The sequence below is a fragment of the Magnolia sinica genome, chromosome 18 (assembly GCF_029962835.1).
Source record: "Magnolia sinica isolate HGM2019 chromosome 18, MsV1, whole genome shotgun sequence".
In the NCBI taxonomy this organism is placed as follows: domain Eukaryota; kingdom Viridiplantae; phylum Streptophyta; class Magnoliopsida; order Magnoliales; family Magnoliaceae; genus Magnolia; species Magnolia sinica.
The window spans coordinates 43,791,172-43,935,350 of record NC_080590.1 but is presented as its reverse complement, the minus strand read 5'-3'; the positions used below and the strand labels follow the sequence as shown (position 1 = coordinate 43,935,350).

The window sequence follows — 144,179 nt, the reverse complement described above, 5'->3', positions numbered from 1 at the left end:
CCAAAGTCCAAGCCCAATCCAAGGCCCAAAGCCAAAGTCCAAATCCAAGGCCCAAAGTTAAAGCCCACAAGGCCCACAGTTTAAAGTCCCCAAGGCCTACAAGTTCAAAGCCCACAAGGCCCACATGTCAAAAGCCCACTAAGCCCATTGTCCAAAGGCCCATGGTTCAAGGCCCATGTTTTTAAGCCCATTTCCTAGGCCTACATATCCAAAGCAAGGCCCACTTCACAAGTCCAATTTCAAGGCCCATGGTCCTAGGCCCACATGTCCAAATTAGGCCCATGTTCCCCAATCCATGATCTAGGGCCCACTTGAGAAATCTCATCCATACGTGGAACCAAAAATCAAGCTAAGGTGTGCAATCCACTCAACAAATGATGGCCCACCATCAAGATCCATACTATTAGAAGATCTAAGTGGACCACGAATCATCCATCCGGGCCCACCATTTCATGATCTGGACCTCCCTCTTCAAAAAAAAAGAAAAAAGAAAATACAATAAATCATGGTTAAAGCCCTATTAATTCATTAGTAGAGGCAGCACGACTGCTTGATATCTATTTAAAATTATACAATAAAAGCTAGACGACGACGCTCTCTTACGAGATCAAACGGATGTTTTAAAAACTTAAAAATATTCTCAATAAAAACCATTAGCCCCGCCAGCTCATCAGTGGGGGCAACGCAACTGTTTACTTAACTTGCGCAAATAAAAACTGAATGACGATGCCCACCCGCGAGATCGAACAGATATTTTTCAAAAAAAATCAAAAGTATTTTCAAATAAAATCCCCAAGGATTCTAATTCCAAAGAGGATAGTTTTTCAAACAAAAGATTTTTTTAAAAAAATGCACGCTGCACGCAGCACACTGAGGAATCTCCCATATTCTCCAGTTCTGGTCAGTACAAACAGCAAAATAAGATTCGATCCCTTCCAGTTTCTCCGAAGGACAATCGAATCAGTATATGATACAAGTACAGTTGGCCTGATCTCCATATCTGGACAGTCGTACGAGACGAATGCGAGCAAAAATGATTTGATATATCTCTAGAAAGAATAATCAAACCGAAAGTGACTACAATCCATTATAATCAAAGTATCAGAATCAGCAGACTGCATGGCAAAAGATTACCCGCACATACCTAGTCCGGGATGTTCTGAAAGTTTGATCGAGTCCAAGTCGGTGTAGTGAGTTCTCCGTAAGGCCACATCGACACACAGGGTAGTTAACCACTTTGACGATCAAACGGAATGAATACTCCTAGTATGATTATGTAGCAAAGGAAAATACATATCCAAATAGTACGGGAATCCTCGTAAAGCCGCATCGGCACGCAGAGGCCCTACTTTTCATACTTACCCTCCAATGCTATTAACAATCTGACATGAAAGGATTGTGATTGGTGAGCCGTAATGCCATATCGACATGCAGGGACAATCACAATGTTTTCTTCAACCCTCATAATATGTGCGAGTCATCTCTTTTCTAAATAGTCAACTGACAATGATACAATGGCAGGCAACAGATTCGAACCACTACCTTTTATGACCAAAAGGGTGGGGTGTCCACTCGCTTTGGCACTCGGTTGCTCACAACCTTGGCCAAAGAGAGGCATCTGTAGACACCCCACCCATGATAGTATCTTGAGAAAGCTAAGACAATCCGAGAACCATGATCATATCCTAATCCCAGCTCATATCCTAATCCGAACCAAACCCTAATCCCAGCCTAACCCTAGCCCAAACCTCAGCTTAAACCTAGGACCCAGCCTAACCCAAACCCAAACCTCAGCCTAAACCCTAAACCCAACCTAACCTTAGCCTAAACCCTAATCTGAACCCCAAAACATCATCAAAGCCAAAGCGTGCATACAAATCAATACAAAAACACACCCATTTAAGCCCAAAAGCCCGAAAGAAGACTTCCGGATGAACCAGAGCACTAAACAATGCCCATTGACCAAAGCCCAGACTAACCCAAACTCGGGCAGTAGTCGGACTACCGCACGGTAATCCGATTGCCCCTCCAGAAATAGACAGGTGTCTCCTCTGAGCAATAGTTATTTCTCATCCCAAAGTCAACTTTCATAAGAATTTACCCTCCCAGCCTACCTTATTTATCATTTTACTAACCTCCAAGAGCTAATGAGAGCATGCTACATGGCGTTCCTCTCTCCTCAACCAATCTCAAGCTGTCATGTCAGCTTTTACCCCTCTTAACATTAGCAATTACAACAATGCCATTAGAAAAGGCTATAAATAGTCTTCTCCTCTTCACATTTCAACAAGAACATCTCATTTCTAAAATCCAAGTGAGAGAGATGGAGAGATAAGAAGAGAGTAAGGGTGAGAAGGAGCTCCTAAGCCTCCAAGATTTGATTTTTTAGCTACCCCTTAGCCTCCTCCCAACCATCTCAACCGCACAAGTCTAGCCCGAATTGATCATGGTGTAGTTCATGTCCTAGCCAACTCGAGATCAAGTCAAAGATATTTTTATTTTGTTTACATACAAGCATTCATCATAACATCTCTTCCCATCTCACCCCCCTGCTTCTCTAGATCGCTTGTGAACGTATGTTCTGTGACTTGTCGTACATCGGGTCCTATCACATCAGAAATTCCTAGTGATCTAGTTCACTTTTCTTTACTTTTGCATAAGCATCATCACATTCACCTTCTAGACACATCCCTGGATGTATGCTTTGTGGCTTGCCGAAATCTCGGATCTTGCCACATCCGAAATCTGCGTGTGCCTAGTCCTACTCTGACCACATCATTCATCCCTTGAGATTTTCTTACCATACCAAGTAAAGACCGTGCATTCGTATGAGCAGAGAGGGTGCCTAACACATTCCTTCTTTGTAATCGAGGTCCCTTACTCAGAATCCCAGATCACAGACCAGGAGTCAATCTAAGGTACGAGAATTTTAAATTTCTCCAACCTTACATATTTCGCGGGTTCTAGCTAACTGCGGGATTTTGAGATTAAGTGGCTAGTGGCAACTCCAAACCGATAATTAAGGTTACATACCCCACAACATGCACAAAAAAGAACAAAAGGAAGATCGCCAAAGAGCATGGGCACCGATCTCCCAGTGTTTTCACAGGCGCATGCATTTAAATTGGAATAAGTGAAGACATCATAATCTATCTAACCCTAAACTGTCAAAAAATGAGATGATGTGAGGATTTTTATGCCTCTAAGAACACACTGTTTATATGTCTGGCAACATAGAAATCCTCAAATGGGCAACTGATCATCTATCCTTGGAATCTAACATTAATAATTTTATGAATTAAAAACAATCTAACAAATTAATAAATTAAAAATAATCTAATATTCTAGTAACTTAACAAATTAACAAATTAACAATATAATAAACTAAAAACAACCTAACAATCTAACAAATTAACAAATTAAAAACAATCAAACAATCTACCTCACATCCATCCACCCAATCATCCCATAAATACATCCATCCATCCACCCAACCATCCCTCCTTCCCATCCATCCATCCACCCAATCATCCCATAAATACATCCATCCATCCACCCAACCATCCCTCCTTCCCATCCATCCATCCTATCTATCAATTCAACCATCCCTCCCTCTCATTACATCCATCCAAAAGGAAGACATTGCATCTAATAATAACAAATTCACAATATATTAACAATCACATCACTAACTGGCACGACCCTAAATCTAGTGTCGGTAATCCGTGATTACTATATACTAAATTTTGGTTGACATCCTCCGTAAAACTCCGATTTTGGGGCTTCCAACTATCACATACTAAGTCCCATAAGCGGGGCTTCACAAGGAGGATTTTTGAAAATAAAGATGACACATACATAACATTTCTCAAAATTTTATCATATTCAACATGTGTTACTATGTACAACTGAGCACATCAAGGCAAAATCAAAACATAAACCATGTCATATTTACTATACTTGTTGTACATATACAAGGTACTACAAAAAAATATATACACTAATATGTACAAAATAAAAAAGACAATTGGAGTCTGTAACCTCTACTCCTACAACTCCCTACTCTTACTTATAAAAAAAATAGAAAGGAAACCTTGAGCTACTAAGCCCAGTGAGTGCGTGTGTACAGTGAAAATGCATGTTTCATGTCATGCTCATATCATGCACAGGCCTATTGGGCCGATAACAATACAATAAAGGTACAATGCATGATGTCACTTTCCATGTTCCAAAATTTTCACATTTCTCAATTGGATCACCAAGGTCAGAAACAGAGGTGGGACTTGCATATGATTACTACCCACTTGTACAGGCTTTTCCACCATGGTCAACTACAGAAGTGGGACTACATAATTCTTGGGCCGAACTAGTTTAACCCACTTATGTTGAACCTCACTATCTGCCTAACACCAAGAAGTCATATGTCGCCTGGCAAAATGATAGCGGATAATTTACGAGGTCGTCACACACAACCTATCTTTACTTGCCCGTAATCAGGTCAGGTCAAACCTCTCAACCAATCAACACACGTCAATGGGAGTCGCCGCATACTCTGGTATTTCGGCATTCCAGCACTCTGTTCTTCCACCCGGTCTAAGCATTGGTTGCTCCCAATGGTACCAATTGGGGTTTAAGGACTCTCACCCAAGGACCCTCTAATCATGTCCTATTGAATTACACATTTCCGGTGTGGTGTCCAAATCAAGTCATAACAAAGTATGTTTCATTGCATTTACAATCACTATATGCATAATCCACACACAAGCACAATATATCATGTTTTTCAAGGCGAGCATAGGACGACCTTCCTCATGTAGTCTCCTCATGAATTTAACTTCCTCATAAGGGTCTTATGTAATGCATCCTGTATCTAGACGATTCACATACTAATTATAGACACATCATGTGTCGCAACACAACTCACTATGACCATCATACCATGATATGAATCATTCACTCTCAATCATACAATGATACAACAACTATGAACCATTCATATGATATGCACATGACTTAGCCAATCTACATCCAATCCGAGATTCATTCCGCTATAAGACTTCATGCCACAAGCATGCTTTTTCTTAAGAGTTAACTACATCAAAAGGAGGAAGGATAAGTCTTTCAAATGTTTTGTCAAACAAGTAGTGAGCGGACTTTGTAAGGGACAAAGATAGAAACCGATGGAAATACTTATGAATTTATACAAAACTGAATCATATGAGTCCCTTAGGTCTAGGCCACATGGATGGTTTAATTGATGGTAGATATAGGGCCATGATGGGTTGATCTTGTATAGTGTCACGCCCCAAACTCGGAAACAAGCTGACAGAATTTCCAATCACCGAATTCGATAACGACAGCCTCCGTAGTACCTCATTCTCGGCTCCTAGCGCCCATATACCAAGTTCCGATCCTAGGATCATACAAGGAAGATTTTCAGTGTGAAATTTTTTTTATAAATAAAGGAGCATAACCACAAGTGTACCCAAATCATAAAGGCAACATCAATATCACATATCCACTAATATCAAAATCTTGAGTACAATACATGAAGGAGAAATATAAGATAAATGCCAAAAGCTCCAAAAGCTCTCCGGACGCTCCTACCTCAGCTTGACTGCGTTCTATCGTCACCTGCATGCATCTATCATGCATAAGCTTATAGAAAGCTTAGAGGGTGGTGTACGTGTATGCGCAAGATAAGTGTCAAGCACACAAATATCAATGTAAGCGGAATACTAGCAACGCTATAAGTCATTCAATATTAGAGTACGTAATGTAGATCGACTATGCAATGCAGAGTCATAATCAGCCAAATATCAGATACCGAGGATGTAATACAATATGCAATTTTGAAGAGTCATGAATACCATCAGCCTCATCTAGACCATTTAAATGCAGAAACATAGCAATCCAAATGACAAATGTCGTGGATGTAATGTAATATGCAGATCCTGACAAGCCCATAATACCATCAACCATATTCAAGCTACGCAATACAGAAGCATAGTAAACCACATGCTATGTGCTGAGGATGCAATGCAATATGCTATGCGAAAGAAATGACCAAACTGGAGTGTGAAGTCAGGATGATAGTACATAGTATCGCATGCTGTGGGGTCCATCACAAGAAACTTTTATCCCAACCAGTCTCATACCTAAATTCGGATAACCAAACTCAATGTGGTAAACTCTTAATCTCAGGTTGGTCGTGCGCCTCAACCAAAATCCTGGCCATTGCAAAGGTACACATAACAAATTACTTGTGCACCACCAACCCGAGTAGATAGTGAATGAATGAGTAAAATGCTGAATATGCAACTCTTGCTCAATAAGTCCACATATCAGTACCGCACATCTCTAGGATCATCACCGGGGTCTAGTACACTCTACGCTAGCTTGCCACTCCATCAAGTGCACAACTGGGTAAGTGGAAGAGACCTCACTATCCACCTACCAATATCTGCCTGACTAGTCGATAGCGGCCCATTTATGAGCTGGTTGGATTCAGCTAACATTGCCTACTCTCTCAGGTGGGTAAGGTCACACCCCCTCCCAACTGACCACGACACAATGGGAGACATGACCTACTAGTATACGGCCGTCATGCGCTCATATATACTCGGTCTAAACGTTGGGACGTTCCTCGGGGGTTTAAGAATTTTTACTCAGGGACATTTATCGCGCCCGTATATTAGAACCAAACATTTTCGGTCTCCCATCTGGCCATCCACGATATGCCTGTGGAGGACACGGCCCTGATATCATTAGGGCGTACGTTGGTCATATCACAAAATGTGAGATGCATGAATCATACCATCCAGTCATGCATTAAACCTGCGCATACCACGCGCTCATGTGAGGTAACTCCATCTCTCAGGGAGTCCTATAAACAATCATCCCAATAACGCATGTTATGCTAAATCACTCCTCATAACAAGCATGCAGATGATGTGTATGGGCATGTATCATGAAGTATACCAAGCATGATTATAATCATATACATCATAGTGGGCTGGTATAAGACGGCTCATGGCCCGTATAGGTGAATGGGTGGTGTACAACAATCACCTACACATGGTGGGTCTCACACATACAATGGGCCTCACGCATATAGTGGTCCTCACACATATGATGGGCCTCTTACATCATAATTGGGGCTCATAAAATCATAATGAGCCTTATACAATCACAATGAGCCTCATACAATCACAACGGGCCTCGTATCATCACAATGGATCTCATGCTATCATAATGAATCTCATATAATCACAATGAGCCTCATATAATCACAATGGGCCTCATACAATCACAACAGGCCTCACATGGATGGTGGGGTCCATAGAAGGACAGCAGATCTAATCCATAACATTAGGATCGGTCCGCAACAATGGATATACCAAATCTAATACTACAGATTCTTCTACCTATGCCAGAGGTGATGATGCATCCTCTTCATAACAAAGATTGGTCTAGATAGCTTACTCATGGGCCTAAGAGTGGGCTTCCAGGTTTGGGTACTTCTACTAACATCAATGGGGACCCAAGAATTAGAATAACCCAATAAGGCGAGATGGATCATACTAATAATAATAGGGGCCGTCAATTTAGGTTAGCCGACTAAGGGAATTGAGAATGAGCCTAATACAATCACAATGGGCCTCATACCATCTCAATGGCTTGTATCATGATGTTATACTAGCATGTACTTATAGTCGGCATCGATAATTGGCCTATACACAAGGCGGTGTCCATAGATGGATAGCAGACCCATAACATGAGGGTCAATCCTCAACTGTGGATATATCAAATCAGACAACACGGATTCTTTCATCCATGGTGATGATGAACTCTCCTCATATCAAGGTGGGGCCTAGGTGGTCTACCTATGGTCCTAAGGATCCGGAACGGGCTTCCTTCACCATACTATCATATGGCCCGCTAGATGCTCTAGGGGGCCCAAATAAGTCCTAGATAGACTCTAAGAATAAAAAAAACCCTACAAGCAACCAATGGGGGCCCAACATTTTGGGTTAGCCCAATAAGAATAGACGGATCACGCAATTATCAAAGGGGCCCAATGATTAGGGTCAACCTACTTAGAGAAGGATAAGAATGGGCCTAACAAAGGCCTAAGGGAAGGTCACAATGTGGACATTTAACCATCATTGCCCATCAATGCAGACATTTAACCAAAATTGCTCCCAAGGAGTGGCCCACATAAAGCCTAACATATAGTGGGGCCCATGGTCTCACATAAGGGCCTCACATACGACATAATAGGCCTCACACAAGAGCCCAATATACATCATAATGGGCCGCATCTCATGGGCCTCATATGCATCACAATGGGCCGCATCACATGGGCTTATATACATCACAACGGGCCGCATCTCATGGGCCTCATATGCATCACCATGGGCCACATATATCTCTATGGGCCTCATCACAGTGACCTCACATACATCTCAATGGGCCTCATGTGTATAATAAGTGGGCCTCTCAAGGCAATGAGGCCTACTGCCCAAAAATAAATAGACAGTGTGTGTAACACACATACATCATAGTGGGCCTTATGGGGTAGCTCATGGCCCAGCAAAGTTGGGCAAACGGTGTGTACATAAGACATACATCATGGTGGGCCATACAATGCAATGGGACCCATGGCCCTAGAAAAATAGCTAAACAGTGTGGGTATAATACACACATCATGGTGGGGCTTGAGACTTAAAATCAAGTCAATCCATGGCTTGTGTGGGCCACACCAGGCACACAGTTGAGAGGTTTACCCTCCATTTAAACATTCACAATCATTAGTTGGGCCCACCAAGCTGTGGTTCACAAATTCAACCCATCCAATAAGTATGTCCCACTTGGTTAAGTGGTTAGACCGAGTTTCAGATGCATCCAAATTTCAGGTGAGCACCAGCAAGCGCTTTTATGTGTTTTAACATGTTATCACATGATTTTAGATGGCGTGGGCCACCTGAGTTCTGTGTATGGTTGATTCTTGGGATATCCCAATAATTAAAGGGGACCCATCAAATGGACGGTGTTGATGTTCAACATGCATCATGGTGGGGCATGAGGTGGGGCCCATTGACCCTACCCATTCTAAGCAGCAGGACGCTGCTTACTACAGCGTCCTCTGGACGCTGGCAGCAACATCATCCAAAGCTATTGTATATTTTTTAAAAAATTAAGGATTTTCATAGGTGGGGCCCACATCAGGATGATCCAGTCCGTCGGCTAGGTTCTCTGGCTCATGATGAGTCTAATGACCCCAATATTCAATATATTTTGACGCACAAAAACATCACAGTGGGCCCTATCAGTTTATCACTATTAAAATAATATTTTTGATGGTGTGGCCTACTAGAAATTTGGATTGGCTCCATTTTTCGGCTCAACGCCTAAAATGAACTGGGAAATTGGATGGACGGTGTGGATTTAATACATACATCAAAGTGGGGTCCATGTCTAGTGGACTGGATGGCGTCGATAAAACACTCACGTCATGGTGGTCCCACGTGCAGGATACAGCACGGTGTGCTCCACCTGAGATTTACATTTTCTTCATCTCCTAAGCTTGTGGCCTGGGAGGCCTGGATGGACAGCTAGGATAAAACACGAGCAACGTGGTGCGTCCAGTATCGTCCCACGTTGGACAATGTGGACAACACACATGTGCCACACCTGGCCTCACCGTCCCTACCTTTGGACAGTGGGGGCATAACAGATACATCAAGGTGGGTCCATGTGGTGACCCACCATAGCCTTGGATCGACTGATATTTGTTATTTCCCTTCGTCCAGCCCTGCCCAAAAAATGGGCAGCAAGGTGGATCCATATGGACAGCGGGCTTGGCCCGCTTAAATGGACAGTGTGGACGAAACTCATACATTCATCAAGTGGGCCATCAATCATGGAAGAAAGAGAGAGAGAGAGGGAGAGAGAGAGAGAATCGAGTGGTGAAGGGAGCTCCGCCATTATATGCTCCCTTGAGCTATATTACATGCATCAAAATGGGTGCCAAAACATGTGGGCCCTTCAAAAATGGAAATCAAGGTGGGGATACCATCCCCACCACAAACTTAAGGTCTAGATAACCTCTTATAATGAAAATTATGATAAATATCATGATGAGGTCTATGGAGAATGACCCCATTATGGGATGAACTTATAAATCATGGTGGGCCATCGGCCACACCTAGGGTCCAAAGTGAGATCCATGCCATCAATCGGTAGGCCCCACTTGGCCCATCATCAAAAACATAATCTAATCCTACAAATCACCCACCTATGGTTCTCTTCTTTAGCTCATTGGAATCCTAAACTCTTTGGCTTCAACTTTGATGGAAGATAATGAAGAATGAAGGGTTGGATGGTGAGATGTGGGGGTAGGAAGTGGGCCTTGATCTTTTCTCTCCTTAGAATTTTCTCTCTTGGTTGCTTGGAATGGTAGAGAGAATAAGAGGGAGAGAGAAGGTGAAGGGATGAAAGGGATGGGATGGATGGGAGAGAGGGATGGTGTGGTGTAAGAAAGGGATAGGTGGAGAGAGAGAGAGAGAGAGTTGATGTAACGTCTCAGAAAAATCCGTACAAAGACCCGAGCACCACCTCAGGTAGAAATCACTAAGGACCAAATCCTTTAGAAATTAAGCGAGAATTAACTAGTGCTAAACTAGATTATCTATGAAATTAGCACTAATCACTTTAAATATGATCTGTAAGACCCAAAATGAGTAGAACCGTTAACGCTATATTACCTAAAAACTTAGGATCCATCTCAAAACCCAGTTGCTCTCGGGAGCATCATGAAACTCCGTATCGGACTTAGACTGCGCGTCGAAAGTCCGATTGCCCCAAAACTATACGGTTAAGACCGCAGTACTAGACTTGACAACCACCTTGGAAATCAAGTCCTAATAGTACCCAGAAATGCACAACTTGAGCACGGAGTGAAGTGTGTGAGAAACGCGAATATCTTTAGGAAATGAACTGAAACTTAAGTGAATTGAGTCGTTCACTTGCAGGCCGAATTGAAGGATTCTGACCATCAGAATCTGACCCAATTACACCCTCGGATCAGGAAAAATTTCCAACATAGGTCAGTCTACTTGTGACCCTAATCGAGTACCAGTGACCGTTGAACTAAAAATAGTCCCCGCGATCGATCCACTGATCCGATCGGGCCGAGATCTTAGCCTGACCTAGATCCAATGTCAGGAAACTTAAGTCCAACCACATGTGGAAAAGGGGCCTCCAGAACAATTCTGTTGGATCGAAACGGCCAGTCTTTAGCTATAACCTAAGTAAACCATGGCCCTGAGGCCATTCCCATCAGTTCTGGGCCTATATAAGGGCCTAAACCCACCCCTCTCTCATTCCATACGAATTCCTAACCCTAGGAGAGAGAAGAGAGAGAAAAGAGAAGAAGAAAGTGAGGAGAAGAGAGAGTGTTGGCGTCTATTCCTAGGATCTTTCCCTGCCGCTCCACGTGCTTCACCACCTCGTCTGTATCGCTATTCTGATAATTCCGATTCCGTTCATAGGTAAGAAATCCTAACCCTAATCTATTTTAGGGATACAAGTAGAGTGAATGCTGAAGTAGCTAACCTATTCCATGCTATAGGTTACCATTCTACCATAGGCGAGGACTTAGTGTTTAAACTGAGTTCGTTACAAGTCTACCGGTGAAAGGTGCGGACTATATAGGTTATGGTTTTCAAGGCTTTTAATGTTAGTCAATGATTTATGACTGACTTGAGTGCTATCACATATGCATAGTTAGGATGTTTCAACATATTACACAAATATGTAGGTTAGGCTATTTCGAATGCATTCTAAGTATTTCTTAAAATGTTTGAATGAATATGGAATTATGATTTGTGCTTGCTATGATTATTGATTGCTAATACATGATCGTTGTGCGTGTGGAAACTCCTATGTAGGAGGATTTGCTATAACATGTGTTTTGACTGATTTATTACATGTATGTAATATGTGTAGACTAAGTGTTTGATAAAATGCCTGAATGAGAAAATGCTCATTTAAATGTAAGTAATGAGGGTGTTGAGATGGGATTCTCAATCCCCTTAACTATGGTTATAGTATCCTTTATATAACCTATCTTACTACTATGTGCTGTATGGATGAAATGTTTGTGTATGATAATATGTGCAGTATGTGTAGGATTTATATCTGATTTCAGTTGTCACATGCTGTTTGGATTACTATATGTAAATGCTATTGTTTGGAATGTGATTGGGGCTACGATGTAGCCTAGGCAATCAATAATTGTCTATGAACGGTGGTTGAACTGCTTAACCACAACAGATACGCCCGATGAATTCGAGTCATACGCTGCTTGTCGGTAGTGGTTAGGCCACGCGAAGTGCTTACGTGCTCCATGTCGATCGGCTCAACGTATGCTCGCACTAGTCAAGCTTGTCAAGTAACCCGATTTGTCCAATGTATGTTCACCATGTATGGATGTTACTGCTTGAATCTAAGGTACCAACTTACCAGTGCCAAGCCCGTTTAACCTTGGTACCTTAATCCGCTAAGACTCATGAGCCGGGCATGGTGGTATGGGATACTATGGTCGTGTTGTCGACCTACGCTGGGGTGATGAGCCTCCCCGTAGTGTCTAGTGAGCAACCCAGACTCGTGAGCCGAATACGGTGGTATGGGACACTGTATTCGAGCTGTCGGCCTACGATCAGGTGATGAGCCTGTAGTGACCTTGAGCATACATTAGAAACTACATTGAGGTGACGAGTCTTTCCGTAGTAAACTAGAGTATAAGCTAGGCCTACGTTGAGGTGACGAGCCCTTTGTAGCGACCTCGAACCGCAACATTGTATGAGACTAGCTAGGGCTAACGACCCTAGATGGATCATTGTTTGGAAAATGATATAAGGGAGGTACCTTAGCTTCCCAATCCTGCTATATGAAAAGGTTTAATAAGAACTTGGTAATCACACCCATGCACCGCATTGCATATGCCTTTGGCACTGGTGTTAAGCAAAGAGGAAGGGGTGCATGCTGCGACCATAAGAGGAAGATCGCAGAGGGAGTGCAGGCGAGGGCATGCATCATTAATACATATCATTTTTATATTAACCAGAGTACGTAGGGATGCTTGATTGTATTGCTTTATCATTACTGCTTGATTGAATTAATAACATGTTAACCTTTGCCTTATAACTCCACTGAGTTTATCACTCACTCCCACATTCTGGGACGATATTTTAAACACCTACCAGACTCTATCTTAGCTGCAGATGATGGCAATGCTTATGAGGCAGAGCCAGACTATTACGATGACGAGGAGTTCTCCTATATGCAACTCTCTAGCGAGTCTATGTAGATCTGGAGTTGCGCTGACGGGGCTACAGGGTTTTGGATAGAGAACATTACACTTTCTGATTTTGTACATTTTTGAATTAAACTTGTAATTATTTAACCTAGTGACATTCATACTCTGAGGGCTTACTATTACTTTTGTACAGTTTATATACATATCACAGTCTTTCGCTAGCGTACTTTAATTACCTCTGGAGTATGATATGCTATTTTGGTATAATCTCATTCATGTTTAAGGTACTAATACAGACAATATTTAATCATCATTATCTATGTTGCATAAGTGATGAGTTGGAACTCAGGAGTTGAGTTTATGCTCGACCCCCGATTTTCAGGTCGTTACAAGTTAGTATCAGACCATGATTTGGATCAAAATGAACCTGGGTTATGGTCACACGATGCCCACTGACTTACTTTGACTTAGGAGGGTGAGATAAAATGTAGAAACGGTTATAAGATTTCCATTTTCATCAGTCGTTGGATTCGACCGAAACTGACCATCGTAGTTCACCCCGTAGGCACCTTTGATCGTGTAAAATGATCCTAATCTCCCTCTAGTCCGTCAATTGACAAGTATGGACGTCAATTCAGTCAATCTCATACGTAAAACATGTCAAAAGCGTGAATACTCACAAGTTGGAGTGCGAATGTGCACCGGACGAATGCATGGGGGCCATACCGCAACTTATGATGGGATCTGAGGTGGGTCCCACACATTTTTGGCATCCTGGGGTTGTGGACACCGCCCCCGTACAGAGCCACCACCGGCCAGACAGACCCCGGACGGAGCCTCCGTCAGATCGGCAGGGCCCTGCCCAGCCAGACAGCGCCCGGGCGAAGCCTCCGCCAGCCCGGCGGGGCCCCGCCAAGCGACCGACTGTGGGGTCCTCCACACATGTGGGACCCCTCTCCCCTCTCTAAAACCCATTTTAGGGTGTTTTTGCAAAATTTCAACCCCCCTCCACTCCATATTCTCTCCCAAACCCTTCAAATCTTTCTTCCTCTCTAACCTATTGCACTAAACCCATCTTCAAGCTTCAAATCTTCTTCCTTCATCATCACTACCTCCCTATTTCTCTTTCCAAGTGATTCAAATCCCACTACCTCTTTCAATCTCCTCTCAAATCTTCTTCCATACCTTCAAGACACCCATTTTCCTCCATTTTCACACCATCTTCCATTTCCTTCCCAATTGAGTACACAAACCCATTGGTATCTCTCAAAACTCCAAAACCCACCAACCCATCCTATTTTCCATGGCTTTCTTTGAAGTGGTCACCACCATCTTCTCCATCTTTACGCTCTTGTCTCTCATGACAAGGAAAAGAGCAGCCTCAAATGAGGCCGAGCCAAGCCGATCACGTCGTCCTACGAGGAGGGCGGACGCCAAAGCAAGTACCAGTGCCGAGCAAGAATAAAGGTCCAAGCGGGACCTCGATCCTCGGATTCCGTTGGAGAGATCCCTAGTACTGAACATCGAACTCAGTAAGTTTTACAAACGCAAGGTCGTGTTTGAGGCGTACGTAGATGAGAAGATGTTCGAAACGTATCTAGTGATTGACTTCCTTCTAGAAAAGGGGTGGGGGCCCATATTTAAGGGAGAGGAGCCTACAAGCGCAAACACTGTGCGCACTTTTTTTTCCCTCATTCGGAATTCGATATATAAGCCCCTCCAGTTTACCATTCCTCTGGGTAGGCAGGAGGTAACGATTAGTGTGGATGATATTGTTCGTGTCATGGGTGTTGACAAGGGATTGGTGCATGCTTGAGAGAAGGATTGCGCTAGTAAGCGAGAGAAGAGACTCCGCACGCGATTCCTCTGTGGCCAGCTCGAGCATTGGAGGTGGGGGACTAGCCTCGCTTCAACCAAGATGACAAATAACTTCCATCTGCTCCACAACATATGCACGTATAACGTGTATCCCCGATCAAGTAACTGCACCGAGTGCACGAGGTTCATGGTTGACTTCTTGTTTCGAGTTGGAAAAGGAGACAAAGTATGTCTGCCCACTCTCATCCTAACGCAGATAATCAAAGCGACAAGGTCCAATAGGAAAAGCACCGCGCTGCCATTTGGCCGACTGATTTATAAGATCGCCAGCCACTACAGCTTTCGACTTTATATGGATGACGTCGCCCCAATCTAGATTATCAATGCAAGCACGTTTGACAATATGGGGATTGGCGAAAGGCAATGCCAAGGCCGCCTTGGGGAGCAGAGTGATGATATCGAAGAGGAAAGTGATGAGATCAAGAAAAGTGAGGTTGAGGAACAAAGTGGCGAGGAAGAAGAAGGAAGTGGTGAGGATGGCGATGGAGATGACGACAGTGGCAAGGAGGAAGGGCAAGAAGAGGAAGAAGTAGAGGCCCAAGGCCCTGATGTGGCCTCTCCTCCTGCTACGCATGAGCGTGACAGTGATCGGGCTACATCAGAAGCCTGCTGGGCTCGAATTGAGGAGAGCCAAGCTACCCTACGACAAGAGGTCGGGCAGGTCCGGGCCGAACTTGGAGAGAGCCGAGCCAAGCTTGAAGAGAACGAGGCCTTCATGAAACAAAAATTTAAGAAGGTGTCTCGCACCTTGAGGGCTATCCTATGTTGTGTGCAGAACAAGGGTGCACCTCCACCATTGCCGGATTCTAACGACTAGTCATGCATGTAGTAGTCTTTTATTTTGCTTTGTTTGCTTGTTTCTAAGTGTAGCCTCGATAGGCTTAGTAGTGTGGTAGTTTGGTAGTATGTTTTAGTGTTTGAAGCATATTTTAGTGTTTGAAGCCTTGATTGTATTAGCTCACATGCATCTTCTGTCATGATTCATATAACACTGTATCTCATGTATTGTGACAATTTTGGTGAAGGAAATGCATGAAGTTTCTTTAAGCTGTGTGCGAATGTTGTGTAATTGAGTTTGTGAGCATGCTGAGTCTGACCTGGGTTGCACCCTATGTTGTATATAAGGAATGCCACCTAAGGCCACATGGAGTACGACACGTCTCACTCTTGGCGATTCGATTGACGAGGCACCTCCCCTCAGTGATAACCATATGGACCCCAGTTTAGGCCCGACTCATGTTGACACTATGATAAACTCTCAGCTGGCCACTGGCCCCACTAATGGGCCAACACCTGTGTCACCACCTGTGGCACCACCAGTTCCTGAGTAGAACCGTGCATCTTCTTCGACGCAGCACATGCCTCAGACGGCCCCTCCTCCAGATAGGTTAGAGCAGATGATGTTATTGATGCAACAGCAGCAGCTGCAGCACCAGCAACAGCTCTTGGCCACCCTTGGGGGAATCTTTGCTCAGAGCATGGGTGTGGCTCCACTTGCTCCATTTGTGCCCCCTGGTGGGAATGCGGGTGCTAGCGGCCATTTCAAGTGATTCCAGCGCTTGCGGCCTCCTACTTTTACCGGTACTCACCGACCTGAGGAGGCCAAGTATTGGCTTGACCGCATCTCTAAGATGCTGAAGCCGCTGTACTATACTGAGGCAGAGCAGGTTGAGCTAGTCACCTTCATGTTTGAGAAGGAAGCCAGCTTATGGTGGGACAGCGTTCTTCGCACTGTTGCTGTCGGATACGTGTGGACGTGGGACGCCTTCGAGACGTGCTTCTATGAGAAATATTTTTCCCTCACGTACCACCATGAGAAGAAGAGTGGGTTCCTTCACCTCCGATAGGGAGGCATGACAATGGTAGAGTACGAGAATAGGTTCACGAAGCTGGCTAGGTATGCTCCTTTGATTCTCACCGATGAGGATGCGATGCTTCTCTGAGGGTCTGCGACCCGAGATTCGCTCAAAGATGTGTTGTGCTAGCATACCCACTTATGCTGAGCTAGTGAATATGTCTTTGTGAGCGGAGCATGATGGGGATCATTTATCTCACACGCGTGCACCCATGGGTCAGAGGCCTCTACCAGATCTACTGAGTCGGCCGTTTCTCGGCAAGAGGCCCCGCACAGACTCGCCTCCCAGGATCGCGGCTCCACCAGCCCCTATGAGGCGACCAGACTTGTGGTGCACATACTGCAAGTGTGCGGGCCATGCAGATACTTATTGCTTTACCAAGATGAGGGACAACGGCTTCTTGCCGCCTCAGAGGATCAATCGCCAACCCCCACATGTTATCACAGCTCCACCTTTATGAACGGCGCCAGCACACCCCTCCTTTCGACCGTCGGTACCTCATTTTAGGCCGCCTCAACGGCCTATGGTACCTCAGCCCAACCATTCATAGCAGGCTCGGGTACACTCGCTTACAGCTGAAGCACCTGAGGCAGACGTAGCACCGATGGCTTTCGAAGTCATAGCACAGATCCAAGGTACTCCAGTTTTCTTATTGGTGGACACTGGGTCCACTATCTCCATCATTTCATGTGCAGCAGTCAAGCGACTAGCATTGGACACTGCGCCTACGAAGGGAGTGAGAATCACTACCGCTACAGGGACCTTTTCAGATGTTACCCGGATTTGTGAGGCTTGTTTAGGATTTGGGTAGTAAGATAGTGCTCGTTGACCTGATTGTCGCCCCACTATGGCACTACGACGTTATCCTCGGTATGGATTGGCTCACCGAGATGAAGGCGAAGATTGATTACGATACCCGGGTAGTGACAACCTACGGACCTGAGGGCACAGTCTTTATTTTTCCAGTGCAGGTCAGTTGGCCCTGCCATCTTGGTTGTTACGCTACCTTGTTAGAGCAGGTTGATGGCCCGACGTTAGGGAATACGCCAGTAGTCCAGTAGTTTAAGGACGTGTTTAGGACGATTCTTAGACTGCCTCCTCAGCGTGAGATCGATTTTACCGTCGACCTGGTTCCTGGTGCGACACCCATTTCATTAACGATGTATCGCATGCCTCCATGCGAGATGGAGGAATTGAGGAAATAGATCGATGATCTATTGGATGCAGGTTTCATACAACCTAGCGTGTCTCCGTGGGGAGCACCTGTGTTCTTTGTGAAGAAAAAAGATAGTTCACTGTGACTGTGTATTGATTATCGCAGGTTGAACCAAGCGACGGTGAAGATTAAGTATCATTTGCCCAGGATAAATGATCTGTTCGATCAGTTGAAGGGGGCACGATTTTTTTCGAAGATCGACTTGCAGTCAGGGTATCATCAGTTACGTGTCAAGAATGAGGACGTGTAAAAGACAGCTTTCAGGACAGTTTTGGGCACTATGAGTTTCTAGTTATGTCGTTCGGCCTTACAAATGCACCGGCCGTGTTCATGGACTTGATAAACAGGGTGTTTCGACTGTTTCTTTTCTGATTTGTCATCGTGTTTATTGATGACATCCTGATATATTTTAAGAGTCAAGAGGATCACGAGGAGCACCTGCGAGCAGTCTTCGATACTCTCAGGAGGAACCAGTTGTTTGTACAATACAAGAAGTGCGACTTCTGGAAAGAAGAAGTTAAGTTCCTGAGACATGTGGTGTCCAAGGAAGGGATAGCTATGGACCTTGCTAAGGTAACCGTAGTTCAGGACTGGGAGCAGCCTGGTTCGGTTACTGAGGTGAGGAGTTTTCTAGGCCTGATAGGCTACTACTGTCAATTCATTAAAGATTTCTCCAAGATAGCCAGGCCATTGTCTCAGCTAACTCGGAAGGATCTTAAGTTTTCCTAAAAAGAGAAGGCAGAAGCAGCGTTTCGTGAGCTAAAGGACAAGTTGACGTCTGCCCCTGTGCTAGTATTGCCAGAGCAAGGGGTCAAGTATACGATATATATTGACGCGTCTCATGTTGGTTTGGGTTGCGTCCTTATGCAGAAGGACAGGGTTATTGCGTATGCATCGCGACAGTTGAGAAAACATGAGAAAAATTACCCCATGCATGACCTGGAGTTAGCAGTCGTCATCTTTGCATTGAAGCTCTAGAGACATTACCTCTATGGAGAAGAGTTCGAGCTCTTTTGTGACCACAAGAGCCTCAGGTACATATTCACGTAGAGGGACTTGAATATGAGACAGCGGCAGTGGATGAAAACCTTGAATGACTTCAAGTTCGAGGTCTCCTACCATCCTGGTAAGGCCAACCTTGTGGCAGACCCGTTGAGCTGCAAGAAGAAGATAACATTTGTGGCTTCACTGATGATAGCGGAATGGGATATGGTAGAGTTTGTTTGAGACTTTAAGCAGAGATTTACGGTAGAAGAGCCGTTCGAAAGCATCGCACATATTCGGGTACAGCCACTCATTGATGACAGGATTATTGCGGCTCAGGTAGACGATGAGCTATTGGTGAAGATGAGAGAGCAAGTTAGTGTAAATGAGGACTCAAAATGGAGACTTGGCACGAATGAGGGTTTAAGTTATCATGGCCGCCTATGCGTCCCAAATCTTCATGATTTGAGGAAGGAAGTTCTCGAGGATGCTCATAATTCGAGGATGGCAATGCATCCTGGCAGTACGAAGATGTACCGCGACATGAAGCGATCGTACTGATGGGACAATATGAAGGCCCACATAGCAGAGTATGTATCACGTTGTCTCACGTGCAGCAGGTCAAGGCTAAACATCACCGACCTCCTAGTTTACTTCAGCCCATGCCCATAGCTGAATGGAAATGGGATTTCATTTCCATGGATTTCATCTCAGGGTTGCCAAAGATAAGGAAGGGACATGATTCCATATGGGTTTGACAAAATCGGCCCATTTTCTCCCTATCAGAGTTTCGAACTTCGCAGACGAGTTGGCCAGGTTGTACATCAAGGAGATTGTACGTCTGCATGGAGTTCCTCTGGAGATTGTGTCGGACCGAGACACGCGTTTCATATCTATCTTCTGGACTCGTATCCAGGAAGCAATGGGTGTGAAATTGAAGTTCAGTACCACATTCCACTAACAGACTGATGGGCAGATGGAGCGCATAAATCAGGTATTGAAAGATATGCTGTGAGCTTGTGTGTTGGATTTCAAGGACAGTTGAGACGATTATCTTCCTTATGCAGAGTTCGCGTATAACAATAGCTTTTAGGCGAGTATTAGCATGGCCCCCTATGAGGCCTTGTATGGGCGTCCTTGTCGGGCACCGCATTGCTAGGCAGAAGTTAGCGAGAAGAGCCTGATTGGCCTAGAGTTAGTTCAGGAGACTTCAAAGAAGATCGACATTATCAGGCGTCGGCTTTTGGCAGCACAGAGTAGATAGAAGAGCTACGTCGATACGAGACGACAACTGCTAGAGTTCGAGGTCGGGGACCACGTATTCCTAAAAGTTTCCCTAATGAAGGGAGTTCTTCGGTTTGGTAAGAAGGGGAAGCTCACGCCGAGATTTATTGGCCCAATCAAGATACTGGATCGAGTGGGGGTGGTAGCGTACCGCCTAACTTTGCCCACACAACTCGTAGGCGTACACAACGTATTTCATATATCGATGTTGAAGAAATACATTCCTGACCCTTCCCACATTATCAAGTGGGAGCAGGTACAGTTGAGTAAAGATGTCACTTATATACTGTGACCAACACGTATTCTGGATAGGAAGGAGCAGGTGTTGCATAGTAAGGTGATTCCACTTGTGAAGGTTCTGTGGACGCACCACACTGAGGAAGAGGCTACTTGGGAAACAGAAGCCGAGGTCTGAAAGAACTACCCTCAGATTCTCGAGGAGTACGAAAATGTACTAATTTCGAGGATGAAATTTTTCTTTAAGGGGGATAGATTGTAACGTCTCGAAAAAATCCGTATAAAAACCCAAGCACCACCTCAGGCAGAAATCACTAAGGACCAAATCCTTTAGAAATTAAGCGAGAATTAACTAGTGTTAAACTAGATTATCTGTGGAATTAACACTAATCACTTTAAATACGATCTGCAAGACCCAAAACGAGTAGAACCGCTAACGCTATATTACCTAAAAACTTAAGATCCATCTCAAAACCCAGTTGCTCTCGGGAGCATTATGAAACTTCGTATCGGACCTGGATCGCGCGTCGAAAGTCCGATTGCCCCAAAACTATACGGTTATGACCACAGTACTGGACTTTACAACCACCTCAGAAATTAAGTCCTAATAGTACCCAGAAACACAACTTAAGCCCGGAGCGAAGTGTGTGAGAAACGCGAATATCTTAAGGAAATGAACTGAAACTTAAGTGAATTGAGTTGTTCGCTTGCAGGCCGAATCTAAGGATTCAGACTGTTAGAATCTGACACAATTACACCCTCGGATCAGGGAAATTTTTCAACACGGGTCAGTGTACTTATGACCCTGATCGAGTACCGGTGACCGTTGAACTGAAACTGGTCCCCCACGGTCGATCCACTGATCCGATCGGGCCGAGATCTTAGCCTAACCTAGATCCAACGTCAGGAAGCTTAAGTCCGACCGTATGTGGAAAAGGGGCCTCCAAAATAGCTCCGTTGGACCGAAACAGCCAGTCTTTGGCTATAACCTAAGTATACCATGACCATGGGGTCATTCCCATTAGTTCTGGGCCTGTATAAGGGCCTAAACCCACCCCTCTCTCATTCCAGACGAATTCCTAACCCTAGGAGAGAGAAAAGAGAGAAAAGAGAAGAAAAAAGTGAGGAGAAGAGAGAGAGTATTGGCGTCTGTTCCTAGGATCTTTCCCTACCGCTCCACGTGCTTTACTACCTCGTCTGTATTGTTATTCCGGTGATTCCGACTCCGTTCATAGGTAAGAAATCCTAACCCTAATTTGTTTTAGGGAAACAAGTAGAGTGAATGCTGAAGTAGCTAACCTATTCCATGTTATAGGTTGTCGTTGTGCCATAGGCGAGGACTTAGTGTTTAAACTGAGTTCGTTATGAGTCTACGGGTGAAAGGTGTGGACTATAAACATTTAGGTTATAGTTTTCAAGGCTTTCAATGTCAATCAATGATTTATGACTGACTTGAGTGCTATCACATATGCATAGTTAGGATGTTTCAACATATTACACATATATGTAGGTTAGGCTATTTCGAATGCATTCTAAGTGTTTGTTAAAATGTTTAAATGAATATGGAATTATGATTTGTGCTTGCTATGATTATTGATTGCTAATACATGATCGTTGTGCGTGTGAAAACTCCTATGTAGGAGGATTTGCTATAACATGTGTTTTGACTGATTTATTATATGTATGTAATATGTGTAGACTAAGTGTTTAATAAAATGTCTGAATGAGAAAATGCTGGTTTAAATGTAAGTAATGAGGGTGTTGAGATAGGATTCTCAATCCCCTTAACTATGGTTATAGTATCCTTTATATAACTTATCTTACTACTATGTGCTGTATGGATGAAATGTCTGTGTATGGTAATATGTGTAGTATGTGTTTGTTAAATTGCTCAAGTAGGATTTATATCTGATTTCAATTGTCACATGCTGTTTGGATTACTATATGTAAATGATATTGTTTGGAATGTGATTGGGGCTACGATGTAGCCCAGGCAATCGGTAATTGTCTGTGAATGGTGGTTGAATGCTTAACTACAACAAACACGCCTGATGAATCTGAGTCGTACGCTGCTTGTTGGCAGTGGTTAGGCCGTGCGAAGTGCTTACGCGCTCCATGTCGATCGGCTCGATGTATGCTCATACTAGTTGAGCTTGTCAAGTAACCCGATTTGTCCAATGTATGTTCACCATGTATGGACGCTACTGCTTGAATCTAAGGTACCAACTTACCAGTGCCAAACCTGTTTAACCTTGGTACCTCGATCTGCTAAGACTCATGAGCTAGGCATGGTGGTATCGGAGACCGTGGTCGTGTTGTCGGCCTACGCTGGGGTGATGAGCCTCCCCATGTGTCCAGTGAGCAACCCAAACTCGTGAGCCGAATACGGTGGTATGAGACACTGCATTCGAGCTGTCGATCTACGATCAGGTGACAAGTCCATAGTGACCTCGAGCATACACTAGAAACTACGTTGAGGTGACGAGCCTTTCCGTAGTAAACTAGAGTATAAGCTAGGCCTGCATTGAGGTGACGAGCCCGTTGTAGCGACCTGAAACCGCAAAATCGTATGAGACTAGCTAGGGCTGATGACCCTAAAATGGATCATTGTTTGGGAAATAATATAAGGGAGGTACCTTAGCTTCTCAATCCTTCTGTATGAAAAGGTCTAATAAGAACTCGGTAATCACGCTCATGCACTGCATTGCATGTGCCTTTGGCGTTGGTGTTGAGCACAGAGGAAGGGGTGCATGCTGCGACCATAAGAGGAAGATCGCAGAGGAAGTGCAGGAGAGGGCATGCATCATTAATACATATCATTTTTGTATTAACCAAAGTACTTAGGGATGCTTGATTGTATTGCTTTATCATTACTGCTTGATTGAATTGATAACATATTAACCTTTGCCTTATAACTCCACTAAGTTGATCACTCACTCCCACGTTCTGGGACGGTGTTTTAAACACCAACCAGACTGTCTTAGCTGCAGGTGATGGCAATGCTTATGAGGAGAGCTAGACTATTATGATGATGAGGAGGAGTTCTCCTATATGTAACTCTCTGGCGGGTCTATTTAGACCTGAAGTTGTGCCGACGGGGCTACAGGGTTTTGGATAGAGAACATTAAACTTTCTAATTTTATACATTTTTGAATTAAACTTATAATTATTTAACCTAGTGACATTCATACTCTAAGGGCTTACTATTACTTTTATACAGTTTATATACATATCACAATCTTCTGCTAGCGTACTTTAATTGCCTCTGGAGTATGAATGCTGTTTTGGTATAATCCCATTCATGTTTAAGGCACTAATACGAACAACATTTAATCATCATTATCTATGTTGCATAAGTGATGCATTGGAACTCGGGAGTTGAGTCTATGCTCGACCCCCAATTTTTAGGGCGTTACAGTTGACTTTGGGGATAGCCTGTGTAAGAGGGGGATGAGCTAGGTATGGGTTGAGTACTTGTTTGTACTTGATTAATTGATGTGATGGATTGGGTAAAGATTCTCTTGTCCTTACTGTTCCGTTGGCTTCCGCGGTCCTTCCGGTCAAATTCCGTCAACCTTCGTACCATATCCGGTGTTTGCACACGATCCTAGGCCAGGTTCCGCGCACCGATGACGGCTTGATCCGAAAGTTGTATTATAGCGACCGCACCGTCGCTGCGGTTCCAACGCCGCGTCTTGTGCGTCAAACCGACGCTTAGATCATAAGTTGGGGACTATGCATTATCATGACCGTGGACCGCGTATTGCGGGGCCCACCTATTCCTCGTGGCACTAATCTCTAGAAAATTATGAGAACAATGACATCACCCTACCCTAGCTATAGTCACCCTACCCTAGCTATAGCCACCCTACCCTAGCTATAGCCACCCTACCTACCCCTACCCCTCTTACAAGCATTTAATGCTAGCCACCCTCTCTTACAACTCATTATTACCTACCTAAGCTACTCTCCCTCTCTCTTATCTCTCCCTCTCTCCTTTATTCCTTCATATTTTTTTCAAGCAACAAACCCATACGTGAGACCCTCTCCCATTTCTCCCAAGCTACTTGTGTGGCCCACCTTTCCCACCCCTTCATCTCTCATCTCAACCATCCATTTCCCATCTTCCTCCATCAAAGAGGAGCACAAGGAGCTAAGGAAGCCAAGGGAGCAAGAAGATCAAGTGGTGGGTGCTTTGATAGGGTAGATTTTCATTTTTTTTTAAGATGGGCCAAGTGAGGCCAACCGATCAATGGTTTGGATCTCACTTTGGATCCTAAGATGTGGCCGATGGCCCACTTGGATCATCATGATCATTCCACGATGGGGCCATTCTCCATGGACCCCATCATGATGGTTATTTTCTTGTATGCTTAAGGTCATCTAGACCATCTATTTTAGTGGAGAAAGGATCTCCACCGTTGGATTTCAATTCCATGGACCCCACATGTAATGGGACCCACTTGATGTATGATTTAGTGCAGGGGAGGGCCCATAGTGCCGGGGTCCCTCCATCACACGGTCTCACTCTCTATCTCTCTCCCTTTTTATTTTAATTGTTTCATTTTTATTTTTATTTTATTTTTTTTCTTTTTTTTGTTAATGAGGTTATGTGGCCCACTTGAATGGACCCCACCATGAGGTAGGTATCTTATTCAACCCATTTATAAGTGGGGCCCACCTTATATGTGTAGCACCGCACCATCCATCAGTGGTGGCCCACCTGAGCAGGCCCACCTTGTGTGGCAGACCGTCCAGCGTCCCTGGACGCTGGACGTTTTAATGGGAAAACATGAATGTTAGCTTGGTTTGGGGATGGCCCGCTTGTGTAGGCCTCACCTTGATGAATGTATTAAATCCACACCATCCATTCCCTTCCCAAGCCCTTTTTAGCCGTTGACCTGAAAGAAGGGATCCATCAGACCTTCAGGCGGGCCATACCATACCAAAAGGTGGTTTTCACCATTGAAACCTCCCCTGATGGGTTGTACACTGGAATATGTCCAATATTGGACTTGTTTTGCTCGTAGTGAGCCATAGAAGAACACTGGACGGTGTGGATTCACTAGATGTGGACCCCACCTGTAAAATCTGCGATTTTTCAAAAAAAAAAAATAAAGTAAAAATCAACACAGCAGCCGTTGCTGCTGTGTGTCAGAAGGCAGCAGCGCTGGGCGGACGGACGTACCAGCAGCCCCTCACGGCTGTAACCGTGGGCCCCACCTTGATGTTTATATACCATCTAAACCGTGCATAGGGTGGGCCACTACCTGACGTGGGTCCACCCCAAAAATCAGCTCGATCCAAGACTCAGAAGGCCCACGCCATAAGAAACAGTGAGACTGGACTTCTACCTTTGAGATCCTTTTGGGGCCCACAGAAGTTTTGGATCAGGGTGAAATTTGTTTTCACCCTTTATTAGGGCCCATGTGACCTTATCAACGGTCTGGATGGATCATAAACATTATGGTGGGCCCCACATGGAGCCCACAGTGTTGTAAGTGTTTTATCTCCACCGTCCGCCTGGACGGTGGAGCCCACTGTCATGGGTATGGGTGCGTGCGTGCTGGGTGTGTGCGTGCTGTGTGCGTGTGTGCCGTGTGCGTGTGTGTGGGTGCGTGTGTGTGTGCAGAAGTGTGTATATATTTTATATATATAATATTATATTATATATAATATTACATGTTATATGTATATATATAGTATTATATGTACATATATATATATATATATATATATATATATGTATGTATATATATATATATATATATATATATTATATTATATATAATTTATTAATGGTGGGAGGCCCACCTCAGTACTTGTGACCCATGGGTCGAGGCCCATTTAATGTATTAGGGGCCCATGGGTCGAGGCCCATTAAGATGTAATGGGGCTAATGGGTTGAGGCCCATTTGATGCACGTATGGTGCCCAATTGGCGGGACCCATTTAATACATCTAAGGCCCATGTGAGTAGGCCCATTGATGCATATATGGGGCCCAATTGTCGAGACCCATTTGACACATGTAAGGCCCATAAGACTAGGCCCATTTGATACGTTCCAAAGCCCACGGTTTATAGTCCATTGCAATGTACATAAGGCCCATTGGTGCGGCCCAGTGATGTGGCCCACTTGATGAATACAAGGCCCATATGATATGGCCCATTTGACGTATTTAAGGCCCAATGGGACGTGCCTGAGGTCCATTGCAATGTACGATCCTAACATAATTTATGTAATGATGTTTATGTCAGAGCTATGCCTTGGAAGCAATGGTGGTTTGACGTCCACATTGCAAGTATAATGTGGTTAAATGTCCACATTATGACTTTCCCTAGGGCCCATTGTTAGGCTCATGCGTGTTATGTGTAGGCCGTCTAGGCCCACTTTCGATACGCACGTCATCCACTCCATATAACATGTTTAATTCCATGATTCATGATCATATGCATCATACGTATGCTTGATATGAGAAATGACTGATCATAGCATAGCCTTCGGGCAGATTGTTTAGGGGCTCCCTTACAGGGGGTGTTGCCCTACATGAGCGCACGATACGCGCAGGATTATTGTATGACTGGATAGTGTGATTCATGCATTCGCATTGTGTAATATGGTTACTATACGCCCTAGCGACATCAGGGCCGTAGCCTCCACAGACGTATCGTGGTTGGCAGGATTGGATACCGGAAATACTGTTCTACATGGGGTGCGATAGATATCCCTGGGTGAAAGTCCCTAAACCCTTATGGTACCAGGAGGTTGCTCCAACGTCTAGACCGAGTGGATGCATGAGCGCTGATTGCCGATTACCAGACGGTTGCGCTTTCCACTGTGTCGTGGTCGGTTGGAAGGGGGTGCGGCCTTACCCGCCCGAGAGTAGGGGGCAATGCTAGGCTGAGTCTGACCAGCTCGAGGAATGGGTCCGCTATTGACGAGCCGAGCCCGATATTGGCAGGCAGATAGTGAGGTCTTTTCTACTCACCTTATTGCGCGCGATGGGGCGGCAATCTGGCTTGGAGTGTACTAGACCCCGGTGATATTCCAGATTTGAGCCGTATTAACATGTGGACTTAGATGAGGATTTGTATGCTTGACTTGCATTTTACATTGCATGGCCTTGGTATGGCCGACATCATTCTTTGCACCGCATGGCCTTGGTACGGCTAATGGGACTCTTAGCATTCATCAGCATGTTCCGCATTACTCTGATACTGCATAACTACATTATCACCTTGAGCATACACTTTCACCACCCTCTAAGCTTTCTATAAGCTTATGCACGACCGTTGCGTGCAGGTGACGTTGGATCGCAGCAGTGCCGAGGCTTAGACGCGTGGGTGATCTTCTTTTGGAGTTTTGGTCTATCTTCATTGTATTTCCCTTATGCTCATTGTACCTGTAAAGTTTTTGATTATAGTGGAAATGTGATGAATGTTTTTGGTTGTGTTTGTGGGTTATGCCTTTGGTTATGCTTATTACGAATCAAACTGATGTTGAAAACCCTCCTTGTAGCATCCCAGGATCGGAACCTGGCGAATGGGCGCTGGGAGTCGAGAATGGGGTTCTACAGAGGCTGTCGGCACCGGATTCGGTGATTGGGAATTTGTGAGCCCGATTTTTGAGTTTGGGGCGTGACGGTGGAGATTCTCTTGAAATTCACAGCGCGCAACGTTTCCTCGAAATATATGCGCACCCACAACTCCTGGCCTGGGTATCACATCGGCGCATGAGAAGTGGCATTGGAACCGCGGTGACGGTGTAGTCGCTAGGGTACAAGTCTCGGGTCGAGTCGACTCAGGTTGACAGGGCGCGACTCAGGGTCGCATGCAAATGCTAACTTGTAACATCCTGAAAAAATTCGTATAAAGACCCGAGTACCACTTCGGGCAGAAATCACTAAGTGTTAAATCATGAGAAATTAGACGAAAATTAATTAAGTACTAAACTAAATAATCAGTGGAATTAGCTTGAACCACTTTCTATATGAACTGCAAGATCCAAAACCATTAGAATCGCTAACTCTACATTACCTAAAAACCTAGGAGAAATCTCAAAACCCAGTTGCTCTCGGGAGCACATTGAAACTCCGTATCGGACCTGGACCACGCGTCGAAAGTCCGATAACCGCAAAACTATATGAATATAACCGTCTTACTGGGCTTGACAACTATCGCGGGAATCGAGTTCAAATAGTATCCAGAAACACACAACTTGAGCCCGGAGCGAAGTGTGTGAGAAAAGTGAATATCTTTAGAAAATGAACTCAAACTTAACTGATTTGGGCCGTTCACTTGAAGGCCAAATTTAAGATTTCAGACCATCAGATTCTGACCCAACTACACCCTCGGATCAGAAAATTTTTCCAACACAGGTCAGTGCACTTATGGCCCTTATCGAGTGGCGATGACCATAGAACTAAAACTGGTCCTCCGCGGTCGATCTGTAAATCCGATTAGACCGAAAACTTAACCTAACATAGATCTATTGTCAGTGAACTTTCTCTGAACCGTATGCAGAAAATAGGCCTCCAGATGAGCTCCGTTGGCCCGAAGCAGCTACTCTTTGGTTATAACCTAAGTATACCATGGCCCTGGGGCCATTTTCATCAGTTCTAGGCCTATATAAGGAACTTAACCTACCCCTCTCTCATTCCATATGAATTTCAAAAATCCTAGGAGAGAGAAGAGAGTAAAGAGAAGGAGAAAGTGAGGAGAAGTGAGAGAGACTTGGGGTTTACTGCCGGGATTCGATCTCATCGCTCCACGTGCTGAATCATCCCTCATGTATCGCTATACCGGCGATTCTGATTCCATTTTTAGGTAAGAAATATAAACCCTAATCTGTTTTAGGTATCTAAGTAGATGAATCGATGAAATAACTAACCTATTTCGTGATTCAGGTAGCCGTTGTGCCGTAGACAAAGGCATTGTGTTCGAACTGAGTTCAATACGAGTCTACCGGCGAAAGGTGCGGACTGTAAACATTTAGGTTATGGTTTTCAAGGCTTTCAATATCAATTAATGATTTATGACTGACATGATTGCTATCATATGTGCTTAGATACGATCTCTTCTTTATATTATGCATATATATAAACTATGTTGATTATAATTCATTCCATGTGTTTGTTGAAATGTTTGAATGAATATGGAATTTGGATTTGTACTTGCCATGATTATAAATTGTAAATATATGATTGTTGTATGTGTGACAACTCCTTTGTAAAAGGACTTGTCATAAGATATGTTATAACTAATTTATTACATGTATGTTAACATGTGCAGTCTAAGTGTTTGATAAAATGCTTGAATGAGTAAATGCTTGTCAAAATGTATTTAATGAGGGTGTTGAGATAGGATTCTCAATTACCTTATCTTTAGTTACAGTTTCCTTCATGTAACCTATCTTACTACTACGTGCTTTATGAATGAAATGCTATGTATAATAACATGTGTGCTATGTGTTTGTCAAAATGCTCAAATGAGATTTATATTTGAATTGTTTGTCACATGCTATTTTGACTATCACATATGAATGCCTAAAGTGTTTAAGTATGATTGGGACTACTGCGCAGTCCAGGCAATTGGTAATGATTCTCGAATGAGTGACCGAACTAGTCTCGCCACATTAGATAAGTTCAATGAATCCGAGTCGTATGATGATTGTCAACAGTGGTACCATGTCGACTAATTTAGCGTACGCTCGTACCAATCGAACTTGTCAAGTAACCCGATTGGCATATTGTGTGTTTACCATGTATAGACACTACTGCTTGAATCTAAGGTACCAACTTACCAATGCAAAGCCCGTTTAACCTTAGTATCACAATCCACTAAGACTCATGAGCCGGACATGGTAGTATGGGACACCGTAGTCAAGCTGTCGACCTACGCTGGGGTGACGAGCCTCCCCGTAGTGTCTAGCGAGCAACCCAAACTCGTGAGCCGAATACGGTGGTATGAGACACTGTATTCAAGCTGTCGGCCTACCCCGGCGCAGCTTGGCAGTGGTCCCCAGTCGAGTTGGTGATGAGCCTTCAAACATATACTGCCAGTTGGTAGGGCGTCGATGGAATAACCTCGAGTATACACTAGGACTATGCTGAGGTGACGAGTCTTTCCGTAGTGACCTCGAGTATAAATAGGCCTACATGGATGGTGACGAGCCTCCCGTAGTGACCTGAACTTGCCTATCTTATGTGATTGGCTAGGATTGACGACCCTAGATGGATCATTGTTTGGAGAAATGATATAAAGGGAGGTACCTTAGCTTCCCGAATATGTTATTTGAATAAACCTAATTAAGAAATGGGCTTACACGATCATATATGAATTACATGTGCTTTAGCGAGGAAGTGTACGTGTCCGGAGTGGTGCATGCCGTTATCGTGAGATAATGTCGCTGAGTGAGTGTAGGCGAGGGCATACATCATTGTCGCATACCATTCCTGCATTAACAAGAGTACTTATGATATGATTGTTGTACTACTTTATCATTACTGCTTGATTGAATTAATAACATGTTAACCTTTGCCTTATAGCTCTACTGAGTTGATCACTCACTCCCACTCTGGGACGGTGTTTTAAAACACCAACCAGACCCTATTGTAGTTGCAGATGACGATGAGGCTTACGTGACAGAGCCTGACTTCGCTGATGACAAGGAGTTCTCCTTTATACAGTTATCAGGCGGGCCTATGTAGGCCATGTTCTAATCGACGGGGTTCCAGGGATGTTGACTAGATGCCATTACACTTTGCCATTTTGTATTTTGGGGACACACATGTATATTCATTTTGGATATTTTGGGAATTGTACATGTATATATTTAACCTGGTAACATGATCACACTTTGGAGACCTACAACAGTTTATATGTTTTATATATCTATCACAGTCTTCCGCTTGCTTAAATTTAATCGTGTCTGGAGTATGATTTGTTGTTTTGGCTTAATCTCATTCATATTTAAATGCACTAACATAGACAACATTAAACTATCATTTTCTATGTGGCATAAGTGATGTGTTGGAACTTGGGTGTTGAGCTTTTACTCGACCCCCGATTTTTGAGGCATTACACAACTATAGGTCGTGAGTTGCCGGAACTAGACGAGGATGATCGCGGGGGTCTAAGGAACTATATGGACTAAGATACAGGCCTTACATATAGCTTCTCCCATGGCCCTTTTCTCAAGTTTATCTCTATCATCCAATCTTCCATCAATAACCAAACCAACTAAATCAGAAAATCTAACAATAACCTAACCAACTAAATCAGAAAATCCAGCAAGAACCTAACCAACTAAATCAGAAAATCTATTCTTCTATAGGGCTTTTAAGGAAAATCCGGCAATAACCTAACCAACTAAATCAGAAAATCTATTCTTCTATAGGGCTTTCAAGGAAAATCCACCAACAACCTAACCAACTAAATCAGAAAATCTATTATTCTATAGGGCTTTCAAGGAAAATCTAGCAATAACCTAACCAACTAAATTAGAAAATCCAGCAATAACCTAATCAACTAAATCAGAAAATCTAGCTATAACCTAACTAACTAAATCAGAAAATTTATTCTTCTATAGGGCTTTTAAGTAATCTAACAAACATATATGCATGCTCCTAATCTATGCACTCACCTGTAAAAATCAGAGGATTGGATTTCAAACTCGGCTTCTACTTCCTTTTCTTCTTCTTCTTCTTCTTCTCAACTTCACAAACTTAGGAAGAGAGTGATTGAAATGGGTTGTTGAAAGAGGGTTTTTATGTTTATGGACTTGAAAATGATTTTAAAATTGACTTTTGTCTAAAAAGAAGGGTTGGGAGGTCTTTCGTGATGTTTGTGAGAAGTATAAACTTATGGTAATAATAGAAAAATGTAATTTAAGTGATTTGAAATCAAGCATTCCAAGGATTTTAAAAAAAATCAAGGTTATTTGAGTTATTTTATAAAAATATACATGTGCATATCTATTCATAACTTATAATCCGGGTGTCGTATTGATATGCCGTTTTCACCAGTAATTCCGTAACTCGACTACGGTCACAATGGTTAGGTTCTTGGACTTAATGAATTTTGAAAACTCGATGATGGCTCACCGCTAGATAAAATAACGACATAGTTGTCATTTCTCAGATTGTTTAATTTTAAGTCCATATATTAAAATTCGAACATCGGGTTGAAATGCGGCTTGTGGCTCGAAAAAAGAACAACATTATGATCAAGTCAAAATATTCTCGGGGCCAATAAACCTACAGTCAACGACTATCCAGTGTACGAACCAGATTTCGGGGCTTCGGGTCTTACAATAACAATAACAATAATAATAATAGAAACAATAACATTAACGTTAACAATCATAATAACAAATATTAACAATATAACATTCGACTTTAGAGTTTTAAGATTTCAGTGTTTTTAGGATTTTAGGGTTTAGAGCTTTTAAAGTTTATAGTTTTTAGGGGTTAGTGTTTTAAGATTTATATATATATATATATATATATAATATTAACATTTTTTGACACTGAGATAGGCTGCCATGGACAGTAGCCGGTTGAGTTTAATTTATATATAATATAATATAATTAATAATGTTAATTCATGCAGCCATGGACAACGTTCGGCCAGGCTGCCACGGCCGGCCTAGCTGCCTAAATACAATAAAAATGGAGAGATTGTTCGATTGTTTATTAGATGAATGGGCAGGGCAATGATAAGTTGAGTTCGAATCAGAGGCTAGGATGGTCAGATGAGGGTGAGCAGACCAGTGACGGATGGGCTGTAAAATGGACACATATTCATCAAATAATAAGCTGTAGAACTAATTTCAACCTAAAGCTCTTTGCCCAACCCAGAATTGCTCAACATACTCCAAGCTCTTTTCAAAAGAATCTGGTTTATACATTCGTCTATACCATTCTGCTTTAACATATGCCTCAATGTGTTGTGCGTAACTATTCCTCAACTCTTTCAATACTGATTAAATTCTCTTGAAGTAAATTCGCCATTATTTGTCCTTAAAACTTTTACTTTCCATCATGTTTGTTTTTTCAATCATCACTTTCCATATCTTAAAAGTGAAAAACACATCAGATTTATGTTTCAAAATATAAACATAACATTCTTAGAAAAATCGTCTATAAATGTGACAAAGTAAGACAATCATCTTCCATAAAGAATGAGCGACGACCCCCACACATTAAAATGCACATAATCTTGTGGCCCTTTACTGACATATTTTTCGATTTTAAAAATGCAATCTTGATTGTTTCTCATATATGCAATGTTCAGATACATCCAAATCAAAGTTTTTAAAACTAGAAATTAACTTACGATTGAGAAGTACCTTCATACCACACTCACTCATGTGGCTTAGGTGCACATGCCACAAATATACTAATGTGGAATCCACTATAGATGTTGCAACTCCACTAGATATAATATTTACGATCAACCGATAAAAATTACTGCTCCGTTATGCCTTCATTATTGCAAGAGCCCGTTTTGAAACATTCAAAACACCATCATAATTGGCAAACTTACAACCAATTGCATATAGAACTCTTAGAGAGATCAGATTTTTCTTTAAGTTCAAAACGTGCCTCACTTCTGTCAGAGTACGCTCCAGCCCAGCAAACATCTTAACGTAAACCATACCAATTCCAATTATCTTACATGCATGATTATTGCCTATAAGAACCAACCCACCATTATACCCGTTATACTTGTTATATGTGGTAAACCAACTCCGATGAAGACACATATAGTATGATGCTTCCGTATCCAAAATCTATTCCTAATAGAAATTTTCGGTCTTATCCACCAATAATACATCATAACCATCTGAGCCTTCACTAGATTCAATTGAATTAACTTCCTTCGGCAAATCAATTGACTTCTCATCTTTCCGGACTTTGAAAAACTGATAGTCTTTTTTTAAATATCTCATCCTTTAACAATTCAAACACCTCAACTTTCTTTTGCCTTTTGACTTTGATCTACATTGTGGTTTTCCATTCTCTCCCTTAAATAGTTTTCTCCAAGCAAACAATGCATTCGTAGTGGTATACCTTCACTGGTGCTCTATTATTGCAACTTCTTCGACTGAAGGGCTACAATAACAATCTCAATGTCCAAAGTATCCCCACAATGGTAAAGAGTATCAACCAGATACTCAAACGACTTGGGGAGAGATGTCAACAAAATTATGGCTTTGTCTTCTCCTCAATCTTCACCTCGACACTCGTCAACTTACAAACTAGTTTGTTAAATATGTTAATATGTTCAGATAGATATGATCATTCCGTCATTTTCAAAGTATAAAACTACCTCTTCAGAAATAGACGATTGATGAGAGATTTCATCATGTAAATACTCTCCAACTTGCCCATAAACCTGCATCAGTCGTCTCATTTATGACATTCTAAATGACTTCATCGGCCAAGCATAATTGAATTGTACTAATTGTCCTTTGATCCGGTTCATCCCAATCTTCTTCATTCACATATTTTGGATGATGCATTTTTCCTAAGGAGTGCATATTGCAGTATTTACTAAACTAGGAGGGCTTTCATCTTCAATCTCTATAGTTTCAAGTTGTTTTTACCTGTAAATTTCTCTCTCTCAAACTTTACATTTGATCCCCTTGATGCCACATATCAAATCCAAACTAACAAATCGACCTTGCTATGAAACAAATTGTTAAAGAACTAGCCCTGCAGAAGCACCTTAATCTGAATTGAAACAAACAAAAGAAAAGAAAAATCTAAGCAACCACACACAGAGAACACGATTTTTATGTGAAAAACCATTGTAGGAAAAAACTATGGCACAAAGCGATGATCAATATACTATTCAAAGAACATTACACGGATGGAGAGAACTTACAGAAAAAAAAAAAAAAAAAAAACTTAGCTCTCTCCCCTTGGAGGCTCTAAAAATACTAAAAAACAACAAAAAATCATGACTCTTTCAACCCTAACATAATTTATCAGCCATCATTTCAAGAGGAAAATGTAAAAAATACCCTTCCAAGGGTCCACTAATACTTGGGACTTGTTAGCATGTGAACAAATGGGTCAGATGGGCTCATAAAAGTGAATAGACCCATAGTGATTTTAGTGTCACAATTTTAACAGAGCGTTCATCAGGTGAGCTATCCATCATGTAGGGCTTGCCTTGGATATAGGCCACTCATCATTAGGGCGAACCTTTGATGTGGACTGTCCATCATGTGGGGCCCACCTTGGTGTGGATCATCCATCATGTGGGGCCCACCATTATTAATTGCTCCATCATATGGAGCCCATCTTTGATGTGGATTGTCCATCGTATGGGTCCCACCTTCAATGTGGGTTGCCCATCATGCGGGGCTCACCTTGGATGTGGGTCATTCATCATTAGGGCCCGACCTTTGATGTGGACCGTCCATCATGTAAGGCCACCTCGATATGGTTCATCGATCATGTGGAGCCCAACTTCAATGTCCATTGCCCATCATGTGGAGCTCACCTTTGATGTGGACTCTCCATCTTGTGAGCCCCACCTTTGAAGTGGGTCATCCATCACACTTGCCCATTTTGGATGTGGACTATTTATCATTAGGTGCTTACCTTTGATACGGACATCTATTATGTGGGCCCACATTAATATGAGTGATCTATCACGTGGGCCCACCTTTTATGTGGACTGCCATCATGTGGGCAGTATGTACCTTTGATGTAGAGAATCATCATGTGGGGCCTCCTTTGACATGGATGGTGTGAGAGAGAGAAGTAGAAAAGTTGTGAAGGTAAAATAGCTTTAATCACATTAATTACTTTTGCGATTATATTTACCAAACTAACTTAAGCCAAAGAAGTAACTTATACTTTTGAAATTATGTTTACTAAACTAACTTTAGTGAAAAAAGTAACTTAATTACTTGACATAAGTTAAATAGTAATTTATTTGGGAGGCGTTCCAATCTTAAGTTACTTTGCCTTAAGTAACTTATCCTAATTTCTACTTATTAAATTGAAGTGATTTAGTAACTTAAAAAAAAAGCTATTATAATGATTGATTGTAAACCAAACTTATTTCAAATAGGTTACTTATTTACTGCAGTAAGTAAAAAAAACTTAGTGGTATCCAAACGGGCCCTTGATGGTATTTAAAGAAGCCCCGAATGGCCGCTTAATTACATAGTGGGGTCCAAATGTTATATTTTGGTAATAAATCCAGCAAAATATAAAATGGGAAGTTTGTATTCCCATTCAATTACAAGCTGCCAAACACGTTTTGAGGACTCGAAATCACCTTTGATTCCATTGTTACAGAGAAATGGATTCCAATACATACCAAATAAAAGCTCTCAGACGAGCCAAGAATGATGCTTAACTTGATGGATGGAGTGGATTTTTAATATACAAATACAGTGGACCCCATAGAGCGGCTCTGCTACGACGATTCCGATCCGAGTGCGACGTTACACTCAAAATTTTAAAAAAGGCGGGACTCGGATTGGGAGTGCTTGCGTGTAACGTTGGACTCGAATCGGGAGTGCACTCTTGAAGAAGAAGATCTCCTCCCATTTTAAAAAGGGAGGGCGGAAGGGGAGCGGAAGGGAAGGAAGTAAAAGGAACGATGGCGGAAACTAAGAACGCCGAGCTACAGCAGTTCAAAGGCCAGCCTCGGCTGCCGAAATTCGTAGTCCCGAAACGTTACGACCTCAAGCTCAGACCCGATCTCTCTGCCTGCAAATTCACCGGCACCGTCAATATCGACGTCGATGTCACTGCAAAGACCAGATTCATTGTCCTCAACGCTGCTGATCTCTCCATCAACGGTGGATCGGTATGGTTCAAGACTCAACAATCTCACAAGGCAAGAACTGAAGAAAAAACTCTTTTTATTGCTTTCGTTCTTGCTTTGATTTGTTTGCTGTTGAGAGAAGAGATTGATATGATGATGATGACGATGATGTCGTCGACAACAATGTTGATGATGATGATGATGTGTTTTCTGCGGAGGCGTCGGGAAGTCTATCGTCCTTCAGAAGTCGTCTTGGTAGAAGAGGATGAGATATTGGTGCTTGCATTCGATGGATTTCTTCCTATTGGGAAAGGGATTCTGGGGATTGGATTCTCAGGAACCTTGAATGACAAGATGAAAGGATTCTACAGAAGGTAATATTCTCTTCTGCTTGCAATCGAAATGGGATGAAGAATGTCCAATTCCAGCCCATGAGCTTAGGAACTGGGTACCTGCCCTGCCTGGCCCAGCAGGGGAGCTGAGGAATTGGGCAGGAGCCACCTAGGGGTGGTATGGATGCCTGCAAAGTTTTAAGTTTCAGGTGGAAACTGTTTACATGCTATTCTGTTTGGCTTTTTTAGTGGTAACCTTTTTAACTAACTTGTAGAGTGTTTACAATGTATAAAGTAGGTATTCACACCACATAGAGCTTGGGGTAGTAAATTCGGCCAAAATCAGCAAATCACATAAAAAGGATTATATCTTTTCTGGGCCCTAGGAGGGCATCAAAGCATGCACGCACCGGACGGATTGGATGTCTTTCACCCATCACAGTAGGCCCTAAATGCAATTTAGACATTTTAATGGTGGACATCTCATCCGTCCCTCTCGTGTGGTCCATTTGATGATCGATCAAGCTGTTTTTTTGGGCCCATAGGAGAGCATCACGTTATGGACAGATTGGATGTGCTGTACACATTACAGTGAGCCCCACACATCATGAGTACGTATCAACCATTATGTTCTATTATGTATAATGTCCTTTCAGCTGTAAAGACTTTACCTGTAATCTAAAACGTGGCTTTTTGTCAGGTTTCAGATCACAACTAATGTGTTTACAGCCTATAAAACCTTAATAGGCAAATGCACGTCTCGAAACAGCCCCTTGAATCTGATTACCTGTGATTTCTTTACAACTTAAGGATTTTACAGGCATCCAAATGACCCCTTAAGTCTGTTTGTATAAAGAGATCGATGATTTGAAGCAAAGTATAGCTTGTGGAGGATTTGGACCTGCTTTATGCCTTTGTTTGTTGAATTGCACCAAGTGTTTTTTTTTTTTGGTTTGAAAATTTGAAATTTGAAATGTCGTGCCAATTGATCCCTTGACCGTCCGTGTGGTGGGATTAGCTGAGTACCCATTGTAACTGCTTATGATTGGCTGTCTATGTATTTTTGAATTGCACCAAGTGTTCTGTTTATATATTGTATCGATATCAACTCTGTTTATGTATTGTATCGATATCATATTATCAATACATAGGATATTGACAAATTGCAAAAATGGTTTTGAAAATAATAGATAAAAATTCAAATGAACTATATTAGATTCTGAATGTATTGACTAAATATTATAATATCAGAATAAATAATGATTATCAGAAATATGATATGATGCAATGGTCTTTGTGTCAAATTTGATTGATGATGCAAATCAGTAGAAATGATAAATTTCAATAGTTTTGTTGATGTGATGTTGTACTATGAACCTAGTGGGGCTAATAAATGAAATAATGAAGGGATAAACGGTAAACACCTCTGCTCTGGTTTCAGACAATTGTCAACACTTCCCCTCTGGTTTGAATTATTGCAAGTAGCTCCCACTCTGTTGGGGATGTTAGAGGAATCTGCACCAAATGACAAAAATACCCGTGTCTAGGAGTTTGTTTTGCTAGTCTGTTAGCTCCCCCTATACGTATAAATGGTACCCAACGCGTCTAGCAGGGTCCCTCCGCCATAGATATAGGATGCCAAAAAAATCAGGTTTATCAAATTTTTAGGCGGGCCACACCCACCCCAAAACCTCCAAATTTATGTACTACCCGATGGTTGGATCAGCCTGATTTTTGGGGTTTCCCATTTGCATGGTAGAGTGACCATGCTGAATGGGTAGGATGATATTACTCACCATGGTAGGCCCATCCATCTACAACTTGTACCTTAGATAGGGTTAAAACGGTTGATTTATCAAAGATAACATTTCGAATAGACCATGTGGGGGAATTTTCAACAAATATGTAAACCAAAGGGGAGTTACTTGCAAGTTGCAATAATCCAAACTAGAGGGGAGGTGTTTCAAATTGTCAGAAACCAGAGGGGAGGTGTTGTAATTATCTCAACAATGAATGGTTCTCACCGAGGTTGTTGCCTTGTGGATTGTAGAGATACTGAAAACTACAGTTTCAAGTGGTTGTGTAGAATACTAAGCTGAAATGGTTATATATTATCATTCTTCTTGTTATTATTTTGGATTTAAATTTTTTTCTCTCCAGTACTTATGAGCATGATGGGGAGAAGAAGAACATGGCAGTTACACAATTTGAGCCTGTAGATGCACGTCGATGTTTTCCATGTTGGGATGAACCTGCTGTTAAGGTAATTGTTTACTTGTTATTTCTTTGAATGAATTAATGCTTTACCTTCTTTGGTTTCATAATTTTAACAATGACTCACATACTTTCAAAGTTGTTAGTAGATTAGTGTTATCTGTTATGTATGATTGGTATTTGGTATACATGTTATTATCTTATTGATAGGATATTATCTTTAAGATACAAATACAGCTTCGTGTATAGTTGTATCCCCTCTGTATAAATACAGTTCTCATTCAATGAATACGAAATTTATTGTCTCTAATTTAACATGGTATCAAAGCCATGACAGGCTTTGGTGCTAATCTGAGCTTTTGAATCTCCCTTCCCATCTATCACCATTGGCAACCATAGAGGAGATCCTTGATTTGGAACCCCACCACGTCCAATGCCCAAACCCATCTCTGTTTGACAATGCCTTTTAATGCAGGGGCATTTTCACACCGGGCTCGAGTGGGGTGGCTTGTGGGATGTAGGGGCACACTTGAGGTGGGCGGCCCGTGTGAGGCATGTAGCTTTTGTGAGGCGGGTGGCTCGTGTGAAGCGGAACCCATGTGAAGTGGAGCCCACGAAGGGGGGGGGGGGGGGGGGGGGGTTGGTTTGGGGGCTAGGCTTAGGCTATGAGATAAAGGGATTGATTCGCTATGCTCTATTAGTTTGAGCTTTTAGTGCAAGTGGTTAATTGTCCCGCATCACCTTTGCTATCCGAACTGTTGTGGGTGTCTTCTGCAACCAATTCACTTTATTGTCACCTTCATCGTCCCTGTAAGCCACATAAACCCATTATCATCAGCAACCCCGTTTGCCCACCACCCATTGAAATTGTTGCAGTCACCGAAAGAGCTAAAGATTCAAATGCTAGCTATTGGAAGTGCTGCTACATCCTTCAGTAGCCATTGGAAGTGCCAATGGTTTACATCCTAGAAGTCATCAAACATGCAGTCAACCTCCCTCACAACTTCTAGAATCACCTCGCCTCATGTCACTAGCTTCTGTTGAGATTTCATCGCTGTGGAAATTTTCTTATCTTCTGGAATAAAGGTTCTTATCCTCTATTTATAAATATGGTTCTTATTCAATGAACAAGAAATATACAACATTTTTCCACAATGCAGTCCTAAAGTTTTTTTTTTTTTTTTTGAGAGATAATAACTAAATTTTATTAAAAACATGCAAAAAAGCAAGAAAAGAATATAACACTACTCTACAACTAAAAAAGAAGAAAAAAGAAGAAGGAGAGATTGGTAAAATTGATTGTTCATCAAGGGCCCATCCCGAAACACTACACTTAAATTTTCTAATGATCTCTTCCATTGAAGAGCTCCTATTCTGAAAGCAGTGGCTATTTCAATCCCCTCAAATAGACCAAAAATCTACCATAATAAGAAGTCTCTACATTACTTTCCCAACTTTCCCCACCCCACCCTCATGGTAGGCCCACAGATGGTCCTTAACAAATTTTGGCATCACCCACGTGATATGAAAAATATCAAGCAAGTGCTCCCTCACCTTTCAAGCAAATGGGTAGTGAATGAGAAGATTCAATCGATTCCGCATCTCCCACACACATCATACAAATATTGGGAACGGCAAGGGATCTCTTTTGCAAATTGTCGATTGTTAGCATTCTCTTTCTTCCCACTAACTAGATGAAAGCCGTGACTATTGGAGGGGCTCCATAAAACCACTAGCGAAATGGGTAGGAATGATCAAAACTATGGGGCGTCTTATATATCATTTTGTAGAAAGAGCGAATAGAAAAACGACCCGAGCTATGAACATGCCACACCATTGAATCATCCTCTAAAGCCGAGAGGACAACACACTTCAAACTGTCTGGCAAGCTAGTGAAATCCACAATCTCCTCATTCGTCAAATCTCTATAGCAAGGAGGGACCACACCATGTAACCACTGCAAATGGAGTAACAACAGTCCACAAAGATGTTCTTAGGTGGGCCACTCTAGGGAATACTTCTGGAAGCGCTTGATCTTTGCACCACACATCCACCCATAAACAGACGCGCGATTTCCAGCACCAACTAAGAAGGAGATTTGTTTATGAAACATAAACTTTGTCGACACTACCACTTTCCAAAGGTTGGAGGTTTAGTATAGACAAGATTCTTCACTCCGCACCCTCCCACTTACGTACCATATTTATTCATAATAAACTCCATCCATATTCTTCCCTCTTCAGTACCAAATCTCCAAAGCTACTTCTCTAGGAGTGCCATGTTCATGGTTCCCAAATCCTTTATGCCAACTCCACATTCATCTATTGGCTTACACACACCTTCTCACCTAAGGAGATGAAACTTCCTTTTTTCCTCGGCCCCTTTCCACAAGAAGTCTCTTCTTAGCTTTTCCAACCTTATCCAACATCGATTTAGGGCATTTAAAGAGCCACATGAAGCACACAGGCATATTAGAGAAGGCAACTTTAATAGGAGTTAAGCGCCCTCCCAAACTTCTTCTCAATTCTCTCAATAACTTTATCCTATAACTATTTTTTTGGCTTCCCTATACATAGGGGCAACCCTAGATATGATTAAGGAAAAACTCCTTTTTTACAACCGAAAACAGTAGCCAGCCGCAACAACTCATTACACACTCAGACTCCCAACATTTCACTTTGAAGAACATTGATGTTTAGCTCGAAACCGTTTCAAAACAAAGAATGATTTTCCACAAGTTATCAACTAAAACCGCTTCCGCAACACAAAATAAAAGAGTATTATCTGCGTATTAGAGGTAACTAATTTGAATCCTCACAGCCACTTTCAAGCCGCTGATTAAACCAATCTTTCCCCTTTGTGATGCATCTTGCTAAGTGCCTCCCCAACCACTACAAAAAAGGTGAGGGGATAGAGGGTCACTCTGTTTGATGCCCTTGGAAGCCTTGAAGAAGGCTTTTGATGACCCATTTACTAGAATGGAAAAAGCAGTTGATTGCATGCAAGCTTGGATATGATCCCTCCATTTCTACCCACAACTCAATCTCCTGAGCATGTAATCAAGAAACTCCCAATCTACATGGTTGTACACATTGTTGGGAGTATCCTTGATATTATCGGAATATCCACGATATTATCCTTATCTTCAGCTCGACGATACCAAAACACTAGTAGCGATATCGATAACACTGGTAGTCTTAGAAATTCTAGATATTGGCGATATATCGCTACGTGTCGCCAATGTGTTGACATCGCCAATTTATCGTAATATTTTTGAGTATGTAAATTCTAGGCATCTCTTGTATCACCAATGTATAGATATCACTAATATTTTCGACTGTGTAAATTCCAAGTGTCACTTGTACAACTAGTGTGTTGATGATATTTCAATAATATCGCTAATGTATCGATATCACCAATTCAAAAAGTTTTATAGGCACATGGTTGTAAATGATAATATCAATCATATCACAATATTATTGTTATCGCAACGTGGGAAATATCGAGACTACAGTCTTTCGTTTCCTTTCCAATTGTCAATGAGGACAAAATATCGTGTGTTGTCGATATTCTGAAATATCGATGGATGGAAGGTCGGATGGATAGATGGGATGGTTGGATGGTAAATGGGATAGATGGGATGGTTGGAATGGTTTCTTATGACAACACATGCTTTTAGGTCCCCATTAACAAAAACTTATTATGCATGCAAAATTTGATTCCTGAATATGCAAATATGTGTATTATAGCATCTCCTGAAGTTTCACTGAAAAATTCCAATGTTTTCCCATGTTTCCCCGCATTTTCGGTTATCGGTGATATTGATATCGTTTCCTTATCCCTAGCCAACGAAATTTGTAGCGATACCGATCTTTGAACATTGGTCGTACGCCTTTTCGATGTTGAGTTGGAGTCGATGCATTCATGGGCAATGAGAGCACTATCTAGAATCTGTTTACCCACAACAAAGGCCCCTTGATTCTTAGAAATAATATGTGAAAGCATTCTTCGAAACCTTAAGGCAACGACTTCAGTTAAAATTTTATATGGGGCCCAATTAGGCTAATGGGCCTATAATTTTTTTTAACATTTTCGCCCCTTCAATTTTAGGAATGAGAACTATGAATGATGTCTTTAGATAATTTGAAAGACGACTTTGCTCATAGAATTCAGAAACAAACACCTTCACACCGCCTTTGACTGCTTCCCAAAATTTACGGAAGAACATTGTTGGGAAGCCATTTGGACCTAGGGCCTTATCCCCTCACATCGAATCAAGATCCCATTTAACTTTTTCTTCGGAAATCGTTTTTTTTAAAAGAAAGCTATCTCCTCACTTGATATTTGAGGAAATTCCAACTTATCAAGCCATGGTCTCTTCCACTGATCACGGGATAAGTAGTTCTTATAATATTGAACGATTGAATCACAAATATGCCCCTTTTTCGATGTCCTTTTACCATCCACTACTAAGCTTCTTATTCTGTTGTCCCACTCCTTTGTGCTAGCTATTCTAAGAAAAAATCATGTAATTCCTATCTCCTTTTAGCCATAATGCTCTTGATCTTTGCCTCCACCCGATTTCCTCTTCTTTGAGACAATTAGCATATGTTAAGGCCAAGATTGCTCTCTTTTCATGCTCTTCAACTGCCTGTTAACTTGCCTCCTCTTTTACATCCAACTCATGAATCACCTTCATTATGATGTTGAGTTTTGCCTCCTGAACACTGAGAACTTTCTTCTAAAATTTTATCTTCTCTTTCAACAATTTGAGTTTTCGGCTTAGACTAAACTTGGTAAAGTCGTTAACTGCAAAAGAAGCCCACCAATCATTTATCAGCTACACAAAACCATCAATCTCTAGCCAGGCTAATTCGAAACTAAAAGGCTTTGTGCCCCAGTCCTCCTCTACCACCTCGAACACAATTGGACGCTGGTATATAGGTCTCAACAGGCCTTGTTGAAGAGCAAGCGGAAATTTCTCAAGCTAGTCAACTAAGACAAAAAAAATATATCCAAGTGCAATAGAATAGCTTATTCCTGGCCATTTGTTCACGTAAATTTTGCTCCTGCCATTGGTAAGCCCATATCATGTGACACCACCCAATTTGCAAAGCCCTTTATGCTGCAAGTTATATGCCACCCATTTGATTTTTCATATGAAAACCGAACTACATTAAAATCTCCGCCAAGGCACCTCTGCAAACTCCACTTCTGTCTGACTCTATTTATCACCACCCACAATTGCTCTCTTTGCTCTGGGATGTAGGGGCCATACACAACTGAAAAAACATACCGAAAGCTAAAAGAAATGTCATGCAGAACTAGCGACATTGAATACATACCAGAGTAGCTTTCTTTCTTCCTCCAAAGCTCTAAGTTCCATGCCATAGGCCCATAACTATACCCCAGTAGAGCTGATAATGCTCAAAGCTGACCACTCCTTATTCTTTACCCCCTAGGTCGAGTGCAGCATTCCTCCATCCATGGATTGCAACTTTTTTTCCTATAACATAATGATATCCACTTTTGCCCTTTTACACATCTTCCTAACCTGTGTTCTTTTGAACTTGCAGCCCAATCCTTTGACAGTCCAAGGCATAATTATCATTGATGAAAAACTTTAACCCTTTGCCCTCTTTTCCCCATTGGTCTTACTTGCGGAGTTGTAATTGATTGAGCATTTTAAGTTGAGTAATTCCTCCAGCCATTGGGAGGTTTTCTGGCCTTTGCCACCTGGAATTCTTACTGTCTTTGATCTCTTCTGCCTTGGATGAACTGGAATAACACATACACATCCTCATCTTAAGCCCCGAAAGAAAACCCCAACAGGCCTCCGACCCTTTCCAGAACGTCTTTGGACCAGTGGAGTTGTTCTTCTATTAGATCACTATCACCCTTTTGAGCAGCTTGTACTCCTATTGTCGTGATTGAAGTAGAACGACAGATGGCGCCTTCTTCATCACTTATCTTTGTAACATGTAAAGCAGTAATGATAAAATCCTCCTTCGGATTATCGTTCTCAGGTAACAAGTTTCCCAATGTCAATGCCACCCCCTCCACAGACCCTCGTTCCTCTTGACGATCCATGGCCATCCCTCTTCCAACATCTGCTTTTGCATCCCGCTACTCCTATGAGACAAGAGACCCCTGGTCGGTCTGCTCACTCCCAAGCTCCACCGCTCTCTCACCAGGACTCATTGGAAATGCAACTCCCATCTCTTGAAAAACTATTTTCTAGGTTGAGCTCCTCCCCAAGGTCTTCAACTGCCTCAACTTTCCTGCCATTATCACCTCCTCCTCCAAGCCCATCCGAACAAATGCAGACCAGCATTAAACCAAAGATCTCCCGTCATGAGGTACAATCACTTCCATTACCTTCCCCCCTGCTAAACACCCTAGAGAAATTGATCGGAAGCGACCCCTCAGGGAAACGGACTATAGCTCCTCCCTCTCCCCGTCCTTCCTACCATTCCTCTTTGCCTGCTTTCCCCTGTATCTGCTATCAGTCCATCCTCCCTTCCCGTCAAAATGGCACTCTTCAAATATCTCTCCCCTCGATATTCATTCCTTTGATCCCCCATCTTCCTCCACTCTCGTCTCCTCTTTCATCTCGTCATCGCCAATTTAACAAAAGGAAAAACACAAAGCATAAATGAAAGGAAAAAAAAAACAAAAAAACTAAAGGGTCAGTTCTATTTGAATCTAGAATCTCTTGCTGCCGCTTTATACGTTTTTGGCAGTTTACTCTTTTCTGAAAAACTCCCATCCATTCATGTGGAGGTCTCATGGTGGATATGTAATGAAATCATTCTGTATATGAATATAGTTTTTTTTTTTTCCTGGCCCTTGATTGTGCTAACATATTGTGTTCAGGCTACATTCAAGATAACATTGGCAGTGCCCTCAGAGCTGATGGCATTGTCCAATATGCCAGTCATTCAAGAAAAGCTTCATGGGAAACTGAAGACGGTTTCTTTCCAGGAGTCACCAATTATGTCAACTTATTTGGTAGCTATTATTGTTGGTTTGTTTGATTACATAGAAGGCTTGACACTCAATGGTATGCACTCGCAATGAACACTTTTGTTTCTTATGATGTGGCAACCCATTTTCCTGATTAATGTTATCTTTCATGTTCAGGTACTAAGGTTCGTGTATACTGTCAGATTGGTAAGACAAATCAAGGGAAATTTGCTTTTGATGTTGCTGTCAGGACGCTTGATCTCTACGAAAGGTAGGTTTGTCTTTATTGAACTAAATTCTTCTTCATATGTTGAGATCATTAAGTTACTGTTAATCGATCGTTACAATCATTTCCTTAGAAACTTTGGTGGAATTTTGGAGCCAACTGGACTCAAACAGAAGCTAATAATGGTGTTGGTCTCTTTTTGGAGTTCTATTATAATTATCTTGAGTGTTTTCTAGTGCTGGGGTGGATGTGCTTGATTTCCATCATCTAACCTGTTACTGGAATTTGTCAGTTATTTTTCCATGCCGTATTCACTACCCAAGCTGGATATGATTGCGATACCTGATTTTGCTTATGGAGCTATGGAGAACTATGGTTTAGTCACATATCGTGAAACAGCTCTGCTCTATGATGATCAACATTCTGCAGCTGCAAACAAGCAAAGGGTAATTTGCATATGTTTAATGATATTTGATAGTTCAAGGTTCCGTTCCTGACCATGTTATGGAGATCCTTCAGCTATTATTTTATGAAACTGAAGATTGGTTTCCTTGGAGTATTTACTATTTTCTATAGAACTTTCTTTTAGTAGTTCTTTAGACTCCAAGTTGCTTCACTATGTTGATTGATCTTTTTTGCATGACTTGTTTGGGACATAATGTTTACTTGAGCATTTGATAACCAAAAATCAGTTTTAAAAAGTTGGCTATGCAGTGTGTAGCTTTGCTTTAATGCAATGTAGCCCATGAAAATAGTAAGTCACGTGTAGCTTATGGTACATGTTTATTAGCCCATGCTACACACTATGCAGCCTACGCTGCACACTACGTAGCTTACACTACAAGTTTTCTATTTTCAATATAAATTATTTAAATTTGCAACGATTTTTATAGTATAAATAAATGGCATTAAATCAGTTCCTTTGCTATTTCTTTATCTTTATACTAAATCTTTGGCCTATTTTTTTTTCTATTATTTAAGGCTGTTGTTTGGTTGCACCAAATTTCATCAAATTTCATTAATAATCAGTCTAATTCGGTGCAATGTACTTTCATGATATTTGGTTCAACCAAGGGCAAGCTTAATAGAAAATCTAGAAGTGGCATTAACTTATGCCTCATGCTTTAGAGGGATGAATGCTACGCTACTTGCTACTCATTATTTAAAACATTGCCACAAATTGATTTGCACTGGCAGTTTGACTTGAAGTTTACACAAACTGTTTCATCATGGCTATCTTTCTCTACAGGTTGCAATTGTTGTAACACATGAACTTGCACATCAATGGTTTGGAAATCTAGTAACAATGGAATGGTGGACACATTTGTGGCTGAATGAGGGGTTTGCAACATGGGTATTTCTCATGGGTTCCTTCATCTCTGGCATTAGTGCTGGGTTGGCATAGCATAATCTCGTGAATGATTTAGTCAATTGCTGCATTTCAGGTGAGCCATTTAGCAACTGATTGCTTGTTTCCTGAATGGAAAATTTGGACACAATTTCTTGACCAAACTACTGAGGGCCTTAGGCTGGATGGGCTTGCAGAATCACACCCTATTGAGGTAGGAAGTATTAATCACAGCCATTATTTCATTTATTTGATTTTTTCTCTCCTAAGGAACCGTAAACTCTCATTTGCCTTATTAAGATACTTTGGCATAGCTTCTGGATTTTGCACGATCATGCTTGTTCTATAAACTTAATTTTGCTTGTGTTTTTGTACATAATTGGGCAAAGAGCTCTTTGCATATGCATGACTAAATGCCCTTAAAAATATGCAACTATCACTACACATACTAACTAGTAAATAGAAATCACTGAGCTTTCTAATGAAGAATAGGTTATGGTGCAAGATATATGTCAACATGCATTGGTTCTTTAGAAAAATGATATGATATCTACATGTGAACTTTCCCCCTTAAGATTCAACAAATGTTAGCCCATGCGACTAGTATATCCGCTTGTATGACTGATGATCGATGTGGATCAGTTGTATCATGGACTGTGACTTCGATTTTTTACCATATTTTGAGCCTTTGAGGAAGGTGGGAAAAAGAACATTTTGAGCCTTACTCCTACAAAATTTGTGCATCAGAAACACCAATGGAATCATAGATTGCCTATTTCTAATGGCACTTTTCCTTTTCTTTGTTTTATTTGCTTCATTTCCACCAAAAATTGGCATGAACTACCATATCATGCTCTTTGGTTAGTTTACATGATTTCAGTCAACTTACAAACTCCCTTTTGGTCAAACTCAATGTCTTGTGTTGGTGGATATGGTGGAAAGAAAGTGGAGCCTTCCTTTTTGTGTGTGTGTGTGGGTTTGGTTGGGTTGGGCTGAGACCATGTTGGGCTTGGTCTGGAAATCTTCAACTTGACCACGGAGGTTGGGCTTGGGTTGAGGTCTTAGGCAACCCAACCCAACCTAAACCCGATCTTTATCCTATATTAATAATGCACAATTAATGGTTACTAATAATGTATTAATGTCTATATTATTATTATTTTGGGTATTTGAGATTTTGAATATTGAAATGTGAAGCCAAAATCCCTTGATTAATGGGATTAGCTAATTTCCCGGTTTAACATCTTGTGATTGGATATGATTAGTATTTACTAATAACGGATTAAGAGAAATTATCTCGCGGGCTATGTGCATGGGTGCGTTGCCATGCACCTAGTTGCACATGGACTTGTAGGCATGAACATAACCTATGACCTATCTGGACAGTCCATTACGTCCAGTCACCTCTTGTTTGACTACTAAGTAAAAATTACATCATTCGGGTTTGAGTTGACCAAACTCTTGTGAAAGATCTTGTCCATTCATTTTTCGAGCCACAGATATGCCAACAAGTCCAAGTGTAACTAGGTTCATGGAAACGGTCCCATACACTTAGTCCATGAGACCAACTCTCTTTTATTAATACCAATCGAATAGAAAAGCTCTAATTCACACTTTGGCAGTACGATACATAGGCACTTGAAAAATACGTATTAAATCATGTAAAATCATGATTTTATATTGTGGGCCCACACAATTAAAATCATGTAAAACCATGGCTAAAACATTTAAAAGCACTTGGTGGGGTCCACCTAAGTTTTGGAATGACTTGAAATTTGGTGTGACCCCTCATCCAAGTGAGACACACAATAGATGGGTTACATGGCTGAACCACATCTCAGTGGCCCTATAAACGATCAAGAAGGTTTCAATGGGTGGGCATCTACTCTCAACTGTTGTCTATGGTTTGGCCCACATATGTCATGGATTAGCCTGATTTTTAGGTCCATGGCCTAATGTGGAAGGTTGCATTTAATTGATGGTGTGGATGTCTTACACACATCATTGTGGGGCCCATAGAGCTCGATCTCATGTGAAGTTCCCATAAGGTCGACCTCGTAAACTTTTCCCATGCACGCACGCACGCAAATAGTGTCTGTTACTACACACATAGAGATAGTGTCCGACACCACACACACACCCCCACACAAAGATAGTGTTCGAAGTATCGGTATCGTTACAAGTTTCGCTACTTGGATGTATGGAAACAAGTATCAATATCACCAATAACATTGTTGATTCTCGAAAATGTGGGAAACATTGGGGAATATATGGGGTAAATGGTGGAATTTTTCAATGAAACTTCAGGAGATGCTAAAATACACATATTTGCATATTTAAGAATAAAAAAGTTGCAAAAATAATGCACACATAATGAGGGCCTAACAGAATGTGTTGACGTAATAAATCAATCCGATGGTAACCAGAATGAGCTTATATAAAACAAATGCAAGTACCAAACAATAACTAAGACATGTAAAAGTCAATGAATTAAAAAAACATACCTATCTGACCATCACTCATACCCATCTATCTGTTCAACCAATCACCCAACCATCCCATCCTATCCATCCAAACATCTATCCAACCATCCAATCATCCAAACATCCATCCATCCATCCATCCAACTAACCAACCAACCAACCATCCATCTATCCCATCCCATCTATCCATCCAATCATCCATCTATCCAACGATCCCATCCCATCCATCCATCCAATCATCCAAACATCCATCCATCCATCCATCCAATCAATCCATCCCATCTATCCATCCAATCATCTAGTCATCCAAGCATCCATCCATTCAACCACCCATCCATCCCATCCAACCATCCATCCATCCATCCGACCATTCCACCATTCCACCATTCAACCATCCCTCCATCCATCCATCCATCCAATCATCCAACCACCCCATCCATCCAACCATCCCATCATTCAACCATCCAACCATCCCATCCATCTAGCTATCCATCTATCAATCAATCCAACCATCCATCCAATCATCCCATCTATCCATCCAACCATCCATCCATCCGATCCATCCATCTAGCCATCCAACCACCCATCCATCTCATTCATACGTCCATCTCATCCATCCATGCATACATATACACATACATGATACATCCATCCAAGCATGGATACACACACACACAGAAAATTTAACATAAATTAAAAGAAAAGAATAATCTAGGAATAAAAAACTTGAATATATATATATATATATATATATATATATATTCAATTACGCAATTTTTTTATAAATATCACGAGAAAGCAACAATCTAAAAAACATAATTTGATTTTTTTTTTTGAAAGTTTTTTTATTTTTTATTTTTATAGAAAATATAAACAATGAAAAAGTATTTCTTTTCCTGAAAAATCAAGAGAACCTGAATCAGGAGATCAGCCATCCTAATGATCCTATAAAAAATTGGGCCCCAATCACCTATATTTGGCAAGAAAATCAGAAAAATTGGATTTTCCCCATTTTTCCCAAATTGGAGAAAATTGATCACAAAATCTCTTGATTTTCCACTTGAAATTCACATTGATGCATGAGAATCATGCATAAACATGGATTTCAAGTGAAATCCATGTTTAAATCTAAGAAAGCAAGCATGATTTAAAAAAAAAAAATAAAATTCATATGTTCACGAATCCATGGCACAGATGCATCGATCCACGATTTCAACCCCAAATTGAAGCTTCGATCCACAAAAAATCAAAAGGAGGAGAACATAGATCTAAAAAAAAATTGGAAGAAACCTCTTTTTTCTTTTTTCTTTTATTATTATTTTTCTTTTTTCCCATTTTTCCTATTTACTCTTGCACTTGCTGTAGACTTCCCAGTTTCATTGGATATGTGATTTCTCGTTTTTTTTTTTTTATATATGAGGGGGCTATGCGAGATATTAGTAACATCTCGAAATATCAATATCATTGATATTATTGGGGATATCTCTCCAATAATCGGAATTCCTATGAAAGAAAGGTGTATAGGATCGGTGATACCGATAATATTTGCCGATATCATTGCTAGTTTCGGTGAAATTTGGATATATATATATATATATATATATATATATATATGTAAGGAATGCTCAGCTGAGCACTGAGAACTCATTTCTAGTGATATGAGCCCAAAATTTGAACCGTCCATCGATGCAGCACCCCATGAAACCCCTAGGGCCCAACCTTTACCTTGATCCAAAACTTTGGTGGACCATGACGAAATAGAGAGGCAAATCAAGAGAGGAAACTATTTCCTTTTTCCATGGCCCACCATAATTTTGGATCAAGGTAAAATTTGGGCCCTAAAGGTTTTATGGGGCGCTGCATCAGGTGGATGGTTCAGATTTTAGGCTCATATAACCAGAAATGAATTCTTAAAAAGTTCTTTCAAGAACTCGTGAGAAGTGGTGCGCAGTTGAGCATTCCTCTCATATATATATATATATATATATATATATATATATATATTGGGATGAGAGATCCGCAACAACAACATCATCTAAACCTTATCACAACTAATTGGGGTTGGCTAAAAAGAGTGATCAACTTAGCATGTATTTTTTCAAACTTATGGTTGGGTCAATGTGATGGTTGCAAAGCATGCATCAGATGGGATACCATTGTAACCCAAGCAGGCGAAGGGGCAATGAGCAGTAGGATCTTTTTTAATCATAATACTTAAAGAGTGATGCCATATTATACCATTTGTGGAGTTCAGAATCGAGGGCTTCTGAGATCAGGATCCAAACACAGATGGCTAGGGCACACTTGGTCACACAACTCAGACCCCCTCTTATCTATAGAATAGATGCACTTTGGAGGGTCATGGTGTCAGATGAGGCTCCTGCTTCTTATCTTTTCTCATTTCACTTCATTCTTGATATGTTTCACATTGTGGCAATCTTGTGTAAGTACTGTTTGTTCTGGCTTTTGGGGTTGCTATTGTTTGATCTTGTCTCTAACTATAGAGTTTATTTTTCAGGTGGAGATCAACCATGCTCATGAGATAGATGAAATTTTCGATGCAATAAGCTACAAGAAAGGAGCCTCACTGATTAGGATGTTGCAGAATTATCTTGGTGCTGAATGCTTTCAGGTTGAGATAAATGCTTTAAATTTTGATGTATGATAGAGTTCTCCCTTGACAAATGCTTGGAGGCAAGATTTGTTTTAAAATTTGATGTGTCGATAGAGTTCCCAGGCAGATGCTTGGAGGAAAGATCTGCTTAAAATTTTGATCTATCATAGAGGAGTTCATAGGTAGATGCTTATCTAATTCAACTTAAACTATGTAATGTTTGGCTAATTCAACTTAAACTATGTAATTTCAGCTGACAAGCCCTAGCTCATTAAGCCTTTTGGTATGGATGACCCCAAAAGCACATAAGCATGGATAATTGGTATGAATTCCTCTCGTTAACATTCACTTTAGGTCTCTAAGGGCGTCATATGATGAAGCCTTTCTAACACAATAGTTAATTCTCTTAAAATTTTGAGGATAACCTTCTGCTTATCAAAGTGGTAGCATGTAGAACAAATCAACATTTTTCCTTTTTAAATTCATTTTCTTTTCAACCAATAAGGCATGGGTCACATCGAATTATGAAACTTCCGTTCTACCAAACTTCTCTCTTGGTATACATGCAAAACAGGATTTGGTGATGGATCATGGATTCCATGGTTAGAATTCAAAGAATCATATCCAGACCAATCCCTCCTCCCTCTTTCAAGCAACATGAATTACCTCCAATCAATGTTTTAAGTATCGACGATATTGGCCAATATATCCCACTTTATATTTTCTATCCCACCTGGATACGAAACTCACAAGTAGTGGGATATATCCCACATGTTCGATCCAGTGAGCATTTTTTATTTTCGATTTTCGATTGGGAGCTTCAATTTCGAGATTTGGAGGAGATGGGCCGAGTTACGGAAAATTGAAAAAATAAAGATAAAAAATTCCCAAATTCTCTCAAATCGGTGGCAATCTTTGTGTCCAAACATAAAATCGAACATGAATGTAACCTGATCTAGTGATTCTTCTTTTTCTTTTGAATGTATTGATTGTGTTTCCACACATTTTCTTATATTTATATATTATATGAATAGACTTTGAATATACTTGTATCAATTCAGTTAGACAACGTATAGATTAGGACCCCATACAAAGAAAATCTATTATGTGCACTTGTTTTTTGTAATGTTTTGATTTATAAGTGTGTATTGATGTCTTTTTTAACAATCATTGAAGTTTCATTGAAAAATTCGACCTAGTTCCCAATGTTTTCCCATCTTTCCAACAACAACGATACATTACGCAATATAACCGATATATCCCATGCGATAACCAATACGTATCCATATCCCAAGGGTGCGATACATAACGTGATACCAATATTTCAAACACTACCTCCGACATTGAACAACGATCTTTTTAGTTTTATCATCTAAACCCATGAAATGCATGACTTGTTATGTAAAACAAATGCCTAGGCTATCAAATATCTCATTCTCTTATGCACATAATCCATAACCTATTTCATAGGAATCCGGACCAAGTACGAGAGGAGCCCTATTCGGTCGTATAGTGTCATGGTCCTTCCTCCCATTACCTGAACCCATAACAATTGTCTTAGAACATAATGGGAGGGAATAATGTTGTTCATCAATTCTGTCACTTAACCAGTCAATAGCCACCAAGTTATCTCAAACTAGACACTGAAGGACTGATCTCAACAAAAGTATTCCCAAAACATTAATTTATTCAACAATTGGCTGAAAGAATCTATTTGGCAATTTTACTACCATTCACTCATTCAAAGGATGTTGAGTTTGGTCATTTCATTATGTGAAAATACAAATGATTATTGACAGAAAACTTTGAGGCTTATACAATTTATGCTCTATTGGGTACGTTTTTAGTTCCACTGGGCTTTATAGGACCATAGGGTGCTTGATTCGATTTGCTACATCAGTAGAGGGGCAGAAGCTCCACCCTCAAACCTTCGAAATGCATCAACAATATCTTCTTTGACAAAACCAGAAGGGGAGAGTTTATGTCACCTTGAAGCCTTTCATGTTTGTCTAGATCACTATCAATTCTACCTTTCTTCAGGTTCGGAAAGAAAGACAGCTTAATGAATCAATAATGAGTAATTTCATGGTGAGGCAGTAATGTTTTGTCTACTGTCTTCGTAAGTTGGTGGGTGGTTTTTGTTTATTTTATGGTCTAAATTGCTTGCTAGGGAAGTAGGGATGAAAGCTTCCTGTACTTTACTCCTTTGTTCATATTAGATATAACATAGAAATTGTCTGCTTGAATTGCTGCTCTGGAATGTTGCAAGATTTTCTATGGAAAACAATTTCCACATTGTCTGATACTTTTCTTTGGTTAAGAACATTAAACGTTTAATGATTTACAACTTGGTGGTATTCATGGATCAATACCCTGCCAAATCACCATTTACTTTGGAGTTCTTACTGTTTGGAGGCCATCCATTAAATATAGTTTGGAGCATTTAGTCCTCAAATTAAACTCATTGGTTACTATACTGTCAATTACAAAACAAAAGAACATGTGGAATTTTTTATTTTTTATTTTTGCGGAGATTCGAGGGTTGAAAAGTGTATGTATTTTGGGAAAATTATTTGATGTAGAAATTGCAAATAAGGAAAATTTTCATAAAGAAGGAAAAAAAGAAGTGAAGTTGTGCAATATTGTGTGTGGTATGTGGAAAAAGCTCTAAACCATCATAACCTTTTAAAATGTGAATAAAAAAAAAAAAGATTTTTGGAAGAATCATTTTGGTTTTGTTCTTTTTTTTTTTTCTTCCTCATTCATAAATATTAATACTTGACCAACTATTTGGATGTTCTATTCTGAAAATTGTGAATAATTCATAATGAATTTCTTGGAAAACATGAGAATTTTTGTTGGATACAAAAATATCATGTCTTCCTTATGGAATAACATTGCACGTTGGCCACCCATATTGCCCATGAATACACACACACGCGCACACACTTCATCATCATCATCATCATTATCATAGCCTTGTCCCAGCTATAGGGAAGCTCTGATTGGTGGCAATGCGCCAGCTGGTCCCAAGCGAGCTAAAGGAGGGGGGTTGAAGTCAGGCGGCAGCCAGTCATCAACTTTGCCAGTAAATCATGAGAATTATTTTCAATTTTGCTTGTTGACACATGATTACTTAAAATCTTAAAAAAAAAAAAAAAGAAAAAAGAAAAAAGAAAACATGATTCTTAAAGCTGACCCCAGATAGCTCGGATAAGGTTATGATAATAATTATAAGTGTATGCATGTGCGTTTGTGTATTCTTGACAAAAAATTCATATCATGCCGCTTAATATGTATCATTTTGAATATGTATTTGTATTTCGCGTGGGTTGGAGGCCAATACTTATCTGGTACAAATATCGTATTCCTTGGATAAACTGGTCCTCTATTCAAAACCATTTTCCTGAGAAAGAAACTGAACTGATAGTCCCTCGAAAAAATTCCAATTGCTTATTTTAAGCAGGGAAAGTCACTATCCTTTTGCTATGAGCATCCTGACCTTTTAAGGAATTCGATTTATGCTCTAATTTTAATTTAGACTGGGTATGAACATTCACTCAAAGAGAATCAACCATGGTTTGTACATCTTGCTAAACAAAAAGCTTTGTTTCGGATATAGGTTATGATACGCCGTATTGCCCAAATTGTAACCTTATCAGCCACCCTCATTATACAGCGGTGATTTTTTTTGTTTGGTGGTGGGGTGCGTAACAGCCTGTATCTGTTAGCAGATTCTATATGTAGAGATAGATGATTATTTAGATAGTTCCTTCACAACATGATTGGGAAAATGAGGTTGAATCCACAAGTTGGGCTTGACAGATATCCATGCACCTACTTGATGGGGAATCCTAGTTCACTATAATGATGATCTCAAAAACTTGAATGACTGAATTTGTTAGTTGACTAATTTTGTAACGATGTCAACAATGCGAACAGATGTTCATTTGAATCTACAAGTGGGGCTTGATAGATATCCGTGCACCTACTTGAGGGGGAATCCTATATCACTATAATGATGGTCTCAGGAAGTAGAATGGCTGAATTTGTTAGTTGACTAATTTTGTAACGATGTCAACAATGCGAACAAATGTTCATACACATGATGTATTTAGCTTCTTTTGTTTTGCTAATTACATCGTTTAAATGTTTTTTAAAACCTTTGGCACTATTATTTTGAAATGGTATCTGATATTTAAGGACCTTCTCTCATGATGATTGACATATATTGTGTTTACATTTAACTAGAGATCGTTAGCGTCGTATATAAAAAGATATGCTTGCTCGAATGCAAAGACAGAAGACCTATGGGCTGCTCTTGAGGAGGAATCTGGTGAACCAGTGACCATGCTAATGAATTCTTGGACAAAGCAAAAAGGATATCCAGTTGTCGATGTAAAACTAAATGATAACAACTTGGAATTTGAGCAGGTTTGTTATTCAATTTCCTGTTTCTTTTATTTGGTCAATTCATAAAATGACAGTCGCTTTACTAAAATGTTGCTGTCTCCCTACAATATCTAGTGTTGTACCATTTCTAGTTAAGTTTCAAAACACTGCTTAAATATTCACAGTCCTATGCTTGTTGGCTATCTTGTAAGTTTTGATGATTTATACATGATTTTAGATGCATTCTAGAAACCTAGAAGCTCCAATAGAATGAAGTCACGGTTGTCTGCATTTCATTAATAAACTGGTTCTGTAAATGGACATAGAATGATCCCCTTTATGAAGTGGCTGAGCCACTCCTTACGTGTGTGCATGTGAAATGCCCAAGTCGAAGATACATGTCTTGTTTCCTTTTTCTTTTCTTTTTTTTTTCTTTTTTTTTTTTTTTTTTTTTTGAACAGCATACAAGATACATTTGTCAGTAATTAAATGAAAGAATTTAGATATACTAGGAGGTGGACCTAGTCAGCGTGCTAGGATGAGTTACCAACCATGGACCATTTTAAGGGTATGGGGTGGGCCTTGCCAAACAGCTTCCCACAATGTTGTTGGCCGTGAAGAATTTGTGTTCATCTGCTTGTGCACTGTTCCTTTGTGGCAGGAATTCGGAGCTCTATCCTTGCCAAATTTAGCATGAGTTGGGGGTTGCATCATCAAGGGTCCCCCTTGGTCAGTTGTTGTGGAGCATGTCTGCCCCTGCTGTGATGTGGCTCATATGGTTGGAATTTGGAAAGAAATTCAAGTATGTGTAAAGACAAGGCTTGCAATGGGAATCAAGTACTGAACAAGATTACTATGCAGGTGCTTAGCTGGGCCAATGCTGACCCTAAGTTCAGTGGGTTCTCCTCTATTCCGTTTAGAAATTGGGAGGAAATTTTCAGCTGTGGCCCGCACAATAGAAAGGCAGTCACATCTTGGATGCGCCCATAGGCCGGCTGTAATAAAGCTAACTTTGACGGCCGCTCATTTGGTAACCATGGACAGGCCAGGATGGACGAGTTGATTGATGACAGTATCGGATGAACAGTGATTCAGTTTTGAGGGTCGGTTGGGATTTTGGAGTTGAATTGGGCTTGCTCAGTGGGTTGTTGTCAGTGCACCATCTCGGCACTTTCAATAAAATTTTCATTGATTTTCAAAAATAAAATAAAATGCATCAAAGTAGTTTCCTTGAACACTATTTCATTGGAGAGGAGGATCGTATTTCGTACCCTAGAGATCAGCAAACATGATGGAAGGGTTTAGTGATCTTCATTCTGATCATGCCTTCTCCTTCGCCTCAATTCCTAGAGATACTAATATTGAGGCAAATGCCCTTGCTAAACAGGCGCTAGTAGAGTGAATTTGTGGGTTGAGGGGCCTTTTTAATTGTGCTGCAGTTGCTGACATCTGGGTTGGTTGATAATCCCTGTAGGTTCAGGTGCTTCGATATGTTCATTTGTGTTGTGAGGGTTTCCTCCTTGGAGCTGGACAGAGACTGTCACTAGTGAGAACAGCATAAAATGGAGTAGGTGGTTTGTTGAAACAGAACTTGACCGATCTTGACTTCCAACTAGTGTTATTATTATTATTATTATTATAATCTTTGAGAGCTCTTATGTAATCATTACTAGCATAGCAGTGTTTGAGCTATTTTGGGTTAGCTTTACAATTTCATTTTTTACAAATTCGTTCCTAAGGCTCTTGTCTTGAGTAAGTGAGAAAGCTGTGTCATAACCCTTCTCATAACTTCCATCTGAATCCTCTTAGGCCTTCCTCTCATTCTTCTTTCAGGTGCTTCCACTCTAGTCAAGTTCCCTTATTGGAGCCATTCCTTTTTTCTTAGTACATGCCCAAACTATCTCGATTAGCTTTCCATCAGTTTCTCTCTAATGTTGACTACTGGTTAGGTTGTGTAACTTGTGTTTGGGTAAGATTTGGTGATCATGGGATCTATGTGGAGACATTTGTAGAACTTGGTAACAAAGTCCGCAGATGTAATAGCTAACTTAGATGCAGTAGTCTCTTCAATTGCGAAAGGTTACATGAGCAATTGGGCATCTCTAGACCTTTCTTATGGATCATCTTGTCATCGTCTCTATCCCGTGGCTGTTCTCTATCAAGCACTTCCTATGTTCAGCTTTTGCATTAGACTGCATCACCTTGAGAGGTCCCACAAGATAAGGCCTTGTGTAAACTTGTTATCTAGTTTTATAAATATTTATCTTGCTGACATATTTCTCAATTATGATCTTTTGAATTAATTGCAAAGTAGAAGGATCTAATAGTTTGATAGCGGAGCTCTTTCATAAGTCTAATTTTGTCTGATGTATATTATTATTCAGTCTCTCCTTCATTAGATTTTGATATATTTGACACACCACACACATCAGAAATCGGAACTAAAGGAGAGCTCTTCCCTCATTTTCTTCATTCTTCAGAAAAAGAAAACAAAGGCGCAAAAGCACTCTATCTTGGTCATTGTGGAGGGAACACAGCAGTAAGAGTTGACAAAGATGATGGAGAGATGAAACTTCACGGGAGATCATGGAATGACACACTTGAGTGCTGAGGAGATCTAGGAAGGATGACAAATATTGATAAATATGAACAAACGACATTGCTAGTGGTGATAATTTAAGAAGTCCATGATGGGACTAACTTTGAATGATATGATGGTTCGATTGGAGTTCAGACTCAAGCTGTGTGGCTTGTTTCATCCCTTTAATGGTGAGGAACAATGGTCTGGGTCTATCTTGCCAAACAACATTCAAATTCAGCAAACAAACTGGAGATTTAAAAGGTGGCTTTGATTTACCAGTAAAGGAGGTGGCTTTCACCTAATATGATAGGATTTTGGCAAAACATTTCCGCCAAGTATCCTGTAGTATCCAGTACTAGTAACATCAAATATTGATAAGCTTGAACAAATGACATTGCTAGTGGTGATAATTTAAGAAGTCCATGATGGGGCTAACTTCAAATGATATGATGGTTCAATTGGAGGAGTTTGTTTCTTCCCTTTAATGGTGAGGACCATTGCTCTGGGTCTATCTTGCCAAGAACATTTTAAATTCAACAAACAAACTGGAGATGTAAAAGGTGGCTTTGATTTACTGATAAAGGAGGTGACTTTCACCTAATATGATAGGATTTTGGTAAAATATTTCTGACAAGTATCCTATAGTATCCAGTACCGCTATCATATTATGGTGTCTTGACATGATATGTTAGCATATGCTAGTATCAGGGTATCATAGAGACACTGATAACATACTTGGGTCCCCTTAGGATGCACCCTCCAAAGGGACGTTTTAGGCATAAACCCCCTTTTGAGCCAGACCAGGGTTTTTGATGTTTGTTTGGGTGCACTTTGCAAATTCCGTCTCACTATCCTTCTCGAAAAATTAAGTGCTAAAATGCTGACTTGAAGAGCAGATTTGTTTTCGTCGAGTCACCTAAAAAGTAGGTGTGAGACCGCTTTTTACACGAATGCATCTAAACGGGCCCTTACTGTAAAATTACATCAAAGTGGCTTTCATTTTCTTCGGAGAAATGCCCAGTCTCGTGTCTATAGGGTAATGAAAAATTAATAAAAGATCAATAAACATAACAATAGATGTGTAGATAAGGAAAACATTTATCCACCAACCATCACCTTATTGTTTCAATTGGGTGACACCTCATTAATTGTGCTGATAACGCCCATAAATAATCCTATGATGCTGAAACCATTTTTCATTTTCTTTTTCTGTATTTCCCTTTTTTTTTTTTTTTTGAAAGATGATGATACTGACAGCTTGTTTATGTGATAATTCCGGCACAATGTTTCCTCTGCATTTTTCAGCAGTTGTTTAGGCTGCATAAACATGGAAGTGTCTTGTTCAATATACATCATGATTCTTTGTGTGGTTTCAGGCAATTTTAGTGTATTTCCTTTTTCTTTGCATTTCATTTTTCCTTCTAAATTAGTTTTATTGATTGCAGTCACAATTCCTGTCAAGTGGACTCCTTGGGGATGGACAGTGGATTGTTCCCATTACATTATGTTGTGGTTCATATGACACCTGCAAGAATTTCCTTTTGCAAACTAAATCTGACAGGTTAGAGATATCGGAGCTTGTGGGTTCTTCCAATGAAAGCTTGACAGAAGAATGGAACCCAGGGGAAGGGAATGAGAAAAATCCAGAACGTTTTTGGTATAAAATTAACATTGACCAGACAGGTTTCTATCGGGTGAAATATGATGATCAACTTGCAGCCAGACTTAGATATGCGATACGGGCCAGCTGTCTGTCTGCAACAGATAGATTTGGTAATATGGCTATGTTCACCATCATTTTCCCCACTGTTTTCCTTTAGTAGTGAGGCTAACTTGCATTCTTAATGTTGTCAATTCAGGCATTTTGGATGATTCGTATGCCCTGTGTATGGCTTGTAAGCAGACATTGTCTTCTTTGCTTTCTTTGATGGATGCTTATAGAGAGGAGCTGGATTATACCGTTCTGTCATGCTTGATTACTGTAATGTTTCAATCCATTTTTTAAATGTTCTCCCAGTCTTTCCTTCGAGTATTGTGTTTCTGATTTCCCTGCTCCACAGATATGTAGCGAAATTGCGAAGATTGCAGCCGATGCCACTCCTGAATCATCAGATGACATCAAACAGTTTTTCATCCATCTTCTCCAGTTTTCTGCAGGGTAAGTGTTCGAGATCATTCTCAATGATGCACTGCAATTTCGATTCAATTGATGACCATATGATACTCTTTTCAATCTCTACCATGAAACATAGAGTTGCTCTTTTTTCATGTTGTTCTGGCATTTGAGCGCAGACCTTATTGTATTTGATTCTATGGTATCTCCTCATTATTGGGAAGCCATGCATGCCTGCTACCATAGCCTTTTCTAGGTTCGAAAGTAGTATCTGTCGGATTGCATACATGCGAGCATGAAGAATCAAATGGATGATTGGAAGTGGATGGAGATTAGCTTTGTGGATCCAATATAAATAATTATATGTTTTGGTGATCTAAAGCTAAGAAGTTTGAGACCAAATCCATCACCTTGTGGAACCTTAAGAAAATATGAACCTTTTAGAAGGCTAAAAACCAGCTGTACGATGTTAGTAAATGGATAGGTGACCTGTGAAAAAAAGGTTACCTGGCTGTGACATAAACAGAGATATTTACACTTACACTCTGAAACATAACTGAACAATGATATAGAAATGCCAGTGCATAAAAATGCCATCAATTCTTCTAGGTTAAACATGCACTCTAAGAAAATGGACTATTCCTTGTTTTTCATTGGGACACCCTCTTTTCTTGGGTTGGAAGCTCAGTTGAGCACTAGAGGAACTTGTACTGTTGTACCTCTCAATAGATATTGAGTTAATAGACGTGCATTTTTATTCACTTTGAGTAAAAACTTAAAAATGCTTCATATCAACCTTACAAGAGAAGTGCTAATCACTTTTTATGTGTTTGGTTCTTCTCATGGACCTTCACATGTAAAATTGTTCCAATGGCACTATGATTGTGGTAATATACATCTGTGAGATTTGAAGGTGAAAATTCTAACTCTTCGAGATCTCCATCCATCCTGATTCACAAGAATGGTCCATCAATTGGGGTAACAGAAGCTTTGAAAATTGATTTGTTAAGAACCGGAAACACTAGAACCTCAAGCCACATGAGTAGATGCTCCCTGGTTAATTATCCACAGTGCTAACTGTTGGAAAGCAAGACAAACTATATACCTATGTTCATGGACGTGTACCAGCAGCGGGAAAGGAAGGAGCATTCTTTGAAAGTCTACTAGCCTTTTAATAAGTAAAATGTTATTCAAGTGAGAGTAACTAAGCCACCATTAGTACTTTGTGGCTGCTGAGAGGTGATAGGACCAACAGATCAAACACTATTCATTTTGCATCTTTAGAGATATGAGCATAGTTGGCACATAATGGTTTATCATAACAAGTTTAAACGATATGATTATTGAAAGTTTGAAACCACAATGGGAGCACTTCCACAGTCCAGCGCCTCACCTTAACTCATCACCACAAGCACAGCCACTGCATCCTCTATGATTCTTGTCACCACTGCCAATTGAGGTAACAAGAGCAGACCTGTTACCTCCACCATTAGTAGAGCCAGCCCGACCTTTAAATTCATGCATAGGCCTTCAAGGATGGGACAATGATGGAAGATCTCTTCAATTACTTAATGATGAATGACCTAGCCAACAGTTCCACTGATGGGGGAGATACTTGCATGCAAGGCAACTCTAACTGATCCTCGATCTAGATAATGAAGTCCACCAGACACCTCCACCAATTTTCTTCTCTGGATTTAGACCCTATAATGCACAATAGGAGGGATAAAATTAAAATGTAATAGAACAACTCAGTGGCTGTGAGAGTTTCCCAATAGATAAACATGAGGCTAATTAGAAACTGAAGAATATACAGACTCGATGACAATGATATAGAGGAGCTCAGATGAGTACTACCTAGTCCATGTATTTTAGATATGGTACCATGAACAAGGGCAGCTGAAGCATTCTAAATTGATTTGTTAAGAATATAAAATGGACTAGAATCTCTAGTTATATGATTAGATGCTCCTGAGTCAATGATCCATGGAGCTAAATGTTTGGAAGCAAGAAAAATTGTCCCTGTGTTCACAAATGAGGCAGCGAAGGGAGGGGAAGGACCATTGTAGGAAGTCTGTTTGCCCTTCAATTACTTAAAAGTATTCATTAGTCATTACAGATGAGAGCAACGAAGTCAAAATTATTACTTCGTGGCAGTTGAGAGGAGACAGATCCAACAGATTGAACATCATTACTTCTTACAGAGACTTGCCTGGTTAGCCCATGATGGTTTACCAATTAAACGGTATGATTATTGAAACCACAACAGATGCACTTCTGGAGTCTGCAGCTCCCCCTGACTCATGACCACCAGCATGACACCGCATCCTCCATGATTGTTATCACCTTTGCCAACAGAGGTAACAAGAGAAGACCTGTCACCTCTTCCAATAGTAGAGAGCCACGCCTGTTGTGTGTGCGTGTCACTTAATCCAAGGATGGGTATCTCCACCCCCAAGATCTAAGCTCCAAAGGGTTCACACTCAAAACTAAGACCAGTTAAAAATTTAGGAACCTGAAGCTCTTCATATTGCTGCCCTGTTTCTCCAATTCAGTAGTTAGGGGTTGATACATATTTAACTCCACCCAAGATTCTTATCACCCTCATGTAATGCAGTTATCTCCTCAAACAACTAGCAAGTACATGAGATATTCGTGTATGAAGAATAGATTTCACTCCAAAGAATCCTCAATGTTGTGGTGTCCAAAAACACAAAGTTAGTCGCTAAAGTTCCATACTATTCAACAATCGGGTCATAATCTGTGCACTTTCTAGAATTCACTTTGGCCGTGTATGGGATCAGGTAAATGAGACTGTGAATTTGAGGAGAGATCCATGGATTTATGGAGGTGAGGAAAGATCTTGTAATAGGACTTTCTTGTAATTCAGGAAATGCGTTCCCTGAGTTTGTTCTGTTTGGGTAGTTCTTTCTAGAGAGGATGGATCTCTGTGGTTAGTTCTTTTCTTTCTTTCTCTTATTCTTTGTTGTTTTTCTGTTTTTTTATATGTATATTTTTCTAGCTTTTGGCCCTAATAAATTTGATTCATCTCTCAAAAAAAAAAAAAACCCAACAAAAAAAAAATCAGGGGAGATTAGAAATCCAACGATTTAACAAATCCCCAACAAAAGAACATACAGGAGATTGAAATTCGTGGATTTCCCGAATCCATGCCCAAAATCCCTCACAGCAAACAGCCCTTTAAGCCTAAATACTACCTCCTTCCTACAGTTTATCGGAAGTTAAATGCTGTAGTTTCCCATTCGCAGTTAGGAAAAGTGGCACAGATTTACCATCGTTGATGGTTTTAACCATTTAATTTGACCGAAGTCATCTGATTCTGAGGAATATCTGATGGGTTGAACACCATAACCTTATTGTCAACTTTTCCCTCTATAATAACATTTAAATCATTCCAATACTGAAACATGCAACTTATGTTGAAAACGAGTTTCCAGTAACACCTCAAATCAAAAAGTGCTGCCACAGAGCTGCTAGAGAAATACCACCAATGGAAAACAGGCCGCCAATGGGCTGCAAGAAACACTTCCAATGAAAAGCAGGCTAAACTGCCAGAGATACTTCCAATCGAAAACATGCTGTCAATGAGCTGCCAGAGATACCTCAATAATAATAATAATAAATAAATAAGAAGAAGAAGAAGAAGGGCTGATATTAACAAGCTGCCAGAAACACTTCAATAAAAAAATGTGCTGCTGGGGACAACTCTAATTACTTGACTATTGAAACAAGCTGTCAATTGGCTGTCAGAACCAAATTCAGTCATGTGGCCATCACGCTATAGCTACATGACACACCTGCTCCCGCACCAGTAATTATAGAGGAGCACTTTGAATCAACCGGACCATGCTTGCCACACTAATACTTCTTCTAATGAAGACAACTGACATGATTTCTGCATACTGGGAGGAAAAAAATGAGATCTCCTAAAAGGAAACCAGCCTCAGCAGATCTGGTTTCAACAACAAAAACATAAAAGAAAAGGTGAAAATTGTATATATTGAAAAGAGAAGAAAGGTGAGATCCTGGATGAGATCACTCTGATACTATGTAAACTTTAGAGGTCGAATGTGGAAGAAGAAAGGAGCAGAGGCGAGAGAGAAGAATAGAAGGGGAGTGAGCTGTGACCCACAATATGACTCAAAGGGGGTGCCATGCCACATGTACAGTCAATAGGTGCTAACCCCCAAGCCTTTCTAATTGGAGATTCTCTCCCTCAGTTGTAATCAGACTTCTTTTTCTAACAAAATTCACATCAAAGCCCGAAAAAATCTCCCAATTCCTGTTACGTGACCCGAAATCCCCATTCCAAAATGGTAAGCACCAGACCGAACTCCAGATGCAGAATCAGAAATCTGTAGGCTGAATTAGTTGCAGAATCCTTCTAACTAATGCTGCTCCTGCTTTGGACTCTTGTTCGTGCTCCTGCTTCCGCTTCCTAGTTGGATTTACTTGCTAACACTTTGAAACAGACACCTTCTTGCTTCCGCACCTGAATCTGTTGCTGCTTCTCTTCATGCTTCGCGCAACTAAAGCCTGAATCATGTGAACTTCCAGGAAATGAGGAACAGCCTCAGAAAGATATTAACAATGATCTTACTTGTTGTTGTAGAAAGCACATTGACAACAACTATCTCAGTCAAAAAACAATTGATGCCAACTTCAGGGATATGAACAAAACAAACACATTGGCTGCTCTTTTTCTAATCCCACAGGAATATTAACTTGCCTGTTGAGAAATATTGGTCACCCTTCTGCATGGTGCTTAAATATGGGAATCCTATAGGCATGTCTTTCCGCTGGTACCAGTTACCACCATGGTTGAACTTGAATCAAGATACTTGCTGAGTGACAAGTTAAGATCAAAACCTCGAAAAACTTCGTCCACCTCAAAAAGCTTCTTCCTCAGGTTCTTCTGAGCACTGAAAAAGAGAACAAGCAAAAATGGGAGAAAAAAGGAAAAGGAAAGGGCAATGCTTCTACCAGCTTCTCTTACTGATGGAGAAAAAAGGAAAGCGAACTGCAGCAACAAAACCTTGTCAGAGATTCCCTTATCTATTTCTGTTACACTCTGGAACGATAGGTCCACTGTAGTTCTGTCATAGACAAATAATAAAAAGGTGTTATTATTGTCTTTAGAATGGTTTCTTCATCCAAATGATACAAAACCTGGAAGAAGCCAAAATGAGGTATCTTATAAATGTATGATTGCATATTTGTGTGCTTGTCTGTTTCCTTTTTATCTAGTCAGTACCTTCTAAAGTAGATATATATATATTTTCTTTTACTGACAATACCTACTAATGTATTTTGGAACAAGGTTGTGTTGTTTTAACTTGGTTCCTATTAGTAGTTGCTGTGACTGTTGCAGCATTAAATCCCTTTGTTTATTCTTTATATTTTCCATCCTTGAAATGGTTCCTGATGGACTTTGTATGCAGGAAGTTAGGTTGGCAACCCAATTCTGGTGAGAGCCACTTGGATGCAATGTTGAGAGGGGAGCTATTGACTGCACTTGCCCTATTTGGGCATGACATAACACAAACTGAAGCAGTGAGACGGTTTTACGCATTTGTAGATGACAGAAATACATCACTACTCCCTGCTGACACAAGAAAGGTTGGTCGAATTGAAATACATAGATTCCATCTTTGTATCACCATTTGCATGTGCCTGTTGATGTCATTGTCCAATGTATTTGTAGGCAGCATATGTTGCTGTAATGCAGACCGTCACAACATCAAACAGATCTGGATATGAATGTCTTCGAAAAGTTTATAGAGAGACTGATCTAAGCCAAGAGAAAGTGCGCATTCTAAGTATGTCAAGTCCTATATGAATTTGAAGGAAATTGCTTGGGTCCATTTTACTTCTGGGGGATAATCTCTCGTATAATTCTTTGTAGGTTCACTGGCATCTTGTCCCGATCCAGATATTGTCCTCGAAGCTCTGAACTTTTTGTTGTCCTCTGAGGTATGTCAGTTTGTTTTCTTGTTGAGCCATAAGTGTTCTCCTAGTAATCTCCCGTGAATTTCCTTAGTGAAGGTACTTGTAAATGATTTCAGGTCCGAAGTCAGGATGTCATTTATGGGCTTGCAGGAATAAGTAGGGAGGGGCGTGAAATTGCATGGAGATGGCTGAAGGTACTCATTTCCCTCGTTTTGAACTTACTTTAATGTGGATGCCATTACTGTCAAAAGGCATTTATGGAAACATGTTATTCTGTTTTCTTTGTTCCCTATATGGACTATTGCCTATTTCGAAGTGCATCTGCGTATATCATGGATGACTATATTTCAAAGTGCATTTATGTTTATGAACTGCAGAAACCATCTCATAGCTATTGGAGCTTCCCACCTTGCATTTGTGACATTCACGATAAATTGAACAACGCGATATATTTGCATGCATTGATGATGATATCATCTATACAATGATTTATTATTATTATTATTTTTTTAAATTCCTTTAAGATAATGATATCATCCGTACAATGTATCTTTTGTATTCCTTTACGGTATCGTATCGCTGACCTATGATGCGAATAATATCGGCTGATACCTCATTGATACTTAGAATTGGTTTGAAATAGGTCAAAACTTCAAGCATCATTAGCATTGTCTCCTCTTTCTGAACAACGTGAACCCAAGCTTGCTAAAATGGACTGCACCAACATTCTTCTTTTTGGAAAAGAACTATTGTTATTAGCGAGAGAAACCATCTGAATCCTACTCTCCCACCACATGCCAATCTGGTATATGTTCCATCAGCTTGTTCCTATCATGTATTGTATGTCACCTAGAATCATTCTAATCCAGTCATTAGATGGACATGCATATACATTAGATTTGGACAATGGCGAATTTTTAATAACCATCTAGTTTTCATACACGAGGCCACTAGAATCTGGATGACCAGCCTGGCATGATTGTCCATGAGATGTCGTATCAGATGAACTCCCACATTAGCACACGTGTAGCAATTGTTTTTATTTTGATCTTCTCCCTATTTTAAAACATGGACAACTATCCCCATGTAGCAACCCCTGCTCTATCCCCGCCTTGTCTTGAAAGTAACAATCTGAATCCATGCTTCTCTTTCATGGAGGAAAAAATTAGGCAACAAAATACCATTCAACTATTAATCATCTCTCTCTCCGTCTCTCAAGTGGGGCCAACATGAGCCTGTTGTGGTTAAAAAAATAGGCAAGTCCGCTCATCAAATAAGCCACATGTGCAGAAGAAAAATAGGTGTTTAGATAAAACCGATGGAACATATATGAATTTGTAATGATCTAAAGGACACCACTATTGCTCCCTTTTCACTGAGACAATATGTACCACTGAATGTATTTGATGTTTTATGTATATTGTAAAAAATATGCATTTTTAATAGATTACAACTCAAAGCATGTACAACTTTTGAACTAGCATTGATGGGTGGGGTGGGTGATGCAGGACCGATGCATGAACCAAATAACATATGAGATCAAGTAGTAGAATTAAGACCATTAACAATACAACACAAGCATTGCCATAATCATCACGAATCCCATGAAAACCCAAAGAACATCATGCATAATCCTTGCCTAAGTTACCAACATCGTCACACAAGATCATTAAATAAAAAAGAAACTAGGATCTAATAGATGTAGGGACATTCAATTAGCATAGGGTATAGTCTATTTCAAAGTAGAAAACCTAATACAACCTAGGTTAAAAATTAGGGTTGGGTAATTTGGGAAAGTAGAAAAGTTAGGGTTTTTAGGGTTAGAGTTTTGGAAATGGAATAAAAGGGTTTTGATATAAGGATGATGGAAAACCAAAAGGGGCAAGGTGTGTCCGTACATCCAACCCGAAGGATTCACACATGTGGCCGTATGGTCACACTTGTGGCGTGGGATGGATGAGTTTAGGTCGGTTAGGGTTTGAGATTGTAGATAGGTAAAGGAAAGATGCATTTAGGAGAAGATGAGGGCTTATGATGGGAAAATTGAATAAATAGAAGAAAATACCTGATGGAGGGGAAAAGAGATGATAGTGTGGGGATAGATGGAGACCTCGCACCTCCGTTGATGAAGATTAGCCTCGCACCAATCTCTCTTCCAAATCGCATGAAAGTATCTTCAAATTTCATGAAGATGGAAGAAGAAAGCAAGAGCTTTTTTTTTTCTCTCTCTCTCTATTATTATTATTATTATTATTATTATTATTATTATTATTTTTATAATATCACAAAATCTAATGAGAGAGAGGTTCACACGCCCACCCTCTTTTATAGCTTCAAGAAAGTTCAAAAATTATAATAAATACCCTATTTTGTGAATTTTGACGAAAGTAGCCCTAGTCTAACTAAAATAAACTAAAAACACTCATAATGGTGTCCAAACATAACATAAACAAAACTAAATCCTATAAGTTAATAAATCTAAGAAAAACTAGTGTAGACGATCCATGATCAATGACCCAATCGTCACGTCCATCCAATCCAATGGTCTGGATCACTCCATAAAGCAGCCCATGTGCATCTTCCTAGTATGGCGTCTTCCAGGTGCTCGCATATGCACAAGGGGTCTTCAGCATGATCACGGGTACTCGCATCCTACTCTAATACGTACGCAAAGGTGTACATGTAGTGATGTCCTCATCAACTCTCCTTGGTTGAGAAGAGTTCGCCTCTGGTGGACTAAAACTCCTGTAGCGCTCCAAAATGTCTGGATCTAAATGTTGTAGCTCATCCTCTGTAATCCACGTACTGTCCGAAATCGGCCCGTGCTTCCACTTGACGAGGAATTTCTGAAATCCTCCATGTCGATTGAAAACCGCTTGTGCATCCAGTATATCTTCTATCTGTTCGCTTCGAGCGGGCAAGGATGGTAAAGGTGCTAATGGCTCGGATGATTGGTCAGGTGGGGACCATGGATTTAAGACTAGGTCATGGTCTGTGGTAGGGTTTGTGGATGGATCAAATGGTGAAGTAACAAGGCCTTTGTATTGTACTAAATCTTCCACATTAAAAATAGAGCTAATTCCCATGGTAGGTGGAATGTCTACTAAATACGCATTAGGACCCAATTTCTGTAGTATTTTCTATGGTCCTGTGCTACATGCTTGTAACTTTTTAACGGTCCCATGGGGGAATCGTTTAGGCCTCATACGAACCATGACACAATCTCATACTTGGAATTCATGAAACCCGTGATGAGAATTAGCAAACGCTTTGTATTTTTCATTACTTACATTAATTCACTCCCTGATCTCACTATGCAACTCATGTATGTGATGTGCAAATTCATGTGCAAACTCAGACGGCCTATGGGACACGGACATAGGTATGAGATCTAGAGGTTTCCTAAGTTCGTAGCTATGCACAACCTCAAATGGACTCATGCCTATGGACCAATTGATGTAACTATTATATGCTAACTCGGCTATAGGCAAAACAGTATCCCAAGTTCGAACGTGATCACCCACAAGACATCTAAGTAGATTTCTAAGACTCCTATTAACAACTTCAGTTTGATCGTCTATTTGAGGGTGATAGGCATATGAAAATTGAAGCCTTGTCCCTATCATGTGCTATAGTGTCTTCCAAAAATAGCTCATAAAGCGTACATCATGATCAGACACTATCGTCTTAGGTAGACCATGTAAACGCACTACCTCCCCAAAGAAAAGCTTAGCCACATTGGAGGCATTTCACGTTTTCGAGCATGGAATGAAATGGGCCATTTTGGAAAAACAGTCCACAACCACAAATACAGAATCGTGTTTCTTGATAGTTTTCGGTAAGCCCAACATGAAATCCATACTAATGTCCTGCCACGAAGTGTGGGGTACTGGTAAAGACATATACAATCCTGTATTTTGCTTCCTCTGGTTTGCCAATTGACAAATCCTGTACTACCTAACAATCTTGGCTACATCTCGCTTGAGACTTGGCCAATAAAATCTATCATCCATAAGGGCAATGGTCTTGTCTTTCCCTAAATGACTGGCTACCCCTCCTGCATGAAGTTCCCAAACTAAGAAATCACAGAGGGAGGTAGTACGGGGAATGAAGAGTCTATCGCATTTAAGTAGAAACTCATCGATGATGACAAACCCGTGACTGTCGGTCGACTGACTGTCTCATAGTGATTCATACAAATGTCCAAAGTCTGGGCATGTAAGATACTTCTCTCTCAGCCGATCAAACCCAGTCACTTCCACTCTCATACTTTGGAGAAGCACCACGCGACGACTAAGGGCATCAACAGGTTTGTTCTCAACCCTAGCCTTATGTATAATAATAAAAGAGTATTCCTGAAGAAATTGGACCCATTTAGCATGCCTAGGGTTTAGTTTCTTCTAGGAGCTGAGATAATGTAAGGCTTCGTGGTCAGAGAACAAGAAAATTCTTACGGTAATAAGTAATGCCTCCAATGGCGCAAGGACTGGACAACTGCATAGAATTCTTGGTCATAAGTGGAATATCGTTGCTTTCCTCATTCAACTTCTCACTAAAATAAGTAACTGTGTGCCCTTCCTGATTGAGCACGCCACCTAAACCTACCTCAGATGCATCACATGTAATCTCAAAGACTTTAAAAAAGTCTGGAAGGCGCATGACGGGGGCTTCGCTCATCTTGCCCTTAATCTCCTTAAATGCTTTAAAGTCAGTTTTAGTCCACACAAAGTCTCCTTTCTTGATGCAATCTGTAATGGGAGCCATGATGGAGCTAAATCCTCTGATGAACCACCTAAAGTTGTTAAGCCATGAAAGCTTCGCATCTCATGAATATTGCATGGTTCAAGCCACTCAACTATGGCCCTGACTTTCTCGAGGTCTGTTCTCATGCCCTCAGATGATACAACGAACCCTAAGAAGATAACGCTCTTTGACATAAATGTGCACTTCTTAAGGTTGGCGTATAGTTTTTCAGTTCTAAGGACCCCACAAACTTGCCTCAGATGGTGGAGGAGTTGTTCCTTTGATGTGCTATGGATAAGAATGTCATCAAAATACACCATAAGGAACTTACCTATAAAGGGTCTCAACACTTGGGTCATCACTCTCATAAATGTGTTCGGGGCGTTAGTCAAGCCAAATGGCATGATTAGCCACTTGTATAGCCCATCCTTCGTCTTGAAAGCTATCTTCCACTCATCTCTTGGGTATATACGTATTTGGCAATACCCACTCTTGAGGTCAATCTTCGAAAAGATTGTGGCACCTGCCATCATGTTTAACATATCATCAAGACGCGGTATGGGAAACCGGTACTTGATCATGATTTTGTTGATGGCTCTACTGTCCACACAGATGCGCCACATGCTATCTTTCTTGGGTGTAAGAAGTGCCAGCACGACACACGGACTCAAACTCTCCTGAATGAAACCCTTTCTGAGGAGCTCATCTACTTGCCTCTTCCGCATGCTCCGTAAGGTTCATTCCATAATGAAGAAGGTTTGGTAAAGTTGACCCAGGGACGAGATCAATGGCATGCTAGATGTCCCTCATGGCCGGAAGCTCATCTGGTAAGTCCTCTGGAAATACATCGTGAAACTCATCCATAATCGGCTTCACCTCAGGGGGTCCCTCTACACTAACCTCAGGCGTAACTTCTCTCGCGACTAAGGCGTACACCATCGAATCTAGCGTAGTCTCTCTCTCAAATTCATTGGCATTGATAACATGGAGAGACTTAGGTTGGGATTTCCTCATATCCCTTAGGTTACTCGACTTCCCATCAGTTTTCTTCTCTGCATTTCTTTTTGGTAGGAGAGGAACTAGAGATATTTTTTTTGCCTTGATTTATAAATAAAAATACATTTGAGTGGCCGTATATCGTTACATCGTGGTCAAATAGCCAAGGCCGTCCCAAAATGATGTGTCAAACATCCATAAGTAAGACGTAGCACCACAACGAATCTGAATAGGATCCAAAATTAACAGGCACGAGACATCACTGGTTAACAGGCATGGAAGATGCATCCACCCATGACACTCTATAGGGCTGAGGGTGCGGTTCAAGTTTCAAACCCAAACGAGATAAAGTGCTAGTGGAGACCACATTGGTACAACTACCACTTTCGACGATCATCTTGCAATTCTTCTCTCCACATTTTGCATAAGTGTAAAATATCGTAGTTCGACGCCAATCATCATTCTCTTTAGCATTGGTCAAGGCGCACCTGACTACTGCAAGTGGTGTGGTCTCTTCTTCTTCTACTTCCTCATCACTAGCACCATTGATGTTGGGTTGATAAACTTCTTCAAAATCGCCCTATTCATCTCCTTCTTCCTCACCATCGTCAATCACCAGGGCCTTGTTCTTTTCTTTCGAGGGACATTGATGGGTAAAGTGACCAACTCCATTGCAATTGAAGCATCGCGTTTGCTCACCTCCCCTAAAGCTAGCACTTGCTATCCCTTTTTTCCTTTAACATCTTTAGGGTTGGGCTGGGACCCAATTTGGGGTCTAGACTGACTCCCCATGTTAGGCTTAGCTCCTTGAGAGTAAGTCTTGACACTTGGATCCCGAGAGTCGTAACGCTTCAACCGGTGCCTTGAGGTAGTGTTCAATGTCTTGCACCACTTGGTACATGTGCTCCAATGTGCCAACATCATGAGAATAAAGTTCTCGTTGGATCTCAAATCAGAGACCCATCCTAAATCGGGACAATGTAACCATCGGGTCCTCAATGTCACATCGTATCATGTACTCCTCAAAGTTAGCAATGTAATGTGGTACGGTCATGGATCCCTAGCGCAAAGCTTGTCACTGGTCTAGGAGCCTCTAGCGATAAGAAAGAGGGAGATACTTTTCTTTAAGGACCTCTTTCATCTCGGCCCAATGCACAACTGGTGGTTCTCCTTTCCTTTCAATTTTACGCTCTATGTTGGTCCAAAAAAGTTTGGCCTGGCCCACCAACTTCATCTTGAAAAATCTCACTCAACGGGCATCAAATATATCATACCACTCAAATTAGTGGTCCTCGTCTGCCAACCAATCAAGGAATGCTTTGGGGTCCAAGCGACCATCAAAACTGGGAGCCTCAACTTTCACACCTTTCATGACTTCAGCATCTGGATCATAACGGTCATAACACTCCTCACGTGGTGGCGACACGTGTGCTTGAACACGGGCAACGCCTTGGCTACGACCACGTTCTCACCTATCAACTTGACCTCCAGCCCGAGATTGAACGTTTTCCCCAATGTCGGGGTTTGCCTGTAAGGAGGCCTCAAGTTGACTGACGTGGTCATTGGTCATAGTTAATTGAGTGGCAGTGGTTCTATTGTGCACTTCAATGGTCGTCAGACTGTTATTAATAGCATTAAGGGCCACAACAATCTGCTTTGAATTTATTATGGGTTGTAGACCAAAACCATGTCCTGAACGAGTAGGCATACATAAGGAAACTCTAAAAGGAAACCTTACATGTGACTCTAACATAGATGCAACACAATAATCCCATATGGCCTAGATATATATGAGGACTCAACAAAACCTAGAAAAATGACTGACTAAACTCGACAAAGTATGTTCCCTTCGTAGAATCGGTACGCTGGGGTTTAAGAGGCAGCACGCCCCTGCCCGAGGTTCGGGGCGGAGCGCCTGAAAGCTCTACAATTTTTACGATTTGGGTTAAGGGGTTCCTTGGTAAATTTTCACCACAAAGTGGGATTTTTGATAGACTGACCTATGCTAAAAACCTGCTCTTATACCAAATAACATGTGAGATCAAGTAGTAGAATTAAGACAATTAACAATAAAACACAAGCATTTCCATAATCATCATTCATCACGAATCTCATGAAAACCAAAAAAACATCATGCATAATCTTAGCCTAAGTTACCAACATCGTCACACAAAATCATTAAATAAAAAAGAAACTAGGATCTAATGGATGTAGGGGCATCCAATTAGCATAGGGTATAGTTTATTTCAAAGTAGAAAACCTAATACAACCTAGTGTAAAACTTAAGGTTTGGGTAATTTGGGAAAGTAGGAAAGTTAGGGTTTTTAGGGTTAGAGTTTCCAAAATGGAATAAAAGGGTTTTGATATAAGGATGATGGAAAATCAAAGGGGGCAAGGTGTGGTCATATGGCCAACCCGAAGGATTCACACGTTCGGCCGTACGGTCACACATGTGGCGTGAGATGAATGTGTTTAGGTCAGTTAGAGTTTGGGATTGTAGATAGGTAAAGGAAAGATGAGTTTGGGAGAAGATGAGGGCTTATGATGGAAAAATCAAATAACTTGAAGAAAATACCTGATGAAGGGGAAAAGATATGATGGTATGGGGATAGATGGAGACCTCGCACCTCCATTGATGAAGATTAGCCTCGCACCAATCTCCCTTCCAAATTGCATGGAAGTTTCTTCAAATAGCATGAAAGTTTAAAAATTACAAACACCCTGTTTTGTGAATTTTGACGAAAATAGCCCTAGCGTAACTAAAATCAACTAAAAGCACTTATAACGGTGTCCAAACATAACATAAACAAAACTAAATCCTATAATTTGATAAAATATAAGAAAAACTAGTGTGAACGATCCACCATCAATGACCCAATCATGTGATCCAACGGCCCGATCGTCACGTCTACCTAATCCAATAGTCTGGATCACTTCGTAAAGCAGCCAATGTGCATCTTCCCAATATGGGGTCTTCCAGGTGCTCGCACATGCATAAGGGATCTTTAGCACAATCATGGGTACTTGCCTAGCCACAGGGAAATCAGTGCGGCCCGCTTCCTCCTTTGATATGTACGCAAAGGTGTACATGTAGTGATGTCCTCATCAGTGGGGCACTGCTGTTGAGCTTTATATTCAAATTCTCAATGAGTTTTCTATGGGTTGGGATTGCTTTAAGGGGAAAGTCACTTCAATGGTTCAACCTACCCATACTCGGGCTCGTTTTCTTAATGAGTTTCTAGGGATTGGGATTGCTTTAAGGGGATACATCACTTAAATGGTTCAACCTACCCCATACTCAGGCTCGTTTTCTTAGGATTGGGATTGCTTTAAGGGGAAATGACGAAATGTCATTTCAATGGTTCAACCTATCCCATACTCGGGCTCATTTTCTCAAGGAATTCTCTAGGCATTGTGATTGCTTTAAGGGGAAATGTCACTTAAATTGTTCATCCTACTCTATACTCGTGCTTGTTTCACCCTTAATCGACTCCCTACTCAGGACTTTTTCATACTAAGGGACCTAGTTCTGGTGTGAACCCCCCCATCCTGGGTCACCCTTCCTACCTTGCAAATCTCCTACTTGCCTCTTGACTATACATTTGTTGTGATTGGTTGTTCTTGAGACCATCTGTTAAGATTGTTGATCTCGGACATCCTTGACAATCTCCTCACCTTTAGTGCTCATTCTTATCAACCATCACAGAGGCCTGTGTCCTAGAGACCCTTGATGTTATAGATATTTGTATCTTTCCCAACCCTAGTCTTCGCTTGCCTTCTCCAGGCACCCACGTCCAAGTCACCTTATATCTTTCCTTTTGCTTATACCATGTTGATGTTCGCAAAGGGTCATTGACCCAACCACGTGGTCTGGGCTCCCCATTGTGGCAGGAATTTGGACGAGTTTGAGATCGAGGAAATAGTGGCTTTGTTAGACCTTTTGTAGCGCTAAGTTGCCAACCCCCCTCCACGTCCAACAGAGATGGTTCAGTTTGGAGCTAGAAAGGTCAGGTAGACTTTTTGTTAGATATTTCTATTTGGCTATTCTCTCTCCTAGGCTAAGGGAATCTTGTGAGCCAATAGATTTCATTTGCTCGTACCATGGCACTGGGTTGGTTAGTCGGTAAAGGGAAATTGCTAACTATCGGCAACCTCCCTACAGAAACAAATAATGATCACAAATGTATGCATTTTTTGCCTTTCAGATGCTAATCAATGGATCATTTACTCATACACTGCCCTTTTGCTAGGGCTATTTGGAAGAGTCTTTGCAACTTATTCCATTGTTGTTGGGTGATGCCTAAGTTGATTAGGTTCTTGACGTGGCATGCAATAGGACATGGTTCTAAAAGGAGAGTTTTGTTGAATCTCACTCCTCTCGCAGGCTTGTTGTCAATTTTGGTGGAGAGCCATAATATATGCTTACGTAGTTGATCACATAGATTTGAGTCCTTACAATATATAGATCATTTCTTGTTTCCTTTGCTCTTTACTAATTAAATCTCTCTCTCATTAATAAATATATAAAAGTAAAATAAAATAAAAGGTTTTCATTGTGGCAGTTACTTGGGCCATGTCTAATCCAACTTTAGAGGAATCTCTTTCCCCGATCCTCTGAGGGATTGAATTCGACAATTCAGGATGCACTTTAATTTGATGGCCAATTCAGTAAAGGTATTGATGTCTAGGGGGTAGTTTTTGTATGTTGCTTGTTTGTGATGATTTGTCATTATACCTTTACTTTTTGGTGATGTATCTTTTTCTTTTTATTAATTAAAAAAATTGTTGTCATTAAAAAAAAAAAGTTAAAAAAATCATTACCTTACGCTTTTCTTTCTTTTCATATCTTTTTTTTTTTTCTTTTGTGCGTGTGTGTGTGTGTGTGTGTGTGTGTGTGTGTGAGAAGATATTTCTTTTCATATCATTTTGCAATTGGTGAAAAAAAGACTGACACTAAAATTAAATTTGACCTTGTCTATCAATATATTGTGGTTTTGATTTTATTCAATGTAACATGAGTGATAAGACTAAGTTCGGCTGCACATACAAATTGAATTCGAACGTTTAGTTTAATGAAGAGGAAATGACAAAACACAATGATGGTGCCCAGTATTATGAAGTGGAAATAGTGCTCGAATTGCAGTTATGTTCCTTCCAAAGCAAAGCTATGGAAATTTCCTGTGCTGACCCTCAAATGAATGCCAAGGAAATCATGATTTGGTTGCTTCCACTTTATTAGTCTAATTGCAATTCAATTTTGTTGTACATATAAATGCACCCTCAATGTTAGAAAGCGCTTGAAATATTTCTTTCTCGAAAGGATGCAACTTCATTGGACATTTCAGATAACAAAACTCTTTTTTAAAATCTTCGAAGTAATGCAGCAGTAGAGGGGAAAGGGGAAAAATAAATCAGCTCCCTTTTTTTTTCTATTTAAATAGAGGGCCTCCAAAATGCATCCATCATATTTTAATTGGTTTGACAGTTACCATTCATGGTTGAATGCAGGATAATTGGGAGCACATATCCAAGACTTGGGGCTCTGGAATTCTAATAACCCGTTCCATCAGTGCCATCGTGTCACCAGTTTGTTACCATACTCATTTCCTTTCTTATGCATTCTTTCTATCTGTTTGATATTTATAGAAGAAGATATGAGGATATCATTTTGATGTTGGCATGGTGATACATGCCAACCCTGTCATTGCGTCCCCAATGATTTATTTGAATGAGATAATATCCGGTGAATATCATATCACTAAAAAAAAATTGCCGGGGAATGGGGATGCAATACAAACTCTCTTTTCTTTTCTTTTTCTTTAGAAGTTTTACAAGATATGACAAGCAGGGACCGAACCCTGGACCACTCACACACACACTACATTGTCTCTACTAGCTCAATTAACAAGCCGACGATGCACTCCCCCCACTATTATGTAGCATGTTTGATGTATAAAGATGCTCCATTGCTCTCCAAGCACTATAAGTTACATTGCTCCTAGTTGCATTAGGACACTCGCACTTCTGATTCATTGATCCGGACTATTCTTTATGTCCAACAGCTTCTTATTGGCTACCATACAATCATCACACAATTTGACCAATACTACCCATTAGATCAATGGCCTTTAATATGGACGGTCAAGATCTTTTATACAAAATATGCCCAATTAACAATTTGATCCATCCATTTGTTAGGGTCCATATGGATTGCTTATGTTTCTAAAGAATCACTTTTGTTAGGCTATCATAATCATCTTATCCATAGCCTGGAACAAGGTTGGCTATTGAAAATAAAAGCCAAATCAAGGATGGATTGGATCATCCAATTAGTGCTGTTTTTGCTTGGACTGTTCAAGTGAACCGATGCAACTGGGAGCACTAGAGCATTTCTCTTTGATGCATGTTGAAAAAGTTGTCTTTTAGTAGCCCCCATAAAACTCTACAAGAAATTAACCTCATTGGTCTCCTACTTTCCAATGTTCTCAGTTTTGTTCAGACGATAAGGCAGATGAAGTCGAGGAATTTTTTGCAAGGCGAATTAAGCCCTCAAGGGGTAGGACTCTGAAGCAGAGCATTGAGCGAGTTCGAATCAATGCCAAGTGGGTCCAGAGTATAAAGAGTGAGAAACACCTGGGGGAGGTTGTTAAGGAGCTAGCACACCCGAAGTACTAGAAAGAGTGATGCGGACACCAGGTCATTCAAAATATATCAACGAAGGAGGCGTGCATTACCCGTGTCAATGTGGTTAGATGACGGATACGGGTCGGGTCTCTAGAGGTCGAAGACCTTACACATGTGTTCGTGACATGTGTAAGTTGCTTAGATGAGACATTTGGACCATTGGATCGCGAGGAGGGTGTGATCAGACCGTTGGATCATCACGACCCACCTTCATTACACCACCTTCACGGCACTATCATCGGAGGCCATTGGGCATCTTAAATTTACATTTGGTTTATGAACATTTGAATTACTTAAGTTTTGAGATAGTTTGTGCACAATTCATGTGAATTTCCTTTTTTGTTTTGAAACTTTTTTTAGTAGGGGTATTTTGGTAATTTCATGTAATTACGATTTTATAAGGGTTGCTCTAAACCCATAGCAGGTTATGTGATATTTTATGAAAAAGAAAAAAGAACTGTTTGCTTCTGACGATTTCGTCTTTGACTTCTAATGATTGGAAGAGGGTGTGAGGCCCAGGTAAACGATTTCTCATCCCCTACTTCTTTCTCCTTCTCTCTTTTCTCAGGGTAATCTTTTCTTTAACCTCATTCTCTTCTTTTTCTCCTAAAACCTTTAGATCTAGAAGTCAAATCTTATTTCTTCTTTTATCTAAATCATTAGATCTCAAAAGATTTTCATCTCCCACATAAAACCCATCACCTAAATCTAAATCTGAAGAACCACCAATTCTTTTCTGAATTTTCTAGATTTCCCAATCCAGGAAATTCCTATTTTTCTGGACTAGAAAATCCACTTGGATCGTTAAACAGACCTATTGCAAGACGAAAGTTCTATCTTTCGCCGGATCCAACTAAACTCATATTTTAAGATTCAATACTTCATGTTTGTGATGGATAGCCATAATCAATACTATATTAACCTTATTTCGTTCTTGTTTTATGATGTATAAGGCTGATATTTTATTTGTTTTTTTTTTTTTTACATTGCATAAATCTACCCCTTTCATATACCATGCTCATTTAAGGTTGTATTAGGTCCTCCTACATCAAATTTTGGTATCGGAGCCAGGTTTCTTGCATTGGGTCGTCTTAGATCGAGTTATCAAGAGTCTAGATTTTTATTTATTTATTTATTTTTTTCTAGGGTTTCATGCATCGCATATAGAGTCTAGATCTGAAATTTTCATATTTGCACAAAAAAAAAGAGTCTAGATCTGAAATTTTCCACATTTGCATCATTCTAAAGGTTAGGATCATTGGTGTCCATAGCCTTATGTCAAAACAATCTTCTAGAGTCGTGTTTTAGGAAACCTAAGTTGAGTCTTATTGTGTATGCCCACTTGGACTGGTAGAGGATTTGGTCTTCACCTGATTTTCAAAATAGAACAGTTGACTGAGATGCTGAACACGATTAACCAACGTTTGACCACCATTGAGGCACAATCTAGGAACACGAATACCTGTATGAATTAGATAGAAACGTCCCTAAGAGAAATCTTCGACATTGGAGGGGATGAATAGTCTCACGTAGGGGGAGTAGTTGAGGAACGGGTAGGAAATCGTGGTAGAGGACGTGGAGCACGTGACCAAGGGGTAGGACGTGGAGGGGCGTGAAATTCGCAGCCCGCCGTCGAGTATCAAGACCGTTATGATGTCGATGAGAGGGTCTTAAAGAGTGTTAAAGTAGATGCTCCTAGTTTTGATGGGCGTCTTGACCCAAAATCATTCTTTGATTGGTTAGCAGATATGGACCATTATTTCGAATTGTATAAGATGTCTGAAAACCGATAGGTGCGGTTTGTGAAAATGAAACTTGTGGGTCAAGCTAAATTGTTTTGGACAAATACAGAGCGTAGGATTGAGAGATCAGGAGGTGTCCCAGTCACGCATTGGGTAGAGATGGAGTTATTAAAGGAAAAATATCTTCCTTTCTCTTACCGTCAAAAGCTCCTAGATCAATGGCAAACATTACGCCAAGGATCTATGTCGGTTGTAGATTACATCGCAAAATTTGAGGAGTATATGATGCGGTGTGATATTCAGGAGGATCCCTTAGTGACGCTGGCGCGTTTCAAGGTGGGTCTTCGCATGGATCTGCAGCGTGAGCTTATGACCCATGCAGTGAGTGACTTGGATCAGGCTTACCAAGTTATACAGGAGTTAGAGCTTTACCTAAAGTCTCCTGTCACGAGGTGCTTTGAGTCCTGAGACTCTACTGTTAGATCTGGTTTTCAGGGAACTAAACCTAACATTGGAAGTCAGCCTAGGGCACAGGCTAGTGCACCGCCTAAGCCTAAGGATGATAAGGGAAAAGGTGTCCTTGGTGCCAATCCTGGCAGTGGTAGTCACTTGAGATGTTATGAGTGCGGATGTACAGGTCATTTTGCATTACAGTGCATGGCAAAGACTCGTGGGAAAGCCTTAGTCATAGACGAGTCAAATGCAAATGCAGATGACATGGGTGATTATGAAGTTGAGGAATATCACCCAGATATAGGTGCTAGTGATTATGAAGAAGAAGAACCAGAGACTGCACTACTAGCTGTAGTTAGATGTCCTTTAACGCAAGCCAAAGAGAGTGATGATTGGCGCAGAAGCACAATTTTCTACACGTTTATCAAGAGCGGTGACAAAAATTGTAAATTCATCATAGATAGTGGTAGTTGCACCAACGTGGTCTCAGCTAGCACAGTCACTCGTTTGGGTTTGAAGCCCATCCCTCACCCTCAACCCTACAAGGTTTCTTGGGTCGACACGTTTTCTATGCCTGTGTCCTAGTAGTGTTTAGTCCCCATCCAAATCGGTTCATATCAAGACATGTTGTGGTGTGATGTTTTACCTATGGATGTAGGTCACATCATTCTAGGGAGGCCGTGGTTATATGATAGAGATGTCACGATTTTTGGTCACTCGAACGTGTGTACATTCACGCATGAGGGCAAGAAAATCAAGATTAATCCGTTGCCACCTAAGAGCCACGTGGACAAGGCTAGGGATGTGAAAACGAGTAAGTCAATGATGTGAGGAAATCTATTCCAAAGTCTCTACATATCATAAATGCAAAAGAGTTTGAGAAAGAGACAGAGGATGATTCAACGGTGTACGCCCTAATGGCTAGGGAAGTTACACCCGAGGTTCATGTAGAGTTACCCCCTGAGGTGACTTCGGTTCTTGAGGAGTACAGTGATGTATTCCCTGAGGATTTACCGAATGCGCTTCCACCTATGTGGGACATCCAGCATGCTATTGATTTCGTCCCGGGGTCTACTTTACCGAACCTTCCTCATTACAGGATGAATCTTGCAGAGCATGCGGAGTTGCATAGACAGGTAAATGAGCTCCTGCAAAAAGGTTTCATTCGTGAGAGCATGAGTCCGTGTGCTGTACCAGTGTTATTAATGTCAAAGAAAGATGGTACGTGGCGGATTATGTGGATAGTAGGGCCATTAATAAGATCACAATCAAGTATCGGTTTCCGATACCGAGGCTTGATGATATGTAAGACATGATGGCCAGATCCACCATTTTTTTCAAGATCGACCTTAAGAGCAAGTATCACTAGATACGCATACGCCCAGGAGATAATGTAACGTCTCAAAAAAATCCGTACAAGGACCCGAGTGCCACCTCAGGCAGAAATCGCACAGGACCAAATCCTTTAAAAATTAAGCGAGAAGTGACTAGCGCTAAACTAGAGTGCTTGTGAAATTAGCACTAATCGCTTTAAACATGATCTGCAAGACCTAAAACGTGCAGAATCACTGACGCTACAATACCCTGAAATCTATAATCCATCCCTAAATCCGGTTGCTCTCGGGAGCACACCGAAACTCCGTATCGGACCTGTACCGCACGTCGAAAGTCCAATAACCGCGAAACTATACAGTTATGGCCGCATTACTGGACTTGGCAACCCCTTTAGAAATCAAGTCTTAATTGTGTCTAGAAATGCACAACTTGAGTCCGGAGCAAAGTATGTGAGAAATGTGAATGTCTTTATAAATGAAATCCGAACTTAAGTAATCTGAGTTGTGTCGTTTGCGGGCCAAATATAAGGATTCAGACCGTCAGAATCTGACCCAAATACACCTTTGGATCAGGAGAAATGTCTCATACATGTCGATGCACTTGTGGCCCTGATCAAGTGCCGGTGACCGTTAAACTGAAACTGGCCGCCACGGCTGATCTGTAAACCCGATCGGAATGAAAACTCAGCCTGACCTAGATCCATGGTCAGGGAACTTAAGTCCGACCACACATGGGAAAGGGGTCACCAGAAGTGCTCCGTTGGGCTGAAACAGATGCCCTTTGGATATAACCTAAGTATATCTTGGCCCTGGGGCCATTTCCATCAGTCCTGGGCCTATATAAGGACCTTAAACCCTCTCTCTCTCTCACCTCATACGAATTTGAGAAACCCTATGGGAGAGAGGAGAGAAAAGAGAAGGAAAAAGAGAGAAAGTGAGAGTGAGAGTTGGAGATTCTTCTTGGGATTCGATCCCGCTATTCCACGCACTCAACCACAATTCCTGTATCGCTATATAGGCGAATCCGATTCCGTTCTCAGGTAAGAAAACCTAAGCCTAATCTGTTGTAGGGTTTTAGATAGTGTAAGTTATGAAATAGCTGACCTAATTCATGCTATAAGTTGTCAATCCGCTATTGACAAAGGCTAAGTGTCTAAAACGAATCCGTTACGCGTTTACCGGCGTAAGGTGTGGACTATAAACGTATAGGTTATGGTTTTCAAGGCTTTCAATGTCGACTAATGATTTATTATTAACATGGGTGCCATTTCACATGCCTAATGCGTGGTCTGTTTCGTTTTACATGTACATACGAACTATGTCGAAGTAGTGCATTTCATGTGTTTGTTGAAATGTTTGTATGAGTATGGATTCTGGATATAGATTTGCCATGATTAACTGTTGTAGACATATGGTAGAGGTATACGTGACAATTCCTTAGTGAAAGGATTTGCCCTAATACGCGTTATCACCAATATACGTCATGTATGTTGGAATATGTAGTCTAAGTGTTTGTAGAAATGTCTGAATGAACAAGTGTGTAGTAAATTGTACTTTATATGGGCATTGAGAAGAGATTCTCAACTACCTTAATGATGTGTATGATTTCCTCCATGTAACTTATATTCTTTGTCTGTTTTACTTAGGGACTGCATATGTGTGAATTCATGTTTAAGTTGAAATCCATCAAATGTTCACAAGCTTGTATAATTGGAATTGTTGATCCATTACTGCTCTGATTATCTTGTATGATTATCTGTTATAATTGAATGTGTTTGGGACTACGGAATAGTCCAGGCAATCGGTAACAGGCATTGAATAGGTGGCTGAGGTTGTTTCACCACATAGGACGTGATCGATGAATCCGAACCGTACTTAGGATGGCGGCAGTGGTTAGGCCACACGGAGTGCTTACACACTTCATGTCGATCAACTCAACGTGCGCTCGTACTAGTCGAGCTTGTCAAGTAACCCGATTGAGCCGATGTATGTTCACCATGTATGGACGCTACTGCTTGAATCTAAGGTACCAAACTTACCCGTGAAAACCCCTTTAACCTTGGTACTTCAATCCGCTAAGACTCATGAGCCGGGCATGGTAGTATGGGACACCGTGGTCGAGCTGTCGGCCTACGCTGGGGTGACGAGCCTCCCCATAGTGTCCAGTGAGCAACACAGCCTTATGAGCCGAATACGGTGGTATGGGACACTGTCTTCGAGCTGTTGGCCTACACTGATAGGTGACGAGCCCTTTGTAGTGACCTCGAGCGTACGCTAAGACTACGTAGAGGCGACGAGCCCTTACGTAGCAACAGGAGTACAAACTAGGCCTGCACTAATAAGGTGACGAGCCCTTTGCAGCGACCTAGAACCGTAACATCGTATGAGAATTACTAGAACTGATGACCTTAGAATAGATCATTGTTTGGGAATTGATATAAGGGAGGTACCTTACCTTCCCAATCCTGCTGTATGAAAAGGACTAATAAGAACTTGGTAATCACGATCATGCACTGCACTGCATGTGCCGTTTGGCGTTGGGCAGAGCACAGAGGAAGTGACTGACATGTGCGACCGTTAGACGAAGATCGCAGAGGGAGTGCAGACGAGGGCATGTATCATTTCTACATATCATTCTTGCATTAATCAGAGTACTTGGGGATGTTTGATTGTATTGTCTTATCATTATTACTTGACTGAATTGAGAACATGTTAACCTTTGCTTTATTGTTCCACTGAGTTGATCACTCACTCCCACGTTACGGGACGGTGTTTTAAACACTAACCAGACTCTGTCTTAGTTGCAGATGGAGACCTGACTGATGAGGCAGAGGCGGACTTCGCAGACGATGGGGATGCTTTCTCATATATGCAGTATTCAGGCGGGTTCATATAGACCGTTCTGATCGGCGGGGCTTCAGGGTTATACTTGTAGTGGACTATTACATTTTTGACATTTTGTATTTTGAAGCAATACATGTAATTATTGACCTGTTAAGGCATACATACTTTGGAGACTTATACTGATTTGTAAGGTTATACATATTTGAGTCAGTCTTCCACTTGCGTATTACAACTGTCCGTGGATTATGGTTTGCTGATTTGGCTTAATCTTATTCATGTTTTGTGCACTAATACAGACAATATTTAATCATCATTAAATATGTTACATAAGTGATGCGTTGGAACTCGGGAGTTGGACTTCTACTCGACCCTCGATTTTCAGGGCGTTACAAGTTGGTATCAAAGCATGATTTGGATTAAACTGGACCTGGGTTATGGTCACACGACGTACGCTGACGCATTTAGACCTAGGTGGGTGCAAGAAAAGTGTAGAAACAAGCTTAAGTTATCCAGTTTCGCCAATTAGCAAAAGTTACCGAAAACGATCGCTGAGATCGGGTTCATGATCACTTGAGACGACCTCGGACCACTTCTAGACCGTCAATCGACGGGTTTATATCATGATTTACCCAATCCCAGCCTTTAACAATCGAGAATACGAAGTTACATCAGAAATTACTCGAAATGACCCGAAACGACTCAAAATGGAGTCGGGGGCCAAACGAAACACTTCTAGGGGGACCCAGGGTGGGTCCCACATGTTTTTAGGGTCTAGGGGGCAGGAGGACCTCGCCCCACAAGTGAGGCATTGCCGAAATATCCAGAGACCGGCGAGGACCTCGCCGGTTCTGTGAAGACCTCGCCGGTTCTGCGAGGCCTCGCCGGCTGGCAGGCCTGGCCAGGCGAGCCGGTTCGGGCCGATGCTGCTCGGGCGTTGTATGGCCCACTGATGTGTGTTGGGTTGATTTTAAACCCTCCAAACACGCCCCCCCTCTTCATAACCTACCCCTCCAAGCTCTCCTTTTTCTTTAAAAACCTTCGTTTCTCTCTCAAATCTCCCCTCCACTCACCCATTTCATCATTTTCCTTCAACACACATACCCCTCCACCGTTTCCCATCAAAGCCCTCTCTTATCTCTCTCTCTCTTTTCCTTCAATTTGAGTGCACAAATCTCTCATTTGTGTCTCACATACCTTCAAGTTCAACAACACATCCTATTTCCACCCATCATTCCACTCCAATGGCTCTATTCGAGCTTGTGACGACTATCTTCTCGATTTCCACGCTTCTCTCTCATGGGGAAGAAGAGGACTCCTACGGATGAGGCCGGGCCTAGTCGCCTTACTCGTTCAAGGAGGCCTAGAGGCGCCACTACTAGTGCAAATGTTGATCGGGAGATAAGGACCAAGAGGGAACTTGATCCCCAGGCTCCCCTCGAAAGGATCCTCCTGACGGATATGTCTCATGGGAGATTTCAGGGTCGCAGGGTCCTCTTTGAAGCTCATGTGGATGAGAGGCTCTTTGAGCAATATCTGGTGATGGACCGCCTGGTCGAGGCCGGGTGGGGTCCTGTATTTGAGGGTGAGTACCGTGCAAATGTGGGCACAGTCCGAGCCTTCTACGCCCACATTCGAGAGCCTACGTTAGAGCCCTTGTAGTTCAAGATCTCAGTAGGCAGAGATCGGGAGGCCACATTGATGCTGGGTTGATAACTCGGCTTATGAAGATGCCGCTTGGCGAAGTGCATGCAAGCGAGAAGAATTTGAAGAGTGCACGTGAAAGGGATTGCAGCACGCGATTCCTTTGCGGACAACTGGCCCGCTGGAATCCAAACAACAGCCTCCTAGTAACCAATATGACTGACGACTTCTGCCTGCTTCACCATATCTTCACATACAACGTGTACCCCAGGTGGAGCAACCGCAGCGAGTGCACCTGTCTGATGGTAGATTTCCTATACCAAGTAAGGCAGGGAGAGAAGTTGTGCGTGCCTACGCACGTTCTGTGGCAAATAGTTCTTACCACATGCTCCACTAGAGCGTCTGATTCGCTCCCATTCGGCCGACTCATATGCAAGATTGCACGTGAGTTTGGTTATAGACTTGGGGCCGAAGTGCCGGTGCCGACTCATTACATCAACGAAACTACTCTCAATTAGATGGAAATTGGGCCACGACAGCGGCAAGCCCGACTCGATGAGAGTGAGGACGAGACGGCCAGTGAGGAGTATGAAAGCGAGGAGGAAAGCAGAGAAGAGATAGAAGAAGAACAGGAGGAAGAAGTGGAGGCTCAGGACACAGATGAGAACTCCCCTCCTACGGCAACGGAGCATGACCCTGATCGGGCTGCTAGGGAAGCCCGTTTAGCTCGACTTGAGGAGGGCTAGGCTGCCCTGCGACAGGAGATTATCGATGTCCGGGCCCTCGTGAAGCATAAGTTTAAGAAGGTGACCCGCACCTTGAAAATTATCCTGTGTTGCCTGCAAGATAAGGGCGCCCCTCCTCTGTCGCCAGACTCGGATGTCTAGTCATCCTTGCTGTCGTCCTGTAGTTTATCTTGTTGCTGTTTTAGAATATTTGCGTTTTAATGTTTAAGAGCTTAGTAGTATCGTAGGTAGATAGTGTGTTTGTGTTTGTTAGTTGTCTTAATGTTTGCATTGTTACTTATAATAGCTCATATGCGTTTCCTGTCATGATTCATGTAATGTGTATTTCATGTATTGTAACAATTTTGGTAAATGAAATGCATGAAGTTTCTTTAAACTGTGTGTAAATACTATGTGGTTGAGGTTGTGGGCATGCTGAATCTGACCTAGGTTGCACCCTATGTTGTATATAGGGAATGTCACCTAAGGCCATACAGAGTACGGCACGGCTCGCTCTTGGCGATTCGTTTAACAGAGCACCTCCCCTAAGCGATAGCCATATGGACCCCAATTCGGGCCTGTCTCCCTTTGACACCATGCCGGACTCTCAGTCGGCCACTGGCCCTACTAATGGGCCTACACCTGTTGTGCCACCGGTTCCAGAGTAGAACCGTGCGTCCTCTTCGACGCCATCTATACCTCCGACGGATCCCCCTACTGATAGGTTGGATCAGATAATGTTGTTGATGCAGCAACAGCAGGTATAGCAGCAGCAGCAGCAGCAACAGTTTTTAGCCACCATGGCGGGGATTTTTGCCCAGAGCATGGGTGCAGCTCCGCCTGCTCCATTTACGCCCCCTGCTGGGAATGCAGGTGCCAGCGGCCACCTTGAGCGATTCCATCGCTTACGGCCCCCCACCTTTGCGGGTACTCACAGACCCGAGGAGACCGAGTATTGGCTTGACCGCATCTCGAAGATGCTAAAGCCACTGCACTGCACAGAGCCCGAGCAGATGGAGTTGGTCACCTTCATGTTTGAGGAGGCCAGCTTATGGTGGGATAGTGTCCTCCGTACTGTTGCGGTCGGACGCATATGGACGTGGACAGATTTTGAGACCCGCTTCCACAAGAAATACTATCCCGTCACCTATCGCCACGAGAAGAAGAGTGAGTTCCTTCGCCTTCAATAGGGAGGGATGTCAGTGGCAGAATATGAGAACAGATTCACGGAGTTGGGCAGGTACAACCCGTTGATTCTGGCAGATGAGCCGATGCGTATGCAGCGTTTTTCTGAGGGCCTGCGACCAGATATTCGCTTGAAGATGTGCTGCGCTAGCATACCTAGCTATGCTGAGCTAGTGAGCATGTCCATGAGAGCTGAGCAGGACGGAGACAGGCAGTCCCGTATGCGAGCACCGATGGCTCCTAGGCCGCGACCAAAGATTCAGAGCAGACCATTCCTCGGGAAGAGGCCGCAGGAAGATTCGCCGCCGAGGCTGATGGCTTCACCTGCCCTTGTGAGGCGACCTGATATGTGGTGTGCCTACTGCAAGAGGCTAGGCCACACAGAGGTGAACTGCTTCACCAGGATAAGGGATAGTGGCTTCTCACCGCCCCAGAGGGTCAACCGCCAGCTTCCCCAGGTTATATCGGCACCACCTCTACGCACGGCACAAGCTCATCCATCATTTCGGCCACCCGTACCTCGATTTAGGCCGCCTCAACGGCCTATGGTACCTCAGCCCAACCATTTTCAGCAGGCTCGAGTGCACTCACTTACAGCTGAAGCATTAGAGGAAGCACCTACGCCACCTATGGCTTTTGATGCTACGGCACATATCCAAGGTACTCCGGTCTTTTTATTAGTGGACACCGGGTCCACTGTCTTTATCATATCATGCGCAACAGTCAAGCAGCTGGGGTTGGAAACTAGTCCTATGGTTGGGGTGAGAATCCTTACTGCCACAGGGACTTTCTCAGATGCTACCAAGATTTGTAAGGGATGTTCTATAGATGTAGGGAGCGGGACAATGCTCTTCGACTTGATTGTCACCCCATTACATCATTATGATGTCATTCTCGGTATGTATTGGCTCACAGAGGTGAAGGCAGAGATCGACTGCGATACTAGAGTAGTGACAGCATATGGACCAGAGGGCACGACCTTTACATTCCCAATACAGGTCAGTTGCCCTATCGCATTGATTGTTATGCTTCCATGCTAGAGGACGCTCATGGTCCAGCGCTTGAGGACACTCCTGTGGTCCAAGAGTTCTCAGACGTGTTCAGGAAGATACCTGGACTACCCCCTCAGTGCGAAATTAATTTTACCATCGACCTAATGCCTGGTACGACACCTATATCTCTTCCGACCTATCGCATGGCTCCATGTGAGATGGAGGAGCTGAGGAAACAGATCGATGATCTATTGGATGTAGGCTTTATACGACCCAGCGTGTCTCCATGGGGAGCGCCCGTGTTGTTTGTAAAACAAAAGATGGATCTCTGCGATTATGTATTGATTATTGCAGATTGAACTAAGTGACGGTAAAGAACAAGTATCCTTTACCCAGGATAAATGACCTGTTTGATCAGTGGAAGGGGGCAAAGTATTTCTCGAAGATTAACTTGCAGTCGGGGTATCACCAGTTGCGCGTAGGGGATGAGGACGTGCAGAAGAAGGCCTTCAGGACCAGTTTTGGACACTATGAGTTTCTCATAATGTCGTTCGGCCTTACGAACGCACCGGCCGTGTTCATGAACCTGATGAACAGGGTATTTTGACCATTTCTGTTCTGATTCGCCATCGTGTTTATTGATGATATCCTGATATACTCTAAGAGTCGGGAAGAGCACGAGGGACACCTGTGAGAAGTCTTGGATACTCTGAGGAAGAACCAGTTGTTCGCCCAGTATAAGAAGTGTGACTTCTGGAAAGAGGAAGTCAAGTTCCTGGGACACGTGGTGTCCAGGGAAGGGATAGATGTGGACCTTCCAAGGTAGTTGCAGTTCAGGATTGGGAGCAGCCCAGTTCGGTTACTGAGGTGATGAGTTTTCTTGGGCTGGCAGGTTATTATCGACGATTCATTTGGGACTTCTCCAAGATAGTCAGACCTTTGTCTCAGTTGACTCGAAAAGACCTTAAGTTCGCCTGGAATGAAAAGGCAGAGACAGCCTTTCAGGAGTTAAAAGACAAGTTGACGTCCGCCTCTGTACTAGTATTGCCAGAGCAAGAGGTCAAGTATACGATATACACGGACGCGTCTCGCGTCGGCTTGGGCAGTGTTTTGATACAGAAGGACAGGGTTATTGCCTACCTGTCGCGACAATTGAGGAAACACGAGGAAAACTACCCTACGCATGACTTGGAGTTAGCTGCCGTCATCTTTGCCTTGAAGATCTGGAGGCATTACCTCTACGGAGTGGAGTTCGAGCTCTTTTGCGACCACAAGAGCCTCAAATACATATTCACTTAGCGGGACCTGAATATGAGGCAGCGGGGATGGATGGAAACCTTGAAGGACTTCAAGTTCGAGGTTTCTTACCATCCCGGTAAGGCCAACCTTGTGGCTGACGCGTTGAGCCGCAAGAAGACCATAGCGTTTGTGGCTCCGCTAATGGTGGCAGAGTAGGACATGGTAGAGTTTGTGCGAGACTTTGAGCAGAAACTCACGGTGGAGGAGCCGTATAAGGGCATCGCACATATTCGAGTACAACCCCTCATTGATGACAGGATTATCGCAACTCAGGCAGACGATGAGCTATTGGCAAAGATGAGAGGGCGGGTTAGTACAGATGAGGACTCAGAGTGGAGAGTTAGCATGGATGGAGGCTTACGTTACCGTGGCCACCTATGCGTCCCGAACCTCCTTGACTTGAGGAAAGAAGTCCTTAAGGCCACTCACGATTCAAGGATGGATATATATCCAGGCAGTATGAAGATGTATCGTGACATGAAGAGGTAGTACTGGTGGGACAATATGAAGGCTCACATAGCAGATTACGTGTATCGTTGTCTCACGTGCCAGCAGGTCAAGGCAGAGCATTGCCGACCTCCTGGTTTGCTTCAGCCCATGCCCATAGCTGAATGGAAGTGGGACTTCATCTCTATGGATTTCATCTCAGGGTTGCTGAAGACGAGGAAGGGGCATGATTCCATTTGGGTGATCGTGGACCGGCTGACAAAATCGGCTCATTTCCTCCGTATCAAAGTTTCGAACTCTGCAGACGAGTTGGCCAGGTTATACATCAAGGAGATTGTACGTCTGCATAGAGTTCCCTTGGAGATCGTGTCGGACCGAGACACGCGATTTACACCCATTTTCTGGACTCGCATCCAAGAAGCGATGGGTGTAAAGTTGAATTCAGTGCCGCGTTCCAACCTCAGACTGACGGGCAGACGGAACGGGTGAATCAGATTCTGGAAGATATGTTGCGGGCCTATGTGCTGGATTTCAAGGATAGTTGGGATGACTGTCTTCCATATGTAGAGTTCGCTTACAATAATAGTTTTCAGGCGAGTATTGGCATGGCTCTCTATGAGGCCTTGTATGGGCGCCCGTGTAGAGCGCCGCATTGCTGGGCAGAGGTTGGCGAGAAGAGCTTGATTGGCCTGGAGTTAGTTCAGGCGACTTCAGAGAAAGTCGACATTATCAGGCGTCGACTTCTGACGGCGCAGAGCAGACAGAAGAGCTATGCCGATACGAGACGGCGACCGCTAGAGTTCGAGGTCGGAAACCATGTGTTCCTCAGAGTTTCTCCTATGAAGAGAGTCCTTCGGTTTGGCAAGAAGAGAAAGCTTGCGCCTCGATTCATTGGCCCATTCCAGATACTTGATCGAGTGGATGTGGTGGTGTACCGCCTTGCTTTGTCCACACCACTTGCAGGCGTGCATAACGTATTTCATGTATCTATGCTGAAAAAATACGTTCCCGATCCTTCCCACATTATCAAATGGGAGCATGTACAGTAAAGCGAGGACGCTACATATATACTGCAGCCGACGCGTATCCTAGACAGGAAGAAGCAGGTGCTGCGTAGCAAGGTTATTCCACTAGTGAAAGTGCTGTGGACGCATCACATGGAAGAAGAGGCTACTTGGGAGACAGAAGCCGAGGTTCAAAAGAACTACCCTCAACTTCTCGAGGAGTACGAAAAGGTACTAATTTCGAGGACGAAATTTTTCTTTAAGGGGGGTAGATTGTAACGTCTCGAAAAAATCCGTACAAGGACCCGAGTGCCATCTCAGGCAGAAATCGCACATGACCAAATCCTTTAAAAATTAGGCGAGAAGTGACTAGCGCTAAATTAGAGTACTTGTGAAATTAGCACTAATCGCTTTAAAAATGATCTGTAAGACCTAAAACGTGCAGAATCACTGACGCTACATTACCCTGAAATATAGAATCCATCCCTAAACCCGGTTGCTCTCGGGAGCATACCAAAACTCCGTATCGGACCTGGACCGCACGTCGAAAGTCCGATAACCGCAAAACTATACAGTTATGACCGCATTACTGGACTTGACAACTCCTTCAGAAATCAAGTCTTAATTGTGTCTAGAAATGCACAACTTAAGCCCGAAGCAAAGTTGTGAGAAACGTGAATGTCTTTAGAAATGAAATCTGAACTTAAGTAATCTGAGTCGTTTTGCTTGCAGGCCAAATATAAGGATTCAAACCATCAGAATCTGACCCAAATACACCCTCGGATCAGGAGAAATGTCCCACACATGTCGATGCACTTGTGGCCCTGATTGAGTGCCGGTGACCGTTAAACTGAAACTGGTCTGCCATGGCTGATCTATAAACCCGATCGGAATGAAAACTCAGCCTAACTTAGATCCATGGTCAGGGAACTTAAGTCCGACCACACGTGGGAAAGGGGCCACCAGAAGTGCTCCGTTAGGCTAAAACAGACGCCCTTTAGATATAACCTAAGTATATCTTGGCCCTGGGGCCATTTCCATCAGTCTTGGGCCTATATAAGGACCTTAAACCCTCTCTCTCTCACCTCATACGAATTTGAGAAACCCTAGGGGAGAGAGGAGAGAAAAGAGAAGGGAAAAGAGAGAAAGTGAGAGTGAGAGTTAGAGATTCTTCCTGGGATTCGATCCCGCTATTCCATGCACTCAACCACCATTCCTGTATCGCTACACAGGAGATTCTGATTCCGTTCTTAGGTAAGAAAACCTACGGCTAATCTGTTGTAGGGTTTCAGATAGTGTAAGTTATGAAATAGCTGACCTAATTCATGCTATAGGTTGCCAATCTGCCATTAACAAAGGCTTAGTGTCTAAGACGAATCCGTTACGCGTTTACCGGCGTAAGGTGCGTACTATAAACGTATAGGTTATGGTTTTCAAGGCTTTCAATGTCAGCTAATGATTTATTATTGACATGGATGCCATTTCACATGCCTAATGCGTGGTCTGTTTTGTTTTACATGTACATACAAACTATGTCGAAGTAGTGCATTTCATGTGTTTGTTGAAATGTTTGTATGAGTATGGATTCTGGATATGGATTTGCCATGATTAACTGTTGTAGACATATGGTTGAGGTATACGTGACAATTCCTTAGTGAAAGGATTTGCCCTAATACATGCTATCACCAATATACGTCATGTATGTTGGAATATGTAGTCTAAGTGTTTGTAGAAATGTCTGAATGAACAAGTGTGTAGTAAATTGTACTTTATATGGGTGTTGAGAAGAGATTCTCAACTACCTTAACGATGTGTATGATTTCCTCCATATAACTTATATTCTTTGTCTGTTTTACTTAGGGACTGCATATGTGTGAATTCATGTTTAAGTTGAAATCCATCAAATGTTCACATGCTTGTATGATTGGAATTGTTGATCCATTACTGCTCTGATTATCTTGTATGATTATCTGTTATAATTGAATGTGTTTGGGACTACGGAATAGTCCAGGCAATCGGTAACAGGCATTGAATAGGTGGCTGAGGTTGATTCGCCACATAGGACGTGATCGATGAATCCGAGCCGTACTTAGGATGTCGGCAGTGGTTGGGCCACACGGAGTGCTTACACACTTCATGTCGATCAACTCAACGTGCGCTCGTACTAGTCGAGCTCGTCAAGTAACCCGATTGACCCGTTGTATGTTCACCATGTATGGACGCTACTGCTTGAATCTAAGGTACCAAACTTACTAGTGAAAACCCCTTTAACCTTGGTACCTCAATCCGCTAAGACTCATGAGCCGGGCATGGTGGTATGGGACACTGTGGTTGAGCTATTGGCCTACGCTGGGGTGACGAGCCTCCCCGTAGTGTCCAGTGAGCAACACAGCCTCATGAGCCGAATACGGTGGTATAGGACACTGTATTCGAGCTGTCGGCCTATACTGATAAGGTGACGAGCCCTTTGTAGTGACCTCGAGCGTACGCTAAGACTATGTAGAGGCGACAAGCCCTTACGTAGCAACAAGAGTACAAACTAGGCCTGCACTGATAAGGTAACGAGCCCTTTACAGTGACCTAGAACCACAACATCGTATGAGAATTGCTAAGACTGATGACCCTTGAATGGATCATTATTTGGGAATTGATATAAGGGAGGTACCTTACCTTCCCAATCCTGCTGTATGAAAAGGACTAATAAGAACTTGGTAATCACGATCATGCACTGCACTGCATGTGCCATTTAGCATTGGGCAGAGCACTGAGGAAGTGACTGACATGCGCGACTGTTAGACGAAGATCGCAGAGGGAGTGCAGGCGAGGGCATGCATCATTTATACATATCATTCTTGCATTAATCAGAGTACTTAGGGATGTTTGATTGTATTGTCTTATCATTACTGCTTAACTGAATTGAGAACATGTTAACTTTTACTTTATTGTTCCACTGAGTTGATCACTCACTCTCACGTTACGGGACGGTGTTTTAAACACCAACCAGACTCTGTCTTAGTTGCAGATGGAGACCTGATTGATGAGGCAGAGGCGGACTTCGCAGAAGATGAGGATGCTTTCTCATATATGCAGTATTCAGGCGGGTTCATATAAACCGTACTGATCGGCGAGGCTTCAGGGTTATACTTGTAGTGAACTATTACATTTTTGACATTTTGTATTTTAAAGCAATACATGTAATTATTGACCTGGCAATGCATACATACTTTGGAGACTTATAATGATTTGTAAAGTTATACATATTTGAGTCAGTCTTCCACTTGCATTTTACAACTGTCCCTGGATTATGGTTTGCTGATTTGGCTTAATCTTATTGATGTTTTATGCACTAATACAGACAACATTTAATTATTATTAAATATGTTGCATAAGTGATGCGTTGGAACTCAGGAGTTGGACTTCTACTCGACCCCCGATTTTCAGGGTGTTACAGATAAGTGGAAGACAGCCTTCGAGACGAAGGATGGGTTGTACGAGTGGTTGGTCATGTCCTTTGGCTTGACTAATGTACTCAGTACTTTTATGCATGTGATGACCCAGGTTTTGAGACCCTTTATGGGAAAGTTCTTAGTGGTTTATTTTGATGACATACTCATATATAGTACCCTAAAGAGCTGCATCTCGACCACATGAGGCAGGTCTGTAATATCCTAAGGGCGGAAAGGTTATGTGCGAACCTTAAGAAATGTTCGTTCTTGTCTGATAGAGTTGTCTTCTTAGGGTTCATAGTGTCGTCTGTAGGGATGCGAGCAAATCCAAAAAAAGTCAAGGCCATAGTTGACTGGCCTGAACCGCGGAACATACATGAAGTGAGAAGCTTTCATGGCTTAGCCACATTTTATCGTCGGTTCATTCGAGAGTTTATCACTATTATGGCTCCCATTACTGAATGCATTAAAAATGGAGAGTTCATGTGGTCTAAGGCCGCAGCTAAGGCATTCAAAGATATTAAGGGCAAGATGATAGAGGCTCCCGTCATGCGTCTTCCAGATTTTTCTAAAGTCTTTAAAGTAGCGTGTGATGCTTCATGCGTAGGTATAGGAGGAGTACTAAGCCAAGAGGGCCATCCAGTTACTTATTTCAGTGAGAAACTGAATGAGGCAAAACAAAAGTATTCCACCTATGACAAAGAATTTTATGCCGTAGTGTAATTGCTACGTCATTGGCGTCATTATCTTCTATCGCAAGAATTTGTCTTGTTTTCTGATCACGAGGCTTTGAGGTATTTGAATTCCCAAAAGAAGCTTAACCCAAGGCATGCCAAGTGGGCTGCGTTTCTTCAGGAATATTCATTTGTCCTGAAACATAAAGCCGGGATCGAGAACAAACCAGCCGATGCCCTTAGTAGGAAAGTGACATTGCTCAACTCCTTAAGTGTAGAAGTTGTCGGGTTTGAGCAATTGAAAGACGAGTATCCCATGTGTCCTGATTTTGGGGGAACATACGGGTCCCTCTTAGGTGCCCAGCATAGTTCGGGTGAGTTCGTGCTGAAAGATGGTTTCCTTTTCAAAGGAGACCGACTTTGTATTCTCTGCACTTCCCTCTAGGATTTTCTTGTTTGGGAGCTTCATGCTGGAGGTATTGCTGGTCATTTTTGTCGAGATAAGACCATTACCCTAGTGGAGGATCGATTTTATTGGCCAAGTCTCAAGTGAGACGTAGCTAAAATTTAAGGGCAATGTCGAACATGTCAACTAGCAAAACAGAAGAAGCAGAATACTAGATTGTACACACCATTGCCAGTGCCACACGCACCGTGACAAGACATCAGTATGGATTTCGTGCTTGGACTTCCCAAGACAATTAAAAAGCACGATTTCATTTTTGTGGTCATGGACCATTTCTAAAAAATGGCTCACTTCCTCCCTTATTCTAAAACCTCAGATGCATCCAACATAGCTAAGATTTTCTTTGAGGGGGTGGTTCGATTACATGGTTTGCCTAAGACCATAGTGTCTGACAAGGATGTCCAGTTTACTAGTTATTTTTAGAAGACATTATGGCATATGATGGGTACGAGACTCCAGTTCTCGTCTGCCTACCATCCTCAAACTGATGGCCAAACTGAGGTTGTGAATCGAAGTCTCGAAAATCTACTACGATGTTTGGTGGGTGAACACATTAAAACTTGGGATTTAGTCTTGCCAGTCGCCGAGTTTGCATATAACAGTTCAGTTAATAGGTCTAAGGGTATGAGTCCATTCGAGATTGTTAGTGGTTATAAACCTATACTATACATAGATTTGTTACCTATGTCAATCACCCAGAGGACCTCAAAGTCAGCCGATGCATTTTTCCATCACATTCATGAGTTGCATGCAGAGATTAGGAGGCGGATAAATGCTAGTAATGAACAATACAAAATTTCAGCTGACTTACATCATAGAATTCAAGAATTTAATGAGGGTGATTATGTAATGGTTAGGATGAGGCCAGAACGGTTTCCACAAGGTACCGTTAAGAAGTTACAAGCACGCAGTGCTGGACCATTAAGATTCTGAAAAAGATTGGGTCCAATGCATATGTAATAGATCTTCCACCTCGCATGGGGATTAGTTCAACATTCAACGTGGAGGATCTAATGCCTTGTTCAAGCCATCCCATAGACCCTAATTTTGTTCCAAACTATTGGCTAATTTTTGAATTTTCTTCCCAACCTACACCACCTATGCCTACTATACCTAAGATAAGAGAATAAATTGAAGGAATTGTGGATGAGCAAATTGTTTCCACTCGAGACGGTGGATTTCAGAGGTACTTAGTGAAGTGGAAGAACAGACCATCATCCGACTGTACATGGTTGACGGAAGCAAAGTTGCAGCAATTAGATCGAGATTTGTTAGAAAAGCACAATAGTTTTATCTCGCCGGAGTTGAGATCTTCTTAGCCAAGGGGAGTTGATGCGGACACCAGGTCATTCAAAGTATATCAACGCAGGAGGCGTGCATTATCCATGTCAATGTGGTTAGATGACAAATACAGGTCGGGTGTCTAGAGGTCGAAGACCTTACACATGTGTTCATGACATGTGTAAGTTGCTTGGAGGAGATATTTGGACCATTGGATAGTGAGGAAGGTGTGATCAGACCGTTGGATCATCACGGCCCACCTTCATTACACCACCTTCACGGCACTATCATCGGGGCCCATTGGGCATCTAAAATTTACATTTAGTTTATGAACATTTGAATTACTTAAGTTTTCAGATAGTTTGTGCACAATTTTGTGCGAATTTTTTTTTTGAAACTTTTTTTAGTAGGGTATTTTGGTAATTTCATGTAATTACGAATTTATAAGGGTTGCCCTAAACCCATCGCAGGTTATGTGATATTTTATGAAAAAAGAAAAGAGAGTTGTTTGCTTCTGACGATTTCGTCTTCAACTTCTAGCGATTGGAAGAGGGCATGAGGCCCAGGTAAATGATTTTTCATCCCCTACTTCTTTCTCCTTCTCTCTTTTCTCAAGGTAATCTTTTCTTTAACCTCATTCTCTTCTGTTTCTCCTAAAACCTTTAGATATAAAAGCCAAATTTGTTTCTTTTTTTTATCTAAATCATTAGATCTTAAAAGATTTTCATCCCCCACATAAAACCCATCGCCCAAATCTAAATCTGAAGAACCACCAATTCTTTTCTAAATTTTTCAGGTTTCCCAATCCAGGAAATTCCTATTTTTCTAGATTAAAAAATCAAATTGGATCGTTAAACAGACCTATTGCACGACGAAAGTTCTATCTTTCGTCGGATCCAACTAAACTCAGATTTTAAGATTCAATACTTCACGTTTGTGATGGATGGCCATAATCAATACTATATTAACCTTATTTCGTTCTTATTTTATGATGTATAAGGCTGATATATATATATATATTTTTTACATTGCATAAATCTGCCCCTTTCATATACCATGCTTATTTAAGGTTGTATTAGGTCGTCCTACATCAAAGAGGGTTGCCTTTTGTTTTCTATTTCGACGGTCTTCAGTATGACTTAAATGTGCACAGGATCTAACAGGAGTTGGCATGCACATTATTCCCATTGTCTGAAGACGCTTAGCAGGCATCTATTAACATTTTCAAAATTCAAATTGTTAAACATTTTCGAATGTGTATTAAGACTCCCAACCACCCACCATTGATGGATGGTGAGAGGTATGTGTTCACTAACGCTATGCGCATATTGAGTGCACACAATCTTTTCTGGATATAATAAAACAACATTTTTATATAGTTGTTATGCTTGTTTAGTCCCCAATTAATTCTCTTTGGCTTTTAATGCAAACATGTATGTATCGGATGTCTTAAATTCCGAGTTAAGACCATTAAGATATTTTGAAATCTTTTGGTATTCATACTCACAAAATCCTGCCAGTGATCTCAATGTATGGAACTCCTTGGTGTGTTCATTTACCATCTTGTTCCCTTGACATAGATTATGACATCTTTGATAGAGAGGTCACAGGCAAAAGTTGTGGGTAGGAGCTTCCATTTTAATTTCTTTTTCATCATCTCCTAAGAAGTCCTTACCTTGATGGATTCATTAGGCTTGGAGATCGTCCCACCATGATAATGCGTGACCGATTTTTTTTTTTAATTAGTAACAATTATCCTATTAAAGAAGCATTGAGATGGCGCAAAGGCTATAGTTGAAAGAAAAAAGAAAAAATTTAATCTTCTATAGATTTAAATTTTAATACAAGAGGCCGACTCCACCACAAGAAGATGGGCCTTTAAGAAAACCTCCTCTGCCTTAATGGATTCATTGCGGAAGCATCTCCCTTTTCTTACCCCCCCTAATTAAGGAAGCTAGGAGAACCAATCTCCACATGGTTTTTACATTCCTTCCTAGCCCCACCCCATGCCATATCAAGAATAGCTCCCCGACCGATTCGGGCATCCGCATCACCAATGGCATGTTGAAGATTTGGGCACGTGATTGGAAAACTTAATAGCTACTAACTTAAACTTTCGATTGTTCGCGATTTCCTTATACTCGACCACCTTTTCCACATTGCTTAGCCAATCGATGAAGTCATCAACAACCAACCGACAATGGTATTTTGGAATTTCTTCCTTAAATCTGGGCTTTTTGTGACGCTGGAACAATCGAAGGATTTGATCATTGGTGTATCTTCACAAGCCAAGGCCACCCGTTGTTGGTTAGAACCTTGGCGGGTACCTTCCCCTACGTGTCCACATGCTCTAACTTCAATCTCTGCATTCCCTTTTCATCAGAGCCACCCCACTTGCTTGGTGAAATTACCTACCGTATGCGAAAGATGATCTACTCATTGTCACGCCCTGAATCCAGCACTCGAATGTATACGCAATCCTGACACCTAGCCCGAAGGCACGACTTGGGAGAAAGATTTTTTTTTTCTAGTACTATGTACACAAGTATTCATTCAATCATTAAAATATTCAAATAATAGTAACTAGCATCTAGTTTCTTTGATAACCATTTGAGCTTGCAAAACAATACTTGTTCCCCCTACAAAATATTACAATAAATGCTTTAAAAAATCAACTAAGCAAAATATCCTTAGGTCCATGCCAAGTTATCATTGTGGGTTAGCTTTTCCTGATGATTAAAAGCAACAGCTTGGGTGAGCTTAGTAAGCCCGGTGAGTACATTTCTATGCATGTGGGATAATTAAACACATCTTACTACAATTAATCATGATTAACATGTTAATTTGGGAAAATTGTATAAAACTATGAATGTGAGATAATTAATTACATCTTACCATAATTAATCATGGTTAACATTTTGATTTGGGAAATGTGTATAAAACTATGCATGAGAGAAAATTATGAATGAGATGCTTATGAATGCAATAGCCAACACATCTTAGTACAATTAACTTCATTGACCAACCGGGGTCATTTTACATTAGTTGGCCAAAACTTTCCCAACCACTATCCAACCTTGGTAGTGGGAACCTGTTGCACACCTGACTTGCTCCAACTTGAACCGATGATAGGAAACCTCTTTTACTGCAACATATGTTATAGGCACGTTACACCTATTCTTCATCCAACCTCAGCAGTGGGGACTGCTTGCAACTTGTGCTCACCCCACTCAGCCCGACAATGGAGGTCCTAATTAGTACCAAGTGGGGTTTAGGGACTCTCACCCAAGGAACCCCTCAATGTTCTCTTCTATTTGGCTTTACGGATTTTTCAACCTAGAGGACTCAATTGTTCCTCCTGAATTTTTCGGTATTCCCAAAACATTCATGTGGTTCTAACTATCCACATGCATGGTACATGAGTTCACCATTCCGAACCATCTCAAGGTTTAAACCATTCATATGAGATCACAAATCTGAATCTTCTCAATGTTTTAACTATCCACATGAGCTCACAAATTCGAACCATTTCAAAGTTGTAACTATCCACATGAGTTCACAATTTTAAACCATTTCAAGCTGTACATGGATGAGTTCCTATGCATAATTCAAGAGAAAGTTCTTTCAAGGAAACATGTTATCAAATGGTGGGTTACACGTGATTTGTTACTTTAGTAAAGGGTTAGTCTGCACAAGATTCCCCATTCAATAAGAGGTTTAATTTGCACACACTTGTGCATGCACCATTGTCTAGTTTGTTACACATGTACACTTGAGCAAGAATCTAACTTGTACACACAGTGTATACCTCGTTGGTTAGCTTGCCACAGTAATACACTTGAACATTGGTCTATCTTGCACACACATCGCATTCGATTAGTGAACTGTTTTAGTCACCACCACGCAAGGTTGAGTAGCTGTTAGAGACGATACGTAACCGATTTTGCATACCTTGACCAAGAGATTGATTTCAAATCAAAGATGGTAAATCCTAATAATAGTAAAAGCAAATCTAGGAAATAATCTTCTAAATCTTCAATAATATCGTCAATCACATCTTTAAATCAACCCCAAATCATCCATCAAATCCTTAAAATCTTCAATCACATCATCATTCACATCTTTAAATCAGCCCCATATCATAATCAGATCCTGCCATATTTCCCACAAATAGTAAAGTGTACCTTTTGATATTTAGGATCCAAATTTATAAATAAACAGTCCAAATTCAGCACATGCTATCTCTATGGTGCGTCATGGGCTTGCACCATTAGCTAAGTAAACAATCCTAAATCCTCTATTGAAATGAAACAATACTACCTTGGCCAAATTTCCTGAGCAGAATAGGTGCCCAATATCTTCGGTGGATGTATTCCTATCCAATGTTGTCCGTTGCAAACTCCCATAGTCTGCATATCCTGCTGGCCATTTGCAAGAACAATCATAGCTGTTGGATTTTGAGTGTTTGCTCACCTCTCTCTTGGCACGCAATGCTGGTTGCTGCAACATCTTCCTCTGCATTCTGCTCTGCAATGGCGTTGGATGGTTGTGCCCATGTTGGGTTGTAGTTGCTATTCCCTGCAAGAACCCTTGCTTCGTGGCTTATTACTCTAACAACACTAATTGTTGAATTCCTAGCGATACCTACCCATTGCACTTCTGAATTTACAATGATCATGGTTACTTTGTGATGCAGGGACATGTAATGACCTAATCTTAGATGCATGTATAATCAAGTTAAAGAATGCACCAATTAACTAACCGTTTCCAGTCAAAGGGATTAAGTAAACTTCAAAACAAAGATGAGGTCATTCCGTTATGATCATGCCCCTTTGCAAAAAATCACGTAAACAGTAAAAAGGGAGGACCTAAGGATATGAGAATATCCCAGATTTAGGATAAGTCAGTCCACAGTCAAATTTGGATCTGATTCTACTGACTAACCATCCATCTTTTCCGTTCAAACTAGAAATGAGATATTTAGAGAAGAATGAAAGAGGTGAATAATGAAAGGTTCGAGATGAAGAAAGTTTAGGTCATTTTGTCGTCAAAAGAAAAGGAGGATGATTCTTACCTTTTCCTGCACTTCGAAATTTAGAAAGAAGGAAATCTGAAATTGGGGTGGAATCCTTAACACCCAAGGGTCAATCCTAAAACCCTAATATATTAAATAAAGAGGAAGAAAAGAGAAGAATTTCTATTCATTCAATAATAATGAAAATAGGGTTTCTCACAACGTATATATAAGCCATGGAAAAAGTAAAAGTGCACTAAAGCTCCTGAAAATAAGAAAAATAACAAAAAAAAAGATGAAAAGTAAAGAAAGTGTAATAAAGCGCATGAAATAAGGAAAAAAATAAAAATGCCTAAAACTAAAACACTCATGTGGTAGGGTGTGAAACAAGGTATCCCAAATCGGATATGTATCGGCTGTAACGGCTGATACGTATCGGTAACGGTGGGACCCGTTACGCATTTCGGGGCCATATCGGCGATGTCCCATTTTTGCACCCATAACGGCTGTTACGGGCCCGTTACGGGCGTAACGACCGTTACTGACCCGTAACAGCTAGCCCGTAACAGTCAAATAACGGTAACTTTTTTTACCTTTTTTAGCTCCATTTTTTCATTTTTTTTGAAATCATTTGCTTCCAAACTCTCACTCAATCCTTCTACTACTAATTTCAACTAATCTTAGCTTGGTATTTGAGATAAAAACATATTATATTACGGATTTTCTTGAATCGAAGCTCGGTGGGCCATTTTTCAAAAATTCATCAAAAATAGGAATTTATACTTTTTTTTTAAATATATTTTGCTATTTTAATCAAGCCATATGATGTGTTAATCATAGTATAACATGTTAATATGCATTTTACAGATTTGGGGTGCCATTTTATATTTTTTTATATTTTTTTTCTATTTACGCATTAATTTTGGCCCTTTTTTAAAAAAAAATTCAAAAAATCAATTTTTAATGATTGTTTTGCTATTTTAATCATGCCATATGATGTGTTAATTATAGTAGAACATGTTAATGTGCATTTTACAGATTTGGGGTGCCATTTTATATATTTTTTATATTTTTTCTATTTACGCATTAATTTTGGCCCTTTTTTTAAAAATTTGAAAAATCAATTTTTAATGATTTTTTTACTATTTTAATCATGCCATATGATGTTTTAATCATATTAGAACATGTTAATATGCATTTTACAGATTTGGGGTGCTATTTTATATTTTTTTATATATTTTTTTCTATTTACGCATTAATTTTGACCATTTTTTAAAAATTTTGAAAAATCAATTTTTAATATTTTTTTGCTATTTTAATCATATCATATGATGTGTTAATCATAGTATAACATTTTAATATGTATTTTACAGATTTGGGGTGTCATTTTATATTTTTTTCTATTTATGTATTAATTTAGGCCCTTTTTTTTAAAATTCAAAAAATCAATTTTTAATGATTGTTTTGCTGTTTTAATCATGTCATATGATGTGTTAATCATAGTGGAAATGTTAATGTACATTTTATAGATTTGGGGTGCCATTTTATATTTTTTTATTTATTTTTTCTATTTACGCATTAATTTTAGCCCTTTTTTAAAAAATTTGAAAAATCAATTTTTAATGATTGTTTTGCTGTTTTAATCATGTCATATGATGTGCTAATCATAGTAGAATATGTTAATATGCATTTTACAGATTTGGGGTGCCATTTTATATTTTTTTAATATTTTTTTCTATTTACGCATTAATTTTGGCCCTTTTTTTAAAATTCTAAAAATTAATTTTTAATGATTGTTTTGTTGTTTTAATCATGTCATATGATATATTAATCATAGTAGAACATGTTAATGTGTATTTTACAGATTTGGGGTGCCATTTTATATTTTTTTCTATTTTCGAATTAGTGACTTTATATTTTTATTTGCTTATATTAGACCAGTTTTGGAGCTTCTTAGGGTTTAGTTAGAACATAAAATCATCTTTATTGACATAGGTCATACACTCATACTCTAATCTATATCTAATTATCTAGTATCTATCTAAACATAAAGAAATGTCTGGGTCTAGCCAATAACAAGTAAGTGAGGATATTGGATGACAACATTATAAGAGGGTTGGTGGTACTAGGCACCAAATGAGGTGCAAGTATTGTGATAGAATAGTGACTGGTGGAATTACCCATCTCAAATAATATTTAGCACATCGAAAGGGTCAAGTTGCGGCATGTACTAGAGTACCGAAAGAGATAATGCATTTAATGCAAGCTAGTCTGGATGAGTCGAAGGGTAAACATGTTACTGTACAAAAGAAGAAAGATGATGTTTTGGACACAGCTCGACAGGAGGTGTTTGGTCCTGAATATATGGGCATTCGTGATGTAGATATTATTGATTCTGATGAAGATTCAGATCGGGAAGTAACTATAGTTAGGAGAGAGAGCTTGCGTCTATCTCGTGAAGAGGAAGAACGTTGCCGCATGTTTGGCACACATGGGTCAGTGTGTGATACAGGGGGGCAGTGGGAGTGTGAGTGCAACTGGAAGTGCTACTGCTTTTGCAGGTGGGGCTGGGGGGGGGTAGGTTTGATTGGTTACGACGTGTGTTTGGGGGCCGACGACAGACATCTTCACGTGATGCCCCTATACTTTTAGATGAAGTAGTAAATGAGCATAGGAAACCCTCTATTGATCTAATCCAGTTTAGGAAAGAATCAACTAAACAAAAGAAGATAAAACAAATGTGGAGTAGAACTTCCGTTGAGAAATTAGGTAGAGCAGCAGCAAAGTTATTTATACATGCCAACATACCTCCAAACGCGGCCAATTCTCTATATTGGCAGGTGATAATTGATGCAGTAGCAGAAGCATGTGAAGGAATAAAAGCTCCCATGGCTAAGGAGATTAGAAGAAAATGGACATATGAAGAGTATACGGATGTGAAAGCATACGTGGCTACCTTTAAACCTGTATGGTAAGCGAAAGGATGAATGATCATGTGTAATGTTGGACTGGCCCAACCAGACGCAGCATGATCAACTTCATGGTGTATTGTCACTTAGGAACTATATACCATAAGTCAATTGATGCCTCAGAAGTAATAAAAGATTCTAATTATATTACTAAACTAATGGATAAAGTTGTAGAAGAGATTGGAGAGGAGAATTAGTGTAGATTGTGACGATAATGAAGCATCATATAAGCTTGCAGGACATATGTTGATGAATAAGAGAAAATATCTTTTCTGGTCACCATGTGCTACCCATTGTATTGATCTTATATTGGAAGATATTGTGAAGAAGAAGAATGTTAAGGAAATAATCGAAAGGGCAAGAGAAGTAACGGCGTTTATTTACAACCATAATCAAGTAGTCGCAATAATGAGAAAGTTCACGAAAGGACGAGAGTTGTTGAGGCTTGCGGCAACTAGATTCGCAACAAACTTTATAGCATTGGAGACTTTATTCCAGCATAGGGAGAGTTGAGTGAGATGTTAGCTTCCCACGAATGGCTCAACATAAAATATGGGAAGAAGACATCAGGGACACCGGTTGAAGTTGTGAACACTATACGGGACAACAAATATTGAAAGAGGGTCAAGTCGATCCTAAAGGTGATGGAGCCACTAATGAGGGTACTTTGTCTTGTTGAAACAGACGAAACACCTACCATGGGCTTCCTATACGATGTCATGGATAAAGCAAAGTTGGCAATTCAACATGATTGTAGAAACTGAGAGCCTTATTGGAGGATGATTGACAAGAGATGGACAAAACAACTCCATCATGATCTTCATGCAGCAGGTTACTATCAAAATCCTAGGTATAGATATGCACAATCATTTGTTGAAGATGATGAAGTTCGTGTTGGGCTAAAAAATGTGATAAAGAGATTAGAGCTTGACATAGATCTGCAAATAAAGGCGTTGAATGAATTAGATAATTTGAAAATTGCCTTACTAGCTTTGGAGATATTTTTGCACAACATGTAGTATCTAGATTGTAACCGGCCAAATGGTGGATTAATTTCGGAGAGAGTACGAAAGCTCTCCAAAAAATTACAGTAAAAGTTTTAAGCCAAACAACATCTTCATCTAGCTGCGAAAGGAATTGGAGTTGTTTTGCGCTTATTCATTCAAAGAATAGGAATAGATTACAGACTAGAACATTAAATAGACTTGTCTTCATGCACTACAATATAAAACTAAGAATGCGACGACATCGTAGGAGCATTACAGATGTCGATGACAGAGACTATTGTCCAACTTGGACAATATTTATGATGAGGATGACCCGCTTCTACCCTGGTTGAAAACAAGGGAAAAGCAAAATGAAGAGGATAGTGAAGAATTGGAAATTGATGACCCAGAAATACGTAGAGCGCAATAAGAGAGTCGTGCGAATGTATTGGACTTAGTAAGAGGGGCAGCGTTTATGCAAGGTACGGGTACGACTCAAGATCAACAAAAGAGTACGAGCAGTGGTAGCGTGACCGTGTCGAATAATGGTGACGATGACCCCCCTACCCCTAGTGCTGGCACTTCCGGTGTTGCTCAGCGCCCTATACAGTCGTCTACAGATCGCGAGGCCGATGAACATCGACGAGGTGGTACATGAGGTCGGACTTATGAGTGTACTGAGTTACAATACAACCAGCAGGAGGAGGGTACATCTAGTGGTGCATCGAGTTCGGGAGGTCCGGAACATCAGCAGGCTTATGGTCTTGGTTATTATGATGGATATTCTTATGGTCAATTGGATTATGATTATGATGGTTATACTGAGCCTCTTCCATCACATTCATGTTGGAGTAGCCCTCCCAATCAATATCCATATGATTATAGATATCCAGATCCAAATCCAAGTTACTCATCATAGCAGACGCACTCTCAATCTCAAGATTCTCAACAGCCTGAGTATGGGCACTAGTATGGCTATTCGACGGGCACTGGTGGATATTCTTACCCGGGGTCAGAGTCGTTGCCTAGTCAGAATCAGTCATCCTCTGGTTTCGTTGATCTAGTTTTCCTTTTGGCACTGGATATTATGGATATGCAGCACCTACACCTATTGGATAGCCTTAGCCTGATGGTGACGATGATGATGATGTAGAGGTCGAGCAACCACAAAAAAATAGATTTTCATTTTGGTGGTGACTTATGATTGTGAATATATATTTGTATTAAGGTATGTATATACAGCAGATAGCTCACAGCAGTATTATTGCAAGAAGCCATGCACACACTTAACACTGCCGAACTTGTATTTAAAATAGCTCCCCTCACAACCAATCAAGTAATCCTTAATCAAGTTGCAAGGGAGTATATATCACACACTACTAATTTTTTTTTATTAATATTCTTGACTTGAGGATGACAAGTCATAGACAGGAATCATAGTCACGTGCACAGGTATGTTCAAGAAATTCCTCAAAAATAATTACAAACACTTAATGTAAGATATTTTCATATTACATTCATTCTAATATATCTATCATTGATAGTAGATAGTTAGAAAATTAAATATATGAATTTTGTAGTCAAATTCAAGTTATCTAGTTTATAAATTCATCAGACAATCCGATACAACTTCTCACCAAAGAGTGGATCGTTACACCACCATAAACATGTTCTAATTTATAAATGAATGCATATTTGGAATGCTTAGAATATTTCAGATTTCATCCATATATTTTTGGTAAAAAAAAAATTTTACGCCGTTACGCCCTCGTATCGCCGTTACACCCCCGTATCCGTATCGATTTCGGAAGGCACCGTTATGCCAACTGATATCGATACAGGACACCTTGGTGTGAAATCCGACCATGGATCTATGGTCAGGATGCGGCCATGCTGCTCCTGCACTCTTAGCGCGTCAGAAAATGGGTTAAAGAAAGTGTAATAAAGGCCATTAAATAAGGAAAAGAACAAAAGTACCTAAAACTAAAACACCCATGTAGTGGGGTGTGAAATCCGACCCATGGATCTATAGTCAAGGTGTGGTCATGCCGCTCCTACACTTGTACCACGTCATAAAATGGATCCGATGGACCCAACGTCCATCCACATCAACTCCTCCATTCTAGTACTCTGTCGGTGACGCCTCCTCCTCTGGTACACTCTAAATGGTGCACCATTGATGTCTACATCACTTTGGAAATGAAATTGTTTCTCAAAATCTAAAGGCATGTTTGGGTGCCACCTTAAAATGAGTTAATTTCAAATTTTCCAAAGACCTGCCAAGACAACCCTCACGCGATGTTAAATGAATTTGGGGAGGCAGTGATTTACCACCTCTCACACAAGTGTTAACATTTGGTATGTATGCATGATTCATACGTTCATGTCAAAGTACCATAACATGTCCATGCTCCCATGAAGTACCACGACATTTAGTTCTTTAAAATGGTAACAAAAGTGAGATGAACGTGAACTGTTGACTTCCCAACGAGCGCTTGCTGATGATAGTTGTTTATATCATTGATGGGACACGCATGGACTTTTGCAATGATGACAATTATCAATGGTGGTAATTATCGATAGATAAACAAACTCCACAATTTTGTGAGTAACTTGATGATGAATCAGCAGTGCTCGGGCTAGATTCCGACAAATTGAGAGCAGCTAAGAGAAGTGCATGCAAAACCTGGAAACTAGGACTTCCATGAGTGGTTCAAGTAGAAGGATCTCTGTAAGACCCAAGGCCCTGGAATCTGGTTCGTACACTAGATAGCTGCAAGCCGCATTTCAACCCGATGTCTGAATTTTAATATACGGACTTAAAATTAAACAACCTGAGAAATGACAACTATATCCTTATTTTATCTGGAGGTGGGCCATCATCAAGTTTTCAAAATCCATTAAGTCTGAGAACCTAACCATTGTGACCGTGGTCGAGTTACGGAATTACTGGCGAAAACAACATCTTAATATGACACCCGGATTGTAAGTTATGAATAGATATGCACATGACTCCCTGATAGGAGTTGCCCACATGAGCGCGAAATACACACAGGATTGCTGCATGACGGATTAGTGTGACTCATACATCTCGCATTTGTATGACATAATTACTCTACGCCCTAGCGACATCAGGGCCGTAGCCTCCACAGGCATATCATGGATGGTAGGATTAGACACTGGAAATCTTTTCTATACATGGGGTGCAATAGATGTCCCTGGGTGAAATTTCCTAAACCCTTATGGTATCAGAAGGTTGCTTCAATGCCTACACTGAGTGAATGCATAAGCACTAAGTGCCGAATACCAGGAGGCCGCGCTTCTCACTGTGTCGTGGTCAGTTGGAAAGGGGTGCGGCCTTACCCTCTCGAGAGGAGGGGGCAAAGCTAGGCTGAGTTTGACCAGCTCAAGGAATGGGTCCGCTATCAATGTGCAGGGTAGATATTGGCAGACTATTGGCAAGGCAGATAGTGAGGTCTCTTCCACTCACCTTATTGCGTGTGATGGGGCGGCAATCTGGTTTGGAGTGTACTAGACCCCGGTGATATTCTAGAGATGAGCTATATTATTATGTGGATTCAAATGAGGATTGGTATGCTTGAGTTGCATCTCGCATATAACATTTGGCCAGGTAGGCCCTGCATCGCATAGCCTTGTTATGGTGGATAACATTCATGGATTTTGCCAGCACCCTCTCATTCATGGACTTGTCAGCATCTTTCCATTCATGGACTTGCTAGCATATTTCGCGTTACTCTGGTATTGCATACTTGGCACATATATTGCGCACACACTTACACTACCCTCTAAGCTTTCTATAAGCTTATGCATGATCGTTGCATGCAGGTGACGCTAGGATGCCTCACCAACATTGAAATTGGAGCATGCAGTTACCTTTTAGATCTTCTGATATTGTTATTGTATTTCTCTTAGGCATTGCACTCAAAGTTTTTTATTATAGTGGAAATGTGATGATGTTGTTGGTTGTTGTTTGTGGGTTATACTTCTTATGAAACATATTTATGTTGAAAATCCTCCTTGTAGGATCCCAGGATCAAAACATGGTGTATATTTTGATAAAATAACTCAAATGACCTCGATTTTTTTAAAATCCTTGGAATGCTTTATTTCAAATCACTTAAATAACATTTTTCTATTGTTACCATAAGCTTAAACTTCTCAAAAACATCACAAAACACCCCTCAACCCTTCTTTTTAGACAAAAGTTAATTTTAAAACCATTTTCAAGTCCATAAACATAAAAACCCTCTTTCAACAACCCATTTCCAGCACTCTCTTCCTTACGTCATGGGGAGCCTAAGGTGAGTGTAGAGACTAAAAAACAAAAAGAGTAGCTTAAGTTTGGAAGTTAGAAGAAGAATAAGAAGAAAAGGAAGTAGAAGCCAAGTTTGAAATCCAATCCTCTGATTGCTATACGTGAGTGCATAGATTAGGAGCACGCATATATGTGCGTTAGATTACATGAAAGCCCTATAAAAGAATAGATTTTCTAGTCCACGGTTATTGAGAGAGAGAGAGAGCTTTGAATTGCCCCACTAATGTCTATGATGCTGGATTTTCTAATTTAGTTGGTTAGGCTATTGATGGAAGATTGGAGGATAGAGATGAACTTGAGAAAAAGGGCCATGGGAGAAGCTATGCAAGATCAACCCATCATGGCCCCATCTCCACCATCAATTAAGTCATCCATGTGGCCCACACCCAAGGGATTCATATGCTTTAGTTTTGTTTAAATTCATAAGTATTTCCATTGGTTTCCATCTTTGTCCCTTACAAAGTCTGCCCGCTACCTGTTTGACAAAACGTTTGAAAGAGTTGTCCTTCCTCCTTTTAGTATAGCTAACTCTTGAGAAAAAGCATGCTTGTGGCATGAAGTCTTATAGCGGAATGAATCCCAGGTTGGATTTAGATTGGCTAAGTCATGTGCATATCATATGCATGGTTCATAGTTGTTGTATCATTGTATGATTGAGAGTGAATGATTCATATCATAGTATGGTGATCATAGTGGATTGTGTTGCGACACACGATGTGTTTATGATTAGTATGTGAACCGTCTAGATATAAGACGCATTACATGAGACCCCTAGAGGAACTTAAATTCATGAGGAGACCACATGAGGAAGGTCATCCTATGCTTGCCTTGAAAAACATGATATATTATGATTGTGTGTGGACTTATGCATGCAGTGATTATAAATGCAATGAAATATACTTTTTATGACTTGAGTTGGACACCACACCGAAAATGTGTAATTCAACAGGACATGATTAAAGAGTCCCTAGGTGAAAGTCCCTAAACCCCGATTGGTACCATTGGGAGCAACCAATGCCTAGACCAGGTGAAAGAACAGAGCGCTGGAATGTCGAAATACCAAAGTAAGTGGCAACTCCCACCGACACGTGTCGATTAGTTGAGAGGTTTGACCTGACCTACTTATGGGCAAGCAAAGATAGGTTGTGTGTGAAGAGCTCGTAAATTGTCTGTCATCGTTTTGTCAGGCGACTTGTGACTTCTCGCTGTTAGGCAGATAGTGAGGTTCAACACAAGTGGGTTAGACTAGTTTGGCCCATGAATTATGTAATCCCACCTCTATAGTTGACCACGGTGGAAAAGCTTGTGTAAGTGGGTAGCAATCATATGCGAGTCCCACCTCTGTTTCAGACCTTGGTGATCCAATTGGGAAATGTGAAAAGTTATGGAAATGTTAAAAGAGTATGTATGTTACAAGTGGGTAGAAGTCCCACCTCCGTAACGAAAAATTGATATAAATAAAAAATGATTTGGAACATGAAAAGTGGCATAATGCATTGTATCTTTATTTTATTGTTATCGGCCCAGTAGGCCTGTGCATTATATGAGCATGACATGAAACATGCATTTTCACTACACACACACTCACTGGGCTTAGTAGCTTAAGGTTTCCTTTGTGTTTTTTATAGGTGAGAGTAGGGAGCTGCAGGAGTAGAGGTTACAGACTCCAGTTGTCCTGTTTGTTTTGTACATAGTAGTGTATATATTTTTTGTAGTACCCCGTATATGTACATCAGGTATAGTAAATATAACATGGTTTATGTTTTGGTTTTGCCTTGATGTGCTCAGTTGTATACAGTAACACATGTTGAATATGATGAAATTTTGAGAAATGATACGTGTTTGTCCTCTTTACTTTCAGAAATCCTCCTTGTAGAGCCCCGCTTATGGGACTTAGTATGCAATAGTTGGAAGCCCAAAAATCAGAGTTCTATGGAGGCTGTCAACCAAAATTTGGTGTATAATAATCACGGATTACCGACACTAGATTTAGGGATGTGACAATCTCAATCTCACAATCAAGCATAAAGCGCTAGTAAATTTCAAGAAAAAAAAAAACATCAACTCTCCCTATTGCTACTTAAAGAGCTTCATTTCTAGATAAAACCAAGCAATAATAATGTTATACATGGATTTAACCAATCATATTATAGTTTAAGTCCTAGAAATCACACAGTGCTAGTAGATTTCAGAAGAAAAAGAAAAAAATAATAATTCTCCCTATCTCTACATAGAGGGTTTCTTTTTTATGCGGACATCAATGGTGCACCCTTTAGAGTGTACCAGAGGAGGAGGCATCGCCGACAGAGTACGGGAGTGAAGGAGTTAATGTGGATAGACGCTGGGTCCATCGGACCCACTTTCTGATGAGCTACAAGTGTAGGAGCGGCATGACCGCACCCTGACCACAGATCCATGGGTCGGATTTCACTCCCTACCATACGAGTGTTTTAGTTTTAAACGTTTTTTGTTCTTTTTTCTTGTTTTAGGGGCTTTATTGCACTTTCTTTATTTTTTTCATTTTTTTGTTATTTTTCTAATTTTCAGGGGCTTTAGTGCACTTTTACTTTTTCCATAGTTTATATATATTGTGAGAAGCTCAATTTTAATTATTATTAAATGAATAAAAATTTGTATCTTTTCTTCCTTTTTTTATCAAGAGATTAGGGTTTCGGGATTCCACCCGATTTCAGGTTTCCTTCTTTCTAGATCTTCGAGGTGCAGGAAAAGGTAAGAATCATACACCTTTTTTTCTTTTGATAACAAAGGGCATGTACTTTCTTCATCTCAAACCCTTTATTCTTCACTCCTTTCGTTCTTATCTAGATATCTCCATTTTGGTTTGAACGGAAAAGAGGGATGGTTAGTCAGTAGAATCAAATCCAAACTTGACCGTGGACTGACTTATACTATATCTGGGATATCTTCATATCTATAGGTCCTCCCTTTTTAATGTTTACGTGATTTTATACTAAGGGGCATGATCCTGACGGAATGACCTCATCTTTGTATTAAGATTTACCTAATCCCTTTGATTGGAAACGGTTAGTTGATTAATGTATTTATTTGAATATTCTTTAACCTGATTATACATGCATCTAGGATTAGGTCATCACATGTCCCTGCATCACTTTTGTAAAGAAAACCAACCAATAATAATGTTCTACATGGATTTAACCAATCATATTAGAGTTTATGTCCTAGTAACCAATAGGAAATAACCTGGTATATGTTCCTCTAAGAAGAGGGGAGTTTCTAAAACTGAAACCAATAAAAATCTTGGCACAAAGGCTTGGGGTACTTGGGCATGTTTGGCTTCATGATCTGTTAGAGAAAGGTGGGGCCATTGGATGGGCTGGTAGCAGGCTAGATGGAATTTGACTGCAGATGATAGCTGGACTAGATGCTGCCTGCATCACTTACAGATCCAGTCCCTATTTTAGAGAAAATTGAGGGGAAATGATTGGCAAGTGGCACCCCAAAAACTCTTGGTTAGAGTTATCCTCCAACTTTAGGTAAATTTTTAGTGATTTTCTAAGTAGATTATTTTTATTCTAAAGAAAATGTTGTGCATTTCTGTCACTTCTTGTGTGTTTCATTGCAATGTGCTTAATTATTGCCACATTTAAAGGAAACAGGAAATGGAGAGGATGATAGCCCAACTCAGTCTAGGCTTTGAAGTATGTATAATTGTAAGTTTTTCATCATAATTAATGGAGGAAATATTGTATTGAAGCACTATTTTTCTGCCAAGCATACAATTTGGTTGGGCAACAAGTATGGAATTCAATTATTGATCACAGAAAAATTATCACATACAGCACGGTATGTGAACGACCATGTGAACTTTTACATGTGACCATTTCTTTCCTGCTAACATGTCTCAATATGTAGAATATCCAATCTGTTATACAGGTGGGCCACACCATGATAATCACCGGATATGAAAATGAGGCCGACCCACTCATCAGGTGGAACAAAACATCAAAATCAATAGATATGATTCAGCTGGCCCACCCAATGTGGATTGGCATGCTTTTGTAGCAGGTTGATCATCATTGTCTGGCCCACCCTTTCATGGGCTGGATATTCTTTATGCATGACAAGTTGGTCAGATGAGCATTTCTATTGGTTGAATTCTGAAATCAATGGAACACGTCCATTAGCAAGCCTAATTTTAGGTAACACTACAGGAAAGTAGGCCTTTAGCCTCAATTTTTTAGCCTCGGTTCAAAAAAAGGAGGCTAAATATGGTTTTTAGCCTCGGTTGTAATGGAACTGAGGTTAAAAATTCACTTTTTGCCTCGGTTGATGAGAAATCGAGGCTAAAAGTCTGTCATTTTATCTCGGTTGGTGAGAAATAGAGGCCAAAAGGCTGCCCTTTTGCTTCGGTTAGTGAGCAACTGAGGCTAAAAGTCTTCCCTTTTACCTCGGTTGTTGAAAAATGAGGCCAAAAGTTTGCCCTTTTGCCTCGGTTGATGAGAAATTGAGGCCAAAAGTCTGCCCTTTTGCCTCGGTTGTTGAAAATTAAGGCTAAAAGTTTGCCCTTTTGTCTCGGTTGGTGAGAAATTGAGGCCAAAAGTCTACTCTTTTGCTTCGGTTGGTGAGCAAGTGAGACCAAAATTCTACCCTTTTGCCTCGGTTATTGAAAACTGAGGCCAAAAGTATGCCCTTTTGCCTCGGTTGGTGAGAAACTGAGGCTAAAAGTTTGCCCTTTTGCCTTGGTTGGTGAGAAACTGAGGCCAAAAGTCTGCCCTTTTGCCTCGGTTGGTGAGCAATCGAGGCTAAAAGTCTGCCCTTTTGCCTCGGTTGTTGAAAACTGAGGCTAAAAGTCTGTCCTTTTGCCTCGGTTGGTGAGAAACTGAAGCCAAAAGTCTATCATTTTGCCTCAGTTGGTGAGCAACTAAGGCCAAAAGTCTGTCCTTTTGCCTCGGTTGTTGAAAACTGAAGCCAAAAGTCTGCCCTTTTTCCTCGGTTGGTGAACAACTGAAGCCAAAAGTTTACCTTTTTGCCTCGGTTGGTGAAAAACTGAGGCCAAAGGTCTACTCTTTTACCTCAGTTGTTGAGAACTGAGGCCAAAAGTCTACCCTTTTGCCTCGGTTGTTGAGAACTGAGGCTAAAAGTCTGCCATTTTGTCTCGGTTAGTGAGAAACTGAGGCCAAAAGTCTGCCCTTTTACCTTGGTTAGTGAGCAACTGAGGCTAAAAGTCTGCCCTTTTACCTCAGTTAGTGAGCAATTGAGGCTAAAAGTATGTCATTTTGCCTCGATTGGTGAGCAACTGAGGCCAAAAGTTTACCCTTTTGCCTCGGTTGGTGACAAACTGAGGCCAAAAGTCTACCCTTTTGCCTCGGCTGATGAGAAACTAAGGCAAAAAATCCACCCTTTTACAGGCCATATACCACGGTTGTCACTCAAAGTTGTTGCCCATTCCTAGCTGGAGACGGGCTGGGGTAGGACACGATCCGCGTCCAGAGGGTCATAAATGATATGCAAACACTTATAATACATGGAATACAAGTAATTAAAATTAAACGGTCCAAACTATTTATGAAATTTCAGGTGTATCATCAATCAAAAATTAAGCTTATTCTATTATCCAACTATTATATTGGTGGACATTTATTGGACGGTTAAGAATTTAAAATATCCAAGGGCCCTGTTTCAACAAATAAGTGTCCAAGAATCTGTGGCCAGGATTGTTCAAACTCGACTATGACCTAGTGTTACTGATTTCTACGATGTAGATAGTTTGAATTGAGTTAATGTATGCTCAGTATACAGTTTCTGAGTGCATGCGTATCAAGCGTCGTATGCAACCGGAGCATAAAATAAAACTCCCCTGTATAAATTCCTCTATTCATTTTCTCACTCTCTCAAACTTTCGAGCCCAGAAGATGAAGTCTTCTACTGTCCAAACACCTCAAAAAGCTGCCATCCGTCGATCGAAGGAGAAATCCCACAAGGTGCGTTTGAAATCTCTCTCTCTCTCTCTCTCTCTCTCTCTCTCTCTCTCTCATTTCCCTTTCCCTTTCGCAGATCATCACAAAATCCCTAAATACAGCTTTCTTAGCTGCATCCGAAGCCGATCCGATCGATTCTTCGTTCATCTCAGCAATCACAGAAGGAAATCAAGAAATTGATCTCTCTAAAGTATGTTTCAAATCCCAATTCTCCGAAATCTGTGTTGAAATCCATGCAATCTCTCACGTTTGTATGTCCCGTCTGCAAAGCGGTCCAAAACCCTCATTTTCATCTCCGTCGGACGCGTTTGACCCCACCGATGCATTAGAATCCTTCTCTACACCGTCGATTACTGATGGGAATCAAGGATCTGGCGGATCAGAGGTTTTCAAGATGGAGAATGTGTACATTCTGGTGGCCGTCGATTTACTGCTCGCCGCTCATTTCCAGGTCTTGAATTTTCCCAATGTTGATCTCAAATGGAAGAAGCTTCTGGATTGCCTGATCAAGAGCACAATCGAGCCGTTGGATTGGCTACCAGAAGAGCAGGACAGGTTTTACGGGCTTCTCCAAGAGAAGGTATGGATCGGATTACTCCATGTTTTCATGTGGATCATTTCGGTGTCGGTCATCATGGATCGAGATGCCCGAACTAGGACGGGATTTCCTGGCATGCCGCCTCCTACATGACAGTTTCTAGGGATGGCACGTGCGTTGCATGTGAGACGGAGGCCGAAATGAGATGACAAAGCGGTAAAAAAAAAAAAAAAAAACAGACAATTGATACACATTACCTCTCCTTTTTTTTTAAGCTCGAAATTCAAGGTACTGAAATTGGACGGATCTAGTGGATGAACTTACTTGTTCAGGCAAGTATCTATTTTCTCTTATACCTTATGAAAACAATTAAATGATTGTAATTATATGGAGATTGATTGAAACTGAAACTCCTGTTCTTAATTATGTTGTAGGCAAACTGTGAGATTACTAGTGCAAGAAACTAGGTGATCGTTGTCAAACAAATATGAGTTTTCCACTTGCTATCCTAAACATGACCCCTAATAATGGAATTCATGCCTCAACATGGAAAAAATCATTACCTTTCTTTTCTTTTCCCTTGGAATACATGTATCCAAACAAGTATCCAAGTTATGAAGCACTCCATCTACATATCTATGCACCGAAATACAAGGTCTCAACCATTAATTTGTCATGCCCTACTGATTGGAACAACTTTGCCACCAATTGGAAGGCTTCTGTCAATCGAATGTTGACCATTGGTTGGAGTTTTCCTAGCCATCCATTTGCATCCTCAAAAGTTCTCTGAACAATGGATAGGATCACCCGAATTGTGTGATTTCTGGAGAAACACTTTTTCAACTTCAAATTTGGAACATTTTCCTAATCCACAGTGGGCCCATTAGGTCAATGGTATGGTTCACCCAAAAATGTTCCATGGATCACCAAACAATGTTTGAGACTTGTATGAACGGGCACATCCAGACCCGATAAATCCTCATTGTTTAGAAGAATTTGAACAGGGCAGATCATGCTTCACAGATTCTGCATGTTTTCACTTGCTAAGAAAAACAAGCAGTATGTTTGATAATTCAAGAAATAACAAGACTTGTCAGTTAAAGATATACTTCCATTCTAATTAGTGATTGTTGATGTAGGTTATACTCTGCATCTTTTCTGTTGCAAATTCCCTTTTAACCTTAGCAAGGGCATTCTCATTTGCGTTTGGTGGTTTACGTGCTGCAGTTCAGGTGCATACTAAGCTTCTGAACAAGCTTATCAATGCACCTGTAATATCTTTTGATCAAAATCCAAGTGGAAGGATACTTAACAGGTCAGAATAGGATATAGCATCTCAAAGCTTCATTCTCTTTTGTATGGTTTTGGTGAGCCCTCATGAACCTCTCTACATGCAGCTTACATGCCAACCTGGCACATGTAGCAGACATCTGAACCATGCAAACAGTGGGGCTCACTGTGTAGATGAACTGGCCCAAAAATCGGCCTTGTCAGCTCATCAGGTAACACATCTATGGGTGAATCTTATCCACTGACAATTTTTTAAACCCATCCATTATGTTTGTAAACGTGTGGCCACCTTATGAGTTGATCTGCCCTTCTTAGCCATGTATCTACACACACGTCCACCTGATGCATGGCCTAGACTTCCACATCATGAAGTTGCCATGCGTGTCCACATATAGAGATACATGTGGAAAGGTGCGGGTGGGCTTAGCAGAACTCCTATATGGTGTATTTGTTTATATATTAGTCTTTATTTTACAGGTTATCTTCAGATCTGTATACTATGGATGATTCTCTCCCATTTGTTCTCAACATTCTCTTAGCAAATTTCTTTAGCCTTGTCGGCATTGCAATAGTTTTGTCATATGCACAGGTAAAACTAGAAGGCTTTTTGTTGTAACAATCCAAATATCTGATTGGACTGTTTTAGTTCTGTATGATCATATTTCTTAATACTACCTAGATAAAGTATGTTGTTCAGACATTTAATAGATATGTGCAGATTCTGTTCTTGTTTCTATTATGACCGTTTTGGTATATCTACAAAAAATTGCAAGTATGTGTCTAATACAATTTCTTTCTGCTAATATTTATTCCTTAATGATGAGCATACTTGGGATGATGATAGTAAAAAACCAAATTATTTATTTTCAAGTTAATCTGTATGGTTTTATGATTATGTCCATTTTCTTAGTTTATTTCTAAGAAAGTAGGCGAAACTAGTATTTTTAAGAAAGCAGAATAGCAGTAGGCAAAAGAGAGCGTGCATGTAGGTAATTTTCAAGAACCGAGCTGAAAATCATATAATTCTGTAGAGTTTTTATTTGCATATTCGTTTGTCTATGGGTATGACGAAGAAAGGGCAAGTCATACTGGTTTTGGTCCCCAGACGAGTCACATTCTGAAACGCTACTTAAATCCATGCCCAGTGGGGTACATGGAGCCCACAAATAAATGATAATAAACATCTAGTCATTGTTTTTGCTGAAAATACTAATCATTTTCACAAATTATTGTGGTAATGAAATAAGCACACTGCTGATTTTTGAATTTGGAGCATCACCACCAAGAAGCTAAACTGTTGTTTGGAATAATTCTGAGATACATTCAAGGTTTTTCTTTGTTTGAGCCTGTTTAAACTTGTGTGCCATGTGAGGAGTAACTGCCAAGTTCAGAATGGTAACAACTCTTCCAGCAGAACATGGAAAAGTTATATGATAATCTAGATTGTACAAATAACTTAACCGATTGTGCTTTGAGCATAAAACAGAATTTCACCAGCCACATGAAATTAATCATTTGATTTGGCCTTGGAATTTAAACCATTCACTGTTAACCATCCATTTGATAACCATCAATCAAATGATGATTATCTTTGATTTATTAATGTGAATTTTGAAATGATAAATAGCCATGCATGAGTGTCACATTCGAGGAAGATGACTCACTAAACTACCATTTTCAAGATGTTTGTGAGCTCTGACATGTATGATGACTCCTTTGATAGTTAACTACAATTTTAAGAAAAAAGGTGGTAACTCTTCCAACATACACATGTCACGGTTATATGACAATCCAGGCTGTCCAATTGCTTGCCCAATTGTGTTCGGAGCAAAAAGTTACACAGGTAACCACATATCCAGGCCATCCTAATTGCTGGCCCAACTGATATTTCAATTTGGCCCTTTGGAATTTGAGCCAATCGCTGTTTGACTTTTAACCATCAAATGGATGGTTAGGATTGGTTGATTAGTGGGAATTTCGTCACATGGTCCATTCACTAGGCCCTGAACAGGCCTTCAATGCAGGAGGAACTATTCCTAAATCATTGAAATCTGTAAAAGAAACCGTGGTATCCATGCTTCAGCTTAAATCAGAAACAGCTGGGGCTGAAAATCAAAACAGGGATTTTCTTCATCATTGGTGTGGTGCTAAATGCAGCTGCCCAGGACCTTGCCATGCTCATTATAGGAAGGATCTTCCTGGGGTGTGGAGTCGGCTTCGCTAATCAGGTCTTTTTCTAGTTCCACTTCCGATTTATTCTTTATTTTATTTTAATTCAGTTCTGTTTTATCAACGAATCTGGCCCACCACCAATTTCCCATTTCGAATTATGGTGGTGGTGCGGATCGGAACTCACAATCCATCTTGGGCTAGCTGGGATCCCAACCCTCCTCCTGACCGTCGGCTCCATTCTGGTTGTCGACACTCCTAACAACCTCATAGAGTCTGGCCACCTCAAAAAAGGGAAGGCAGTGCTCAAGAAGATCTGTGGAACCAGCAATGTTGAGCCTAAGTTCCTGGAGCTTGTGGAGGCAAGCCGTGTGGCCAAGGAAGTAAAGCACCCATTCAGGAACCTCCTCAAGTGACGCAACCGCCCACAGCTGATTATTGATGTGGTCATGCAGGTCAGCCTCCCTGGCTTTATAAGTATAAAACACCCATAACAAATGACAAAATGGGTCATTTTCATAGCTAGACCTAATTAGTCTGATTTAGTTATCTTTAATTTCAGTAATCCATTGCAGTACCAAACACCCACAATGATTAACGATGTGGGTCATCTTCATTGGTAATGCTAGTGCCCAGTTTCTAGAATTTTTTTTCCTTTTCTTTCTTTTCTAAGTCTACAAGAGCATCCTGTAAAATCCTTCAATTTCTCACTGCGCAGGAAGGATGTGGTGTCACTGCCGAATGATTTATCTACCCATGTCGTACTTGTATGGGAAGAGGTTTGTTGGTCCAATCACACCATTAATTTTGTCATTGAGAAAGGAGCTCTACATGACCCCGTATCAACAAGTAGATTGGAATCAAGCCCGCAATTTTTGTGCAAAGGTTAGTTACATCAGCGTCTTTCTGATGCACTCCTCAATAAGTTTGTTTTTGTTGTTTTTTTTAAAATAAAAAATAAAAAATCTTGTATTGTTTACCTATGGACATGAACACTGTAATCAGCCATTCAATCTTTTTGTAAATGGATTATTGGTAAAACTTCATGATTTTGGGAAACAACAAGTTGGGTGAGTGGCCATCACTGTGGGTTTGAGTTTACTAGAACTAGATAGCTCTTATTTCACTCAAAACCTACATCAACAAAGACGAGTAATGTTTTTTTCTTCCATTTTCTGAAGCTGTTATAGTTTTTGAGTTTACTAGAACTAGATAGCTCTGATTTTGCAGGACGATTGTTTACAAAGGTCAACTAAATCCAGATTAGCTAAATGGCTACTATTATGGAGATCTTGGCCAGGAAAGGTTTACAAGCTACATGGCCCTGGTAAATATACTCACCACTCTCCATAATTTTTGATCAAAAACTCCACATTTTAACAGCAAGGAAAAAAAAAATGGGAATTCATTAGTGAAGGGACATACATAAGGTTGAGCAATGAGTTGGAATTTGACTGATTTTTAAGTTGTCCTACTGTCTTATTAGTTATTACTTTATTAAATTTCCTTGCTGGATGCCTTCAATAAGTTTGTGAAGAACCATGGTGTGTGCATTGAATAAACTTGATGAAGTGCTCCTATGACAGCAGTTAAGGATGGTATTCCAATTTAAATGTGGATGAGATATTTTATTAGGTTGATGTAGCTTTGGGTTTCAGTGATACTTGTTTCCATCTTCTATTTGATCTTGGAATACTTGCGTTCTTCTTTCATCCTGCTTGAATTGCATGATCTTTGATGGTTTTTACTGATAATCTTCAATCTATTTGAGCCTACACCAACAAACTGTGCTGCGAACCATGAATTTTTTTAGTTTTTATTTTTATTTTTGACAATTGATTTTATTAAGAAACAAAAAGGAAACAAAGGCAGCAACAAAACAGGGATACCAAAACAGTGATCATCCAATCTCATGCTCTATTTTCTTTAGATTCTTTCATTTGATTTTCCTTTTTATTTGCTCTTTTAAATTCATCGCAGACTGTTTGTTTGATTTCTTTTGGTGCAATCTATGGGGTATATCACGCTTTTGTATGATCTCTCTTGATTTATGTCTATCCTCTTACAATTTTGTGTTTCTATTTTTAGGCAAACATAGGTACATATCTCGTATCAATGGCCAAACAGCATATTATGTTGCTTCCTCAAGAAGGAGACCTCCAACAGTCCCAGTCTCAATGCCCTGTGGTGCAATTCCCAAAAAAACACAACCAAGGAAAAATTCTCTCAATGAAGCCAGCAGCAGCAATGACAGAAATCATTGATGTGCAACAACAGCAGCAATGGCAGTTTGTTTGTTTCGAAAACTTTAAATATACCATTAATTGTTTTGTTGGTATTGTGTTGATTGTTGTCTTGATGGATGTTAAATGCAGGAAACATGCACAGGTTCCATCATTGGTTGATTATAATATTGTTAGCTTTTGTTGATAGAAACTAGATTTAGCCTCGGTTATTAATAAATGATGTTAAAAATTGAATTTAGCCTCAGTTGACGACAACAAAGGCTAAATTCATCTTTAGTCTCGGTTTTGCCTCAGTTACCTAAACTGAGACTATAACTCCCATGGCTAAAGGTTGTAGCCTTGGTTGTTGAGAACCGAGGTTAAAAATAGTTTTAGCTTCGGTTAGAGGCAATTGAGGCTAAATTTGGATTTAGTCTCAGTTGGAAACAATGGAGGCTAAAATTTTAATTTAGCCTCATTTCGAGAAAATTGAAGCTAAAATATTCTTTTAGCTTCACTTGAAGAATCGAGGCTATAAATGTCATTTTAGCCTCAGTTGCTAAAACTGAGGCTAAAGCATTTAGCCACGGGGGTTTCAACCTCGTTTGGATAACTGAGGCAAAACTGAGGCTAAAGGTTTTAGCTTCAGTTTTTAACCTTTCTAGCCACGGTTTTGAACTGAGGCTAAAGCCCCCTTTTCTTGTAGTGTAAGTTGATATTGTTTAGTAGACGGCTGGTTCTTCTATTAAAATGAACATTTTATTTTTGGCTTAACTCATGGGACTTGAACTCTTATTATTTGTATAATAAATTTTACTATTAATTGGCAATAATATGAGCATGTATTCTTGCTTAAAATGTGTATTTCATTCCAAACTTAATGGAATGTCATTGATAAACTTGCTTTTAGCTGATATCATTTTAGGTGGAAGCAAAGTAACAATAAATTTGGTTGATTTCAATTCATAATTGATGTAGGATAACGGAAACTATCCTAGGATGCAAGATGAGAGATCAATTACACATTAATTTCAACAATCAACATGTAAAATCAAGCATATCCTCATAATAGATTCAGAAATTCATATTTATAACATGAATATCCTAGGTTTTCACATATGCGGTGCATGAAAATATAAAATAGTTCAAGAGTGCTCCACTTGGAAGTAGGGACTTCCAATCTTGCGTGGGTAGTACAACAACTGCGTGGATAGATAATGATGCAAGCAAAATTCTGGTTTGGAGAAAGTTTCACAAAAATTTAAAAAAAAAAAAATAGATTTTCATTAGGGTTTTGGATTCATGGATGGAAATTTAGGAATGAGGTTTTTAGTAATTCAAAGGATTTAGGGTTTAAAAGGTTGTAATGGAATAGAAAAGAGGAAGACAAGAGAAGAAGAATTAATAATACCTTTCGAAGAAGAGAAAGATGAAAGATATACCCTAGGGAATCCACAACCAAACAAGCTTCTACCCTTCCACACTTCAATTGGAATTGAGGGTTTCTCACAAACCCTAAAACACGAGGAGGAAAATTCCTCCACACAAGAGAGCTTCTCTCTTTTTTCTTTCTTCTCAATAATACCACTAGAGTTGGAACTCCACCCCCTCCCCCCCTTATGCTTTTATAATTAAAATTTTGGAATTAAAAGTTCAGAATAATTACAACTATGCCACTCACTTAAGTGAAGTGGCTCATCATCCAAAATAAGAAAGCTAAAATATTTATTATCAATCTCAATCATCAAATAAATCCTAAAAATAATTAAAAAAAAAAACATACAGAAAGCAAGATCAGAGTTTGATGGGCCCAGATCTAAAAGATATTATTGCCTGATGCCCTAATCAACAAGATCCAATGGTCGGATCGACATGCAATAGAAATCTTATAACTAAAATGGTCTCCTAAGAAGCCCACAGGCATCATCCCAAAGTGGGGTTTTCCTACTGCACGTCCACTGCATGTGGGGTCTTCAAAATGGCCCAGCAGGCCCCATCTGGAACTCATCTCCCATCCACAAAGAAAATTGTATTTATGTGAGTGGTCATCTCCGTCTCTGGTATACTCAAGTAGGTCTTCTGATGTCCCCATCAATAATGTTCATTAGTTTGGACTTCGGAGCTTCGTTAATCACGTGCATGTAAAAGGCCATCCATATGAGTTCAACTTAGACTTTCTCTACTAGAAATACAGCCAATCAACTCAATAGGTTGGCCACAGTATTAGAAATAGGTGGGCACGTTGAAAAATTTTCAGCCAAGTTTTATACCATGGCCCGCCTAATTAGTGGATTGACTTGATTCTTTGGATAGGACATCTACATGGTGGTACCCTTTTGATGGATGTATTGAATCTCGAATATATGTGATGTGTTGGCGCATGCATGGTGTGAATGGGCTTAGAACAACTCTGTTATTTTGTTTTGTCTAACCTTCTTTTAAACTAAACCAAATTGTATATACAAATTTTTGCAGTTGTTGTTACTTTAAAGAGGAATCGATGACACTGGATGAGGTTGAGATTGCAATGCTTGATATACATTTGCGAAAGGGCACAAATACAAGATAGTCAAACCATCCTTGATCTTGACTATGGACAAGGACCATTTACTTCACATGTTGCTTTGAAGTATAAAAATTGTCATATTACCATTGTTACTGACTTGATCTCTCGGGACTTCATAAAGGAGCAATGCAAGTAAGACTTTAAATCATATTAAAGTGGATTAGTTTGTAGATGTGCTTCCTTGGATTGTATATGTAAATCTTATACTGTTATGCATGGTTTGCATCTTAGAATTGTTCTTGAATGATACTAGTAGCAATTGCACCTACTGGTAGCATTACAAAGATCTTAGTTGGACAATTCTGTCTCTAAAATCAACTCTCTTAGACGGACAATATATCCTTATAAAATCAACTCCATGTACACTTAGGTTGACCACAACTAGATATGCATTATCAGCCATCCAAGGGCTTCTTGGAGGACCTTATATGAGCGATTGTGCAAAAAGTAATTTTGGTCAATTTCAGTGTGGCACCCAAACGGGACCTTATATTGTCTACAAAAAGATACGATTGTTGAGGAAAAATCTCTAAGCATGTTAAATACAATTAGAGAATCCTATTGAAGAAGTTATATCTGATAACTTTCCACATTCATCCCTTAGGAACCTTCAGCTATCAAATGTTGAGATTATATTACCAGATGTAAATGATCTTGTCTCATCTTAAAATCAAAGCTTATTGTTTGAATCATGTGGATTGAACCAGGAGTACTTAAACCTCATTTGTTTTTGCAGCGCATGAGAACTATGAGTTATTTCTAAAGAATATATCCAAGTGGATGAACCATGACGGCCTTCTTTTTGTGGAACATGTATGCCATAAAACCATGGCTTATGAGTACGAGGTATACTCCCAAGTCATCCATCAAGATAGAGGCTTAAACGTCACCATGTTGCCTAATTTTAGTTTTTATCTTGAATTTGATTTTTTTTCATAATTCATTCCCATTATCTGTTAGCAAATTACTATGCTTCATGTTTGTGCCCCCAATTTGAACTTATTGTGATAAGATATATCACATGTTAAATCTTGTTGGCCTCCTTTGCATGCATCTCTTACAGCCTACAGATGACAATGATTGGTATACGGACTCCATGTTCCTTCTGGGACATTCATCATGGCATTGGCATCACTTCTATATTTCTAGGTTAGACCACATAGCTCTCTGACAAGTATTTAATAGCTTTCTTGAGTGGCACAATAATTTTGTTCTGTATTCCTATTCCTTGGCATGTTTGCTTTTGTTGAATGTAAAATATGGATATGGCAAGCAAACACGGGAGTTCATGCACGATGAAGAAAGAAAGTGGATTCTATAAAGAAAACTGTTGTACGGTTTGCAGTGCAGTTTCTATGGTTCGGTTTGCAGTGCAGTTTCTATGGACTTGAAAGTTAAATTTTTTATCAGTCACAGGGTCGCCTTATTTTCCTTGGGAGGGCCTTGAAAATTAATTTAACACCTTTTTTTTTTTTTTTTTTTTTTTGTGACATCAATATTGCATCTTTTTTCAAAGAATCCTGAAATGGAAAACATTTTCCAAGACCTTTTAAGTCTAAACTTTCCAAATTTATGATTTAATACTTTGTAGGATCTCTAAAATTTAATAGAGAGCAATGTTACAGCAATCCTACGCCCAGATCCATAGCTCAAGTGGTAGATTGAGTAAAAGATACCTCGTTTCAACAATGAGGTCTTGGTATGATTCCCTAGTGGGGGTGGCTAACAGCGAAGTGTGAACTGACAGTGGGTGTACTAACAAGCTAACAAAAAAAAATGTTAGAGCGACCCTCTCAAATGTGATTTGTCGTACTACAGCGACACGTGTCCTCTCCTCCAAGCACGAGCAATATAAATCTGTGGGGTCCACCGTGATGTATATGTGACATCCAATCTGTCCATCACCTGAGGCAGAACATTTTAGGAGGTAACCTCGAAAATTATGCTGATCCAGAACTCAAGTGGGCCACACCATAGACAAATGTGGGAATAGAGACATCCACTATGGAAATCTTCCTGGGGCCCACTTTGGTGTTTACATGATATCCAACCCTTTCATAATTTGCTTTATCCAAGACTTCGATGGATCCTAGGAAAATTTCAATGGTGTGCATCCCATCCCGTTGTTCCCTGTGGTGTGGGCCACTTAAGTTGGGCTTAATTTATAGGATCGTGCCTTACAATGATCTGTTGCAAATGATGAACGGAGTGGATTTCACAAGGACATCAAAATGGCCCCACAAGTATTTATGTCTTAGTACAATTACATGCGGAGCAGAGGATGCATGTCAGAATAACAAGGCAAATCGCCATAGCATTACTCGTGAATCAATTCATCAAAGTTTCAACACATGAATTTCTCTGTGGGATCAAATACTAAGGGATTGTGTCTAATATTCTTTGTAACTGCTTGTATCGTTTTCAAGATGACTTGTCAGTTGTTGACCATTGGATTCTCAACATGAAGCATTTTGGATGCACCATGTATGCGCAAACTTAAAAAATAAAGCATACTCGTTTTAGCATTGACTTGATTTTGTCCAACGCTACTAAGAGTGGAACTTCCATTTCATTTCTTGCAAGGAATGATGGCTGAAGAATATGGACTCTAATATGGTTGCCATAAAGAAAATATTGAAGTCTTCCATTGGCAACATGGAAGAGGCAATGAAAATAATAATCCATTGGTGAAACTCTCGCATAATTAGAAGCAAGCTATGCACGTATAAGATGGGGGGAAGAATGGATGCGTTCCCATGTTGTCTTTAAGAAATGATTTTGAGCCCGATAAGAGTTGCTTGATGTGTTAGAAAGATGATGTAGATAGCATGAGGGCATGCTCTTCTCTTGGACAACAGTTATGCACCTCACTTTTTTCTTTTTTCTTTTTATTCTTTTTTTTTTTAACTTATGAACAACGATGTATATACTCTTGGATTTCGTTCGCTGAAATGGAAGAATGTCAAGACATCTTTGTTGTTTATGATGTTGGTGATGGGGTTTTCCTCCTCAGTTCAAAGGAGAGATAGTGTAGCCGGTTGAAAATCAGAGTATTTCACCGCGCTGCTCGACCAGTCGAGGGCAATCGACTCAAAGTCTAGTGAGCTCAGTTTTTTGGCCTCGACCAGTCGAGTGAACAGTGCTCGACCAGTCGAGGCCCTGGCTCAACTAGTCGAGGGTTACGCAAACTTGTGTAGATTTTGTGCAGATTGCGTAAATTGGAGATGATTTCGCAGAGATGCGAAAGGGAAGTTGCCTAAACTATAAATAGGGGCCCTAGGGCTTTTCTAGTGCATTGAGAAGGCTTTCTAAAGCTATTGTTTTAAAGGTTTTTCACAACCAAGGTGAGAGAGAGAGAGAGAGAGAGAGAGAGAGAGAGAGAGAGGGAGAGAGGAAGCTTGTGGAAGGGAGTTTTTGCAATCGACGTCTCAGCACTTTTATATCCTCGTGATCAATAATATCTCTTCGTTTTTCATTATTCTCTTATTGTTTATCCACTCCTACATGAGTGAAGAAGGTTTGATCCAAGCGGTGTGTGCTTGTGATCGGTTGTAACGTTTTACTTCATAGTGAATTGTTGCTCTGGATTAGGTCCCATAGTTTTTACATCTTCAAGGGTTTTCCACGTAAAAATCTCTTATGTCCTGTGGTTTATGCTTTGATTTATTTTATTGCTTTATTATCCCATAATTCTGGTGTTTCGGGAGATGATATCCTAAGGTTTTTGTGCAACAACCCCAACAAAGTGATATCAAAGCGTCCAGGTTGGTTGAACGGAGTAGGATCGGTTCTGAATTATAGAAAGTCGCTCATCGAGGATGATCAGTCTCAATGGTTATAACTGGACCATATGGAAGGCTAAGATGGAGGACTTGCTTTATTGCAAGGACTTGTATGCTCCAATCTTAAGCATATCAGCAAAAACAAAAGATATGACAGATGATGATTAGAAGAAATTGGATCGGAAGGTAATGGAGTTTATTAGACAATGGTTGGACGATTTCGTATTCCACCATGTGTCTACGGAGGCCTCAGCCGCTCGCCTATGGTTGAAATTGCAAGGGCTGTATGAGAGGAAGACAGCCAGCAATAAGATTTTTCTGATAAGACGACTTGTGAATCTCAAGCTCAAAAATGGTGGTTCTGTGGCTGAGCACATGAATGAAGTCAGCAATATATTAAATCAGCTCTCCACTATGAAGATGGTCCTGGATGATGAATTACAGGCTTTGTAATTGCTTAGCTCATTGTCTGATAGTTAGGAGACATTGGTGGTGTCTCTAAGTAACTCTGCACCAAACAAAAAGGTGTCCATGGTGCAGGTAACTAGTTGTCTCTTCAATGAGGAGACAAGGAGGAAGTCTCAGGGGTATACTCAGCAAGAGGCCCTTGTGACACAAGAACGGGGGAGAGGAAAGAACAGAAAGGGCGGGAAGGCCTGAGATAAATCAAGAGGCAAGTCGAGTATCAGAAAGAATGTTGAATGCTAGAATTGTGGCAAGAAGGGCCACTACAAGCATAAATGTCATAATAAGAAGAACGGCAAGAAAGGAAAAGGAAAGGAGAAGGAAGATAAATCAGACTCCACTGCAGTTGCTTTAGATGGCGACGTTGTAGTTATTCTTTCAGCAGATCACGATATTTGTCTCACGGCTACGAGTCAGGACACTGACTGGGTAATAAACTCGGGAGCCTTGTTTCATTCGACTCCACACAGGAAGTTCTTCACAAGCTACAAATCAGGTGACTTTGGGACCGTGAAGATGGAAAATTCTGGCATATCGAAGATCGTAGGGGTCGGTAATATTTGTGTGAAGACCGATGTGGGCTGCACATTGGTTCTTAGGGATGTGAGGTATATCCCAGACCTTTGCCTTAACTTGATGTCAACGAGAAGGTTGGATGATGATGGCTATGAAAGCCGATTTGTTGGTGGGCGCTGGAAGCTCATCAAGAGTTCGTTGATCGCAGCTAGAGGGAAGTGTTGCACCCAGTATAAGGCAAGTGTCAGTGTGTGCAAGGATGGGTTGAACGCAGTGGAAGATTCGGCTATTGACATGTGGCACAGGCGTTTAGGCCACATGAGTGAAAAAAGGCTTCAATTACAAGCAAAGAAGCGGCTCCTTCCAGACGTGACAGGTATACCTCTCAAAACCAATATTGATTATTTATTAGGGAAACAGCATAGAGTTTCATTTGTTAAACCTGCTTCTCATGTTAATAAAGTGCATGCATTAGATTTGGTTTATTCTGATGTTTGTGGTCATATGAGGACAAAAACCTAAAGTGGAGCATTGTATTTTGTCACTTTTATAGATGATGCATCTAGGAGGGTTTAGGTTTATGCTTTGAAATCCAAGGACGAGGTCTTTGGTATGTTTAAATTGTTTCATACTATGGTCAAGAGAGAGACAAGTAAATCATTGAAGTGCATCTGCACTGACAATTGTGGTGAATACATTGGTGACTTCCATAAGTATTGAAAGTCCCTGGGTATACGGTATGAACAGACGGTTCCCAAGACCCCCCAGCATAATGGTGTGGCTGATTGAATGAATTGCACCATTGTAGAGAGAATCAGATCCATGTTATCCTATGCAAAGTTGCCCAAGATATTCTGGAGAGAAGTAATGCACACAGCAGTGTATCTAATAAACATGTCTCCATCAGCCCCGTTGAATGGAGAAGTAGCCGAGAAGGTGTGGACTGGACAAGATCCATCGTATAGTCATCTCAGGGTGTTTGGATGCAGGGCATCCGTTCACATACCAAAGGACGATAGTGTAACACCCTGAAAATCGAGGGTTGAGCAGAAGCTCAACTCCCGAGTTCCAACGCATCACTTGTGCAACTCCAGATGACATTACACTTTATTATTTTATATATTTTGGAATTATACATGTAACGCAACTCCAGATCTATATAGACTCGCTAGAGAGTTGCAGATAGGAGAACTCCTCCGTGTCATCATAGAAGGCAGGCTCCGTCTCATAAGCCTCACCGTCATCTAAAACTACAACAGAGTCTATTTGGTGTTTTAAAACACTTTCCTGGAGTGGGAGTGAGTGATCAACTCAGTGGAGTTATAAGGCAAAGGTTAACATGTTATCAATTCAGTCAAGCAATAATGATAAAGCAATACAACAAGCATTCCTAAGTACTCTTGTTAGGATGATCTATTAAGGTGTTTACTAACCCCTACCTTAGACATAGATTAAGACGAGGACTCTCTTAGACCAAGACCCAAAGGGCAACCTTATAAATAGAAATTTTGAACCTTTCAGTGATGGGCCTTCCCTAAGTTTTTAGAGTGATCGGACTACGGAATTACTGAAATATACAACTGTGAAGCATTCGCGGCTTGACCCAATTCTCAATCCTAGACGACTACCAATGAACTCACTGCTTTGACCGAGCAGAAAACCAGGATCTACCAGGACTAGGAAGAGATACGATGAGCCTTCTACCCTAGTCAGGTAGGTGATCTATGTATCGGGATCAAGCCCACTACAACTGTCTCTCCGTATTGGTCGACTATTGAAAACATATATCTTACTCTAAATAGATGGGAATTGTCGTCAAGACTCTAAATAGATAAAGAAATAAATTGTAGCAAACCATTAGGGCATAAGCAAGAGATAAAGAGATAAGTTCTTAAGGGGGATAGACTAAAATGTACCAAACTATCATAGACAATATACACCCTACCACGCATATAAACTTGAAATCAATAAAACTTAGGCAAATGAAATAATAAAATCTTTACATATTACCCTTAGCCAATTTCGGGGATGAAATTATTTTTAAGGGGGGTAGATTGTAACGCCTCAGATTTTTGTCAACCTGGAGTTAGACGTCCTTAGGCAATGGGTCGATCATAACAGAACTCAATCCTAAAGTCTAAAAATTCCTTTTTAACCCATTTCCTTTAAAATCTCACCTTTCACTGTCATATTCTCCAAAGTTTTCCAAGTACTTCCATATTAGATACAAATCCTAAAGTTTAAATGATAAAGAACAATAATGAAATTAAAATTTACTATGAATAGTGAATATATAAATAAATTAAGTTTTTAAACATTAACCAATTGGAATCTCATGAAATAAATAGATTATTTGGATAGAGCAGCTTCTGCTACCCTAAAATCATATATTGCATGTCGAATAACTCATTCTGATTTGCAAGATATGCTCATTTCAAAAATTACATGGTAGAATCACCACCAGACAGGACAGCGAGCGGCGATGCCATCGCCACAACGACGGGGCCTCACCGTCCAGCGGGCCGGACGGCCCGCTTTCTGCCATTTTTAGCAGTTTTTCAGCCCGATTTCAAAAAGTCATATCTCCTTCAATATAACTTCGATTTGAGTGATTCAAAAGCTAGATTAAAGCTTGATAAGTCTAGTTTTATATAAAAATAAATAAAAAAATATAATAAAAATTTTAATATAGTTAAATATAGGTCGTTGTGACAACTGTCCAGAATTCATTAGTTTGGACAGCTGCTGCTTCTAGAATTTATAAAATTTTTCTACAATACGAAATCTCATGAAATTTAATAGAGATGAAGTAGACTTGATGACTAACTACTAAAAAAATAATTAAAATAATAAACTAACTAAAAGTACCAGAAATGGGCGTAGAACTGCCCTACGACCATATTCTGTCATAATTAGGGCATAATTTAGTTAAGTACTAAACTGAATAATCAGTAGAATTAGCTTGAAACACTTTCTATATAAACTAGAAGATCCAAAACTATTAAAATTACTAACCCAACATTACGTAAAAATCTAGGGGTAATCTCAAAACCCAGTTGCTCACGGGAGCACATTGGAACTCCGTATCGGACCTGGACCGCACGTCGAAAGTCCGACGACCGCGAAACTATACGGTTATGATCGCCTTATTAGGTTTGACAACTATCTCGAAAATCAAGTCCAAATAGTATCCCGAAATGCACAACTTGAGCCTGGAGTGAAGTGTGTGAGAAACGCGAATATCTTTAGAAAATGAACTTAAACTTAAGTGATTTGAGTCGTTCGCTTGCAGGCCAAATTCAAGGTTTCAGACCATCAGATTTTGACCCAACTATACCCTCAGATTAGGAAAAATTTCCAACACATGTCAGTGTACTTGTGGCCCTGATCGAGCAACGATAGCCGTTGAACTGAAACTGGTCCCCCATGGTCGATCCGATCGGACCGAAATCTTAACATGATCTAGATCCAATGTCAGGGAACTTGCCCCTGACCGTATGCAGGTAAAGGACCTTCAGATGATCTCCGTTGGCCCGAAACAGATGCCTTTTTGGCTATAACTTAAGTATATCATGGCCTTGGGGCCATTACCATCAGTTCTGGGCCTATATAAGGGCCTAAACCCACCTCTCTCTCCCATACAAATTTCTCCAAACCCTAGGAGAGAGAAGAGAGAAAAGGAGAGAAAAGAGTGAGGAGAAGAGGGTGAGATCAGAGGATCGTTGCTAGGATCCTTTCCCACGACTACACACGCTGAATCGCCACCCCACCATCGTTGCACCGTTGATTCTGACTTCAATTTAGGTAAGAAATCCTAACCCTAATTCGTTTTAAGAATCCAAATAGGTAGATTGATGAAATAGCTAACCTATTTCATGATTCAGGTAGTCGTTGTGCCGTAGACAAAGACGTAGTGTTTAAACTGAGCTCAGTACGGGTTTACTGGCGAAAGGTGTGGACTATAAACATTTAGGTTATGGTTTTCAAGGCTTTCAATATCAACTAATGATTTATATCTGATTTGATTACTGCCATATGATCCTGGTTGCGATGCTTTGTATATATTATACATATGTGAACTATGTTGAGTACAAAGATGCATTCCATGTGTTTGCTAAAATGCTCCAAATTGTGTTCGTCATGACTGTAAACGTAGGATTCATTGTTCTCATCGGTATTATGATCACTATGTGTAATAATTTGCTATAATATATGCCATAATTAACCTAATTCATATATTGGGTAAAGGGTAGCCTAAGTGTTTGATAAAATGCTTGAATGAGTAAATGCTTACTAAAATGTATTTAATGAGGCCATTAAGATGGGATTCTCAATTACCTTGTCTATAGTTACAGTTTCCTTCATGTAATCTATCTTGCTACTACGTGATTTATGGATGAATGCCTATGTATGATAACATGTACTCTATGTGTTCATCGAAATGCTTATATGAGATTTATATTTGAATTGGTTGCTACATGCTTTTTGGACTAGTACATATGAATGCCTATTGTATTTGAAGTGTGATTGGGGCTATAATGTAATCCAGGTAATCAGTAATGGTTTACGATCGATGGCCGAACTGTTTCACCACACAAGACACGTTCGAGGAATCCGAGTCGTACGCTAGTTATCGACAGTGGTTAGGCCACGAGGAGTGCATATGCGCTCCATGTCGATTAACTCAACGTACGCTCCTACTAATCGAGCTTGTCAAGTAACCCAATTGGCCCAATGTATGTTCACCATGTATGGACGCTACTGCTTGAACCTAAGGTACCAAACTTACCAGGAAAAGCTCGTTTAACCTTGGTACCATGATCCGCTAAGACTCATAAGCCGGGCATAGTGGTATGGGACATCATGGTCGAGCTGTTGGCCTATGCTGGGGCGACGGGCCTCCTCGTAGTGACCAGAAAGTAAACCAAACTCGTGAGTCGAATACGGTAGTATGGGACACTGTATTCAAGTTGTCGGCCTACACTGGCGCAGCCTGGCTGTGGTCCCCAATCGGGTTGGTGATGAGCCTTTGAAAATAAACTGTCAGTTGGTAGGGCATTGGTGGAGTGACCTCAAGTATACACTAAGACTACGCTAAGGTGATGAGCCTTTCCGTAGTGACATTGAGTATAACTAGGCCTACGTTAACGGTGACGAGCCTCTCCATAACAACCTAGAACTGCCATCGTATGTGATTAACTAGGATTGACGACCCTAGATGGATCATTGTTTGGGTAAATGATATAAAGGGAGGTACCTTAGCTTCCTAAACCTGCTATATGAATATGCTTAATTAAGAACTTGACTAATCACGCACATGCACTGCATTGCATGTGCCTTTGGCGTTGGAGTTGAGCACAATGGGAGTGTTGCATGCCGCGATTGTGAGATGATGTCGCAGAGGGAGTGTAGGCGAGGGCATACATCATAATCGCATTTCATTCTTGCATTAACAAGAGTACTTAGGACATGATTGTTGTACTGCTTTATCATTACTGCTTGAATGAATTGATAACATGTTAACCTTTGTTTTATAGTTCCACTGAATTAGCTACTCATTCCCACCTGGGACGGTGTTTTAAAGCACCACCCAGACTCTGGTTTAGATACAGGTGATGGCGAGGTCTATACAGCAGAGTTAGACTTCGTGGGCGAGGAGGAAGGATTCTCCTACGTTCAACTATTGGGCGGATCTATGTAGATCTCATACCGATGCGTAGGGACTACTGGGATACTTGTTTAGACGAACATATTTACTTCCTGTATTTGTATATAGTTAGAAACAACACATATATATATTTAGCCCGATTCCATACTCATACTCCGAAATTTGTGAAACATTTTCATCATCAAATGCATATCTTTCAGTCTTCCGCTTGCCAAATTACATTAACTTTGGAGTATGATATGCTGTTTTAGTATAATCCCACTCATGTTTAAATACACTAATATGGATAATATTCAATCATCATCATCTATGTTGCATAAGTGATGCGTTGGAACTCGGGAGTCGAGCTTTGCTCAACCCCCGATTTTCAGGGCGTTACAATAATATACAGCAATTATCGTATCTAAGTACATGTGATAGCAATCAAGTCAGTCATAAATCATTAATTGACATTTTAAGCCTTGAAAACCATAACTTAAACGTTTATAGTCCGCACCTTTCGCCAGTAAACTCGTATCGTACTCAGTTTGAACCTACGCCTTTGTCTATGGTACAATGGTAACCTATAACATGAAATAGGTTAGCTATTTCACCATTTTACCCTATTTGGATACCTAACACAGATTAGCGTTAGGATTTCTTACCCAAGAATGGTTTCAAATTCCACGGTGTAGCGATACAGGTAGGATGATTCGGCACGTGGAGCGGTGGGAACGAATCCCAGCAACTATCTCTCACTCTCTCTCTTCTCCTCACTTTCTCCTTCTTTTTTCTCTCTTCTCTCTCCTAGGGTTAGGAATTTCGTATGGAATGAGAGAGGGGTGGGTTAAGGCCCTTATATAGGCCCAGAACTGATGTCAATGGCCCCAGGGCCATGGTATACTTAGGTTATAGCCAAAAGTTATCTGTTTTGGGCTAACGAAGCTCATCTGGAGGCTCATTTTCTGCATACGGTCTAGAGAAAGTTCCCTAACAATGGATCTATACCAGGCTAAGATTTTGGTCCGATCGAATTTATGGATCGACTGTGGTAGACCTATTTCAGTTCAACGGTCGATGTCTCTCGATCAGGGCCACAAGTACACTGACATGTGTAGGAAAATTTCCCTGATCTGAGGTTATAGTTAGGTCAGAATCTGACGGTCTGAACCCTTAAATTTGGCTCGCAAGTGAACGGCCCAAATCACTTAAGTTTGAGTCTATTTTCTAAAGACATTCGCGCTTCTCACACACTTCGCTCCGGGCTCAAGTTGTGCGTTTCTGGATACTATTGGGACTTGATTTCCAAGATGGTTGTCAAGCCCAGTAAGGCAGTCATAATCATATAGTTTTGCGGTAGTCGGACTTTCGACGCGCTGTCCAGGTCCGATATGGAGTTTCAATGTGCTCCCGAGAGCAACTGGGTTTTGAGATTTCTTCTAGGTTTTAAGTAATGTAAAGTTAGCAATTCTACTAGTTTTAGGTTTTGCAGTTCATATAGAAAGCAGTTCAAGCTAATCTACTAATTAATTTAGTTTAGTACTTAATTAATTTTTGTCTATCCTTAATGATTTCTGCCTGAGGTGGTACTCGGGTCTTTATATGGATTTTCCTGAGACGTTACAATCTAACCCCTTAAAAAAATATCATCCTCGAAATTAGTACCTTTTTGTACTCCTCGAGAATCTGAGGGTAGTTCTTGCGGACCTCAGCTTCTGTTTCCCAAGTAGCCTCTTCCTCAGTGTGATGTGTCCATAGTACCTTCATAAATGGAATAACTTTACTGTGCAGCACTTGTTCCTTCCTGTTTAGGATACACGTCAGTCGTAGTGCATAAATAGCATCCTCACTCAACTGTACTTGCTTCCATCTGATAATGTGGGAAGGGTCAAGAACGTATTTCTTCAGCATCGATACATGAAATACTTTGTGCACGCCTGTGAGTGGTGTGGGCAAAGCAAGGCGGTACGTTACCACACCCACTCGATCTAGTATCTGGAATAAGCCTATGAATCTCGACATGAGCTTCCCTTTCTTTCCAAACCATAGGACTCCATTCATGAGAGAAACCTTTAGGAATATGTGGTCCCCAACCATAAACTCTAGTAGTTGCTGCCTTGTATCGGCGTAACTCTTCTGTCTGTTCTGTGCTGTCAGGAGTTGACGCCGGATAATGTCAATCTTCTCTGAGGTCGCCTGCACTAACTCGGGGCCAATCAAACTCTTCTCGTCAACCTCTGTTCAGCAATGCGGTGCTCTACACGGACGCCCATACAGTACTTCGTAGAGGGCCATACCAATACTCACTTGAAAGTTGTTGTTATAAGCGAACTGAGCATAAGGAAGACAGTCATCCCAACTGTCCTTGAAATCAAGCACACAAGCTCGCAACATATCTTCCAACATCTGATTCACCCATTCCGTCTGTGGGTGGAACGTTGTACTAAACTTTAGTTTCACATACATTGCTTCCTGGATACTAGTCCAGAAGATAAATGCGAATCGCGTGTCTCGATCCGACACGATCTCCATAGGCACTCCATGTAGACGTACTATCTCCTTGATGTACAACCTGGCCAACTCATCTGCGGAGTTTGAGACTCTAATCAGGAAGAAATGAACTGATTTCGTTAATCGGTCCAAGATCACCCAAATGGAGTCATGCCCCTTCCTCGTCTTCGGGAACCCTGATACGAAATCCACGGAAATGAAATCTCATTTCCATTCTGTTATGGGCATGGGCTGAAGCAATCTAGGAGGTCGGCGGTGTTCGGCCTTGACCTGTTGGCACGTAAGACAACGGGATACATAGTCTGCTATGTGGGCCTTCATGTTGTCCTACCAGTACAAGCGCTTCATGTCTCGATACATCTTCGTACTACCAGGATGCATCGCCATCCTCGAATTGTGAGCAGCTTCGAGAACTTTCTTTCTCAACTCATGAAGATTTGGGATGCATAGGAGGCCACGATAACGTAAACCCCTGTCCGTACCAACTCTCCATTCCGAGTCTTCATCGCCACTAGCTCATTTCCTCATCTTCACCAACCATTCATCCTCTCCCTAGGCCACTATGATTCGGTCATCGATGAGTGGTTGTACCCGAATGTGTGCAACGTTCTCGAACGGCTCCTCTACTGTAAGCTTCTACTCGAAGTCTCGCACAAATTCTACCATATTCCACTCCTCTATCATCAGCAGAGCCATAAATGCTATAATCTTCTTGCGGCTCAACTCTTCCGCGACAAGGTTGGCCTTGCCAGGATGGTAGGAGACCTCGAACTTGAAGTCTTTCAAAGTTTCCATCCATCGCCGCTGCCTCATATTCAAATCTCTCTGTGTGAATATGTATCTGAGACTCTTGTAGTCGCAAAAGAGCTCGAACTCCTCTCCGTAGAGGTAATGTCTCTAGAGCTTTAATGCAAAGATGACCGCTGCTAACTTTAGGTCGTGCGTAGGGTAGTTTTCCTCGTGTTTCCTCAACTGTCGTGATGTATAAGCGGTCACCCTGTCCTTCTGCATAAGGACACAACCCAAACCAACAAGAGACGTGTCGGTGTATATCGTATACCTGACCCCTTGCTTTGGCAATACTAGCACAGGGGCGGATGTCAACTTGTCCTTCAGTTCCTGAAAAGCTGCTTCTGCCCTCTCATTCCAGGAAAACTTAAGATCCTTCCGAGTTAGCTGTGACAATGGTCTGGCTATCTTGGAAAAGTCTCTAAGGAATCGACGGTAGTAGCCTGCCAGGCTAAGAAAACTCCTCACTTCTATAACCGAACCAGGCTGTTCCCAGTCCTGAACTGCGGTCACCTTAGCAAGGTCCATAGCTATTCCTTCCTTGGACACCACATGTCTCAAGACTTCACTTCTTCTTTTCAGAAGTCACACTTCTTGTACTAGGTAAACAACTGGTTCTTCTTGAGAGTATCAAAGACTGCTCGCAGGTGTTCCTCATGCTCCTTCCGACTCTTAGAATATATCAGGATGTCATCTATAAATACGATGACGAATCGGAATAGATACGGCTGAAACACCTGGTTCATCAGGTCCATGAACACGGTGGGTACGTTTGTGAGTCCAAACGACATCACAAGGAACTCGTAGTGCCCAAAACTAGTTCTGAACACTGTCTTTTGCACGTCCTCATCCTTGACGTGTAACTGGTGATACCCTGACTGTAAGTCGATCTTTGAAAATTATTGTGCCCCCTTCAACTGGTCGAACAGATCATCTATCCTGGGCAAAGGATACTTGTTCTTCACTGTGACTTGGTTCAACCTGCGATAATCAATACACAATTGCAGTGATTCTTCTTTCTTCTTCACGAACAACACAAGTGCTCCCCAAGGAGACACACTAGGTCGTATGAAACCTGAATCCAGTAAATCATCGATCTGTCTCCTCAGTTCCTCCATTTCATAGGGAGGCATGCGATATGTTGGTAGGGAAATGAGTATCGTACCAGGCACAAGGTCGACGGTAAAATCGATCTCGCACTGAGGAGGTAATCCAGGTATCGTCCTGAACACATCCATGAAATCTCGGACTACAGGTGTGTTCCCTAATGTCAGACCATCAGCATTCTCCAGTAAGGAAGCATAACAACTCATGCGGCAGGGCAAACTGACCTGAACTGGAAAAGTAAAGGTCGTGCCCTCAGGTGCACGGGCTGTCAGTACTCTGGTATCACAATCGATCTCTGCCTTCATCTTGGTGAGCCAATCCATACTAAGGATAACGTCGTAATGGTATAGTGGGGCAACGATCAGGTCAACGAGTACCGTCCTTCTTCCTAAGTCTATCGAGCAATCCTTACAAATCTTGGTAACGTTTGAAAAGGTCCCCGTGGCAGTAAGGATTCTTACCCCCTTCATATGAGCTGCTTCCAACACTAGTCGCTTGACTGTTGCGCATGATCTTATAGAGATAGTGGATCCGGTGT

At 40.9% G+C, this 144,179-nt stretch overlaps 2 protein-coding genes across 4 annotated transcripts; both read left to right on the top strand.

Annotated features, from left to right (window-relative positions):
• The first annotated feature begins 37,067 nt into the window (after positions 1 to 37,067).
• Positions 37,068 to 128,897, top strand: LOC131232848 (aminopeptidase M1-like). Of its 3 annotated transcripts, none has more exons than XM_058229340.1 (18): positions 37,069 to 37,950; positions 40,069 to 40,171; positions 46,999 to 47,185; positions 47,266 to 47,359; positions 47,607 to 47,760; positions 48,564 to 48,668; positions 48,760 to 48,876; positions 53,664 to 53,777; positions 58,011 to 58,193; positions 62,178 to 62,505; positions 62,592 to 62,713; positions 62,793 to 62,890; positions 68,308 to 68,485; positions 68,571 to 68,685; positions 68,772 to 68,839; positions 68,932 to 69,009; positions 80,063 to 80,140; positions 128,734 to 128,897. In XM_058229340.1, exons 1-18 carry the CDS (start codon positions 37,409 to 37,411, stop codon positions 128,746 to 128,748), a joined length of 2,679 nt encoding a protein of 892 aa, XP_058085323.1. In that variant the 5' UTR covers positions 37,069 to 37,408; the 3' UTR covers positions 128,749 to 128,897. The 3 variants fall into 3 exon arrangements, with proteins under 3 accessions (XP_058085325.1, XP_058085323.1, XP_058085322.1); XM_058229339.1 differs by lacking the exon at positions 128,734 to 128,897 and adding an exon at positions 81,044 to 81,235; XM_058229342.1 differs by lacking the exons at positions 58,011 to 58,193; positions 128,734 to 128,897 and adding an exon at positions 81,044 to 81,235 and having other exon boundaries at positions 37,068 to 37,950.
• LOC131232849 (uncharacterized) lies at positions 119,420 to 120,865 on the top strand. The gene is made up of 2 exons (XM_058229343.1): positions 119,420 to 120,039; positions 120,113 to 120,865. Exons 1-2 carry the CDS (start codon positions 119,839 to 119,841, stop codon positions 120,725 to 120,727), a joined length of 816 nt encoding a protein of 271 aa, XP_058085326.1. The 5' UTR covers positions 119,420 to 119,838; the 3' UTR covers positions 120,728 to 120,865.
• Positions 128,898 to 144,179: the final 15,282 nt, after the last annotated feature.

Excerpts from the sequence above, each read along its gene's own strand:
- LOC131232848 (XM_058229339.1), top strand. The coding sequence starts at position 37,409 with ATGGCGGAAACTAAGAACGCCGAGCTACAGCAGTTCAAAGGCCAGCCT. Across the intron at positions 53,778-58,010 it reads TTGGTGCTGAATGCTTTCAG|AGATCGTTAGCGTCGTATAT; the intron begins GTTGAGATAAAT and ends ACATTTAACTAG. Across the intron at positions 69,010-80,062 it reads TTGCATGGAGATGGCTGAAG|GATAATTGGGAGCACATATC; the intron begins GTACTCATTTCC and ends GGTTGAATGCAG.
- LOC131232849 (XM_058229343.1), top strand. The coding sequence starts at position 119,839 with ATGTATGCTCAGTATACAGTTTCTGAGTGCATGCGTATCAAGCGTCGT. Across the intron at positions 120,040-120,112 it reads CGAAGGAGAAATCCCACAAG|ATCATCACAAAATCCCTAAA; the intron begins GTGCGTTTGAAA and ends TCCCTTTCGCAG.